The 144,179-nt window shown below is 42.3% G+C and overlaps 1 protein-coding gene and 40 pseudogenes across 2 annotated transcripts; all 41 read left to right on the top strand.

Moving 5' to 3' along the window:
• The first annotated feature begins 21,514 nt into the window (after nucleotides 1-21,514).
• On the top strand, nucleotides 21,515-21,623 carry LOC142136458 (5S ribosomal RNA; annotated as a pseudogene).
• An 82-nt stretch (nucleotides 21,624-21,705) lies between these two features.
• Nucleotides 21,706-21,824, top strand: LOC142136384 (5S ribosomal RNA; annotated as a pseudogene).
• Nucleotides 21,825-41,490: 19,666 nt separating this feature from the next.
• Nucleotides 41,491-41,609, top strand: LOC142125545 (5S ribosomal RNA; annotated as a pseudogene).
• Nucleotides 41,610-41,881: 272 nt separating this feature from the next.
• On the top strand, nucleotides 41,882-41,997 carry LOC142136615 (5S ribosomal RNA; annotated as a pseudogene).
• Nucleotides 41,998-42,278: 281 nt separating this feature from the next.
• Nucleotides 42,279-42,397, top strand: LOC142136432 (5S ribosomal RNA; annotated as a pseudogene).
• Nucleotides 42,398-42,468: 71 nt separating this feature from the next.
• Nucleotides 42,469-42,587, top strand: LOC142136647 (5S ribosomal RNA; annotated as a pseudogene).
• A 3,174-nt stretch (nucleotides 42,588-45,761) lies between these two features.
• On the top strand, nucleotides 45,762-45,880 carry LOC142134206 (5S ribosomal RNA; annotated as a pseudogene).
• Nucleotides 45,881-46,160: 280 nt separating this feature from the next.
• Nucleotides 46,161-46,279, top strand: LOC142123985 (5S ribosomal RNA; annotated as a pseudogene).
• An 85-nt stretch (nucleotides 46,280-46,364) lies between these two features.
• On the top strand, nucleotides 46,365-46,483 carry LOC142136278 (5S ribosomal RNA; annotated as a pseudogene).
• Nucleotides 46,484-47,353: 870 nt separating this feature from the next.
• LOC142136691 (5S ribosomal RNA) lies at nucleotides 47,354-47,472 on the top strand (annotated as a pseudogene).
• An 80-nt stretch (nucleotides 47,473-47,552) lies between these two features.
• On the top strand, nucleotides 47,553-47,661 carry LOC142136813 (5S ribosomal RNA; annotated as a pseudogene).
• Nucleotides 47,662-48,380: 719 nt separating this feature from the next.
• Nucleotides 48,381-48,499, top strand: LOC142136386 (5S ribosomal RNA; annotated as a pseudogene).
• Nucleotides 48,500-48,580: 81 nt separating this feature from the next.
• LOC142136418 (5S ribosomal RNA) lies at nucleotides 48,581-48,699 on the top strand (annotated as a pseudogene).
• A 280-nt stretch (nucleotides 48,700-48,979) lies between these two features.
• On the top strand, nucleotides 48,980-49,098 carry LOC142122717 (5S ribosomal RNA; annotated as a pseudogene).
• An 84-nt stretch (nucleotides 49,099-49,182) lies between these two features.
• On the top strand, nucleotides 49,183-49,301 carry LOC142136277 (5S ribosomal RNA; annotated as a pseudogene).
• Nucleotides 49,302-49,705: 404 nt separating this feature from the next.
• On the top strand, nucleotides 49,706-49,824 carry LOC142136200 (5S ribosomal RNA; annotated as a pseudogene).
• Nucleotides 49,825-49,905: 81 nt separating this feature from the next.
• Nucleotides 49,906-50,024, top strand: LOC142131485 (5S ribosomal RNA; annotated as a pseudogene).
• Nucleotides 50,025-50,898: 874 nt separating this feature from the next.
• Nucleotides 50,899-51,017, top strand: LOC142136329 (5S ribosomal RNA; annotated as a pseudogene).
• Nucleotides 51,018-51,404: 387 nt separating this feature from the next.
• On the top strand, nucleotides 51,405-51,523 carry LOC142136609 (5S ribosomal RNA; annotated as a pseudogene).
• An 81-nt stretch (nucleotides 51,524-51,604) lies between these two features.
• Nucleotides 51,605-51,723, top strand: LOC142134191 (5S ribosomal RNA; annotated as a pseudogene).
• A 280-nt stretch (nucleotides 51,724-52,003) lies between these two features.
• Nucleotides 52,004-52,122, top strand: LOC142123974 (5S ribosomal RNA; annotated as a pseudogene).
• Nucleotides 52,123-52,207: 85 nt separating this feature from the next.
• On the top strand, nucleotides 52,208-52,326 carry LOC142136276 (5S ribosomal RNA; annotated as a pseudogene).
• An 82-nt stretch (nucleotides 52,327-52,408) lies between these two features.
• LOC142136515 (5S ribosomal RNA) lies at nucleotides 52,409-52,527 on the top strand (annotated as a pseudogene).
• An 873-nt stretch (nucleotides 52,528-53,400) lies between these two features.
• Nucleotides 53,401-53,519, top strand: LOC142136690 (5S ribosomal RNA; annotated as a pseudogene).
• Nucleotides 53,520-54,426: 907 nt separating this feature from the next.
• Nucleotides 54,427-54,545, top strand: LOC142136433 (5S ribosomal RNA; annotated as a pseudogene).
• An 80-nt stretch (nucleotides 54,546-54,625) lies between these two features.
• On the top strand, nucleotides 54,626-54,744 carry LOC142136689 (5S ribosomal RNA; annotated as a pseudogene).
• Nucleotides 54,745-55,348: 604 nt separating this feature from the next.
• On the top strand, nucleotides 55,349-55,467 carry LOC142135754 (5S ribosomal RNA; annotated as a pseudogene).
• Nucleotides 55,468-56,239: 772 nt separating this feature from the next.
• On the top strand, nucleotides 56,240-56,358 carry LOC142129508 (5S ribosomal RNA; annotated as a pseudogene).
• A 7,737-nt stretch (nucleotides 56,359-64,095) lies between these two features.
• Nucleotides 64,096-64,214, top strand: LOC142136224 (5S ribosomal RNA; annotated as a pseudogene).
• A 1,300-nt stretch (nucleotides 64,215-65,514) lies between these two features.
• LOC142136749 (5S ribosomal RNA) lies at nucleotides 65,515-65,633 on the top strand (annotated as a pseudogene).
• Nucleotides 65,634-66,661: 1,028 nt separating this feature from the next.
• On the top strand, nucleotides 66,662-66,780 carry LOC142136742 (5S ribosomal RNA; annotated as a pseudogene).
• An 868-nt stretch (nucleotides 66,781-67,648) lies between these two features.
• LOC142136719 (5S ribosomal RNA) lies at nucleotides 67,649-67,767 on the top strand (annotated as a pseudogene).
• Nucleotides 67,768-67,846: 79 nt separating this feature from the next.
• Nucleotides 67,847-67,955, top strand: LOC142136740 (5S ribosomal RNA; annotated as a pseudogene).
• An 81-nt stretch (nucleotides 67,956-68,036) lies between these two features.
• On the top strand, nucleotides 68,037-68,155 carry LOC142136842 (5S ribosomal RNA; annotated as a pseudogene).
• A 674-nt stretch (nucleotides 68,156-68,829) lies between these two features.
• LOC142136160 (5S ribosomal RNA) lies at nucleotides 68,830-68,948 on the top strand (annotated as a pseudogene).
• A 272-nt stretch (nucleotides 68,949-69,220) lies between these two features.
• On the top strand, nucleotides 69,221-69,340 carry LOC142136343 (5S ribosomal RNA; annotated as a pseudogene).
• A 267-nt stretch (nucleotides 69,341-69,607) lies between these two features.
• On the top strand, nucleotides 69,608-69,726 carry LOC142136360 (5S ribosomal RNA; annotated as a pseudogene).
• Nucleotides 69,727-70,386: 660 nt separating this feature from the next.
• Nucleotides 70,387-70,505, top strand: LOC142136651 (5S ribosomal RNA; annotated as a pseudogene).
• A 1,043-nt stretch (nucleotides 70,506-71,548) lies between these two features.
• Nucleotides 71,549-71,667, top strand: LOC142136786 (5S ribosomal RNA; annotated as a pseudogene).
• Nucleotides 71,668-72,138: 471 nt separating this feature from the next.
• On the top strand, nucleotides 72,139-72,257 carry LOC142136400 (5S ribosomal RNA; annotated as a pseudogene).
• Nucleotides 72,258-73,840: 1,583 nt separating this feature from the next.
• Nucleotides 73,841-118,714, top strand: PIAS4 (protein inhibitor of activated STAT 4). Of its 2 annotated transcripts, XM_075204850.1 has the most exons (11): nucleotides 73,849-74,028; nucleotides 79,601-80,048; nucleotides 110,584-110,668; nucleotides 113,829-113,870; nucleotides 114,020-114,110; nucleotides 114,209-114,337; nucleotides 116,236-116,341; nucleotides 116,524-116,597; nucleotides 116,801-116,961; nucleotides 117,900-118,030; nucleotides 118,193-118,714. In XM_075204850.1, exons 1-11 carry the CDS (start codon nucleotides 73,876-73,878, stop codon nucleotides 118,399-118,401), a joined length of 1,629 nt encoding a protein of 542 aa, XP_075060951.1. In that variant the 5' UTR covers nucleotides 73,849-73,875; the 3' UTR covers nucleotides 118,402-118,714. The 2 variants fall into 2 exon arrangements, with proteins under 2 accessions (XP_075060952.1, XP_075060951.1); XM_075204851.1 differs by lacking the exons at nucleotides 117,900-118,030; nucleotides 118,193-118,714 and adding an exon at nucleotides 117,350-117,888 and having other exon boundaries at nucleotides 73,841-74,028.
• The last annotated feature ends 25,465 nt before the right edge of the window (nucleotides 118,715-144,179 follow it).

Below are 144,179 nucleotides of genomic sequence, written 5' to 3'. Positions count from 1 at the left end.
ACAATCCTCGCTTGCTCTTAGGCAATATCAATCTCTGCCTAGCCATTTTCGGTTTCTTATGTTGCCATAAACTGGCTAAAAAGTGTAGTACATATTGATATGTCATTTTTGCTGACCGCTGCCGGGAGCATCAACATAGGATAAGTTTTGGAAAAAATAGTTTTTTGATAATCACTTCCCTTCCCATCAATGATACTCCTAGATGTTTCCAAATACCCAGCTGAATCTGGATCTTATTAATCGTGGGAGTATAATTATATTGATTCAGTTGGAGGGGAGAGGAGGACACCTGTATTCTCAAATATTTAAGTGTAGGTTTCACCACCCGAAACACTCCAAAAGCATGTTGGACCAGTTTATTCATCTGAGGGTTGCCTAAATATAGTATCTCCGATTTGTGAAAGTTATTTTGTACCCTGTGAAAGAACTAAACTTTTCTATGATATAAAGGATCACCGAGACAGTATTCTCGGGCTCGGAAATGAAGAGAAGCATGTCGTCAGCAAATTTCTTATTGTGGTTCCCGAGAATCATTGATTCTGTCTAAGGGCTACAGCAAGTGGTTCCAATGCCATCACGAATGGAAGCAGTGATAACCTTGGCGTGTGCCTCTGTATATAGAAAAGGTGGAGGAAGTATGACCATTTACCACAATCTGCGTTAGAGGGTTCATATAGATTGTCTTAAGAATTTCCACAAACTGCTTCGGAAATCCAAATCTGGCTAGGGTTTCATACAGGTGATCCCATCCCACCATATTAAAGGCCTTTTCCGTGTCTAAAGATAACAATAATGTGGGGTCCTTTCCCTTGGTCTCCCATTCCGACTGAAGTACCGCAATGACCTTTCTGATATTTGATACTGAATTCTGCCCCCATATAAAACCAGTTTAATCAGGGTGTATAATAGAAGGGAGAATTACCTTAACCCATTCTGCAAAAATCTTTGGCAGTATCTTATAATCAGTATTCAGAAGTGATATTGGCCTATATGAACTGGGTAGATTAATATCCCTACCTGGTTTAGGTAATATTTTCAATATAGCTATGTTAAAATAAGCGGGAGGTGTTAATACAGTATTGTAAAAGGTTTGCAAAACTTTAGAAATTCAAGGGAGGAGCAGTTTATAGAATTCGCCAGAGAGACCTTCCGGCCCTGGAGCTTTATTAGATTTTAAGTGTTTAATTGTTGCTATCACTTTTTGTTGTGAGATCGGGGCAGTTAGGGAGGTAATCTGTAAGGGCTTGATTCATCAAGCTACGCATCTTGTTTTTTCCGCATCGTAAGTTTCGTAGAGTACTTTAAGTAAAACCGGGAGATACGCAATCCAAATGAGCAACCCAAAGCCGAAAAACACACACCTGCGGTCCTTTAGGCAATGGTAAACAATAAGCAATGGATCGTAAGCAATTTACTCAGTTTACAAGTTCCTCTACGTTCACTTCCGCTACGTTAAGATAAGCAATTTGGGAGGTCTGATGAGTTAGTTAACACATATTAAAACACTATCATGTGGGTATTCATAAAGTACAGTTGCAATCTAATTATTCCGTATCAAGTTTGACATATTTGGTAAACTTTGAACAATGACTTTGGATTGTTTGTTTTTTTTCTTTTATAATTCTTTATTTTGAATGGTCAAGCGATACAAGGTATACAAGATACAAAATCTGAAAGTTACAGTGTGTGCATAGGAAAACATTTACATTGTACTGAAATCCTGGAAGGACATCCACAGGGAACTTAAGCTGTAAAGTGACCAGTTTTTAATATTATTTCTTGCTTTATCTTACATAGATCAGACAACATCAAAATAGTATTGGGGGGGGTGTAAGAGAGGGGGGGTGGGAAGGAAGACCACAGAAGTTAGGCAGGGGTACAGTCAGGGGGAAGGTAATGAATGTGTGTTAGAGGGTCAAGGGTTGGTATAGCAGGAGCAGGGACTCACTCGCCACACATGGGCCTCCACGAGGAAATCAAGTATCAGAGGGGAAACGCGCTTGCCGCCATTTGCCATGGAGCCCAGACTTGAGTGAAAGCGTAACCTCTATCGTGTAGATGGTAAGTAATCTCTTCCATTGCTGCCACATTCCAAATTTGTTTTTTAAGGGCCGAAAAAGATGGAGAGGAAGCACGCTTCCAGTTGAGGGCAATAAGAGATTTGGCGGCTGTGAGGATGTGCGCCGTCAGTTTTTTGGCGAATTTATCAAGATCCGGGGGAGGGTAACAAAGGAGAAAGATCCAGGGGTCCTTTGCAACGGGAATCTCAAATAAAGAATTGATAAAGCCATGGATCGTGTCCCAGAAGGGAGCGATAATTGGACAAGTCCACCAGATATGTAGCATAGAACCCCTGTGGCCGCAATTCCGCCAGCAGTCCGGCGACGCGGAGGGGAACATTGCGTGAAGTCGAGTGGGGGTATAATACCAGCGATAGTAAATTTTATAGGATGTTTCTTTTAGTCTGGTCGATATAGAGCTTTTGGCTATCCCCAGTCTCATGTCCTCCCAGGCCTCCTCATCTGGCGGAGGGCCGAGATCTCTCTCCCACTCAGCTTCGTGGGGGAGCTGAGGGTGAAGAGTGGAATTGAGAAAGATACTATAAAGTTGTGATATCATGCCCTTGGACATGGGGTGGTGTTTGCATAGGTTCTCAAATGGAGTGAGGGGACGCAGTATAGAATTGGGTGGTAGGGATCGCAAAAAATGGCTGATTTGAAAGAACTCAAAGGGGCTAAGCGTCCGGCCTGGGGAGTGACACTGGAGCTCAGCTAGTGGAAGCCACTGGCCCTGTTTCGAGAAATCTGATGGAAATTTAAGGCCGGCCTGAGTCCAGAGACGGTGTCTCAATCTAGAGAGGCCGGGAGGGAATATGGGGTTAAACCAGATGGGGGTCAGGGGAGAGAGGGCAGATGTAAGCTTTAATTTGAAGGAGTAGGAATCCCAAATCTTAACGTCAAATTTAATGGTGGGAAGGAGTTTGGAGGGCGAGGGGCGGTGTATAGGGGATAAACCCCAAAGTGGTGTCAGATCAGGGAGGGCAGTATGCGCCGCCTCTAGATCCAGCCATGACATGGAACCTGAGGGGGCATATGATGCAACAATTTGAGAGAAGTGAGAAGCTAGGTAGTACATCTTAATATCGGGTAGACCCCTCCCACCACCGGGAATAGGCTTCTTCAGGACAGCCACCGATACCCGTGGGGGCCTATGGTTCCAAATAAACCGAGTGAGGGCCTTCTGGATGTTGGATAGGAGGGTGGCAGGGACAGGAACTGGTAGGGTTTGGAAGAGATACAGCCATTTGGGTATGATATTCATTTTTACTGCGATGATCCTACCCAGCCACGAGATAATAAGGCGGTTCCAGGAAGCCAAATCAGATTGCGTTTTGGCGAAGAGAGGTGGGAAATTCTCTTGGTAGAGGAGGTCGTATCGGGATGTGAGGTAGACTCCCAGATATTTTATTTTCCTGGTCTGCCACTTGAATTTGAAAGAGGACCGTAACACTTCGGCCTCCTGGGGGGAGACATGGAGCAATAGGGCCTCTGATTTTGTATAATTTATTTTATAGTTAGATACGTCACCATAGGCCTGGAGAGCGTTATACAGGTTAGGTAGGGAAATCGTTGGTTGGGAGAGTGAGAGCAGGACATCGTCCGCAAAAAGCGAAATTTTAGAGTTGATGTCCCCCACCTGCACACCAGAAATGTTAGGGTCATGGCGAATTTGAGAGGCCAGTGGTTCAATCACCAGAGCAAAAATAAGGGGAGAGAGGGGACAACCCTGCCTCGTGCCGTTTTGGATGGCTAATGGGTTTGAGGGTACCCCGTTAATCAAGACTTTAGCTGAGGGTGAGGAATATAGTGCCAGGACGCCAGTGAGGAAGTTGCCCGCGAAGCCAAAGGCCTCAAGAGCCGCGTTCATGAAACCCCAAGAGATCCTATCAAACGCTTTTTCAGCGTCCAGAGAGAGGATTATAGTGGGAGATCTCCTGGTGTTTGCAATGTGTATGATATCAATGGCTCTTCTGGTGTTGTCCCTCACCTGGCGTCCCGGAATAAATCCCACCTGGTCATAGTGGATCAGCGAGGGGAGGAATATGTTTAAACGATTTGCTAGGATTTTAGCGAAGATCTTTAGATCCAGGTTGAGAAGGGAGATGGGTCTGTAGCTGGAACAATGAAGTGGGTCCTTCCCATCTTTTGGGATCACTACAATTCTAGCTTCAAGCATTTCAGGTGGGAAGGGGGTTCCTTGTAGGACACCATTGTACAGGGAGAGCAGGTGAGGGGCAAGCACACTCGAAATTTTTTTATAATAAGCTGCCGTGAATCCGTCTGGGCCTGGAGATTTTCCATTTTTTTGGGATTTAATAGTAAGCTGAATTTCCTCCAATGTAATTTCCTCGTTGAGGAATTGTAGGGCCTGAGGGGATAATTTGGGAAGTTTAGATTTAGCAAGGAAGTCTGATATCAACGAGGAGTTAGACTGCTGCGGGTTAGAGGCAGGGGGAGATGGGAGATTGTATAGGGCGGAGTAATATTGCTGGAAAGCCTCTCTAATGGCAGCAGGGTCATGGAGGAGCTGGTTCTTAGAATCACGGATTGATATGATATTTTTGTGGGACCTTTCTGAACGGAGCCGTGCAGCGAGGATTTTATCCGCCTTATCCCCCTTTTCATAGAAGGATTGCCGGAGCCATTTAAGGCGTTTGGCTACCTGCTTGGAGAGAAGAAGATCTAATTGGGCCTTAGTCTCGCGGAGGGCTAGCAGAATGGAAGGGTCCGGAGTAGCCTTGTGTTTGGCTTCTAGAGATTGTAGTTCAAGAGATAATTTATTGGTCATGGTATGGGTTTCTTTCTTCCATCTGGAGGCAATGCTAAGCAGGTGACCCCTCAGGACCGCCTTGTGCGCTGTCCATAGAGTGGCCCTAGAGATATCTGGGTGGTCGTTGAGCTCAAAGTAATCTTCAAGGCGAGCCCCAAGCTGGGAGATTATATCCGCATTATGGAGCAGAGAATCATTAAGACGCCAGGTCATGGGGCGGGGTCGGTCTGGGAGGCCGCATAGATCTATAGATATAGGGGAGTGATCAGACCAAATCATTGGGTGAAATTGGGCCGCCTGGATGTTTAATGCGAAGTTGTGGCTGAGCAGGATCATATCAATGCGTGAGTATGAATGGTGTGGTGGGGAGTAATATGTATAGTCCCGAGAGGACGGTTCCTTCACTCGCCAGGAGTCGTAGAGAAGCTGGGATTTCATGAGACTGAGGAGAGATTTAGAGGATAAGGGGTCAGAAGTATTAGGGGGGGCAGCCACAGGGGGGGAACGATCCAAGGATTGATTCAAGACAGCATTGAAATCTCCCGCTACGATAAGGTCCCCTTGACGAATACGGGACAGCAATACATCTAATTTGGAAAAAAAGCGGTTCTGATGCTGATTGGGAGCCTAAACATTAACTAACGTACATAGCTTGTTGTTAAGCCTACCCACCAAGATGAGGTATCGGCCTTCTTTGTCTGTAAGGGAGTCAATGAGTTCATATGTCAAATGGCGGGCAAACAAAATCGCCACCCCTCGTTTTTTGGTTGAGTGATCGCAAGCATGGTATGAGACGGGGTATGCTTTGGAACGGAGTTCTGGATGAAAGTTATGTTGAAAATGAGTCTCTTGTAGAAAAATTAAATCGCCCTTATGAAGTTTTAGGGTAGCGAAAAGCTTACCCCTTTTCTGGGGGCTATTTAACCCTTTAACATTAAAGGAAAGTGCTCTAAAGCCCATGTGCAGCGAGGAGGAGGAAGATCAGGAGAAGATCCAACACAGAGTGGTCAAATAAGAGAGGGGGAGGGTTTAGAGGGGGAGTGGGAGAGGAAGGGGGGGGTGTATGGTCACTCGGCGAAATAGGCCGGGACCTGTAGTGCCGACAATGGGAAGGAAAACTATGTGCTGGGGAAGCACATAGGTCAGCAAAAGAGCCGTAGGCTCTAGGGAGGCGTGGCGAGGTCGCGAGAGGGTACATCACCGGGGAGCGAAGAGCTAGGCTCTAGGTGTGCATCCCTCTGGTTCACCTGAGATATTGTAAATATTAGCAAAAGTAGCAGAAATTCACGAGTGGAAGAACCGGGTGGGCGAGTATGGGAGGGGGGGGGGGACGTAGTCCCAAGGCAAAATAGAGGGTAGGAAATGTATTCCCGGGGATGGGGGGGTGTTGCATCGGGAAATAAGAGGGAAGGCAGTTGAGGGGAGTCTATGAGGTAAGGAGAAAGTAGTGTGAGAGTTAAGTAACATCAAAAAAATTTTTAGCAAGTTAAGTAGTAGGAAATAAACTTAAAAAAAAAATTAGCAGAGCACAACAGTTTCTTTGAACAACAAATTCACGGCTCGAGTGGGGTATCCCCGGCCGTATCTCACAGTCACCCCAAGGTGGACGTGAAGAGAGTGGTAGCTCTGGTTAACATTGGCTTAACATTGTATAACATAACCTAACATGGTATAAGTTGGGAATCCCAGGCACCCCAGGACGCGCCCCCTCATAGGGGAGGCATCCGAAGGGAGCCGGGATCCAGCAGCACAGTTATATCGAGACCAAGAACATCAGGAACAGACCAACAGGTAAATAATACACCTATGATAACCTGCAAAACATTGCGACTAGATACAGTGAGACTTTCATGTATCATAGCCACACATCATTAGCATAAGGGGGCAAATATTGCAACAACAAAAAAGAAAAAAAATGTAAATAAAAAAATTTTTTGGAAAAAAAACACAAGACAAAAACCTGGTGCTGCAAGTCAAGTCCCAGAAGGCTCGGTGGGTCGTGGAGAAGATGATGAGGTCGGTGGGATCGTGTTCCACTCGGTCCTGGGAGCTTGACACGTCGACTGTTTAGACGGCCTCTGGGGAGGGGAGAGGGTTCAGGGAGGACGGGGAGTCCTGTAGTAATGCCAAGCTTGGGAAGTAGAGCTTGTGCCTCAGGAAGGGTTCTGGCCATGAGCATAGAACCTTGGTGCCAGATTAGGAGACGAAAGGGGAAACCCCAGCGATACTTGATTTCCTTTTGGCGGAGAAGTGCAGTTATCGGTTTGAAGTCCCTTCGTTTGGCCAGAGTGAGTGGGGAGAGGTCTTGGAAGATCTGGAGGGTGGCATTATCGTAGGTAATTGAAGGAAGTCGACGTGCTTCCCGCATGACAGCCTCCTTTGCTGTGAAATAATGCATTCTAAGGATAACGTCCCTGGGTTGAGACGGGTCCTGAGCGCGAGGTCTAAGTGCACGATGGGCCCGATCCAGTAAGAGATGATCCTCCGGGATTTGGGGGGAAAGTTGTGTGAAGAGCTTTTTGAGGTAGAGTTCCAAGTGGGCAGACTCCACACTTTCGGGTATCCCCCGAATTCTCATATTGTTGCGTCTGGCTCTGTTATCCTGGTCCTCCTGGCCCTCCTGCAGCTGGAGGATATCTTGGCGGATCTGGTCCAGATCCGTATCATGTGTTTGCTGGTACGTCACCACCTCTTCGACACGGTATTCCAGATGGTCTGTTCTGTTTCCAATATTCGCGATATCTGTCTTCAGGGAGTGGAGGGCCTGCACCGAGGTTTTGACGTCTTTCACCTCTCTGAGGAGGGACAAGAAGTCCCGGCGGGTGATGGGTGAGCTATCGTCTTCGTCAGATCCTGAATCAGAGTGTTCACCAGATCTAGCCTGTTTTTTTTGCTTGGAAAGGTAGGGGAGAAGGTCTCCTCCTGCAGATTTTTTGCCTTTAGGCATTTTGGTAAGGGGGGCAGGGGAGGATAAGCAGGCGGTACAGGTGAGGGGAGCCCGGATGTTCCACAGGGTGTAGCTCAGGGTCCAGAGGGACACAATTACATAATTAGAACCAAGTCATTTTAGAGGGTTGGGTCAGGCCACAGAGCAAAAAGGTAAGCAAGTAGCCAGGCTGGTAGAAAGGACCCATACACCCGGTCAATACTGAGTGAAAAAGACCTCAGGCAGGCACAGGGTAGTGGGCCATCCAGGGGGAAGCAATACAGAAGGGGGGCATACAGTAGTTGCCAGTGCTTCTTACCCTTCAGTGGGGTCACAAAACCAGTGCAGCTGGGAATCAGGCTTCCGGGTAGGTCCTCCTTAATGCAGCCCCTCAAATAGGCAGCCGTAGGCGATGTGCAGCCCTAGGGGTCCGGCCAGGAGCCTCAGGTAGGGGGTGTCTGACCCCTGATCTGTAAAGCCAGCCAGAGGTATCGGGTCAGTGCCGCTCAGCGATGTAGCCCCGCCCACCGGAAGTGAGCGTCCCGCGAGTCCCGTCGGCACTCGAGGTCTGGAGCCCCGACCGGAAGTAGGCCTGTCCCCGGAGGGATCCACCAATCATCGGCGTGAGGGAGCCCACAGGCAGTGGAGGGGCAGCGGACAGCCGTGGAGGTCAGAGGAGAGGCTCGGGAGCAGTGCTCAGCGGGCGTCCCAGGGTCCAAAGAAGCGGGCAGCTGGAGGTGTCAGGTGAGCTGTTGCCGTTTAGACGGCGTGAATGTGCGCTCTGAGTGTCCTGCTTTCCTAGTTGCTCCTTTGAGGCAGCTTTTGGGGACCAGAAAGCCCAGTTTTAGACTTTTAGTTGAATGGGTCCACGGAGCCCTTAGCAAGAACAGCTTTCCGGAATGGCATCCTGGCCACGCCCCCCTTTGGATTGTTTTTAATGAGTATAATCCACACTTTGCTACCAGGCAGATCGTTTGATGGGTCTGTTTGTTTGTGAGTGGAACTGGGTGTATTTCATGGAAAATGTATGTTAATCGTTCGCTTAAATAAATATGCATAATTAATCTGTAAAATGTATGTTGTTTATAATTCTATCTCGACCAATATATAAAAAATGCATAGCGTACTCTTCCATAAGCACTACACCCATAGTAGAGTGCATACAACCTCCACATAGATAAAGGTTGGGAGTCTGGATTAGAACTCATGACTCAATTTTTGGAAGGTGGAGTAGCTAACCACTATCGCAAAGTTCTTTTTGAAAAAACAGGGAGAAGAGCAACAATACAGCATGTGTGCTACAGAGGAAAGGCAAATTAGGAATCTCACAGGTAGCTTACTGGTTAGCAATTCAGCCTAACAAAACTGCCGTCATGAGTTCAAATACCAAGCATGGCCATAACATCTGTGTGCAGATTGTGGACTTTATTTATTAATCTAAGAAACACCACAGAAACTTGGGCTAAGCCAGTTTTTTATTTTAACATTTTCCTGCAAAACTGATCTTCACGATCGACCACAATAACTCTTTCTTAGGGCAAGTTGCTTTTCCCCTGGCTGACAATGTTAATGTTTTCACTTTCCTAAAGGATCATGGCCCTCAGGTCACATGCACATTATTATGTGCATGCTGACATTTATTACTAGGAATAGCCTAAGAGGGCGGGGGGGGGGGGGGGGTGTTGATTTGGAGTGGACAGGCTCCTTGGAGTTAAATGACAGATTGTCACGAAACGTTCTTTTTTTTGGCATTTACGCTTATAGGTTATGTTATGTACGCAGCTTTACCAAAAAAGACTGCTGAACACAGCAGTTTAGCATGGTAGTTTGAGTTGCTTGCACTTCTGCCTTACAGCACTGAGGTCATGAATTCTATTCTCAACCATAGACTTCTCTGTGGAGTTTGTATGTTCTCTTCAATTTTTGCATGGGTTTACTCTGACGCTGTAAGTTAACATTTGACTACCACTCCAATGCCACATGATTTTTGGAAGTAGTTCATTTTGTATGGCATTTGCCATATACAGGGCCGGATTAAGGGAGTGGAGGCCCTGGGCTAAGGGGCCCTCCATTCCCCTGTGAGGCCCCCAATGTGAGCCGCCGACAGCCCCCCGTGAGGCCCCCCCAAGCACTTACCTGTCAGTACAGTCCTCCTTCCGCGGCGCGCTGTAAGCTCCTTACTGAGGAGATCTCGCGAAAGTTTCGCAAGATCTCTTCAGTTAGCAGATTACTGAGCGGCGCCGGGGCAGATGACTGCACTGACAGTGCTCAGCAGCATTGATCGGGCTGGGGGCGCCCCCGCCCCCGGACCGATCGATAATGCTGCTGAGGACTTTGAAGGGCCCCCTGGATGCCCGAGGCGCCTGGGCTATAGCCCAGTTAGACCTCGGGTTAATCCGGCCCTGGCCATATACCTTCCTTAATGAATCTGGCCCCCAGGGCACATTATGTGTATGCTATTACTATGGTTGGCCTACCTCTTCGAAGGGTGGATTGTTGTTGGAGGGCACACGTTCCTTTTTGTCAAATGCAATTATCAAATGAAAATCTTTTTGTCCTCATCTACTGCTTGTGGTTGTATGTTATTTACCCATCTTTGTATAGAAAAATATTATAAGCAACACCAGGTCAACATGGTGGCTTTAGTATCTAGCACCTCTGCCTCCCTCTGCTGGTGTCATGAGTTTGATTCCTAACCATTGCCTTATGTGTATGAAGTTAGTGTTCTTCCCATGTTGTTAGTGTGGATTTCCTTCAAAAAATCGAATCCATACTAGTGTATCTTCGTTTGCTGCTAACAAATTGACCTGAATCTGCCTGTGTTCAAGCTTTTACATTGTAAGCTCTTTTGGGACAGATTGCCTTCTCTGGACACTCAAGCCAAATTAGTGATGCTATATAAATGGTGCAATGATGATGTAGTATTAACCAAACAATCTCGCTTAAATGTTAGTATTGTTTAATTGAAATTTCCATTCTTTCTTGTCCTTATACCTACATGTTGGGCAATTACAATATATTAATAAAGACACACACAAATGAATCTGTTTTACATATTTATAAAATTTTAAAAACAATATAACTATTTACATTAAATATAACATAAAAAAAATAAACATATAGACTTTTCCATAAAGTGGTTTGGTTTTTCTATTTTTTGGTGGGATTTTTTTTTTTTTTTTTTTGACATTTCTTAAGTTTTTTGTGGGATTTTTCTATTTTAGCCATAACTTAGGACAACTATGAAGGGGGGCTGGGCCACACTGAAGAGTCATCATCGTGAGCTGTAAAAGAAAAAATAGCAACAAATAAATCCATGGCAACCTATTTTGGAAAACAGACAGGAATTAGCAGTGTCTAATGGAATGGAAAATACAGTTGGAGCAAGAGGCCTAAGGCTTTTGTGTGCCAGTTCTATATCTATACAAAAATCTGTTGTGGCCAGGGGAGGGGGGCGTGGAGAGTGTATTTTCCAAAAATATTTTGTAGTACCATCATTATGGAAACCTGTGACATTTATGTTCACTTTAAGTGAACATGTGTGAAGTCAGGAATTTCACACCAGTATAATGGACATCTAAATGTTAGAAAATTTTGTAAAGGCTTTAATGTAAATACTTACCATCTCCGAAGGCCTCCATCTTGACTTGCCGCCACCACCTATACTGACTCCACTGTTTCTGTGTGCACCTCCTCCTCCTCGTCCTCTGCTACCTCTGCCACCTCCTCCACCTGAGGTTCTCCATCTGGCTCCATCTCCGCATCCTTCACCTGAGGCTCACCATCTGCCTCCACCTCTTGCTCCTCCTCCGCTTCCTTGGCCTGGCATCGTTGCCGATGTCTACGGTCTTTTGGAATAAAAATAACATAATATAAGTGTATTGTTCAAAGATTAACCTGCTTAACAATTATATAGATGTAGTCCGATAATAACGTGATCAGACATTGTGAAACTTTTTTGGCTCACCACAGATAAAGATTACCTTCTCCAACATGATATAAACATGACAGACACACACCACTTTCGCATATCGTGTAACAATGCTTAGGAGATGTGGACTGTTTCAGTTGTACTCAGTAATGGTCAAATAGTCATTTTTGGGGGGCACATTATAATTCAAACAGCCAGATAATGAATGACTGATTAGGTAGATATAATACAGTAGGTATTTTGGTTAGACCTTATATGTGAGCTTCTAAATATATGAGCTTATAAATATGTTAAACTCTGCTAAGGACAACTATGAGTGTGAACATGGTTTTCAAAGATAGTGTTTAAATCTTTTGCCAATACTAAAAACACATCTGCTACTGTAAGCTTCAAAATGTTTTAAAGGTAAGGTCATCAAGTTACCTTAGTGGGTAGAACTTCTGCATCACAGCACTGGGGTCAAGAGTTGGAGAGTTGGAATCCAAAACCTGCTTTAATGTTCTGGAGTTTGACCCTCAATCATTTAGGAAAGTAAATGTTCAGCCAGAAAAATTAGGAGACAGGAGCAAAAGCAGGTTGCAATGGAGGGGGAGTTACCTGTCTAGTGTGGAGGAAAATTGATATGTAGGCCATGTCATGTGATTTGGGTTAATGTATTTTGAACAGTATACCAAATTAAAATGTTTATGTCAGACGCCGTTCCCGCTGATCTCCTGTCAGACAGGGAACGGACGTTTGATCTCCTGCTACGGCTGCTCCGGAGTCCTGCAGTCCTCTTGCTTCCGGTCCTCTTCTGTTGCTGTCGGGCGCATGCGCCCTTTCCTCCAACGGGACGCCACTTTCTCCACTAATCACCGCCATCCTGTGCCTGCCAATCAGCGCCTTCTGACCATTATTTAAACCTGACTCTGGTGCCATTAGGGTGCCAGAGTAACAGGTCTACTAGCTTTTGTTCCTGGTTCCCTTGCTCCAGTCTCTCCTGTGTGTTCTACAGTTCCTGCTTTCCTGTTGTGACCCCAGCTTGGTGTATCCCATTATCTGAGTGACCCATATTGTTCTGCGACCCCGGCTTGGTGACTATTTCTTCGGATTTCCCTTAGTACCGTATATTCCTGATTGGTGTGACCCGGACCGTCTGACCCTTCTACACTACACCGGCAACTGGCTAATAGGGCCGCGACCTGCGTACCCTCTGCAGCGAAGTCCAAACCTCCTTGCGGGGGTCCCTGGCGGACACCAGGGGTACGTTAGACTCCGCACCTACTAGTTCAGTAGTGCTAATACCGGTTAGTGTTTTGCTCTATTACATTCCTTTAAAAAGGCCTACGGCCTGACAGTTTTGACACGTTTTTCGGCAAATAATAGAGAACTAACTTCTTAGGACCTCTTCCCGTAGCTCCCTCAGCAACCATGGTTGACGGCGGCGGAGGTCACTCCAGCGCCGCTGTAGCTGAACAACCGTCCAGCGGCGGTTGAATCTCAGGCGAATATATCTGCGGACCTGTAAATAGGCCTGCAGCTTCCCCTCGTTGCTAATGTTCCAGCCCGAGGGCATGCTGTCAAAGCCCTCGGACACCACTCGCAGAGAGAAAATAGCTGCCCTCGTGTTTTCTCTCAAAAGACTACTCTGCCGTACTCTGCGCTCCGATTGGTTATCTGAGCACGTATGGGCACGCTCACATCTCACTCGGATCTTTCCTACACCTTTGTGTGAAATGGCTGCCTGTCCATCCAAAAACATGGCGTCCGTCATGGATGAGAGGAGTACTCTATGCTCTGCAATGTGGAAGATTAAATTGAAAGGCCAGGTGTACACTACACCTGGTCTACCAATTAAATCAGACATTTAAACCCACCTGGCCTCTTCATTCACTCCTGCTGCTTACATCAGCCACCAAGACAACACCCTGTTGTGCTTGTAAGTACATGACAACACATTATCTAGTTACCTTACTGATGTATGTCCAAGCACTATATTTCTTAAAACGTTTACGAGCCTGTAATGTGTGAATAATTAGCAATCTTAACCAGCAGGCCTAAATATACACAATTTCAGTCTCATATCCAAGCACAGTATGGTGTTGACCACAGACATGCTTAGGAAATAAAAAAAGACATAATGAATTCCCAGGGCTAATGTGTGCTAGAGCAGACACTCATGGGGATACAAAGCACATCCTAAATGGTCTAGGGTCAGTTAGGCCCTTGAGTAAACTTTTGTTCAAATATATGGCCAAAGCCATTAGGGATTAGTTATACGATTTGTAGCTTGGTTAGCCCTTTTCAAAGTCTAAATGTACAAATAGTGTGTGTGTGGGGGGGGGGGTGCTTGGCCTGGTCATAGTGTTTGGGTTAGGAATATTTGGGTTTAATGTTGAAATTTCTTTTTTGGACCACTCTTTCGCATTGTGACATGTTTGGGCACAGTTATCAAGCTACAAATCTGGCTAATGTTAAGTTACTTTCTAACACAGTCCCTCTAAGTTCCAGGAGAGCCATGGTATATTCCTTACCAAGTACCTACTTAGGCACACCAAATTATGCTTAGTGAATGCAGCTAATTTTACATGCACCTTGCTGTAAACCCCTGTGTTTGGGATGAGGTTTTACATCTCCCTATGGATTGTGCGCCAGTGGTCATTACTTACTGCTTGCTTGTCATTCTTGAGAATGGCCACTCTGCTGTGTGAGGAGAATGAAATTGTGGCCTCATAGTGCTATTATGTCGAACACTTTGAAAGTACTTGTTACATGATGAAGCAGGCATTGGTCTTACTATGTCCCAAAGTATCCTTACATAATATTTACACACACATTTACAGATTCAACTTGCAGATATTCCAATTCGGAATCTAACTTAACGCTAATGGTATTTTTTTAAAAAAAACCTGAATAAATCGCATTCTAAATGCAATTGCAAATTAATGTTATCAGACTCTAAGATTCCATATCAACATGTGAGTTTTGATCAAGACTGCTTGTCTCAAATATTTTACCATGCCAAAAATACTTTAAAACATTATGCTAGGTGTATGCATAATAAAAATCTGTGTCTTCATCATCAATTTAGTTTGTTTAGAAGTGTGTATATGTGTGTGGCCGGAATGGAACATTGCATGGGTAGGAAAAAAACAAAAAATGGTGTGAGGTATGTCTAAACTAGCTTAGCGATCTAGTCAAAACTAAAAAGGGTGGATAGTGTCATTGTTTAACTGCAGGACAAAACCGTATTGAAAGGGAATGTTGATAAGGAAACCAACAGATGCTGAACTGGTGTATGACACCAAGGCATTGGACTTGATTATGTGGACTGTATTGGTGTTCTGCATTTTTCTGTGGAGACAAATCCAAGCAAAGTGGAGATTGTGTCTGGAGTGTATTTTGCCCTTAGTGGTTTTAACCTTGGCTAACTTATGAAGTGTGGTTGGCAAGGATTCTAACATTTAAGGACCCTACTTTGACAACATTTACACTGGTTACTACATATACAAATCGAATTCAGTTCACATAACATGTTGAACTGGACCAATACAAAATCTTAACACGTGGACCATGAAAAGAGAGCATACATAGTAAACACACAAATATATCTAATCTTATGAACTTCAAAAACACTCAATAGAGAATGTGATTTAAGGGGCTAATGTAAAAAAAAAAAAAAGGAACGCTGTAATAGATGGTACATGTACCTAAATGGGCCACAATGGACTGGAGTGATTGTTGTGTATGACAAGAGGAAGAACATCAGTGTAGTAAGAACCAGATACTTCTTGGAGACAGATATCTGACACTAATGCAGGCTCAGATTTATTAGCAACAGACATTAGTAAATTTTTGCAGCACAATACATAGCAAGTAAGCCAGTGTTCTTTGCGAGAAAGGTCCTTGGATGATAAGTTAACTATCATGGCCATTTGAAGAAACACATAGGCAGGGTTGTAGCATTGGATAAATACTTCTACGTGTAAGAAGATATGCAGGGAACTAAGGAACTAAGGGAACTCTTACATGCATGTCATCTTTGCCTGTTGAAGGTAAAGGAAAAAATTAATAATCCAATATTAGCTCCCAGCTCACTTTACTGCATGTACCTAGATTCTGCCTTGGTGCACATTAAGGTGACCACTGTCACCTACCATGCAAAGTGTCTTGTAAGCAGGGCCGGTGCTAGCCTCCATGGCGCCCTAGGCATTTTTATAAAATCGGCGCCCCAGCCCCCCCCCCCCCCCCGCAGCAATCGGCGCCCTCCTCCCTCCTCCCCCCTCACCCCGTCTTTCCTTACCTCACCACCGCCGCCTCTCTGCTCCGTCTCCTCCCCTCCACTCACTGACACTAGTGGTGAGCAGTAGCCTCTTCCCCTCTCCCCCGTGCATCTGAATGCTGTGCGGCGGCCGTGACAGGTATGGTCAGCCCTCCAGGCGCCCTCCAGAGCCCGGCGCCCTAGGCAAGTGCCTAACCTTGCCTAATGGGAGCGCCGGGCCTGCTTGTAAGGCTCACAGTCCTCTGTAATAGTGGCTTGTGGGTTTAAGCTATATCTTGGATTAGAAGTGTGGTTTGTGGTGGTTTGGTGTTCAAATTACCCCAAAAACCCAACCGATAATAAAATTGTGGATTGCCTAATGCGACCTAGGCAGACACACAAATCTACATAACAATTCAATTGGCTCATTACAGCAATATTGTATGCAGCACCACATACACTTTAAAATAAGTTTACATGTTTGTTATCAAAACACTATAGATAGTTACATTCTTCAACTGGCTACGACACGCTAGACCAGGGGTTGGCAACCTTTTTCTATCGGAGTGCCGGCTAAAAAATAGTCAAGCCCAGGTGTGCCAGCTGTGTGTGTGTATATATATATATATATATATATATATATATATATATATATATATATATATATATATATATACACACATACATACAGAACTGCCTAGAGAAATTCATGGCCCCAGTACAGCAACTCCATGGGTCCTCCTTTATAGCTAAGCATCGGCACAACATTTTTTTACCGTGCAGGTGGTTGTACAATTGAAGGTGTGGCAGTGCATCATTGGGGGGAAGTCTAGCAGGTGAAAAGCACCAGGCCACCCTCTTACAGAAAAATGCATTACTCACACATGCCCCCTTGCTCAGCAGCTTTGCTCACCTATGTCCCCTCTGCCACATGCTTTAATCACACTTGCCCCCCCTCTGCCCAGCACCTTTAGTGACACATGCCCCTCTTCATCACCTTTCCTCACAAATGCCCCCTCTCCAGCACACCTTCTTCTTACCTTATTCTCCACTGCACAGCATGGGAAGATATCCAGCAGCCCGCCGAGTACCATGTGACCACTGCAGTCACATGACCTGGCATCTGAAGGTACCTGAGCTGAAGGTGATTTAGCCACTACCGATTCCCCTGCACTCAATAACAATTTTTTAAAAAAAGTACTTTTAAAATATATATATTTTTTTTTCAAAATTAGTTCTCCAGAGGGGACTCGGGCCACCAAGCAGGCCCAGGCAATTTGTAGCCGCCCCCTCCCCTCTCGGCGGCTATATATATATAATTATTTCTCATTTTATGAGGCTAATATCATATTAACAGTAAGGGACCAGCAAAAAAAAATGTTATGTCGCACAGTAGTGCCCCAGTTCACATCATACCTCATAATTGTGCCCCCAATTAATCTTATGCCACATAGTTGTGCCCCCAATTCATACTTTGCCACAGTTGCCCACAGAAACACATAGTATGCCACAGTTGCCCCCAGAAATATATAGTATTTCACAGTTGCCCCCATAAATACATAATATGCCACAGTTGCCCCCAGAAACACATAATATGCCACAGTTGCCCACAGAAACACATAATATGCCACAGTTGCCCCCAGAAACACATAGTATGCCACAGTTGCCCCCAGAAATATATAGCATTTCACAGTTGCCCCCATAAATACATAGTATGCCACAGTTGCCCCCAGAAATATATAGTATTTCACAGTTGCCCCCATAAATACATAATATGCCACAGTTGCCCCCAGAAACACATAATATGCCACAGTTGCCCCAGAAACACATATGCCACAGTTGCCCCCAGAAACACATAATATGCCACAGTTGCTCACAGAAACACATAGTATGCCACAGTTGCCCACAGAAACAGATAGTATGCCACAGTTGCCCACAGAAACACATAATATGCCACAGTTGCCCCCAGAAACACATAGTATGCCACAGTTGCCCCCAATACATTTTATGCCACAGTTGCTCCAATACATTTTATACCACAGTAATGTCCCCATTATCTTTCATGCCACAGTAATGCCACCAATGACGCTTATGGCCTCAGAATTGCCTAAAAAAAAATGAATAAAAAATTATCTCATTTTATACTTACCTGTTCCAGGCGCAGCAGTTCAGCTCTTCTCCGGCTGTCATTTTTAAAATGACAGCCGGAGAAGTGCTGAACTGTTGCGCTTGCGCAGCAGTTCAGTGTCGGGGAAGGAATGACAGCTGGAGAAGAGCTGAACTGCTGCGCTTGCGCAGCAGTTCAGCTCTTCTCCGGCTGTCATTTAGAACAGTCGGGCGGCCGGCGTGCCAGGACTCAGGGGGCGGCGTGCCCGCGTGCCGGGGGTTGCCGACCCCTGCGCTAGACACTTCCAGCAACTCCAAAGGCAAGTGCTGTGGGCCCTTTCAGCCCCTACATAGCGTGGCATGTTGTACAAATGAAAGACATTTATTGTTGTACACATGTGGCATTTTCTACAGTCTAAGGCCTACTAATTAGATGCTATACTTTAGATTTCTTGATGAACACTGTTAGCCTTGGTTTTAACTATCAATGTTAGACAATAATATTAGAAAGGTAATTGCCATTGCCTTACCAAACCATTATGGCCTTTAAGCAATGATATTATTACACACCATCTGGGTCAAATTAGGACAGTTGAAATCCAAGTCAGAAATTCCACACTTAAGGAGGTTGATGTTTGCACATTATCCACTAGTTTATGACAGCAACACATTTTGGGGGTTGGAGGACAAATGATTGTCCAAAAAATTACACGAATTGAAGGAGAATTCCTAAAGCATTTTCAAGTACACTTCGAGGTCAGCATAGATTTTATAAGCATGGCAAATGGAACCAATTTCATTAGGACAACACCACATGTATGTTTGACAAGCCATTTCTTTGTTTCTAATGTAAGTTTGATTATATTTTGCGTTTGATCATTATTCAATCATATAGCATTGGTGTATTTAACCTTACAAGGAAACAGTACTAATAAGTGTGATTTACCTCAAAAATATCTATCCAGCACATACTGCCTGAAGTTGGACCCTTGCTATGATTCCCGACGTCTGACTTCCGGATCCCCCTCCTCGTCCATCCCAGCAACCTCGTCCACCACCCCTGGAGCCCCACTTGGGATGGCAATATTGTGAAACACCACACACAGAGCTATAATGTCACATACTTTCCTCCGCCCATACATCAGTGCTCCACCAGACCGGTCAAGGCATCTAAAACGTGCCTTTAAGAGGACAAAGCCCCTTTCAATTACCGCACTGGTGGCTGTATGAGCCAAGTTATATGCAACATCACGCTTGGTGCGTGGGCTCAACATCAGAGTGAGGAGCCAAGGGCATAGGGGATAAGCGCTGTCTCCTATGTAGGATGAGAGGAAAGACATAAGAAACATACATTAATACACTTTAACACTAACAAATAACCCCCATCAAAAGCCTTACATTGTCAAATATGTCTACTACATTATATCCACAGCAAATTGACTGGTAAGTGTGGAATATTACCCAAAAGAAACCAAACATTGTAAACTAACCCCCTCTTTAAGAATTAAAGGCAAACAAATATCATGGACCATTTTCTAAAGAGACATTTCCAAACAACGTGACTTACGCACATGGCCTTGTAGAGTTTACCAACACTTTACAAACATCATGTAACCTTAAATGTTCGGACTGTTTCTGAAAGATTACTAGGCACATTTAGAAACGTGGACAAATTGATAAAAAAAATAGCTAGCTGTAACAACTATAAAGAAAAGACACATGCACTATATGACAATGTGTGACCCGAAAATCAGAGGTCAAAGATAACATTTAGGGTACAGTAACTTTTAATTTGCAAATTGTCTACAAAACATAGCAATAAATTGAGTAACTACATTAGTCTAATTACCAAGAAGCCACACTTCTCTATGGGGCCTAGCACCCCCTAGTCTCTGTTGTAATCTGCGCCACATCCACTGTAGACTCCAACTATAAACCCTATACTTACAAACAAGTCACAATTAATCTTCAACCTTGTTTTTTCGAAGTGCAGTCCGAAATTATTGAAATAGAATGAAAAAATAAAATTGCCAGAAATACTAAAGCCCTATGGAATGAGCAAAGGCAACACATCAGAGCCAACATTACCATAAAGATACCGAAATAGAAAGACAACAGAAGAGTGTGTGCCACTGGATACTTACCACACCAAAACACAAAAGTCACCTTGTGCAAATCCCAAACATTTCAAATAAACTGGTAACCCAAAAACAGTTAGGTAGGGGGAGCAGGGAATACAGAGAGGCAAGAAAATGGTGTTTAAATATTTGGGAACAACCAAAAAAAGAAAAAAAAAAAATTAGACCAGCCGCAGTGAAAGAGCAAATACACCACATCACAGACCACCTCACCATAAAGAGTCAAAACAAAACACTACAGACCAAAGAGTGGGTGCCACTCAATACTTACCACACAAACACAGGCCTAGCCTCTTCTTCAATTTATTATGATTAGGTAATTTGTTTGACAACTCTATTCTGTTACGGAGCGGGAACAGGTAGCTGTTATGACTCGCCGGGCTCTCTGTCAGAGTAACTAGATAGATAGATAGGTAGATAGATAATTAGGGATTGGTAGATAGTTTGGTAGGTATTAGATAGCCACTTGGGTGTTTAGATAGGTAGTTTGTTTAGTTCTTAGATAGATAGTTTAGGTAGATTAGATACGCAGATAGATTAGCTAGATAGATTAGATAGGTCTTACATAGGGTCAGTTAGATTTGTTCTCTGTCAAAATCTGCTGTCACGGTGGAGATAGCAGCACCTGCAAGTATTGGCACAGCTACACAAGGAGGCGCGGAGTCTAACACGCCGTCGGTATTCACCAGGGACCCACGCAAGGAAGTTTGGACTTCGCGGCGAATGACGTGCAGGTCGCAGCCCTCCCAGGTAGCTACTTGCGAGATGGTGGGCTATTCGTGGTCGTGCAGGCAGAGTCAGAATCCTGGCGGGCAGATGAAGTACCAAATCAGAAGGCAAAGAGGAGTCAGCAGGCCGAGGTCAAACCGGAGTATACAATGCAGGACAAAAGGGAGATCCAAAAGCGAGGTCAGAGGAAGCCGGGTCAGTAACAGGAGAAGTCAGGCAAATCGAAGATAGCTGTAAGCTGGAACGCTGGAGACTAGTAAACTAGTTGCTCTGGCACCATAATGCTGTCAGACCAGAGTATAAATAGGAAGTGGTCAGTCCTCATTGGTGGGCAGCGGGTCGGCGGCCATTTTTTTCTTTCTCTAGTTCATGCTTCCTAAATTGCTGGTTTTGAGATGTATAAGAGATGTAAGTCAGTATGAGCCCAATACCTACAGCATAACCACCCCGAAAAAGCCCATTTGGATCTTGGAAGCTAAGCAGTGCAGGGCCTGGTTTATACTTGCATGGGGGAATACCAGGTGCTGTAGGCCATTTTTTTCTTTCTCTTGTTCATGCTTCCTACATTGCTGGTTTTGAGATGTATAAGAGATGTAGGTCAGCAGGATCCCAATACCTATAGCCACACCACCCTGAACAAGCCTGATCTTGGAAGCTAAGCAGGGCTGGGCTAGCTTAGTACTTGGATGGGAGACCACCTGGGAATACCAGGTGCTGTAGGCCATTTTTTTTCTTTCTCTTGTTCATGCTTCCTACATTGCTGGTTTTGAGATGTATGAGAGATGTAGGCCAGTATGAAACTAATACCTACAGCCACACCCCCCTGAACAAGACCAATCAACTCTGATCTTGGAAACTAAGCAGGGCTGGGCCTGGTTTGCACTTGGATGGGAGACCACCTGGGAACATCAGGTGCTGTAGGCCTTTTTTTCTTTCTCTTTTTCATGCTTCCTACATTGCTGGTTTTGAGATGTAAAAGAGATGTAGGTCAGTATGAACCCAATACCTATAGCCACACCACCCTGAACAACCCTGATCTTGGAAGCTAAGAAGGGTAGGACCTGGTTCATACTTGAATGGGATACCACCTGGGAACACCAGGTGCTGTAGGCCTTTTTTTTTTCTTTCTCTTGTTTATGCTTCCTACATTGCTGGTTTTGAGATGTATAAGAGATGTAGGCCAGTATGGACCCAATACCTGCAGCAACTCAGACCTGAAGAAGTCCAATCTTGTCTGAACTTTTAAGCTAAGCAGGGTTGGGTCTGGTTAGTACTTGGATGGGAGACCACCTGGAAACACCAGGTGCTGTAGGCCTTTTTTTTTCTTTCTCTTGTTCATGCTTCCTACATTGCTGGTTTTGAGATGTATGTCAGTATGAACCCATTATGTACAAGCACACCACCCTGAACAAGCCCAATCTTGTCTGATTTTGGATGCTAAGCAGGGCTGGTCCTGGTTAGTACTTGGATGGGAAATCGCCTGAAAACACCAGGGTCTGTAGGCCATTTTTTCTTTCTCTTGTTCATGCTTCCTACATTGCTGGTTTTGAGATGTATGAGAGATGTAGGTCAGTATGAACCCATTACGTACAAGCACACCACCCTGAACAAGCCCAATCTCGTCTGATTTTGGATGCTAAGCAGGGCTGGGCCTGGTTAGTACTTGAGATGTATAATTCACAGACACAGACAGACAGGGAAAGACTAGGGTCAATTTTGATAGCAGCCAATTAACCTACCAGTATGTTTTTGGAGTATGGGAGGAAACCCATGCAAACACATACAAACTCCACAAAGGCCATGGTCGGGAATCGAACTCATGACCCCAGGGTTGTGAGGCAGGAGTGCTAACTACTAGGCCACTGTGCTGCCCATGATCTTTCTGTGTTTAGGATTTCAAGTCACTGTATAGTGCGCAAAATGCATGGACATGGCTACATTAAAAACACATGAATAACGAATGTATCAAAATGTATGTGCTGTAAATACATCTTTTGCCTTTTAAGCAAAATGCATAGCATACTCTTCCATAAAGGATACACACAAGAGTGTATACAACCTCCACATAGAGGAAGGGTTTAGAACTCAGGAATGATTGTATGCAAAGTGGGACAGCTACCCACTACCCCAACCTGAGACATGAAAAGACACAGACAACACCAACAATACAGCATGCGTGCTACACAGGCAACTCACAGTTAATACTACTCCTCATTATTCACACAAATTACTCACAAAATGCCAATCTCACAGGTAGCTCACTGGTTAGCACTTTGGACTCACAACACAGCAGACATGAGTTCAAATACCAAGCATACCCATAACTAATGTGTGGACTGGAATCATTATCCTAACAAGAACAAACAGAAATGTGTCACAATGGTTTCTTTTTTTATTTTGGATTTGTTATACACGCTCAACCATATTGTAAAATATGCCCTCTGATTTTTCCTGTTTTGAAAGTAAATCTTTATTTGGAGGGAAAATCCGAGAAACCTCACGGCCTACACTTCACATGCACATTATTCGGTGCATGCTGACATTGATTATTCAGAATGGACTAAGAGGGGGGGTTGTAGGGGACAGCTTCCTTGGAGTTAAATGCAACATTTTCAGCAAATAGACTTTCATCTGGATCCACGGCGTACACGTTTTTTCATATACTCAGCTTTATCCAAACAGGCCGCTCTCCACACTCCAGTACCATGGTCCTTTGCCTCGCTTGCACTTCTGCCTTACACCATTGACGCCACTTCTGGGTACACTTTAGAGCAGGCCTGTCCAACCTGCGACCCTCCAGATGTTGTGAAACTACAAGCCCCAGCATGCTTTGCCAGTAGACAACCTGTTGATAGATAGAAGGGCATGCTGGGACTTGTAGTTTCACAACATCTGAGGGGGCCGCAGGTTGGACAGGCCTGCTTTAGAGGTTCTCTTCAATGTGTGACTGGCTTTGCTCTGATACTTGAACGTTACCTTGGACTATCACTACAATGACATATGTATTTGGGGGAATTGGTAAGTAGCTAGGGCGTTTGACCTTTTTGGAATGTTTCTTGCACACAGGGCCTACAGATGCAATACCTCTTATAGGGGAGGCTTGTTCGTGGAGGGCACATGTTTATTTTCGATTACATGCAAAGAGCAAATCACAATCTTTTGTGCTAGCTAAATCATGATGGACTTCAAAACAATCCATCTTATTTAAATGTTAATTAATCTTTTTGGATTCTTATATACAATTTCTTTTGTCCTTACACCCACATGTAGGAGAATTAGATGAATAAAGACACACACACCAAGGTTGTTTTTTCTAAAATTTATATAAATTCGCATATACTAACCGAAAATAACATATTTACAGGAATGAGTCAAACTATTTACATATAAACTTAAGATAAAAAAAAAACTATTCATACAAGCTCTCCCAATACACCATTTTCTGCTGCAGCTCCTGCATTATTTTGTCCTGCTCCTTTTGGAGCTGCTTTATTTTGCCAAACGATGCAGCAATTTGGGCCTACATCTCTGACAAGGTTGGTGGGGGGGGGGGGTAGGCCAATGGTCAGCTTCCTCCATGTGTGCTGCAAAAAAACAGAAAATAAACATTACATACATGTATACCTATTTGATCAAACAGACAGAATTTACTAGAGATGTGTAGTGTTACATTACTTTAAAATGTTACTCTTCTGGCAACCAAACCATTTGGACGCACATTAGATGTTGATAATGCATTTGGATCAATGTACTACATTCTGGTGAGCCACGGGGAGAGGGGCATGGACAGGGTTGTCTTATCCAGCATTATAGGGCCCAGGGCAAAGCACTACCATGGCCCACTACCTACACAATCACTCACAGGAATTAAACAGAATTTGGTTGATGTTTGAATTTAAAATCAAGTCATTAATATACTGGCAAGTTGACCAGGCTAGTGGACACATTTTTTAGGGCCCTGCCCTGCGTGCCCATGTGTTAAGAGGGCTCTGGCTGTGGTTTGAGTGTTTCATGTATATCAAAATTATAGCCAGATATTATGTGTTAAACTGGTGGCATTTATGTCACCATTTAATCAACATCAGGGATTATGTACAAGTATAATGGACATCTCAGTCTTATCAAATTAGGTCCATCACTTTTTTGCAAATACTTACTATCATCAAAGGCCACTGCCTCTTGGCTGCCCGATGCTGCCTCCTCCAAATGTTGGTCCTCCGGGTCCGCCTCCTCTTGCACTCCCACCGGCTGGGCCACCTCCTCCTCCTCCACCGCTGCCACTGCCACTGGCACCGGCTGGGACACCTCCTCCTCCGATGACAGTGCCACTGCCACTGCCACTGGCTGCTGCTCCTCCTCCTCCTCCGCTGCCTGCGCCTCCATCACTGCCCAGCGGCGTTGCCGGCATTCCCAACGTGCCCGGTCTGTTTGAAAAAAGGACTGTAATTAAACTGCTATAGAAATGGGCCTTGCACTCACATTTAACATGGAAAAGAATGCAATAGTAGCCTACAGTATGCTAAATTGTTTTTAACCTTATCCATATTAAAATTTGGAGATTAGCATTGTTGACCACATTACCTTTCCTTGGTTTGAAATATTTATTTTGTTTTTTGTTTTTTTATTGCAGACCATACCACGCATTACCCAGTTTTCAAACAAATTATTTTTTGTTTTTTGTGCAAACCTTTGAAAAAAAGTAAGTATAAATATTTAACAGATATTTCAGGATATTCCAATTGTGTGTATCTCCTAATGTAGCAAACTGTTTGCTATTAAATATGTGTGCCCGAACTGTAATTAAACTGCTATAGAAATGGGCCTTGCCCTCACATTTAACATGGAAAGAATGCAATAGTAGCCTACAGTATGCTAAGTTCTTTTTAACCTTATCCATATTCAACACACTAATAATTAGCTCATTGCATTGATGGACACATGGGTCCAAATGTATACACTTATTTTGGAGCATACCTCCCAAATTGCATTTGGAGTACACACTTAAGTGTGTTGCTGGCTGATTTGTGTCACGGGCACTAGGAGTTCTACCCAGGATTCACCAGATGATAATGCTTACCAGAGGGGCGCAGCGATCCTCTGGGCAGCAGGGTGAATAGTTGGAACTCTATACAACAACTGGTGGAGAAGGAATGTCAATGGAGTAGATAAGAGTCAGCGACTTGCAGCTATAGTGGTAGGAAAGTCAGCGACTTGCAGCTATAGTGGTAGGAAAGTCAGCGACTTGCAGCTATAGTGGTAAGAAAGTCAGCGACTTGCAGCTATAGTGGTAGGTAGCAGGGAAAGTCAGTGGTCTGCGGATAGCAAGTTGTACCACTGCTGTGATGGGAAGACTTGTCCAGGTGCAGGTACGTAGCAGGGAGAGTCAGTCGTCTGCGGATAGCAAGTTGTACCACTGCGAGGAGGTAAGGACTTGTCCAGGTGCACATAAGTAGAGTAACAGCATTCGGCCCTTCCTCTCCCAGGATGCCATCAAATCTCTTGTCCACTCTCTGATTATCTCCCGCTTGGACTACTGCAACCTTCTCCTTATTGGCCTCCCCCTCTCTAATCTCGCTCCCCTTAGATCTTTACTTAACGCCGCTGCTAGGCTTATTTTCCTCTCTCGCCGTTCCACCTCTGTCTCCCCACTCTACCAAGCCCTTCACTGGCTCCCCTTCCCCTACAGAATCCTTTTCAAGCTCCTCACTCTGACTTACAAGGCCCTCGCCATCTCCACTGCTCCCTACATCTCTAACATTATCTCTATTCACACTCCCTCCCGCCCACTGCGATCGTCCAATGATCGTCGCCTCTCTTCCCCTCTGATTACCTCCTCTCACGTACGTATCCAAGACTTCTCCCGCGCCACTCCCCTCCATTGGAACAAGCTCCGCCGCTCCATCAGAACTTCCCCTAATCTGTCCTCTTTCAAACGAACATTAAAAACCCACCTTTTCCTTAAAGCCTTCCAGTCTCATGCCTAAACTCCCACCGGTCGACTACCTCTCTTTCTCATCCCTTCTTCACTTCTCCCCCTTCTTAGACTCCGTCTCCGTTTCTCCCATCTCTAAGTCTCATCCATGTGTCTGTCTGTCTTCTCCTCCCTTTAGATTGTTCGCTCCTTTGAGCAGGGCTCTCCTACCTCCTGTTTCCATCACTTTTAACTGCGCTCTCCAGCTACTCTGCTCACCTCCTCTCGGTCCCTCTGCCCTCTGTCTCCTCTCGCTTCTCTCCGCTCCCCTCAGTGACTCTCAACCTGTCATCCGTGCCCACCCTCTTGGGCCATAGTTACCTGCCTATACTCACTTTTCCCCTCCCTCCCTCTTTTTCATGCTGTGCCTGAGCTCCCAGAGTTATAGTGCTTACTGTTACTTGTACTGTGCTGTTTCACCTTGTACTGTGCCATTGTTTGCGCTACGGATACTTTGTGGTGCCCTATAAATAAAAATTAATAATAATAATAATAATAACAGCAAATAGTCTATAGCTGTATGTATACAGCAGTTGAGCTGAGAAGCTTGTCCAGGTGCAGATAAGTAGAGTAACAGCAAATAGTCTATAGCTGTATGTATACAGCAGTTGAGCTGAGAAGCTTGTCCAGAACAGATATGCAGGGTAATCCAGCAGGAAGCTGAAGACACGGGCAGGACACAGGAAACACCTTCAGAGACTAAAAGGAAGTGAGAATCAAGATCAGGCAATGATACAAAGAGCACAGGTGCCTTAAATAGGAAGAGGTGATTGATCCACCAATTAGATTAAAAGCAAGGTCATAAGAGTTCAGGGATCCTGCACATGCGCAATCTGATCAAGATGGCGGGCGGCCGCGGCTCAGGACAGGCGCCGGCAGGAAGGAGAGAGAACTACGCACAAGGGCAGAGCCACTCACGGTCCGGTGAGTGACAATTTGTAACCAAATATTAATATTAATAACACATTATAGGGTTTGCCACTCTGCAACTCTGAGTGATATCCTTCATTTTGGTGTGTTGTTAACCTGTAAACCAATGTTATGGTTTGAAAAGTGACGATTGGTAGTAGTAGTAGTAGGAGAATGTTGCAATAGCATTTGACGAATATGTCTGTCAAAATGCAGTGGCCAAACTCAATGCTCGTTAAATAGACAAGCCACAATGTTTATTATAATAAGGGGCATGTGTTTTAAACATAGTTAGAAGTTTGTGAAATGCGACCTTATTTAGGGGGTGGATGTGCTTAGATTCTGTATTACCACCTGACTGTGTGCATTGCCTATAAAGACACGACCTATCTTTCAAATAGGAATATGTCTGATGCTGGGCCAAGTGATGTACAGGCACCAGGGCTGCCAAGTAGGCGGAAAAACAATTATATTGAAGAGGATCTGGATGTGCTGGTCGAAGAGGTTCTGTCTAGGTTTCACAGTGGCGACCGGCAAATAACCGGACGCGAGCGCCAAACGCATTGGCTAGAAATTACACGGCTCATCAATGCGATATCTCCATATGAGCGTACAAAGGTTGAAGTACAGAAAAGGCACTAATCCGATTTTAAAACAATAGCCCTATTTAACTTGTCTGACTGTGTCTGTATATTATATATAGATATCGCTATAGATAAATATGGATATTGTGACATAGTAGCATTAGTCACCTGTGAGGTGAAACCACCTTGTGTCTCCAATGCATTTGTTGATCAGGCCCTTTGTTTCCAGAAACTAACAGCATGGCCCTTGGTCACATTGACATAATATGTTTCCCACATTATCCGCGCTTCAAAAGTGCAAAATCTGTATTACTGTATGTGTAGGATAAATTGGTGTGATTAGCAAACGTGCAATGTATTTTTGGCAAATTGTGTCATTTGGAGTTGAAGCTACTATGTGAGGCAATAATGTTTGTCTATTCCACAGATGGGCAGACTATAAAGGATGCCTGAAAGGGAAGCTGGCTGACATGCACAGGCATGCCCAAAGGCACTGGTGGGGGGCCTCCACTACATTGTAATTTAACACCCCTCGAGGAGCGGGCAAGTGGTGCAATAGCTCTGGTGGAGATTGTTGGGGTGGGCGACATAGACACTGGCTCTAGCTCACCCCGAACAGGAGAGGCCGCTCCACTAGGTACATTATGAGTTTGCTTACCTTATGTCTGTAAAGCTTTGTATCTGTCTGAGTAAAAGTCTCAACTCTCAGGATGTGTGTGAAGGTTAACTTTAATTGCACAATGTTTTTGCCTATCACATAGTAGGAAATGAAATGTACACACTGAAGACAAATGGTCTCAATATGTAGGGCTTATCCAAAAATGTGACACCATAAGTGGCAATGTATGTTTATGAGGACCGGCAAGGGCTGCTAGCACATTCAAGGGAAGCTGACACTTTACCAATGCTACATCACGCGTTGTAAGATGTTTTTGCAAATATAATATCGTACCTTACTCTTTGATTCTAATTACTTTATTTTTCTTATTATCTCTCTACAGAATGTGAGCAGCAGGCGCCTGCTGCACCAGTGCAGGAGAAAGTTGCCCGTGATGTGGAGGAGGCTCAGCTGGAGGCAGCTGAACATGTAAGGCAGCGGACACTCTCACACGCAGCCCAAAGTCTTAAAAACGCCACTGATGCACAGAATGTTCACCTGTCACAAATATCGAGCAATGTCCAACACACAGATCAGCAAATCACCAGTCTCACCAACACACTCTCCACTTTCATGAGCACACAAACCTCTTTAATGATGACACTCACCACCAAAATGGATAATTTAAATACCACAGTGACAAATATTGCAACACTCCTGGGTGATATCTTGCATGCCCACTCCCAAAGCACCTCCGGCACAATCCCTTCACCCAGCTCAGATTATTTGTTCCCCAGCCCCCATACCCAGTTGTCTGTTGGCTCCAACCTCCATGTTGAGTCTGACTCCTCCCTCCTTGGTGTGTCTGACTCCTCCCTCCCTGGTGTGTCTGTTGCGTCCTCCCTCCCTGACCCCCAACTATGTCGTCTTATGTGTTTAGCCTTTGTCCGTGGCTTTGGCCAATCCCCTGTCGTGCCCCCTTCCCCATCCCCTGACCCTGACCCTGCACCTTCACCTCGTCGGACACAATCCGTTTGCCTTGCCCCATTGCCTGGTTCCTCTGACTCCTCTACATCACGGGTGACAAGAAGTTGGAGTCGGGGAGCCTCCCTTGCAACCCCCTTCAAAAAGCCTCGTAAAAAAAAATTTGTATTGTTATAACCAAACATTATGATTTAAAATATGCCATAAATATGTTTAGTTTATGTTTTGAATAAAAATTTTGCTACTACTCAAATAATGTGTCTTTATTTGGTAAGGCATATTCCACAATACTTGTTATCAACTCTAACCAAAGTATCATCTCCGAACACAGGGCCTGATTCATTAATGTATTCTAACGAATATGTATGTAATGTCAGTGTGCTGACCAAAACCACGGCCCTGATTGAGTAATGAACCTAAATGTCAAGGATACATATTTCTGTATGCTGCTAAAAAGCCTTTTAAAATGCAAGTGGTGCAAATTAGCAATAGGTTTAGGGCCAAAGTAAAATATTGTCTGTATCCTAATGTACCGCACAAATACTTGATAGCTTATTTGTACACTGAAAGGTCCAGGTCAGCTAGGACCTCTCCTACCCCAAAATTAGATCTCCAATCTCATTTTTGGTTTACATCCCCCTCCAAACTCACATGGTTTGGCCTTGCTTAGTTACTTTGCCTTACCTTTCCAGAATGATTCAGGGCCAAAATTAGTCGAAACTTTTTTGGGCATTATGCCACACGACAATTATTGTTAACTACTAATTTGCACAGGTAAGATTCTATGCAAATTCTAAATATCTAATAAGGGATTTGTATTTAAGAATAGTGCTAATGCACAGTGTGTGGTACACCGGACACCCTTTAGCCTAACACTTGTTTAAATGTAACCTCATGACCTTATTGCACTAAGCACATATAGGTTGGGTCTCACATTTGGATCTTAGCCGCACTTACCCCATCCGCCGCTGTCATATCATGGCTACCTGGATCCCTTTTGGTCATCTGCAACATTCCCGTCCTCTACAGCACCGTTTGTAATCAAACACACACTGTTTGTTCTGCTGCATGTGCACAGGCATCTTGGATGCAGTCAGGTGATCATTCCAGATCAACCAGATTCAGCACCTGTGATCCCATTAAGTGCTCAGCCAATAGTTGCTTGGGACAAACTATTTAAAGCTGCTGCTGTGATCTGTTCATTGCCTGAACAACACACTTCTCTCCAGTGGATAGTTATTGGCCCCAGTGTTTCTGGCTGCATTACAAAATCAGTGTTTGTTTCTCAGACTGCTCATTCCCCTGCTAGATTGGACAATCAGCAAGAACATGAGCAGGAAGATCATCCAGGCTGCTCTGTTCAGATTCAGACCTGCTGCAGGTAATCCCAAGGGTCCCTGATTCGGATCAAGAAATACAGACTAACATGACAGTTTGACACACTATAAGGGTGTATGTAGTGCTGTGTGTCTGACTAATCATGTAAGAAGCAAATGAAAAACCTTGCAGTATAGATATGGTTTGCTCAGGCAAAGAAGCACACTTTGTAATACAAGTAAGTAGACTCCACCTCACCTAGTGATGGATGTCGAAGAGGTAGTTTGTCCACCAAACGCCTCTATCCTGTAGTGACTTTTCAAAACTCTATGATCTGATCCCCCCAATCCATGATAGTTTAAACCAATCTGGAACCTTGAATACATTATTAAAACAAACTGACCTTAGAGTTTCTTACGTTATGTACACTGTGATTCATTCATTGTTAGAGTGGCCACGTCACCTGGATTTTGCTCCCTTACAGTTTTGTAAAACTTTTAAGCAAGGCCAAGCTATTTTATATAACGGCCAACATATTATAATTTGAAGTTTGGTCTGTTGTGATTTCTTGGCAATACAGACACAGGTACCCATTGCACTAGTTCACCATCTATAAGCCAAATAAAGTGGATGCCTCACCTAACAATGTAAACATCAACAATATTTACCAGACATTAAACCCTCAAATGACTGTGTGCTCGGGCCAACACTCTTGGATTAGATGGTGTTGTTAAAGGAATTTGAACATGGACCCATCATCCTAAGGGCAGGATATCTGTACATTAAGGATTTGTACTTCCCTTGGCCAAGGCATGGGCAAATGCAAGAGCAGACGATTAATGTTAGCATTGACTAGCATGTTTAAACAGACATAGGTGGTATTAGGCCGCAAACTAACACAATTTACACACACACACACGCGATTTGAAGAGAAACCAAGCTGGAATGTGACATTATGGCCTTGTAGCAAGACTCCACTAGCTTAGTGCCCTAACGCATTCCCCATGATTGTTAGTGTGGGGTTTGTGTCTGCCATTTGGGTGTTGGACCACTTTGAAACAAAGTGCCACTAGCACAAGAGAAGAAGATTGTTATCCTTGGGCGCTACAGACACTTAGTGGCGCCCTATAAATAAAAATTAATAATAAATCCTGTTTGGGCAAGGGCCAAAAGTTGGTAGTGTTTGACCTGACACCGCTAACATTTTTGCATTATTTCTATACGTTTACCTGTAATGGAATGCCTATATTGCTAGGCACATCCCATGTTCCCTCTAAAAGCGCCCAATAAATTTACTACTAAGCAACCAAACACACATACAAACCTCCACACTCTGCACATTTTCAAAAACTGAACATTAACCCCATTTAGCATGTTTGTAGGCTATGGTGTATCTGTGGCAAAGAACAAAAGAACCACACATAGATTTAATATATTTTCAAAATACACCTGTTCCACAATAGTTTGGAAAGCACTACCCATGGATTTATGTGTATTACAAGATGAATCACTGCACTATAGTAATGGTACAAAATGGCATGACAACTGATTGCTGAGACATTTGCAGCATAGGCTAGATTTATTACATATATGTAGCCAAACGTGCTAACAAAAACAAAGCAAACAAGTTAATGGTCTGTGTGTGTCAAAGTTCCTTGGATGAAGAGATGACAATCTGGCCAGACTGAAGAGAGACATAAGCAGGCTTGGAGCTCTGGAGAAATACTTCAACATGTAGTCAGACACGAATTGCACAAAATCCACGTCAATGCACCCTGTTGAATGAGAATCAACAATTTAATATGGCAATATTAGCTCACACATAACTTGCATTTTGATATCTAGTTGATGACTTGTTAATCAAGAGGTTGACCACTGTATTGCCATGTGTAAAAAAGCCGGTAATATTCTACACAATAGTGTATAATAATGGCTTGTGTGTTTGGACTATATCTTGGATTCTGAATGCACTATTTGACATAATTACAAACACCAAACCCATATGTAACATAGCTAGCATCTGCCCATATGTTTTGTTTGCGCAACCACACATTGCAGGCTTAGTAATGACATTATTGTATGGAGCACACTCACTGGACAGTCACATTTTAGTGCTGATAACACTATACGACTTACATTTGTCAACACCCTTCACCATGGCAACATCCACCAACTCCAAAGGAAAGTGCAATGGCAGAAAGGCCAGCACTCCAGGCCAAGTGAAATCTAAAGGCTGTAGATATAAGAAAAACAAATAAAGTGTGTGAAATGAGCACTTCTCAACACACTATATGTGCTGATCAATAAAGTATAAACCTCACATGGCTAAATGAGCAGAGTTAGGATACATTTTCGCTGGAACTATTTCGGCACGCCATTTTGACACTAGTGGACATATGCATACTAGACCATTAGGACCTTTGGTGCCTCAGCTAATACAAGCATCAAGTGTGCAAAGTCTGGACTGTTTAAACTGTAGAAAACCAAACGTCAATTATGTTGCCACATTAGCCTGTAGATTAAATCTACCCCATTAACGTGCATTTAGCAAAAGACATTGAGGCTAAACTTAGAGGCATGAAGCTATACTTTCTACACACATTGTAAAGGTAAAATACAGGTTGCCATGGTTTTTCCCCTATTATTACACATATTAAACATTTCACTATCACACCAGGCCATGTCTATTCATATTCCCATTTTGAATTACCATACCTTAGATAATCTAGCCTTGACTAAGCTTACACATGATTTGACCACAGATCTTTGAAATGTGAAGATATAAAAAGTCACAACCCCAAAGAATTACCTCGAAAATATGTCTCCACAACATAGCTCCTGAAGTTGGAGACACGCACTGCTTCACGAGGGGGGGGGGTCTCCAAGATCTTCCACCTCCGCCTCCTCCTCCTCCTCCGCCTTGTCCACCCCAGCAACCTCGTCCAGGACTCCTGGTGCCCCACTCCTGATGGCAATATTATGAAACACCACACACAGAGCAATGATCTTACACACCTTCCTCGGCTCATACATGAGGGCGCCACCAGACCGGTCAAGACATCTAAAACAAGCCTTCAAAACGCAAAAGGCTCTTTCAATGACCGATCTGGTGGCCCTATGAGCCGAGTTATAGGCCTCCTCCCGCTCTGTGTGTGGGTTCAATATAGGAGTGAGGAGCCAAAGGCAGGAGGGATACGCATTGTCTCCTATGTAGGAAGAGAGGAAAGACAAATAAAGCAAGATTAACACCATTTAAGAGTACAACTATACCTGCAAGAAATGAAATTGAAACATTCTAATATATGAGCTGAAACTACATTATAGCCTAAATAGTAAGGTTACAAAGTCATAATACTGTATAATTAGCATCCAATGCAAACTAGCTACGTCTATTAATGGCTACTAAACAAAGCTCAATCCACATTGGAGATTGTCAATGTACACCAAACTAATAATTACACACCAGGTGGCGTCCACTAATCACAGGACCCATACCCTTTGCTACTAGGTGTGTTTCAAAAGGAAAAGATTACAAACCATCACTTAGGTGAAACGTGGACACTTGGCATTGTCTGACTTTGCCACAAATGACACAACCAATACTTACAAAGTAGTCATAATTCATCGTCTCGCTTTTTGGTGTAAAAGGACAGTCCATAAGTAGATGGAAGGTGGGATATAAAGAGAAAAAAAAATAAATTAAAAACTAAAACTAGGAAAAATAAACCTCTTTGTCCAAACACCATCTATTCATATAGAAACACCACCAAAGTGCTTGCAAACGTGATACTTACCAGCGCCTTATACCCTTTCAAAATTCACATTACTTGTATTACAATTGTTGTGGCGTAAGAATGTGAAGGTAGTGAAACACTAAATACAGACGGCCTGAGTCATTAGTGAGAGCAAAGCATAAAGGAGGAATAACTCTGCACCTGGGCAAAACCATGCTGCATTGGAGGGGGGAGGTAAATGTGGGGACAGATTTATAGTTGGGGTAGGACATGCACTAGATCATTTTTAAATGTCAGGGTAAAACTAAAGCTAACAAGTAAGTGTGTGCTACATGAAGAAGCAGGCAGTATTTATCTTATGTGCCAAAAAAAGTAACAAATGTGCACCCCTTACATTGTAACATGGTTTGTCCACTAGAACATTTACTTCTTTTTGATGCTTTGCTCTCCTTAATGACTCAGGCCCAGAGTGTTAATGTGTCTTTAAGGTAGGGTCCAAAAAACAACACTTCAAAACAAAGTGATTAGAACCAACAAAAAAACAAAAAAAAAAAAACAAACAAAAAAAAATAGAACAGTGTAGCGCCTGCGGGGAACAGGACAGACGTAACCCTAAAGAACTTACCCTGTAAACGATGGTCACCTCCAGTCCGCCTCCGATATCCCAGCTGCGATCCGATCCCAGCAGATCCACAGTCGCAACCCTTGTCACCTCCAACCACGTCCCTCTAAGAAAGAGACAGAGATTATGGCCGTGCCTACCAGGTAAGGGCTGTCCGAGAATACGGCAACGAACAAGGACACTCTCAGTCCAAGCCCACTTGCCGCCTCCTCACTTTGCTCTTGCCATGGCATGGGGGACTACAGGCACTTGAGACCAGGACTATTCCCGCCTCAAGTACCTCGCACACCTGCCGGTGAGGGCCTAAGGGGGAAATCGAGCGTGATACTCACCGGGACACTCCCACTTCCGATCCGGTTCTCCTGCACCTCCCCGACACCTGCGGATGACAAGGAACACACATCCTCCCTCTGCGCTGTCAGTGAGACTAAGATGGGCACCCACAAATGCTAAGCTGTCTACAACAGCGACCCGACCCTAACAACGCTCTAATGGTCAGCAACGCAACTAAACTATACAGCTACAACTAACTAGGTGTGGTGCACTAACGGAACTGCTCACTAACCACTACGGGGAACACCAGCCGGTGTTCACGGACTAAACCGGAGGGCAGTTCCTAACCCCCTCACCCAGGTCGTACCAAGAAGCTGCCTTCTTGCTATGGGGTCACCCACGGATCCTAACGACCGGCTGCACCAGGCCCGACAGGCTCGCTGGAACAGCCCACTAACCCGCGTACGGACTGCCGCCCGGAACAGCCAATCGAACTGAACCGCCCGACTGCCTGCACCCGGGTATCGAACACGTGTCCCACTCCGGAACCGCATGGGAACCTACACGGAACTGAGGACTGGGACACTCAACCTGAACCACGGGACGCCCCTGGAACTGCGTTGAGCTGTGCTGCACTGCCACTGACTCACTCAGTCACCCCCTCTGGAAACCAGTGTGACCCCAGGGACCTAAGGGACGGGAAAACTACGTGTGTTCTTCCCTGACTATGTGTACGCTGGTAACTACACTTGTCCCCACAGCACGGGTTAGTACAGGAAAACAAAGGGAACAAGAGCCTACCTTTAATGGGGGCCTGACGTCTTGCCCCTGAACACAGTTATGTAGCACACTTCCAAAATACCGTAATACAAACAATACTCGCCGCACAGACAGAATAAATACAGTACTTGGCACGCTACTCACCAGAGCACACCACTGCTAGCCAACCAGCCGGTTGCAACAGCACCCACAGGAGCCTCTGCTCTACTGTACCTTCTAACTCCGTGTGCTCACCTCACACAGGACCGCGCCTACACTCACGAGGCTCTCACGCCTCTACCACACACCACCAGGGCCTTATGCCCTACACACCATGGGCCTCTGCCCAGCTACACACAGAGCCTTGTGCTCTGTTTGATGGGCCTCAGCCCCCTCTCTAACTCAGGGCTCTGAGCCCACTAACTAGGGCCTTGTGCCCTACTACCTGGGGCTCTAGCCCCTGCCTACTGAGGCCTGTGGCCTCCCTGACTATGTACTAGGGCCTTGTGCCCTTTATAGCCTATGGGCTACCAGCCCCTACTCAGGCCCTGTGGCCTTCCTATGGCCTCTAGGCCACTAACTACCTAAGGGCCTTGTGCCCTTGCACCTGGGGGCTCTAAGCCTCCCCTCACTAACTACTAACAGGGGCTTGTCCCCTTTATCAACAATATTGTGGCCTACTGGCCCACTAACTCATAGGGGCCTAGTGCCCAAGTCCCTGGGCCTTGTGCCCCTAATTTACTGTCCCCACGGGCCTTGTGCCCGACCGTGGCCACGGGCCTAGTGCCCGAATTTAACATTGAGTGTACTTACCTGCTCTGCGCAGGATACTCGACTTGCCACGCCGCCTTCCGACTTCTTTTCCGGGTCTTCCAGACCCTCCAGCCGGCGGCGCCTCTTCTCCGGTTCGGCGCCGATTTCTCTGCTGCTACTTCTAAGGCGGGGGCGCTCCCAGCCCTGACAAGGGCTCCCCGCTGACGATTACTGCTCCGGCGGCTTGATTGGAGTCTTCGGGTGGCAGGGTAGCTCACGGCCCTTACAAGGGCCCCCTGCCGCTGCTGCTGCTGATCCTGCTGCTGGACGTCTTGAAGAGACGTCCTCCTTCCTCTCCGCCGACGGACTTCTGAGAAAATGGCGCCGCCCGGCGACTTATATAGTCTTCATCAGCAGGCGCCGCCGCAAGCGCTGATTGGCTCGCCGCGGCGCCAATCTTTCAAACGGCCGCACGGGAGCCACGATTGGCTCGCGTATCCGGCCGCTGATTGACCAGCGGGGAAAGATGAGCCCTGATTGGCTCATCCGTCTTCCACTGCCAGAACCTGAAAGGAAGAAGCCACGATACTCACCGCTGGATCGATGGACGGGTAAGTTCTTCTCCTCTTCTTTCTTCCTGCTGGGCACCATCAGGGACCTCTTCAGCCCCTCCAGGGGCACAGCGCTGGTGGACGTCTTCGCCCTCTTCACGGGCACCGGGCATAGGAACATCTTCGGGCACAGCGCTGGCGGGGGTCTTCTCCGGGGACATCTCCACAACAGCATGGACATTCTTACTGCAAAGTGGTTTAACAAGGGGTATGTAATGAACAATATCTGGTTTCTACTTACCACACACACAGACAAATGTGGAATGTCAAAAAGCAATCTCTAGACACCCAAAAAACACAATCCAGGACTAAGATCTGTGGGGGGAGGGTAAACAGGTAACAAATAAATAAATATAGTTGGATAAATATTTATTTCTGTCACTACATTCGAGAGGTCTCTATGCAGAGGCGCATCCTAAGTCTACACAGTTGCCTCAATATTCAAACTCTGCAGCTAATGAAAGACTTTCCCACTAACCTTCAACATAAAATCCACTAGCATTAAGACCTTTCAGCATCATTTTCTATCTCTAGCTCACCAATACCTTGACAATAAATAAACAAGAGTGTTGAGGAAGGTACAGCAATAAACAGCAGAGATTACGAAACATTTCACCATTAAGGCCTACTTACCCAGAACTGTGAAACTCCCAACAACACAGAAGTGCAAGCAAGGTATTTTTAACTAGCACTGTAATTAGTGAATTAAATGCAGGTGAGTAGGCCGGCGAGTATGCCAGACACGTCATTAGGAGCACCCAGGTGCGTTTTAATTAACCAAGTGTGTTTTTGTCTAAAAGTGACCTGACATGTTAGCAAAGTTTATTTTCTGTAGGGTAAGTAGAGATTCTAACGATTATTACAGATGTCATTAATGAGCTAAGCTGTTAGTGTTGTGGCAATAGTATGGGTAAAATATATGGGTAAATAGTATGGGTAAAATAAAAAAATTTGCATGTGGTAAATATATATATGTGAGGCACGATAGTGTAGTGGTTAGGTATTCCACCCACCAATACTAAGTGCAGAAGTTCAAGGCCCCAGGTCAACCCTAAGCACCAAGTGAGTTAATAAAACACATTATTAAGCATACTCTAAAAGTAAAAATCAATATGCAAATTCTTGTATTTAGCATAAGATTCGCAAACGCACTGATTCCTTTCTTTTTGGTGAAGTTTTTGCAGCTCCTGCTGCTTTAGTAAAACAGTGCTTTTAATTTATGTGTGTGTTTATCTAGGGTTAATATTTTAATAGCACATTATCCGTCATGCTGTTCATAATAATTGCAACATGACCGATTTATCAGGGCTAAGACAGCCATTCAGATGTGCAAAATAGTTAATATGCAGTTTGGTGCTGGTGTTTCATTGTGAAATATACCTCAGTGAATAAAGAAATGAACTTGCAACAACAAGGTAATGAGTTTGAACCCCGAATGATGCGTGTATGTGGCTAACCTTGATATATTTATGTGACTTATCTAAGAGTGACTTAGTATATGTTTTGGTGTGTAAGGTGGCTATATGTCATGTTGAACAGTGTTATCAGCTACAACACAGCAAAGCAGTTGTTGGCAAAGACTTGATTTCAAAGACATAGGAATTCTGTACTGGCAACAGTGGAAAAAGCTAAGTGCTCCACCAAATCAAATATTAGAAATGGGAGCAATAAATGTTTTACTTTTGGTTTGTATTAATCAACATGGATATATTTCTCTATGCATACATTTTGACTCTGCATGCACCAAATCTTTCTGGGTATAATATTTCAAAGTATTGCCATTTTTCCCCATGTTTTAAGGAAACCAACTTATGCTAGAAGTTGCTGGTCATCTTTCATTTGTATTCTATTCTCTTGACGTCCCCACTTGTACAGTGGTGTAGCAGTTAGGCAATCCACCTTGCAAACTTGCTACGTGGGTTCGAGTCCTCACCAATTCTCTTGGCTATTAGGGATCATTAATATCCTTACACTATTTGTGTTGCTGTTAAAAGTGTCCCTGTGGTAATAGTACGCTTGTTTTAAATTTGTGTAAATCGCTAAAATATAGTTTAGAGTTATTATATGTCTATTATTATTATTTGTTATTGCAAACGCACCATCACCAACTGTCAAATCAGGCATGTAAAATATTGAGACTAATGATATTGGTAATTGTTGAGAATCGTAGGAGATTTATAATAAATATTTATGACAAAGTCTATTGTTTGGCCAACATTTTAAATCAAATGAAATAATTACCCATGCAGTGTGCACTCTATTCCGGCAGCCGGAATGAATGTGGAATGCACTGAGGCAACCATTCCGGCAGTGGAATGAATGGGGAATGCACTGAGGCAACCATTCTGGCAGTGGAATGAATGGGGAATGCACTGAGGCAACCATTCCGGCAGCCGGAATGAATGTGGAATGCACTGAGGCAACCATTCCGGCAGTGGAATGAATGGGGAATGCACTGAGGCAACCATTCCGGCAGCCGGAATGTATGTGCAATGCACTGAGGCAACCATTCCGGCAGCCGGAATGAATGGGGAATGCACTGAGGCAACCATTCCGGCAGTGGAATGCACTGTGAACTGGATTCTCCCCATAATGCTGAGAAGATATGTGGCTAGCATACCAAAGTGCAGTGTACAGGCCTATAAAAGCCAGTCCTCTTTACTGAAGAGGCAGTAAGCAGCAGAGGGCGCTCTTTTCAGCTAACTAATTCCGGCATTCCGGTAGTTCCGGATTGAGGCCAAAGGGCCAAAATAACATCAAACATGTTGCACTTGCGAATTGCATTGATTAGAAAGGTGTATGTAAAGAAAAAAGGCTTAATTTACACAAACATACTAATGGAACATTTGTAAGATATCTAAAATCCCAATAAATATTTTGTTTTGGCAAAAGCAGTCTGTATTGATATGTATGTATGTTGTGCATATTTCGTTTTGTGTTTTAAACGCAAAAGATGCTTCTAAAGGCATTTAATAGTTGTTTTAGCTAGCTGTATTGGAGTTAAACATGACCCTGGCCTTCCTTAACTTTTGTGAAAGATTTAAGACAGGAGTGACGTCAGTTTCACTCATCTGGCCAGAGGGAACGCCTACTGTTCTCAAGTTCAAAAGCATAACGCCTACCTTACTAAAATACTATCTCATCTCCGCCCAGTCCGCGCCTACTCTCTACCCATTCCAACCCCTTTGTTCTCAAGTGATCAGCAGTCATCTCAAATCTATTTGCGTTTGAGATTGAGATTGAGTTGACTTTTGAGAGCTGTATCTGCCGTGATTGAGTAGCGTATGTGGCGTTTTGCGCAGCTTAAGTGTTGTTTCGCGCATGCGCAGAGCCATTTAGCAGATGCGTATGCGTTTACGAACTTTGATGAATCGGGCCCCAGGTGCTGTAGGCTATTTTTTCCTTTTTCTTGTTCATGCTTCCTACATTGCTGATTTTGAGATGTATAAGAGATGTAGGTCAGTATGAATCCAATACCTACAGCCACACAACTCTTAACAAGCCCAATCTCTTCTGCTCTTGGAAGCTAAGCAGGGCTGGGCCAGGTAAGTACTTGGATGGGTGACCACCTGGGAACACCAGGTGCTGTAGGCCATTTTTTTCCATTTCTTCATCATGCTTCCTACATTGCTGGTTTTGAGATGTATAAGAGTTGTAGGTCAGTATGAACCAAATACCTTCAGCCACACCACCCTGAACAAGCCCAATCTCATCTGATCTTGGAAGTTAAGCAGTGCAGAGCCTGGTTAGTACTTGGATGGGGGGGACACAAGGTGCTGTAGGCCTTTTTTTTCTTTCTCTTGTTCATGCTTCTTACATTGCTGGTTTTGAGATGTATAAGAGATGTAGGTCAGTACAAACCCAATACCTACAGCCACACCACCCTGAACAAGCGCAATCTCATCTGATTTTGGAAGCTAAGCCGGGCAGGGCCTGGATAGTACTTGGATGGGAGACCACCTGGGTATAGGTGCTGTAGGCCTTATTTTTTCATTTTCTTGTTCATGCTTCCCACAGTGCTGGTTTTGAAATGTGTAGGAGATGTAGGTCAGTATGAACCCAATACCTACAGCCACAACACCCTGAACAATCCCAATCACGTCTGATCTTGGAAGCTGGGGAAGGCCCGGCATGGTTAGTGCTTGAATGGAAGACCACCTGAGAACACCAGGTGCTGTAGGCCTTTTTATCTTTCTCTTGTTCATGCTTCCTACATTGCTGGTTTTGAGATGTATAAGAGATGTAGGTCAATTTGAACCCAATATGTACAGCCACACCACCCTGAACAAGCCCAATCTCATATGATCTTGGAAGCTAAGCAGGGCGGGGCCTGGTTAGTATTTGCATAGGAGACCACCTGAAAACACTAGGTGCTGAAGGCTTTCTCTTGTTCATGCTTCCTATATTGCTGGCTTTGACATGTATATGAGATGTAGGTCAGTATGAATCCAATACCTACAGCATCTCAGCCCTGAAGAAGCCCAATCTCGCCTGAACTTGGAAGCTAAGCAGGGTCGGGTCTGGTTAGTACTTGGATGGGTGACCACCTGAAAACTCTAGGTGCTGTAGGCCTTCTCTTTTCTATCTCTTGTTCATGCTTCCTACATTGCTGGTTTTGAGATGTATAAGTGATGTAGGTCAGTATGAACCCAATACCTGCAGCCACACCACCCTGAACAATCCCAATAACGTCTTATTTTAGAAGCTAAGCAGAGCTGGTCCTGGTTAGTACTTGGATGGGATAACACCTGGGAACACCAGGTACTGAAGGCAATTTTTTTTCTTTCTCTTTTTCATGCTTCCTACGTTGCTGATTTTGAGATGTATAAGAGATGTAGGTCAGTACAATCCCAGTACCTACAGCCACACCACCCAGAGCAATCCCAATCACGTCTGATCTTGGAAGCTGAAGAAGGCCTGCGCCTGGTTAGTACTCAAATGGGAGACCACCTGGAAACACCAGGTGTGGTAGGCCTTTTTCTTCTTTCTCTTGTTCATGCTTCCTACGTTGCAGGATTTGAGATGTGTCACGGGCACTAGGAGTCTTTACCCAGTATCACCCGCTGATGGTCTTATCAGAGCAGTAGAGTTGGTATATGATACTCTGATGGCAGGGTGATAATAGAACTGGAAACAGCAGATGGTTAGAGAATGCTCAGAAAGTCTATGACTAGCAGCACTGGTAAACAATAGGTAACTGAACACGAGGATCTGGATGGACAAGGACACGTGAGGGTAGTCAGTGGTCTGCGCATGGCAAGTTGTACCACTGCTATAGTGAGAAGAATGTCCAGGAGTAATAAGGAGGTGGAAGTCAGCGGTCTGCGTATAGCAAGTTGTACCGCTGTCTGTAGTGAAGAAATGGAATCCAGGTGAAGGTAACGGGGAAGTCAGTGGTCTGCGTGTAGCAAGTTGTACCACTGCTTATGTGAGAGGATATATGCAACTGGTGACACAGGGAAACAGGAATCAGTGGTCTGCCACTAGCAAGTTGTACCACTGAATATATATGTGAGGAAGGACACGAGGAGATAAATGCAATGCAGAGTCTACACAGGTACACTGAACTTGATCCCACGTTGAACTGCACACAATAATAATAATGAATGAACAGCACTGCACAGATAAACAAAGTCACTAGAATAGTCCAGCAAAAGGAAACACAGTCAATAATAGCAATAGTCTCAGAGGATGGAAACTCCAGAGGAGAACAACTCAGTCCAGATGGATATGCAATACACCAGCACAGTCAATGAGAAGTATGCATACCGTGGTTCAGATGAGCAGGCTGTTAGAGATAGCTGCAGGGATACCTGAGCGGCAGGAAACTGACGAGATGAGAAGTCCTTGCAGAATGTAAGCGGCAGGTAGGTGCAGCGCACTGTAGGTAGGCCAGCAAGGACGACAAATACTCAGGAAGCAGTAGTATATCGAATTGAACAGCAGGAGACCACGGGAGAGCTGATGCGATGTAGCAGAGCTGGAAGCCGAGGAGCGTAGACTTGATGCTTAACAGGCAAGTTGACACGAATGGACACACTGTAGAAGCAGTAGGCAGCGGGTCAGCTGCCGGCATGTAGAATGCAGACTGGAGCGCTGAGACAAGCAGGACTCTGTAGACACGCTGAAGTAGCTAACAGGAATCAGCTGGAACAGTAGCGATGTAACACAGGAGAGTTGGACTGATCTGTAACTTGTTAGACACACGGAGGCAGTGGATAGGAATCAGCTGCTGGAGTCACAATGAAACACAGGAGAGTTTGCAGTAATCTGTAACTGTAGATATACGGAGGCAGCGGATAGGAATCAGCTGCTGAAGTCACTAGGAACACGAGGAGTAGAAGTGGTCTGGAAACCACAAACGGCAAACAGGAATCAGCATAGGCTGAACACATGAGGAGGCACTGGAACACCTTCAGAGACTCATGAGGAATGAGACTCCAAAATCAGGCAACGTGGTATTGACCACAGGTGCTAATATAGGTAGTGTTGCCTGATCAGCCAATTAAGTTAAAGGAACAGAACTGAAGGTTAGAAGGGAATGCACATGCGCAGTACCTCATTATAATGGACGGACACGGTTCCTAGCTACCTTAGAAGTAGCACTCACAGTCTGGTGAATGACAAGATGTATAAGAGATGAAGGTCAGTATGAACCCAATACCTACAGCCACACCACCCTGAACAAACCTGATTTTGGAAGCTAAGCAGGGCTGGGCCTGGTTAGTACTTGGATGGGAGACCACCTGGGTAAACAATGTGATATAGGCCATTTTTTTCTTTCTCTGGTTCATGCTTCCTACATTGCTGGTTTTGAGATGTGTAGGAGATGTAGGTCAGTATGAACCAAATACCTACAGCAACTTAGCCTTAAACAAGCCCAATCTCATCTGAACTTGGAAGCAAAGCAGGGCTGGGCCTGGTTAGAACTTGGACAGGAGACCACCTGGGAACACCAGGTGCTGTAGGCCTTTTTTATCCTCTTTCTCTTGTTCATGCTTCCTACATTGCTGGCTTTGAGATGTATATGAGATGTAGGTCAGTAGGGACCCAATACCTACTGCAACTTAGCCTTGAACAAGCCCAATCTCATCTGAACTTGGAAGCTAAGCAGGGTCGGGTCTGGTTAGTACTTGGATGCAGGGCCGTAACTAGGGCTGTGCAACAGGGGCGACGGCCCAGGGCGCAACGCTGAAGGGGGGCGCAATTTGGGAATAGTTTAGGTTAATTTGGTTAAAATCGAGGGCTAGGGGGGCGGCATTTGTCTTTCTGCCCAGGGCACTAGAATTCTAAGTTACGGCTCTGCTTGGATGGGTGACCGCCTGAAAACATTAGGTTCTGTAGCCCTTTTCTTTTCTTTCGCTTGTTCATGCTTCCTACATTGCTGATTTTGAGATGTATAAGAGATGTAGGTCAGTACAAACCCAATACCTACAGCCACACCACCCTGTACAAGCACAATCTTGTCTGATCTTAGAAGCTAAGCAGAGCAGGGCCTAATTAGTATTTGAGACGTATAAGAGATGTTGGTCAGTATGAACCCAATACCTACAGCCACACCACACTGAACATTCCCAATCACGTCTGATTAAAGAAGATGAGAAGGGTCGGGCCTGGTTAGTACTTGATTGGGAGACCACCTGGGAACACCAGGTGCTGTAGGCCTTTTTTTTCTTTCTCTTGTTCATGCTTCCTACATTGCTGGTTTTAAGATGTATAAGAGATGTAGGTCAGTATGAACCCAATACCTACAGCCACACCACCCTGAACAATCCCAATCACGTCTGATCTTGGAAGCTAAGCAAGACCGGTCCTGGTTAGTACTTGAATGGCAGACCACCAGGGAATACCAGGTGCTGTAGGCCATTTTCTTCTTTCTCTTGTTCATGCTTCTTACATTGCTGGTTTTGAGATGTATAAGAGATGAAGGTCAGTAGGAACCCAATACCTACAGCCACACCACCCTGAACAAACCTAATTTTGTCTGATTTTGGAAGCTAAGCAGGCCTGGGCCTGGTTAGTACTTGGATGGGAGACCACCTGGGTAAACAATGTGATACAGGCCATTTTTTCTTTCTCTGGTTCATGCTTCCTACATTGCTGGTTTTGACATGTGTAGGAGATGTAGGTCAGTATGAACACACCACCTACAGCCACACTACCCTGAACATGCCCAATCTCATCTGATCTTGGAAGCAAAGCAGGGCTGGGCCTGGTTAGAACTTGGACGGGATACCACCTGGGAACACCAGGTGCTGTAGGCCTTTTTTTTTCCTCTTTCTCTTTTTCATGCTTCCTACATTGCTGGCTTTGAGATGTATTTGAGATGTAGGTCAGTACAAACCCAATACCTACAGCAACTTAGCCTTGAACAAGCCCAATCTCATCTGAACTTGGAAGCTAAGCAGGGTCAGGTCTGGTTAGTACTTGGATGGGTGACCACCTGAAAACATTAGGTGCTGTAGGCCTTTTCTTTTCTTTCTCTTGTTCATGCTTCCTACATTGCTGGTTTTAAGATGTATAAGAGATGTAGGTCAGTAAGAACCCAAAACCTACAGCCACACCACCCTGAACAATCCCAATCACATCTGATATTGGATGCTAAGCAAGACCGGTCCTGGTTAGTACTTGAATGGGAGACCACCAGGTGCTGTAGGCCATTTTCTTCTTTCTCTTGTTCATGCTTTTTACATTGCTGGTTTTGAGATGTATAAGAGATGTAGGTCAGTAAATTCCCAATACCTATAGTCACACCACCCTGAACAAGCGCAATCTCATCTGATCTTGAAAGCTAAGCAGTGCAGGGCCTGGTTCATATTGCATGGGAAACCGCCTGAAAACACCAGGTGCTGTACACCTTTTTTTTTTTTCTTTCTCTTTCTCTTGCTCATGCTTCCTATATTGCTGGTTTTGAGATGTGTAAGAGATGTAGGTCAGTATGAACCCAATACCTACAGCCACACCACACTGAACAATTCCAAACACGACTGTTCGTAGAAGCTGAGGAGGGTCGGGCCTGGTTAGTAGTTGATTGGGAGACCATCTGGGAACACCAGGTGCTGTAGGCCTTTTTTTTCTTTCTCTTGTTAATGCTTCCTACATTGCTGGTTTTGAGATGTGTAAGAGATGTAGGTCAGTATGAACCCAATACCTACAGCCACACCACCCTGAACAAGCTTGATCTTGGATGCTATGCAGGGCTGGGTTAGGTTAGTACTTGGACGGGAGACCACCTGGAAACACCAGGTGCTGTAGGCCATTTATTCTTTCTCTTGTTCATGCTTCCTACATTGCTGGTTTTGAGATGTATAAGAGATGTAGGTCAGTATGAACCCAATACCTACAGCCACACCACCCTGAACAAGCCCAATCTTGTTTGATCTTGGATGCTATGCAGCGCTGGGCCAGGTTAGTACTTGGACAGGAGACCACCTGGAAACACCAGGTGCTGTAGGCCATTTATTCTTTCTCTTGTTCATGCCTACTGCATTGCTGGTTTTCAGATGTATAAGAGATGAAGGTCAGTATGAACTCAATACCTTCAGCCACACCACCCTGAACAAGCCCAATCTCATCTGATCTTGGAAGTTAAGCAGTGCAGGGCCTGGTTAGTACTTGGATGGGGGGACACCAGGTGCTGTAGGCCTTTTTTTTCTTTCTCTTGTTCATGCTTCCTACATTGCTGGTTTTGAGATGTATAAGAGATGAAGGTCAGTACGAACCCAATACCTACAGCCAAACCACCCTGTACAAGCACAATCTTGTCTGATCTTGGAAGCTAAGCAGAACAGGGCCTGGTTAGTACTTAAGATGTATAAGAGATGTAGGTCAGTATGAACCCAATACCTACAGCAACTTAGCCTTAAACAAGCCCAATCTCATCTGAACTTGGAAGCAAAGCAGGGCTGGGCCTGGTTAGAACTTGGACAGGAGACCACCTGGGAACACCAGGTGCTGTAGGCCTTATTTATCCTCTTTCTCTTGTTCATGCTTCCTACATTGCTGGCTTTGAGATGTATATGAGATGTAGGTCAGTAGGAACCCAATACCTACTGCAACTTAGCCTTGAACAAGCCCAATCTCATCTGAACTTGGAAGCTAAGCAGGGTCAGGTCTGGTTAGTACTTGGATGGGGGACCGCCTGAAAACATTAGGTTCTGTAGGCCTTTTCTTTTCTTTCGCTTGTTCATGCTTCCTACATTGCTGATTTTGAGATGTATAAGAGATGTAGGTCAGAACAAACGCAATAATTACAGCCAGACCACCCTGTACAAGCACAATCTTGTCTGATCTTAGAAGCTAAGCAGAGCAGGGCCTGGTTAGTATTTGAAACGTATAAGAGATGTTGGTCAGTATGAACCCAATACCTACAGCCACACCACACTGAACATTCCCAATCACATCTGATCGTAGAAGCTGAGGAGGGTCGGGCCTGGTTAGTACTTGATTGGGAGACCACCTGGGAACACCAGGTGCTGTAGGCCTTTTTTTTCTTTCTCTTGTTCATGCTTCCTACATTGCTGGTTTTAAGATGTATAAGAGATGTAGGTCAGTATGAACCCAATACCTACAGCCACACCACCCTGAACAATCCCAATCACGTCTGATCTTGGAAGCTAAGCAAGACCAGTCCTGGTTAGTACTTGAATGGCAGACCACCAGGGAATACCAGGTGCTGTAGGCCATTTTCTTCTTTCTCTTGTTCATGCTTCTTACATTGCTGGTTTTGAGATGTATAAGAGATGAAGGTCAGTATAAACCCAATACCTACAGCCACACCACCCTGAACAAACCTAAGTTTGTCTGATTTCGGAAGCTAAGCAGGCCTGGGCCTGGTTAGTACTTGGATGGGAGACCACCTGGGTAAACAATGTGATATAGGCAATTTTTTCTTTCTCTGGTTCATGCTTCCTACATTGCTGGTTTTGACATGTGTAGGAGATCTAGGTCAGTATGAACACAACACCTACAGCCACACTACCCTGAACATGCCCAATCTCATCTGATCTTGGAAGCAAAGCAGGGCTGGGCCTGGTAAGAACTTGGACGGGAGACCACCTGGGAACACCAGGTGCTGTAGGCCTTTTTTTTCCTCTTTCTCTTGTTCATGCTTCCTACATTGCTGGCTTTGAGATGTATATGAGATGTAGGTCAGTATGAACCCAATACCTACAGCAACTTAGCCTTGAACAAGCCCAATCTCATCTGAACTTGGAAGCTAAGCAGGGTCAGGTCTGGTTAGTACTTGGATGGGTGACCACCTGAAAACATTAGGTGCTGTAGGCCTTTTCTTTTCTTTTCTTTCTCTTGTTCATGCTTCCTACATTGCTGATTTTGAGATGTATAAGAGATGTAGGTCAGTAGAAACCCAACACCTACAGCAACACCACCCTGTACAAGCACAATCATGTCTGATCTTAGAAGCTAAGTAGAGCAGGGCCTAGTTAGTACTTGAGACGTATAAGAGATGTTGGACAGTATGAACCCAATACCTACAGCAACACCACACTGAACATTCCCAATCATGTCTGATCGTAGAAGCTGAGGAGCTTCAGGCCTGGTTAGTACTTGATAGGGAGACCACCTGGGAACACCAGGTGCTGTAGGCATTTTTTTTCTTTGTCTTGTTCATGCTTCCTACATTGCTGGTTTTTAGATGTGTAGGAGATGTAGGTCAGTATGAACCCAATAATTACAGCAACACCACCCTGAACAATCCCAATCACATCTGATATTAGAATCTAAGCAGGGCTGGTCCTGGTTAGTACTTGGATGGGAGACCACCTGGGAACACAAGGTGCTGTAGGCTTTTTTTTTCTTTCTCTTGTTCATGCTTCCTACATTGCTGGTTTTAAGATGTATAAGAGATGTAGGTCAGTAAGAACCCAAAACCTACAGCCACACCACCCTGAACAATCCCAATCACATCTGATCTTGGAAGCTAAGCAAGACTGGTCCTGGTTAGTACGTGAATGGGAGACCACCAGGGAATACCAGGTGCTGTAGGCCATTTTCTTCTTTCTCTTGTTCATGCTTCTTACATTGCTGGTTTTCAGATGTATAAGAGATGTAGGTCAGTAAGTTCACAATACGTATAGTCACACCACCCTGAACAAGTGCCATCTCATCTGATCTTAAAAGCTAAGCAGTGCAGGGCCTGGTTTGTACTTGGATGGGAAACTGCCTGAAAACACCAGGTGCTGTATGCTTTTTTTTTTTTCTTTCTCTTGCTCATGCTTCCTATATTGCTGGTTTTGAGATGTGTAAGAGATGTAGGTCAGTATGAACCCAATACCTACAGCCACACCACACTGAACAATTCCAAACACGACTGTTCGTAGAAGCTGAGGAGGGTCGGGCCTGGTTAGTAGTTGATTGGGAGACCATCTGGGAACACCAGGTGCTGTAGGCCTTTTTTTTCTTTCTCTTGTTAATGCTTCCTACATTGCTGGTTTTGAGATGTGTAAGAGATGTAGGTCAGTATGAACCCAATTACCTACAGCCACACCACACTGAACAATCCCAATCACGACTGATCATAGAAGCTGAGGAGGGTCGGGCCTGGTTAGTAGTTGATTGGGAGACCATCTGGGAACACCAGGTGCTGTAGGCCTTTTTTTTCTTTCTCTTGTTTATGCTTCCTACATTGCTGGTTTTGAGATGTATAAGAGATGTAGGTCATTATGAACCCAATAGCTACAGCCACAGCACCCTGAACAAGCTTGCTCTTGGATGATATGCAGGGCTGGGTTAGGTTAGTACTTGGACGGGAGACCACCTGGAAACACCAGGTGCTGTAGGCGATTTATTCTTTCTCTTGTTCATGCTTCCTACATTGCTGGTTTTGAGATGTATAAGAGATGTAGGTCAGTATGAACCCAATACCTACAGCCACACCACCCTGAACAAGCCCAATCTTGTTTGATCTTGGATGCTATGCAGGGCTGGGCCAGGTTAGTACTTGGGCAGGAGACCACCTGGAAACACCAGGTGCTGTAGGCCATTTATTCTTTCTCTTGTTCATGCTTACTACATTGCTGGTTTTCAGATGTATAAGAGATGTAGGTCAGTAAGAACCCAATACCTTCAGCCACACCACCCTCAACAAGCCCAATCTCATCTGATCTTGGAAGTTAAGCAGTGCAGGGCCTGGTTAGTACTTGGATGGGGGGACACCAGGTGCTGTAGGCCTTTTTTTCCTTTCTCTTGTTCATGCTTCCTACATTGCTGATTTTGAGATGTATAAGAGATGTAGGTCAGTACAAACCCAATACCTACAGCCACACCACCCTGTACAAGCACAATCTTGTCTGATCTTAGAAGCTAAGCAGAGCAGGGCCTAATTAGTATTTGAGACGTATAAGAGATGTTGGTCAGTATGAACCCAATACCTACAGCCACACCACACTGAACATTCCCAATCACGTCTGATCGTAGAAGGTGAGGAGGGTTGGGCCTGGTTAGTACTTGATTGGGAGACCACCTGGGAACACCAGGTGCTGTAGGCCTTTTTTTTCTTTCTCTTGTTCATGCTTCCTACATTGCTGGTTTTAAGATGTATAAGAGATGTAGGTCAGTATGAACCCAATACCTACAGCCACACCACCCTGAACAATCCCAATCACGTCTGATCTTGGAAGCTAAGCAAGACCGGTCCTGGTTAGTACTTGAATGGCAGACCACCAGGGAATACCAGGTGCTGTAGGCCATTTTCTTCTTTCTCTTGTTCATGCTTCTTACATTGCTGGTTTTGAGATGTATAAGAGATGAAGGTCAGTAGGAACCCAATACCTACAGCCACACCACCCTGAACAAACCTAATTTTGTCTGATTTTGGAAGCTAAGCAGGCCTGGGCCTGGTTAGTACTTGGATGGGAGACCACCTGGGTAAACAATGTGATATAGGCCATTTTTTCTTTCTCTGGTTCATGCTTCCTACATTGCTGGTTTTGACATGTGTAGGAGATGTAGGTCAGTATGAACACACCACCTACAGCCACACTACCCTGAACATGCCCAATCTCATCTGATCTTGGAAGCAAAGCAGGGCTGGGCCTGGTTAGAACTTGGACGGGATACCACCTGGGAACACCAGGTGCTGTAGGCCTTTTTTTTTCCTCTTTCTCTTGTTCATGCTTCCTACATTGCTGGCTTTGAGATGTATTTGAGATGTAGGTCAGTACAAACCCAATACCTACAGCAACTTAGCCTTGAACAAGCCCAATCTCATCTGAACTTGGAAGCTAAGCAGGGTCAGGTCTGGTTAGTACTTGGATGGGTGACCACCTGAAAACATTAGGTGCTGTAGGCCTTTTCTTTTCTTTCTCTTGTTCATGCTTCCTACATTGCTGGTTTTAAGATGTATAAGAGATGTAGGTCAGTAAGACCCCAAAACCTACAGCCACACCACCCTGAACAATCCCAATCACATCTGATATTGGATGCTAAGCAAGACTGGTCCTGGTTAGTACTTGAATGGGAGACCACCAGGAAATACCAGGTGCTGTAGGCCGTTTTCTTCTTTCTCTTGTTCATGCTTTTTACATTGCTGGTTTTGAGATGTATAAGAGATGTAGGTCAGTAAGTTCCCAATACCTATAGTCACACCACCCTGAACAAACGCAATCTCATCTGTTCTTAAAAGCTAAGCAGTGCAGGGCCTGGTTCATATTGCATGGGAAACCGCCTGAAAACACCAGGTGCTGTACACCTTTTTTTTTTTTCTTTCTCTTGCTCATGCTTCCTATATTGCTGGTTTTGAGATGTGTAAGAGATGTAGGTCAGTATGAACCCAATACCTACAGCCACACCACACTGAACAATTCCAAACACGACTGTTTGTAGAAGCTGAGGAGGGTCGGGCCTGGTTAGTAGTTGATTGGGAGACCATCTGGGAACACCAGATGCTGTAGGCCTTTTTTTTCTTTCTCTTGTTAATGCTTCCTACATTGCTGGTTTTGAGATGTGTAAGAGATGTAGGTCAGTATGAACCCAATACCTACAGCCACACCACACTGAACAATCCCAATCACGACTGATCGTAGAAGTTGAGGAGGGTCGGGCCTGGTTAGTACTTGATTGGGAGACCACCTGGGAACACCAGGTACTGTAGGCCTTTTTTTTCTTTCTCTTGTTTAAGCTTCCTACATTGCTGGTTTTGAGATGTATAAGAGATGTAGGTCAGTATGAACCCAATACCTACAGCCACACCACCCTGAACAAGCTTGATCTTGGATGCTATGCAGGGCTGGGTTAGGTTAGTACTTGGACAGGAGACCACCTGGAAACACCAGGTGCTGTAGGCCATTTATTCTTTCTCTTGTTCATGCTTCCTACATTGCTGGTTTTGAGATGTATAAGAGATGTAGGTCAGTATGAACCCAATACCTACAGCCACACCACCCTGAACAAGCCCAATCTTGTTTGATCTTGGATGCTATGCAGCGCTGGGCCAGGTTAGTACTTGGACAGGAGACCACCTGGAAACACCAGGTGCTGTAGGCCATTTATTCTTTCTCTTGTTCATGCCTACTGCATTGCTGGTTTTCAGATGTATAAGAGATGAAGGTCAGTATGAACCCAATACCTTCAGCCACACCACCCTGAACAAGCCCAATCTCATCTGTTTTTGGAAGTTAAGCAGTGCAGGGCCTGGTTAGTACTTGGATGGGGGACACCAGGTGCTGTAGGCCTTTTTTTTCTTTCTCTTGTTCATGCTTCCTACATTGCTGGTTTTGAGATGTATAAGAGATGAAGGTCAGTACGAACCCAATACCTACAGCCAAAGTACCCTGTACAAGCACAATCTTGTCTGATCTTGGAAGCTAAGCAGAACAGGGCCTGGTTAGTACTTAAGATGTATAAGAGATGTAGGTCAGTATGATCCCAATACCTACAGCAACTTAGCCTTAAACAAGCCCAATCTCATCTGAACTTGGAAGCAAAGCAGGGCTGGGCCTGGTTAGAACTTGGACAGGAGACCACCTGGGAACACCAGGTGCTGTAGGCCTTTTTTATCCTCTTTCTCTTGTTCATGCTTCCTACATTGCTGGCTTTGAGATGTATATGAGATGTAGGTCAGTAGGAACCCAATACCTACTGCAACTTAGCCTTGAACAAGCCCAATCTCATCTGAACTTGGAAGCTAAGCAGGGTCAGGTCTGGTTAGTACTTAGATGGGTGACCGCCTGAAAACATTAGGTTCTGTAGGCCTTTTCTTTTCTTTCGCTTGTTCATGCTTCCTACATTGCTGATTTTGAGATGTATAAGAGATGTAGGTCAGTACAAACACAATACTTACAGCCACACCACCCTGTACAAGCACAATCTTGTCTGATCTTAGAAGCTAAGCAGAGCAGGGCCTGGTTAGTATTTGAGACGTATAAGAGATGTTGGTCAGTATGAACCCAATACCTACAGCCACACCACACTGAACATTCCCAATCACATCTGATCGTAGAAGCTGAGGAGGGTCGGGCCTGGTTAGTACTTGATTGGGAGACCACCTGGGAACACCAGGTGCTGTAGGCTTTTTTTTCTTTCTCTTGTTCATGCTTCCTACATTGCTGGTTTTGAGATGTATATGAGATGTAGGTCAGTATGAACCCAATACCTACAGCAACTTAGCCTTGAACAAGCCCAATCTCATCTGAACTTGGAAGCTAAGCAGTGTCAGGTCTGGTTAGTACTTGGATGGGTGACCACCTGAAAACATTAGGTGCTGTAGGCCTTTTCTTTTCTTTCTCTTGTTCATGCTTCCTACATTGCTGATTTTGAGATGTATAAGAGATGTAGGTCAGTAGAAACCCAACACCTACAGCCATACCACCCTGTACAAGCACAATCATGTCTGATCTTAGAAGCTAAGCAGAGCAGGGCCTAGTTAGTACTTGAGACGTATAAGAGATGTTGGACAGTATGAACCCAATACCTACAGCAACACCACACTGAACATTCCCAATCATGTCTGATCGTAGAAGCTGAGGAGGGTCAGGCCTGGTTAGTACTTGATAGGGAGACCACCTGGGAACACCAGGTGCTGTAGGCCTTTTTTTTCTTTGTCTTGTTCATGCTTCCTACATTGCTGGTTTTGAGATGTGTAGGAGATGTAGGTCAGTATGAACCCAATACGTATAGTCACACCACCCTGAACAAGTGCCATCTCATCTGATCTTGAAAGCTAAGCAGTGCAGGGCCTGGTTCGTACTTGGATGGGAAACTGCCTGAAAACACCAGGTGCTGTACGCTTTTTTTTTTTTTCTTTCTCTTGCTCATGCTTCCTATATTGCTGGTTTTGAGATGTGTAAGAGATGTAGGTCAGTATGAATCCAATTACCTACAGCCACACCACACTGAACAATTCCAATCACATCTGATCTTGGAAGCTAAGCAAGACTGGTCCTGGTTAGTACTTGAATGGGAGACCACCAGGGAATACCAGGTGCTGTAGGCCCTTTATTCTTTCTCTTGTTCATGCTTAATACATTGCTGGTTTTCAGATGTATAAGAGATGTAGGTCAGTATGAACCCAATACCTTCAGCCACACCACCCTGAACAAGCCCAATCTCATCTGATCTTGGAAGTTAAGCAGTGCAGGGCCTGGTTAGTACTTGGATGGGGGGGCACCAGGTGCTGTAGGCCTTTTTTTTCTTTCTCTTGTTCATGCTTCCTACATTGCTGGTTTTGAGATGTATAACAGATGAAGGTCAGTACTAACCCAATACCTACAGCCAAACCACCCTGTACAAGTACAATCTTGTCTGATCTTGGAAGCTAAGCAGAGCAGTGCCTGGTTAGTACTTAAGATGTATAAGAGATGTAGGTCAGTATGAACCCAATACCTACAGCAACACCACACTGAACAAACCCAATCACGTCTGATCGTTGAAGCTGAGGAGGGCCGGGCCTGGTTAGTACTTGATTGGGAGACCACCTAGGAACACCAGGTGCTGTAGGCCTTATTTTTCTTACTCTTGTTCATGCTTACTACATTGCTGGTTTTCAGATGTATAAGAGATGAAGGTCAGTATAAACCCAATACCTGCAGCCACACAACCCTGAACAAGCCCAATCTCATCTGATCTTGGAAGCAGTGCAGGGCCTGGTTTGTACTTGGGTGGGGGAATACCAGGTGCTGTAGGCTATTTTTTTCTTTCTCTTGTTCATGCTTCCTACATTGCTGGTTTTGAGATGTGTAGGAGATGTAGGTTAGTATGAACCCAATACCTACAGCCACACCACCCTGAACAAGCCAAATCTCATCTGATCTTGGAAGCTAAGCACGGCCAGGCCTGGTTAGTACTTGGATGGGAGTCCACAAGGGAAAACCAGGTGCTGTAGGCCATTTTCTTCTTTCTCTTGTTCATGCTTCCTACATTGCTGGTTTTGAGATGTATAAGAGATGTAGGTCAGTATGAACCCAATACCTGCAGCAACTCAGACCTGAAGAAGTCCAATCTCGTCTGAAATTGGAAACTAAGCAGGGTCATGTCTGGTTAGTACTTGGATGGGAGACAGCCTGAAAACACCAGGTGTTGTAGACCTTTTTTTTTCTTTCTCTTGTTCATGCTTCCTACTGTCACTCACCGGACTGTTAGTGCCTCTAGGTTGGAACATGGGTCTCTCTCGCTCCTGCCGGCGCCTCTCCTGAGCCGCGGCCGTCAGCCCTTTTGACTAAGATTGCGCATGTGCAGAAACCCTGAACTGTTAATACCTCGCCTCTAGTCTCATTGGGTAATTAATCACCTCTCAGTACTTAGGGCACCTGTTGCCCTATTACCTTTGCCTGTTCTTGGTTCTCATTCCTTGAGACTATGAGGTGTTTCCTGTTTCTGCTCGTGTTATCCGTTTGCTCTGGACAAGTCTCCTTTCCACATTGGTAGTAAAACTTACCCGCTGCAGACTACTCTCGCTACCTCCGTTACCTGCCTGCTTCTGGACAAGTCTTCTCCCCACAGCGGTACATCGGTAGTAGAACTTACCCGCTGCAGACTACTCTCGCTACCTCCTTTACCTGCCTGCTTCTGGACAATTTTACTCTCCACATCGGTAGTAGAACTTACCCGCTGCAGACTACTCTTGCTACCTCCGTTACCTGCCTGCTTCTGGACAAGTCTCCTCTCCACATCGATAGTAGAACTTACCCGCTGCAGACTACTCTTGCTACCTCCGTTACCTGCCTGCTTCTGGACAAATCTCCTCTCCACATCGGTAGTAGAACTTACCCGCTGCAGACTACTCTCGCTACCTCCGTTACCTGCCTGCTTCTGGAGAAGTTTCCTCTCCACATCGGTAGTAGAACTTACCCGCTGCAGACTACTCTCGCTACCTCCGTTACCTGCTTGCTCCTGGACAAGTCTCCTCTCCACATCGGTAGTAGAACTTACCCGCTACAGACTACTCTCACGTTACTCTGTTCCACGCCTGCACCTGGACAAGTCTTCCCTTCACATCAGTGGTACAACTTGCCTATTGCAGTCCACTCACGTTACTCCGTTCCACGCCTGCACCTGGACAAGTCTTCCCTTCACATCAGTGGTACAACTTGCTTATTGCAGACCACTCACGTTACTCCGTTCCACGCCTGCACCTGGACAGGTCTTTCCTAAACATCAGTGGTAAAACTTGCCTATTGCAGACCGTTCTGTGTAGCTACACCTAGTAAATTCTGGGTAAATCTCCTAGTGCCCGTGACAGTAAGAACAGGCCATGACAGACCCAAGATCGGAACTAACAGCTAAGGATATGCTGCAGTACCTAGCTACTCGGGTTGAACAACAAGATGCTCGTCAGCAACAATTATTTCGATGTTTTCAGTCTCTAGTCTCTCGGGGAGATCCTGTGCAAAATGAATCTTCTACTAATAATCCCCCGGAGACTTCTTCTCTCCCAGTGCCATCCCAGGTGTCTGTTGCTTCTACTCTACACCTGCCTACTCCCTCAAAATTTGATGGAGATCCAAAAGCTTGTAGGGGCTTTCTCAATCAGTGCTCTATTCGTTTTGAGCTTCAACCTCAAAATTTCCCTACTCATCGCTCTAAAGTGGCCTATTTAATCTCTCTGTTTTCTGGACAGGCTCTGGCATGGGCCTCTCCTTTGTGGGAAATAAATGACCCCCTGCTGGAGGATAGTGCCATGTTCATTTCAATTTTCCGAAGAATTTTTGATGAACCTGGTCGTGTTATTTCTGCTGCCTCTAGTATTCTTCGATTACGCCAAGGATCCCGTTCAGTAGCACAGTACGTAATTCAATTTCGCACACTTGCCTCTGAACTCCAATGGAATAGTGAGGTATTGATAGCTGCCTTCTGGCAAGGTCTTGCTGACAAGATTAAAGACGTGCTGGCTTCCCAAGAGTTACCATCTTCCTTGGATGCTCTGATATCTTTGTGCAACAGAGTGGACATGAGATTCCAAGAAAGAAATTCCGAAAAGGAGTCTTCACCTAAAGTATCGGGTCGCCTGCATTCTCGATTTCGTCATCCCTTATCTTCAGTGGAACCCATGGAGGTAGGACGTTCTAGATTGACTTCAGAAGAGAGGGAGCAACAGTTGAAGAATAAGCTCTGTATTTATTGTGCTGATCCTAATCACTTGCTGAACTCATGCCCTAGAAAGTCGGGAAACGCGAGGCCCTAACCTGTTCTGGAGAGGTAAGGTTGGGGTCCCTGGAATCCTCTCCACATCTTTTGAATTCTAAAGTTTGCTCGTTTGCTGTTACTGTTTCCACTTCTACTAAGTCTTTTACATCGCAAGCACTTCTGGACTCTGGAGCTGCTGGGAGTTTTATTTCAAGTTCCTTAGTGTGTCAGTGGTCTTTACCTGTGACTCCTTTAAAAACAGCTATTGCTGTTACGGCCATAGATGGTTCACGAATTATCAATGGAACTATTACTCAACGTACTATTCCTGTAAACCTTCAAATTGGGACTTTACATCAAGAGCAAATTTCGTTTTTAGTTCTTCCGGTTACTACTAGTCCTATTGTACTTGGCTTTCCGTGGCTTCAACTCCATTCTCCACAGATTGATTGGAATGTTCCGCAAGTTATTTCCTGGGGTTCGGATTGTCATCACAGATGTTTGACACAAGTGGTTCCAGTGAAAATAAATGAATCATCTATAACACCTTGTCCACCTGGTCTTCCTCCACAGTACAACTCCTTTGCTGATGTATTTGATAAAGCCCAGTCAGATCGTCTTCCACCTCATCGGGCTTGGGATTGTCCAATAGATTTACAACCTGGCAAAAATCCTCCTATGGGTCGTGTTTACCCCCTTGCGTTACCAGAGACCCAGGCGATGTCTGACTATGTCAAGGAAAATCTCCATCATGGGTTTATTCGACCGTCCATTTCTCCCGCTGGAGCGGGTTTCTTTTTTGTTAAGAAGAAGGACGGGTCTTTGAGACCGTGTATAGATTATCGAGGTCTTAATGCCATAACCATCAAAAATCATTACCCCATTCCGTTAATTACTGAACTTTTTGATCGCATTAAGGGAGCTCGGATATTCACTAAACTGGATCTTCGTGGTGCTTATAATTTAATTCGGATCATGGCCAGAGACGAATGGAAGACAGCTTTTAACACCAGGGACGGACATTATGAATATCTTGTCATGCCCTTTGGGTTGTGTAACGCCCCAGCTGTCTTCCAGGGGTTTGTGAATGAGATTTTCCGGGACTTGTTGTATGTTTGTGTCGTTGTCTATCTAGACGACATATTGATTTTTTCTCAAGATATTTCATCCCAACGATTACATGTGGCAGAGGTCCTTTCTAGACTCCGGGAAAATTTGTTATTCTGTAAACTGGAGAAATGTTCCTTTGAATTATCTCAGATTCACTTCCTGGGATATATTGTGTCTGGAGTAGGTCTGGAGATGGATCCGGAGAAAGTGAATGCAGTGTTACATTGGCCCCAGCCAACTACTCTCAGAGCTATTCAACGCTTTTTAGGATTTGATAACTATTATCGATGTTTTATGCAAGGTTTCTCCTCCATTGTCTCTTCTATTGTGGCGCTTACCCGTAAGGGTGCTAATACCAAGCAATGGTCTCCTGAGGCTCTTCAAGCATTTCAGTTCCTCAAGAGGGCGTTTTCAACTGCTCCTATTCTTCAACAACCTGATGTTACCCTTGCTTTTTTCCTTGAGGTAGATGCCTCTAATGTTGGACTAGGAGCCATTCTATCTCAGAAATCTGAACAAAAGAAATTCCATCCTTGTGCTTTCTACTCACGAAGTTTATTACCTGCTGAGAAGAATTATACTATCGGAGATAAGGAGCTATTAGCCATAAAGGTGGCTTTGGAGGAGTGGAGAAACCTACTAGAGGGTGCTCGTCACCCCGTGACTATTTTTACTGACCATAAAAATCTTCTCTATCTACAGTTAGCTCAATGTATGAACCCCCGACAAGCAAGATGGTCACTTTTTTTCTCTCGCTTTGACTTAATTATAACCTTCAAACCGGCTTCCAAGAATAAAAAAGCGGATGCATTGTCTCGGGCGGTGGCCTCTTCCTCTGATATTGAAGATTGTTTTGATAGTCCCATACTGGATCCTAAATGTGTCAGTTTAGCTGCTTCTTCCACCAATGTTCTACCGTTTGGGAAAACCTTTGTTCCACCACTTCTTCGTAAAAAGATTTTGTCATGGTATCATTCCTCTCGTTTTGCTGAGCATTCTGGAGAATGAAAAACGAAGTTACTGGTGGCCCTCTATTAGGAAAGATGTCAAGGAGTTTGTGGCTGCTTGTGATGTTTGTTCCCAATTTAAAGTTTCCCGTAGAACACCGGCGGGTCTACTTCAACCATTACCCATTCCTTGTAAACCATGGACCCATATAAGTATTGATTTTGTTACTTATCTTCCTCTCAGCAAGAAATATCATTTGGGTAGTGGTAGATAGATTCTCTAAGATGGCTCATTTCGTCCCTTTGATAGGATTATCTTCTTCTTCTACATTGGCTGATCATTTCATTAAGGAAATATTTCGAATTTATGGATGTCCATCTGAAATCGTTTTGGACAGAGGAGTGCAGTTTGTCTCCAGATTTTGGCGAGCCCTTTGCAAAACCTTGGGTAGCCAACTGTCACTATCATCGTCAAACCATCCGCAATCAAATGGACAGACCGAGAGAGTCAATCAAGATCTAGAGACTTTCATAAGAATTTTTTCTTCAGCCAACCAGGACAATTGGGTAGATTTGCTCCCATGGGCCGAATTTGCCCATAATAATATGTATCATGAGTCATCTTCTAAAACACCATTTTTTGTTGTATACGGTCACCATCCGTCTCTCCCAGAATTTCCTGCCCTCCCTCCAACCTAAGTTCCTGCTGTGGAGGGTTTATGTCAAAAGTTTAAATCCATTTGGGCTTAGGTTAAATTCTCTTTGAAAAAGGCATCTTCAAGATATAAATTTTTTGCTGATAAAAAGAGACGAGCAATTCCAGCACTTAAAATTGGAGATCGTGTATGGCTTTCTACCAAGAAATTCGCCTGAAGGTTCTTTCCATGAAGTTTGCTCCACGTTTTATTGGTCCTTATAAAATCGTTCAAGTGATAAATCCTGTTTGCTTTAATCTGTCTTTACCGAAGAACCTTCATATCTCCAATTCCTTCCAAGTTTCATTACTCGAATCTCTCATCATCAACCGATTTTCTGTTCCTTCTTCAGTATCTCGCCCAGTTCAAGCTCAACAAGAGGAGGAGTTTGAGATTACTCATATACTTGATGCTAAAATCTCTAGGGGAGTCCTTCGCTTCCTAGTACATTGGAAAGGTTTTGGTCAAGAGGAGCGCTCTTGGATCCGTGCAGATGATCTTAATGCGCCAGTTCGTCTGAAAAAGTTTTATTCCAAGTATCCGGGCAAACCTGGTTCTAAGTGTTCTGTGCCCACCTTTAAAAGGGGGGGTACTGTCACTCACCGGACTGTTAGTGCCTCTAGGTTGGGACATGTGTCTCTCTCGCTCCTGCCGGTGCCTCTCCTGAGCCGCGGCCGTCCGCCCTCTTGACTAAGATTGCACATGTGCAGAAACCCTGAACTGGTAATACCTCGCCTCTAGTCTCATTGGGTAATTAATCCCCTCTCAGTACTTAAGGCACCTGTTGCCCTATTACCTTTGCCTGTTCTTGGTTCTCATTCCTTGAGACTCTGAGGTGTTTCCTGTTTCTGCTCGTGTTATCCGTTTGCTCTGGACAAGTCTCCTTTCCACATCGGTAGTAGAACTTACCCGCTGCAGACTACTCTCGCTACCTCCGTTACCTGCCTGCTTCTGGACAAGTCTTCTCCCCACATCGGTAGTAGAACTTACCCGCTGCAGACTACTCTTGCTACCTTCGTTACCTGCCTGCTTCTAGAAAAGTTTCCTCTCCACATCGATAGTAGAACTTACCCGCTGCAGACTACTCTCGCTACCTCCGTAAACTGCCTGCTTCTGGACAAGTCTCCTCTCCACATCGGTAGTAGAACTTACCCGCTGCAGACTACTCTCGCTACCTCCGTTACCTGCCTGTTTCTGGACAAGTTTCCTCTCCACATCGGTAGTAGAACTTACCCGCTGCAGACTACTCTCGCTAGCTCCGTTACCTGCCTGCTTCTGGACAAGTCTCCTCTCCACATCGGTAGTAGAACTTACCCGCTGCAGACTACTCTCACGTTACTCCGTTCCACGCCTGCACCTGAACAAGTCTTCCCTTCACATCAGTGGTACAACTTGCCTATTGCAGACCACTCACGTTACTCCGTTCCATGCCTACACCTGAACAAGTCTTCCCTTCACATCAGTGGTACAACTTGCCTATTGCAGACCACTCACGTTACTCCGTTCCACGCCTGCACCTGGACAAGTCTTCCCTTCACATCAGTGGTACAACTTGCCTATTGCAGACCACTCACGTTACTCCGTTCCACGCCTGCACCTGGACAAGTCTTCCCTTCACATCAGTGGTACAACTTGCCTATTGCAGACCACTCACGTTACTCCGTTCCATGCCTGCACCTGGACAAGTTTTCCCTACACATCAGTGGTAAAACTTGCCTATTGCAGACCACTCACGTCACTCCGTTCCATGCCTGCGCCTGGACAAGTCTTCCCTTCACATCAGTGGTACAACTTGCCTATTGCAGACCACTCACGTTACTCCGTTCCACGCCTGCACCTGGACAAGTCTTCCCTTCACATCAGTGGTACAACTTGCCTATTGCAGACCACTCACGTTACTCCGTTCCACGCCTGCACCTGGACAAGTCTTCCCTTCACATCAGTGGTACAACTTGCCTATTGCAGACCACTCACGTTACTCCGTTCCACGCCTGCACCTGGACAAGTTTTCCCTACACATCAGTGGTACAACTTGCCAATTGCAGACCACTCACGCTATTCTGTTACACACCTGCGCTGGACAAGTCTTCTCTACATATCTGTGGTGAAACTTACCGGCTGTAGACCATTCATGTTTCCTTGTGATATAGCTACTACTCTGTATGGTACCTATTAGCTGGACTAAAGTCTACAAGTGCCTCTGTATTGTAGCTGCAAGTCGCTGACTCTTCTACTATATTGTTGATTGGCCTTTGCCTAACGTTATCCAGTTATCAAGTACTGGCCTGCTATATGCTACCTCCTTGCTAAGGCACTTGGACTCTTTCACCATTTTATCCTGTTTACTAAACTGCTGTACCATCACAGTTCCACGGTGCCAAGACTGAGCATTTATACCATTGACATTCCTTTCCTTTATTCTACTGTATGGTTCCTCTGATTCCCCACACTACCCAGAGGTCCGCACTTCTGGTAAGTGTAGCTGCACCTGGTGAATTCTGGGTAAAACTCCTAGTGCCCGTGAGATGTATAAGAGATGTAGGTCATTATGAACCCAATACCTACAGCCACAGCACCCTGAACAAGCTTGCTCTTGGATGATATGCAGGGCTGGGTTAGGTTAGTACTTGGACGGGAGACCACCTGGAAACACCAGGTGCTGTAGGCGATTTATTCTTTCTCTTGTTCATGCTTCCTACATTGCTGGTTTTGAGATGTATAAGAGATGTAGGTCAGTATGAACCCAATACCTACAGCCACACCACCCTGAACAAGCCCAATCTTGTTTGATCTTGGATGCTATGCAGGGCTGGGCCAGGTTAGTACTTGGACAGGAGACCACCTGGAAACACCAGGTGCTGTAGGCCATTTATTCTTTCTCTTGTTCATGCTTACTACATTGCTGGTTTTGAGATGTATAAGAGATGGAGGTCAGTATGAACACAGTACCTACAAGTACACCACTCTGAACAAGCCCAATCTCATCTGATCTTGGAAGCTAAGCAAGGCCGGCCTTGGTTAGTACTTGGATGGGAGACCATCTTTAAACATCAGGTGCTGTAGGCCATTTTTTTCTTGTTCATGCTTCCTACATTGCTCGTTTTGAGATGTATAAGAGATGTAGGTCAGTATGAAAACAACACCTTCAGCCACACCACCCTGAACATGCCCAATCTCATCTGATCTTGGAAGTTAAGCAGTGCAGGGCCTGGTTAATACTTGGATGGGGGGACACCAGTTGCTGTAGGCCTTTTTTTTTTTCTCTTGTTCATGCTTCCTACATTGGTGGCTTTGAGATGTATAAGAGATCAGTATGAACTCTATACCTACAGCCACACCACCCTGAACAAGTCTGATCTTGGAAGCTAAGCAGAGCCAGGCCTGTTTAGTATTTGGTTGGGAGACCACCTGGGAACACCAAGTGCTGTAGGCTGTCAGACACCATCCCTGCACCTCCTCCCTAGGCAGGGACAGGCATCTGTCTCCTTCTGAGCACCCCATTGCCAAGAAACAGGGACACGTCTTCCAGCAGCATGGTGTCAGGCGCTCCCATCACCATAGCAACTGGACACACTTTTGGACTTCTTGTCGGCGGTCAGCGCATCTGACCGCCAACCCACTGCCCACCAATGAGGACTGGCCACTTTCTATATATACTCTGCTCTGACACCATTAGGGTGCCAGAGCAACTAGTTTACTAGTCTCCAGCGTTCCAGCTTACATTTATCTTCTATTGCCTGACTTCTACTGTTACCGACCCAGCTTCCTCTGACCTCACTTTTGGGTCTCCCTTTTGTCCTGCACCGAATACTCCGGTTTGACCTCGGCCTGCTGACTCCTCTTTGTCTTCTGATTTGGTACCTTATCTGCCCGCCTGGATCCAGACTCTGCCTGTACGACCACGAATAGCCCACCATCTCGCAAGTAGCTACCTGGGAGGGCCGCGACCTGCACATCGTTCGCAGCAAAATCCAAACTTCCTTGCGGGGGTCCCTGGTGATTACCGGCGGCATGTTAGACTCCGCGCCGCCTTGTGTAGTTGTGCCAAAACTTGCAGGTGCTGCTACCTTCACCGTGACATAGGCCTTTTTTTTCTTTCTGTTGTTCAAGCTTCCTACATTGCTGGTATTGAGATGTATAAGAGATGTAGGTCAGTACACAATCAATACCTACAGCCACACCACCCTGAACAAGCCCAATGTCATCTGATCGTGGAAGCTAAGCAAGGTCAGGCTTGGTTAGTACTTGGATGGGAGACCGCCTGAAAAAACTAGGTGCTGTAGGCCTTTTTTTTTCTTTCTCTTGCTGATGCTTCCTACATTGCTGGTTTTCAGATGTTTAAGTGATGTAGGTCAGTATGAAACCAACACCTATGGCCATACCACTCTGTACAAGCCCTATCATGTCTGATCTTGGAAGCTAAGCAGGGTTTGTACTTGGATGGGGGAACACCAGGTGCTGTAAGCCTTTTTTTCTTTCTCTTGTTCATGCTTCCTACATTGCTGGTTTTGAGATGTATAAAAGAAGAAGATCAGTATAAGCCCAATACCTACAGCCACACCACCCTAAACAAGCCCAATCTTGGAAGCTAAGCAGTGCAAGGCCTGGTTTGTACTTGGATAGGAGACCTGGGAACACCAGGTGCTGTAGGCCATTTTTTTCTTTCTCTTGTTCATGCTTCCTACATTGCTGGTTTTGAGACACATCAGAGATGTAGGTCAGTATGAGCTCAATACCTACAGCCACACCACCCTGAACAAGCCCAATCTCATCTGATTTTGGAAGCTAAGCAAGGTTAGTACTTGGATGGGAGACCACCTGGGAACACCAGGTGCTGTAAAACTTTTTTTATTTCTCTTGTTCATGCTTTCTACATTGCTGGTTTTGAGATGTATAAGAGACGTAGGTCAGGATGAGCTAAATACCTACAGCCACACCACACTGAACAAGCCCAATCTCGTCTGATCTTGGAAGCTAAGCAGGGTTAGTACTTGGATGGGAGACCACCTGGGTACACCAGGTGCTGTAGGCCTTTTTTTTCTTTCTCTTGTTCATGCTTATTACATTGCTGGTTTTGAGATGTATAAGAGATGTAGGTCATTATGAGCCCAATAACTACAAGCACATCACCGTGAACAAACCCAATCTCGTCTGAACTTGGAAGCTAAGCAGTTACGTGTCTGGTTTGTACTAGGTTGGGAGACCACATGGGAACATCAGGTGCTGTAAGCCTTTTCTTTTCTTTCTCTTGTTCATGCTTCCTACATTGCTTCATTTGAGATGTATAAGAGATGAAGGTCAGTAAAAACCCAATACCAAAAGCCACACCACTCTGAACAAGCCCAATCTCGTCTGATTTTGGAAGCTAAGCAGGGCAGGGCCTGGTTAATACTTGAATGGGAGACCACCTGGGAACACCATGTCCTGTAGGCCTTTTTTTTTCTTTCTCTTGTTCATGCTTCCTACATTGCTGGTTTTGAGATGTATAAGAGGTGTAGGTCAGTATGAACCAAATACCTACCGCAACTCTGCCTTGAACAAGCCCAATCTTGTCTGAACTTGGAAGCTAAGCAGGGCCGGACATAGTTAGTACTTGGATGGTAGAATACCAGGTGCTCTAGGCCATTTTTTTTCTTTCTCTTGTTTATTGCTACATTGCTGGTTTTCAGATGTGTAGGAGATGTAGGTCAGTATGACTCCAATACCTACAGTCACACCACCCTGAACAATCCCAAACACATTTGAAATTGGAGGCTGAGGAGGGCCGGGCCTGGTTAGTACTTGGATGTGAGACCACCTGGGAACACCAGGTAGTGTAGGCCTTTTTTTTCTTTCTCTTGTTCATGCTTCCTACATTGCTGGTTTTGAGATGTGTAGGAGATGTAGGTCAGTATGATCCCAATACCTACAGCAACTCAGCCCTGAACAAGCCCAATCACGTCTGATCTTGGAAGCTGGGGAAGGCCTGGCCTGGTTAGTGCTTGAATGGGAGATCACCTGGGAATACCAGGTGCTGTAGGCCTTTTTTTCTTTCTCTTGTTCATGCTTCGACGTTGCTGGTTTTGAGATGTGTAGGAGATGTAGGTCAGTATGAACCCAATACCTACAGCCACAATACCCTGAACAATCCCAATCATGTCTGATCTTGGAAGCTGAAGAAGGCCAGGCCTGGTTAGTATTTGAATGGGAGACCACCTGGGAACAACAGGTGTGGTAGGCCTTTTTTTTCTTTCTCTTGTTCATGCTTCCTACATTGCTGGTTTTGACATGTATAAGAGATGTAGGTCAGTATGAGCCCAACACCTACAGCCACACCACCCTGAACAAACCCAATCTCATCTGATTTTAGAAGCTAAGCAGGGCCACGTCTGGTTAGTACTTGGATTGGAGACCACCTGGGAACACCAGGTGCTGTAGACCTTTTTTCTTTCTCTTGTTCATGCTTCCTACATTGCTGGTTTTGAGATGTATAAGGGACGTAGGTCAGTATGGGCCCAATACCTACAGCAAAACCACCCTGAAAAAGCCCAATCTCATGTGATCTTGGAAGCTAAGCAGGGCCAGGCCTGGTTAGTACTTTGATGGGGGAATACCAGGTGCTGTAGGCCTTTTTTTTCTTTCTATTGTTCATGCTTCCTACATTGCTGGTTTTGAGACGCATCAGAGATGTAGGTCAGTATGAACCCAGTAGCTAAAGCCTCACAACCCTGAACAAGCACAATCTTGTCTGATCTTGTAAGCTAAGCAGGGCCGGGCCTGGTTAGTACTTGGAAGGGAGATCACCTGGGAACACCAGGTGCTGTAGGCCTTGTTTTTTTCTTTCTCTTGTTCATGCTTCCTACATTGCTGGTTTTGAGATGTATAAAAGATGTAGGTCAGGATGAACCCAATACCTACAGCCACACCACCCTGAACAAGCCTGATCTTGGAAGCAAAGCAGGGCCGAGCCTGGTTAGTACTTGGATGGGAGACCACCTGGGCTCATCAGGTGCTGTAGACCTTTTTTTTTCTTTCTCTTGTTCATGCTTCCTACATTGCTGGATTTGAGATGCATCTGAGATGTAGGTTAGTACAAGCCCAATATCTACCGTCACACCACCCTGAACAAGCCCACTCTTGTCTGATCTTGAAAGCTAAGCAGGGCCAGGACTGGTTAGTACTTGGATGGGAGACCACCTGGGAACACAAGGTGCTGCCTGCATTTTTTTTCTTTCTCTTGTTCATGCTTTCTACATTGCTGGATTTGAGATGCATCTGAGATGTAGGTTAGTACAAGCCCAATATCTACAGTCACACCACCCTGAACAAGCCCACTCTTGTCTGATTTTGAAAGCTAAGCAGCGCCAGGACTGGTTAGTACTTGGATGGGAGACCACCTGGGAACACAAGGTGCTGCAGGCATTTTTTTTCTTTCTATTGTTCATGCTTTCTACATTGCTGGTTTTGAGATGTATAAGAGACGTAGGTCAGTAGAAACCAAACACCTACAGCCACTCCACCCTGAACATGCCTAATCTCATCTGATCTTGAAAGCTAAGCAGGGCCAGCCCTGGTTAGTACTTGGATGGGTGACCATCTGGGAACACCAGGTTCTGTAAGCCATTTTTTTCTTTCCCTTGTTCATGCTTCCTACATTGCTGGTTTTGAGACACATCAGAGATGAAGGTCAATATGAGCTCAATACCTACAGCCACACCACCCTGAATAAGCAGAATCTCGTCTGATCTTGGAAGCTAAGCAGGGTTAGTACTTGGATGGGAGACCATCTGGGAACACCAGGTGCTGTAGGCCTTTTTTTTTATTTCTCTTGTTCATGCTTCCTACATTGCTGGTTTTAAGATGTATAAGAGATGTAGGTCAGTACAAACCCAATACCTACAGCTGCACCTCACTCAATAAGCCCAATCTCATCTGATCTTGGAAGCTAAGCAGCGCAGGGCCTGGTTTAGTACTTGGATGGGAGACCACCTGAGCACATCAGGTGCTGTAGGCCTTTTTTTCTTTTGATCATGCATTCTACATTGCGGGATTTGAGATGTATAAGAGATGTAAGTCAGTATGAGTCCAGTACCTACAGCCACACCACCCTGAACAAGCCTGATCTTGGAAGCAAAGCAGCGCCAGGCCTGGTTAGTGCTTGGATGGGAGACCACCTGGGAACAACAGGTGCTGTAGGCCTTTTTTTTTCTTTCTCTTTTTCATGCTTCCTACATTGCTGGTTTTGAGACGCATCAGAGATGTAGGTCAGTATAAGCCCAATACCTACAGCGACACTACCCTGAATAATGCCCAATCTCGTCTGATCTTGGAACCTAAGCAGGGCCGTCCTGGTTAGTACTTGCATGGGAGACCACCTGGGAACACCAGGTGCTGTAGGCCTTTTTTTCTTTCTGTTGTTCATGCTTCCTACACTGCTGGTTTTGAGATGTATAAGAGATGTAGGTCAGTATGAACCCAGTACCTAAAGCCACACCACCCTGAACAAGCCTGATCTTGGAAGGAAGGCAGGGCCGAACCTTGTTAGTACTTGGATGGGAGACCACCTGGGAACACCAGGTGCTGTAGGCCTTTTTTTTCTTTCTGTTGTTCATGCTTCCTACACTGCTGGTTTTCAGATGTATAAGAGATGTAGGTCAGTATGAACCCAATACCTACAGCCACACCACCCTGAACAAGCCTGATCTTGGAAGGAAGGCAGGGCCGAACCTTGTTAGTACTTGGATGGGAGACCACCTGGGAACACCAGGTGCTGTAGACCTTTATTTTCTTTCTCTTCTTGATGCTTTCTACATTGCTGGTTTTGAGACGCATCAGAGATGTAGGTCAGTATGAGCCCAATAACTACAGCAACACTACCCTGAACAAGCCCAATCTCATCTGATTTTGGAAGCTAAGCAGCGATGGGCTTGGTTAGCACTTGGATTGGAGACCACCTGGGAACACAAGGTGCTGTAGGCCTTTTTTTTCTTTCTCTTATTTATGCTTCCTACATTGCTGGTTTTGAGTTGTATAAGAGTTGTAGGTCAGTATGCACCTAGTACCTAAAGCCTCACCACCCTGAACAAGCCCAATCTCATCTGATATTGGAAGATAAGCAGGGCCGGGCTTGGTTAGTACTTGGAGGGGAGATCACCTGGGAGCACCAGGTGCTGTAGAACTTGTTTTTTTTTTCCTCTTGTTAATGCTTCATTCATTGCTGGTTTTGAGATGTATAAGAGATGTAGGTCAGGATGAACCCAATACCTACAGCCACACCACCCTGAACAAGCCTGATCTTGGAAGCAAGGCAGGGCCGGGCCTGGTTAGTACTTGGAGGGGAAATCACCTGGGAACACCAGGTGCTGTAGGCCTTGTTTTTTTCTTTCTCTTGTTCATGCTTCCTACATTGCTGGTTTTGAGATGTATAAAAGATGTAGGTCAGGATGAACCCAATACCTACAGCCACACAACCCTGAACAAGCCTGATCTTGGAAGCAAAGCAGGGCCCAGCCTGGTTAGTACTTGGATGGGAGACCACCTGGGCACATCAGGTGCTTTAGACTTTTTTTTTCTTTCTCTTGTTCATGCTTCCTACATTGCTGGATTTGAGATGCATCTGAGATGTAGGTTAATACAAGCCCAAAACCTACAGTCACACCACCTTGAACAAGCCCACTCTTGTCTGATCTTAAAAGCTAAGCAGGGCCAGGACTGGTTAGTACTTGGATGGGAGACCATCTGGGAACACCAGGTGCTGTAAGCCATTTTTTTCTTTCTCTTGTTCATGCTTTCTACATTGCTGGTTTTAAGATGTATAAGAGACGTAGGTCAGTATGCACCAAATACCTGCAGCCACTCCACCCTGAACAAGCCTAATCTCATCTGATCTTGAAAGCTAAGCAGGGCCACTTGGTTGGGAGACCATCTGGGAACACCAGGTGCTGCAAGCCATTTTTTTCTTTCTCTTGTTCATGCTTCCTACATTGCTGGTTTTGAGACGCATCAGAGATGTAGGTAAGTATGAGCTCAATACCTACAGCCACACCACCCTGAATAAGCACAATCTCAACTGATCTTGGAAGCTAAGCAGAGTTAGTACTTGGATGGGAGACCATCTGGGAACACCAGGTGCTGTAGGCCTTTTTTTTTATTTCTCTTGTTCATGCTTCCTACATTGCTGGTTTTGAGATGTATAAGAGATGTAGGTCAGTACGAACACAATACCTACAGCCACACAATCCTGAACAAACCCAATCTCTTCTGATCTTGGAAGCAAAGCAGGGCCGAGCCTGGTTAGTACTTGGATGGGAGACTACCTGGGAACACAAGGTGCTGCAGGCATTTTTTTTCTTTCTCTTGTTCATGCTTTCTACATTGCTGGTTTTGAGATGTATAAGAGACGTAGGTCAGTATAAACCAAATACCTACAGCCACTCCACCCTGAACATGCCTCATCTCATCTGATCTTGAAAGCTAAGCAGCGCCAGCCCTGGTTAGTATTTGGATGGGTGACCATCTGGGAACACCAGGTGCTGTAAGCCATTTTTTTCTTTCCCTTGTTCATGCTTCCTACATTGCTGGTTTTGAGATGTATAAGAGACGTAGGTCAGTATGAAGAAAATACCTACAGCCATACCACACTGAGCAAGCCCAATCTCATCTGATCTTGGAAGCTAAGCAGGGCCCAGCCTGGTTAGTACTTGGATGGGAGACCACCAGGTGCTGTAGGCTATTTTTTTCTTTCTCTTGTTCATGCTTCCTACATTGCTGGTTTTGAGATGCATCAGAAATGTAGGTCAGTATGAGGGCAATACCTACAGTAACACTACCCTGAACAAGGCTAATCTTGTCTGATCTTGGAAGCTAAGCAGGTCGAGGCCTGGTTAGTACTTGGATGGTAGACCACCTGGGAACACCAGGTGCTGTAGGCCTTTTTTTCCTTTCTCCTGTTCATGCTTCCTACATTGCTGGTTTTGAGATGTAGAAGAGATGTAGGTCAGTGCTAATTCACAGATTTGTGCGTTCACTAGAATACACACATAGGGGCATATTGATTTCTCGGCGGAAACGCAGAGAATCTCGCGGTCCGCGCACAATTACCGTTATTACGGTAATCGTGCGTGGAAAAACGTTAATCCGGAATTTTTTTCGCTGGATTTCAGTTCGCAGCTCCCTGAGCCGCGAGCTGAAATCCAGCTAACTATTACAGTATTAATAGCTTTTGAGTCGATTGTCCCATTACTTTTGGGGCACTTATAGAAACCGTTGTAATTCCTACACTGTTCACCTGATTTGGATGTAAATACCCTCAAATTAAAGCTGAAAGTCTGCAGTTAAAGCACATCTTGTTAGTTTCATTTGAAATCCATTTTGGTGTTGTATAGAGCCCAAAATATGAGAATTGTGTCTGTGTCCCAATATTTATGGACTTGACTGTATATACAAATATGAATATATCATCATCATCACCATTTATTTATATAGCACCACTGATTCCACAGCGCTGTACAGAACTCATTCACATCAGTCCCTGCTCCATTGGAGCTTACAGTCTATATTCTCTAACATACATACACACACACAGGCAGAGAGACAGACTAGGGTCAATTTTGATAGCAGCCAATTAACCTACCAGTATGTTTTTAGAGTGTTGGAGGAAACTGGAGCAAAGCAAACAAACCCCAGCGCTGTGAGGCAGAAGTGCTAACCACTTAGCCACCATATATTTATATGTGTATGTGTATATATATATATATATCATATGCTAATACCACAAATAACCACAATAGAATATAGTAATATTGCTGAAGCTGGCGTACATTATCATAATTGAAAGTTTTCAGTGCTGTCAGCTCTGCTCCGAAGAGCAGAGCTGGATAGCGCATGTGTGGAGGGATCACATGATCCCTCCCTGTCACTCACCGCTCGCTCTGCAAGTTGCAGAGACAGAGCGGGGATATCTGTGCGCATGTGCAGCGCAATTCCAGTGTGAAGACAAATGAAGAGGACCTAGAGGACATCGCGTTCCGAAGAGGCATGGTAAGTGTGATTTTGTTTATCACAGAAACAGCAGTTTATCGGAACTGCTGTTTCTGTGATCCGTTTTTAATAAATTTGAGAAATAATTCAATCCTTATCCATGCGATAAGGATTGATAACTATTTTTCATTTTTGCCGATGATTGATAAATGTGCCCCTCAGTCTCAATGTAATAATCTTTTAAATCGCTGATCTGTGCTATATTAATATATTGGGGGAGCTAGGTTGCACAGTCTTCAACAACGACCTTTTTTCAAACACTCCAAAGTCTTCTCCTTTACTCTATACTGGTATAAAAGTCTAGTCCAACGTGTAGCCGGTAATGCAATTGCGTCATGACGCAATGTTTACTTTAACTATTTCCTTTTTAACGATATAAAACGTCACAGCGCATGTGGGAGGGAAACGTCACAAAGCAGGAGTTCGGGGAGCGGGGAGGGGGTGAGACATTACAAAGCTAAACTGGGAAGGCATTTTACAACCCCGCCCGTGTGTGATTGGCAGAAAAGTATGAAGTGCCGAGCGAAGGCGTGTCGAGGTCAGGCCCGCAGTGAAACGGATGGGGATTGGTTTGGGGAAACGGAATTTGGTCACGTGGTGCGTCGTATGCCGGCGCGGAGGTCGCTGAGGTCCAAGATGGCGGCTGAGCTTGTGGAAGCGAAGGTGAGACCGGGAAAGAGGTTGTGGTACTGGGCTTAGTAGCCTACTGCTCAAACATCACCGTAAAGCGTAATAATCATTTTTTTATTAAAAAAAGTCTGTTTCTTTCATCAATACATAATTTTTTAATACACTCCCCATAGTGTACCATAACCCGCTATGTGCCCGTTACTGTTGCTCCAGTTGCTCTTGCACATTTGCTGTCTGCTGGTAGCTGAAACATACTGTAGTTTTCATTACATAATCTAGCTGCACGAGTGCACATCTTTCGACTTTTGGAAGGACATTGTTGCGTAATCAAATTTTTGAGTTACTATTGTTCTTTTTCTTCCGGGTAATCGGTGTAAGTTGGTTTACGATACAATACCGCACATGCTCCTTTTAAAGTGATATATTTAAACTAAATAGGAGGAACGGTACTTGTTTGGTCATAATTGCATACGTGTAGAGTATTAAAAAGAAAAAGTAAGATTAAAAGCGCATACATTGATTACTGCTATATTTATTACGATTTAGTTCAAGCGGTAACTGTAAAGTGGCTTGAACAAAGTCGCATTCGGTCTTCCTCATAGATGCAGGATAAGAATATGTGTGTTATTGGAGCCCTCTTTGTTATGGTTCTTAGGTGTACACAATCTACAGAGGACATAAAAACAAATCTATTTGAATACTTTCTATGTGTTACACAATATTTTGGACTTGATTGTTTCCTATTTTATTTTTATAACTCTAAATTGATCACGTCCCTGGATACTGTTGCAGTTTTCTGTGTAGTTGATACAAGTAAGTAATTCCACTTAAGAGATCATAATCATTTGTGTGAGGTTCTACTTTAATACATGTTTGATGTAGTATTTTTAGACAGTTATCAGCAATCATAGTATATTGCAATACCCCACTTCCATAGCCAGTTTGAATTGCTTCAATGTGGAGTTAGTGGCTCTATATAAATAAAGTATTATGATTTATTAGTACATGTGTCTCAATCCACTCACCCAATTTGTGAAAGATCAGTATGTGGTCTTTTAGAATATAGATACACAATTTGCAAGATACACAATTTGCACACTAGATGGGCAACTGCAAGTTTTGTGTCCTGGCATTTTTTACAAACTTAAAGAATAGTCCTCACAAATGAAAAACTTTTGGCAGCTTTATTAGAACATTTTTTTTAGTGGTAATGATTTAATATTTTTAAATAACTATATATGATTAGCTTTAGAATTCAAACCAGTTGGTTTTGTATTTTTTTTTTTGTTTGTTTGTTTTTTTTGATAGTACAGCAGTGAATTTGTTTTTCCCCAACCTTAACTCCTTCTTTGTCAGATATAAAATGGCAATAGAAGAAGAAAATGTTTTAATAAAGCTGTTTGATTTTTTTCAGTTTTACTATAGTTTGTTCTCATAAATGCATTACAAGTACATTGGTACTCACAGTTCTTGAGACTTTGTTTACTTACTGCCTTGATGTTTAGTACATCTGCTTGCCCAAATGACAATATTTCCAATCTAGTTAGACATTTGCATCTCATGTGTCTTTTAGGGGGGTATTCAATTGACGGCGATTTTTTTTTTTTTTTTTTTTTTTTTTTTTTTTTTTTTTTTTTTTTTCTCCCCGCAGCGTTTAAAAAAAATCACATGGGTTTGCAACTGCTATAGCGACCGTTTTTAGTTAACGCAGCGTTAAAACTCGTGCAATTCAATTGAAAAAGAGGGAACGCAGCCCTCGCGTGTTAAACATTGGTGCGAGATAAAACGGCATTTTGTCCTGTTTAACGCACAGTGTTAAAAAAAACAATTGAATAGCTTTTAACGCGGTGGGCTCTCAACCACCCTATTCTTTCAGTAGATATTCTACTGGAGCGCGAGAGGACCGTTTCATGAAAAAAACCTGAGCTTTAAAAATGGAATTGAATCGCGGGTAAAGTTTACCCGCTCGAAAATTATAAAACGCGTTAAAATGACTTGACACTGTTAAAAAAAAATATCTTGCGGTCCGTTGAATTCCCCTCCTTATTGTGGTAGGGAAATGAACAAACAGGCTAACAGATCTATATGTGCAGGTATGCTTAATAGTGATTCATTGAATGTCTTGAATCTTTTGGCTACATGTAGCAATATTGTGCTATTTGCAAATATTTTCATGAATATTGAGTCATGTAGCCATTAAATTCTGTTTGCAAAATAGTAATTGTAGTATAATTGCGGAATACCATAAACATCTGTAATAAACATAGGACATTGTCAGGGAAACTGGTTTCAAGTCAATATCCCTCACTAGAGGTCATTCATGTGAAAATGCACTTAAGAATGAGTGCCCTTAAACACACTGATATCTCTACTTACTACTCACCTGACACAACAGGTAAATTGCACATCATTTAATGCCCTTGTGTTGCGTATTTTAAGCTCATGCCTTCATATTTAGATAGTTTTTCATTGGTTTGGAATAGCTTTGATCTTTCTGGTGTAAACTGCTATGTAAACAGAATTGTTTACTTTTACATAAGGCAGGGCAAAAAAATCTACAGCCTTCATCCCCATGCTGAAAAGCAAGTTATGTCCACTAGGCAATAATTAATGGGGAAGTCCGGTTTTAGACAACCTCACTTCTTCCTCCTGTATGTCGGACATGTCCTACTGAAATTCACAACCTGTTAGGACCTTATCTGCAATATAGGAGAGAAGGGTAGGTGATGGAGGTGGGTTGCGGGGGAAAAAAGGACCATCCCTTTTAAGAGTGTACTGACAAAAATGGTGAAAATAGTGCCATGTCTGCAGCATTTTCTCAGTGCTTTTGACATGTCTGTGCTCTGTTTTTAATGCTGTAAGTGACAATTCTCTAAACCCTCTTAAGCTTTCCACTTAGTAAGGCCTGACTGTGAAAACCCCATTTAAAAGCCTTTGCTTCCATAATCTCATGAGCAAGTTAACATTCTGTTAATTAGCACCCACTCCATCCACAACCTCTTCTCCTTCAGCTACACCTTACTTTATGCCCCCCCTTATCCCTGCTCCCAGATACACAAGTACACTTTGACACCAAAGTACTCTTAACCCAGTCCACCTGTCATTTTCACTAAAACTGCTATGTTCTATGGCTGCATTGTCCTGCCCTATTCAAGCTTGAAGAGGCTTCCTACAACAAAAAACTCACTTCAGCCCTAGACGGTGCAGCTTACCACATAGTCTCAGACGATCCAAACCCGAATCATTGCACACCATACAGACCTGCTACCTACAAAAGTGCTCCTGCACTGCAGAGCGCAACTGGAGGAAATCTTGTTCATATCCTGATTTCCTCCACTATAAATTCATCTATTCATCTTGCAGCACTGCCATTTCAATTGCCAAACATTTTTTTTCAAATCTCTAATATCCACTCAGTTTTATAATCTACATATCCTGTTTGCCACCTTCAACTCACGTCTCTGCCCACCGATGCAGCCCTTGATTTTGCCACCTACGTCAAAGACAAAATCGACACCGTTCAAAATTTCCCACTCTACCAACCTTTGCCTAAACTCCCCAATCCACCCTCAAATCATTCTCTAATAACTGAAGATGACGGCTCTGCACTCATCTCATCATCTCACTCTACCTGTCCCCTCGACTCTATTCCATCCCAGCTTCCTCTTTTGACACTGATCACCCTCTTCTCCTACAAACACTTCACTAGTTTGGCCTTCGTGACACCGTTCTTGCGTGGTCCACTTCTTTGCCTATTGAACCACTCCTTTAGTGTTTCTAACTTTTTGGCAAATCCTACCCTTCACTCCCTCTATCCGCTGAGGTTCTGCAACCCTCTGTTTTTGGCTCTTTACTTTTTTTTTTACTGTATACCTCTTTTCTTGGGGAATTAATTTGCTCATTCGGCCTCCACTGCCACCTCTATGCTGATGATACACAAATCTATCTCTTCCTCCTGACCTCTCCTTTTTTGTACTATGTCATGTATTCAACTGTCTTATTTCCATGTGGATGTCCCAACGCTACCTAAAGTTTAGCATGTTCAGAAGAGAAATTATCTTCCCTTCTGCCAGTCACCACGTCCTGTCAAATCTCCCTTACTGTTAATTACCACAATTTCCTCAGTCTCCCCAGCCCCCTGCTTTATTCCTCACATCCAGACTCTCAGTTATGTCAACTCCACCTTAGAAACATTTCTAGAATATGCCCTTTTTTTTTTTTTTTTTTTTTTTACCCAACATGCAGTAAATTCAGCCATTCTCTCATCTCCAGTCTGGACTTATGCAATCTCCTGCTATCTGGCATTGCCAATACCAATGTATCTTCAATCCATCCTTAATGCTGCTGCAGAGCTGCTCTTCCTCTCTCACTGCCCCACATCTGCAACACCACTTTAAAAATCCTACACTGTATCCCTGTGTCTTCCAGAATCCAGTTCAAATTACCCACTCTTAACTACAAAGTCCTCAATAACGCCACCCTTAGATACAGCTCATATCACTATACTCTTCCTCAATAATAGTACTATGCCAGGCCTCTTGTAAGTCTTATATGCTCTCTCCCCCTGCCCTTCTTTTTCTTTCACTCCCCTCATTCCTCAAGACTACCTGGGCATGTAAGGGTCACGAACGGAAAAGTACACCCAGCTTGGAATGCCCCTTCCCCCTGTCCCCAGCTCCCTTCTCTTCTTTCCCCTAACAAAATAATTCAAAAAAATACCCAGCAGATTACCCTACTTGATATTTACTCCCAACCTTACATAGTCTATCTTTGGTACGGGAAAAATCTCTTCTTCTGTTATATTTGTCCTTTAGGCCTTTAATCATCAGCTACCGTTTGGAATGTACCACATTGTGAGAGTTACATCTATGCAATATGTCTTCTTCGTTTATCTCTTTTTTTTTTTTTTTTCTCCAACTCTGTGTATTTTATTTTCTTGATACTCGATCAATGTCATTGATATGTATGGTTGTGCTTTATGTCTACCTGCTGTTATAAATAAAAAGTAAAAATAAAAAATACTCTTCCTCGTGCTCTTGGATATACCTCAAAACTACGCCTTGTTTTGTCTCTGGTAACAACCTCTCACTACAGGACTTCTCCTGTGCTGCTCCCCACTTAAGAAATTCCCTACAGTGCCCAATCAGCTTTAAATCTTTAGACACTCTCCTTTTCTTAGAGTTTACTTTATCTTTGAAACTATTCACACTAATGCAACCTCACAACTCTCCTAATCTCCACTCTGGGCCACACTCACTCTTCTTATTTCAGCTGTGACCTCTTCGACTTAGAATGTTAGCACTCTAGTGAGCAGGGCTCTCATATCCTTTGTTTTCATGTCTGCATTTATTTGGTCTATCTCAAATTTTCCTGTTCTATGTATGTCCTGTTTTCACTACTGTATGCCTCTGCGGAGTACTGTGAAAGCTTACAAATCTGCGATAATACCCATTAAATATATCTCCTTTTGCTATGCCATTAAATTAAAACTATTTTCAGTTTGGTTTGTCAAAATCTTCTTGACTGGAGGGTTATGTGAACTGTTTGGGTGAAATGTCCTATCTCTTGTTGCAAGATATTAAGTGCCTGTTTTTCTTCCTTTCAGAACATGGTAATGAGTTTTCGAGTGTCAGATCTTCAAATGCTTCTGGGATATGTTGGACGCAGTAAAAGTGGCTTGAAGCATGAGCTTGTCACTCGTGCATTGCAACTGGTGCAGTTTGATTGTAGTCCTGAAGTCTTCAAGAAGATTAAGGAGCTTTATGAAACAAGATATTCAAAGAAGGCCACTGATATAGTCTCCACAGCCCCAACACAGCCACCACCACATCGTTCACCAGACTCTTTGACCATACATGCATCCTATGACCATGGAGCATCTGGTCCTAGGACTTCCCTTTCTCCTCCTAACATGGATTATCCAGCCTTGTATGGAAAACATGTAAATGGCCTTTCTCGAATACCCCCAAAAGTAATGACCAAGCCTGAGGTGCGACTTGTCAAGTTGCCCTTTTACGATGTGGTAGATGAACTTTTAAAGCCAACGGAACTTGGTGAGTTATATTCTAATTATGGTAAACATGGAACGGGTTTATGTGTATGCATTTAAGATAGAACTATGGACAGATTTGCAATGTAAAAAATCTGTAAAAGCAGATTTTTTTGGGGATTTTTGGTATCGACTTGCATAGCTAGCTGTCCTCTCCAAGGTGAATAGCTTAGCGGTCAGACAGGGAAAATATATAGATATTATTTTAAACCCTCATAAATCAAAAACTACATAATAAAAAAAAAATTGAATTTCAAGATTTGTAGTCTGTCTTCGTATACTGAGTAAAAGCCAACTTGGGCAACCTAATGTAAAAAAGTAATTGAGTATTGATGTGCAATAATCCTATTGGAGTTGTAAGGAAATATATGCATACTGTATAAACAAATGTTCCGATTTGAAAGCTTTCTGTTTATATTTTTATTTTAAACAAAAGTTTGTATACCGCACTGGGTAAATCCACTAATCCCTCAACATCGTACTCATGTATGTATTTTATTATAAATCCTATGTATCAAGGATCTTGAGGGGAAGGTGCACCCCCCACATATACAACATTATTGCCAAACAAAGGCAGAGAGGAAAATGTGTAATGACACTCACTGGATGAATAAAATATACTGGTAAACTTTATTGATATGCATTAAAACTCATAGATGTATAATCTGACCCAATAATAATGTCCTTTAAAACCAAATAATTGGTGTAATAAAAGATGAAATGATGATATGAACCTTTGTTTATTCAGACTGTTAAGAGTACCTGCTATAGCACACCACTGCCCTTAATAGGGAAAACAATATTCTTTTTTCATTATCTCTTAGGTCTGATAACTATATACAGATTAGGAGTCCCGCAAAGCAATGTGGATAATATATGCTATTTTTTGTGTGTAACATTTGTATGATATTGGAGCGATATAGAGTGGACTAGAAGGTGTTTAAATAAACTCTCGTGGTGATACTATATCATGTCCCAATAGAGGCTATAATAATGGGCTATAACATGTTAGATATCTTGTAGTAATATTATAATGCTATTGGGGTTTGACTGTTACAAACTAACTGTGGCCGGGTCCCCGAGTACCGTCCGTCGCACTCGTTCCATCTTGAAATTGACTCCGGCGCTGGGAGGGGTTAAAAAAATGTATTTTAATTGTGCGCCTCAGCACTGGGTAAGTAGCACCCAGCGCTGCAGCAGGGAAAGTGTTAAACCCCAGCGCCTAGCTGTGGAGTGTAAAAATGTAATTTAAATGTAAAAATGTATTTTCAGGTGCTGCAACGCCTGTAAGGAACCGTTGCTCAGCACTGAATGGGTTAACTCCCGGCACTAGAAGTCGGGAGTGTAACTATACGTATTAAATGTATAAATGTGTGTTTGTTTTTTTTTGGTTTTTTTTTTTTATATATACACATAATATGCATTTAAAATAAAGTACTTACCCTGCTCTGGGGCTGCGGAGGCATCCCTGGATCCCCCTTCACCCTCCGGCAGCCAGCTTCAGTGGCTGTTGGAGGGACTTGGCAACCAGCCTCCTGGAAGCAAATAGGTCCAGGAGATGCAGAGCCTCCTGGGGATACCAAGCAGCTAAGTCCCTAGTTGGAGTTTAAATAGCTTCAACTAGAGACAGTTCAGGGACTGCTGCCCCAGGGTCTGGCTGCTCTCCCCTGGTACTATTTTTCCCGGAGTAGAGTCCCTGAAAGTAACTTTGGACATTAGATTTATCTTTTAAATCTATTTCCCCATACAGAGGCACCAGGGCAGGAGAAGTGGGCTGAGCCCCCCTCTCCCTGGCAGCTCGTGAAGGGGGAAAGTATACTACTCCCTGCCACTAGCAGTAATGTTAAAGGTGTAAAACCTCTCTGGGCTGATTCACGTGAAGGCTGCATGAATCAGCCCAGATTGGTTAAAGGGACAGAAGGATGGATTACCTCCTGAGTCAAGTCTCAAATGTGTATAAAAAAGGCTTGTAGTTCTAGTTGTTCTAGTCCTCCTCTTTAGCCAGTGTAAGGGCAAATAAACATCAGTTGCTTCAAAGACCTGCTTGGAAACTTCTCTATCCTGTGACCTACAGATTAGACACTACTGTTCTGAGGTTTGGACTCAGTACCACAGCTCTGCCCACTACCCAGCAGCTCTGGCCAGTGTGATAGGCCAGGGGGGATCCATCTACAGCAGGGGTCAGGGAACTTTTTTACCTTTTACCCCAAAATATATTTAGAAATGGCGACGTTACCCCCATGATTAGAAATTAACAAAATATTACTAATATTAATAATAGTAATTAAGGAAATCATATATTATTAATTATTTGACTTCTAACCTGTATGGAATCAGCTTCAGCTTGAAAACTTCAGGTTTTTGAGAAATGATGTTGCTTCATTGTTGATACGAGAGCATCAATATTGGGGCATTTTGATGTCAGAGCAATTTGGATACAGTCTTCAGCGTCCAATCGATTTCTCTGCTTTGTTTTTATGTTTGTTAAAGTTGAAAATCCTTGTTCGCAAAGGTAGGTAGTTGCAAAAGGCAGCAACTTTTTGACTGCCTCCTCATGTGCAATTTGGAATGCCTTTGCAGCAGTCGACATCCAAAAATTTGAAAGATCTGTTTTGCTTTCAAATGCAATACGTGCTTCATTATTGCATCGAAGTTCAAGGAGTGCCTCTGCCAACCCTTGAGGTTCTTCTGGTACAACATTAATTTCACATTGAAATGGGTCTACAATCCAACCTACAGCATGTGAATCAAGATCTGGAAAGTAATCAGAGAACCGCTCTTTGAGTTTGGTAAGATGCCTAATAACTGTATCCTTGATGTCTTCAAAAGTAATATTTTCACAATCTTCCAAGAACAAAGCTAACTTTGAAAAGGTAGCTATCTTTTTCTGTTCAGCTTTCTGTCTCCAATATAAAAGCTTTGATCCAAATGCAGAAATCTTTTCTCTGGCTGAAATTATATTTATGTTTTTTCCTTGCAATTCTTTGTTCAATACATTAACATGCTCAAACATATCAGCTAAATATGCGAGATGTGCAACCCACGTGGAGTTTGTAAACTTCTCTGCGAGAACATGCTTTGGATCAACCAAAAAAATTTCAAGTTCAGTTTTGAGAGCCCACACTCGGTTCAGAACATTTCCACGTGAGAGCCACATCACTTCTGTATGATAAAGTAGGTCTGTATATTCAGCCTCACCATCTTTACATAATTCATGAAATAATCGCGTGTTTAGTGCATGTCCTTTGATAAGATTGACAATCTTGATAACATCATGCATGACGGCTTCCAGTGCAGGTTCCAAATGTTTCACAAGCAGTGCCTGGCGATGGATAATACAGTGGTTTACTTCAACTTTTGGATTTTTCTCTCACCAAAGCCGAAAAACCATTAACATGACCCAACATAGCTGGAGCTCCATCAACAGACACAGCAACGCAGTCTTCCCACTTTAAATTGATGCCATTAAAGTATTCATTAACTTTATTGAAGATATCAATCCCACGAGATCGCAAGTCGATAGGCGAACACAACAATTCCTCTTCAATGAGACGTAAACCTTTGTAGCGGACATATACCATCAGCTGCGAATTACTACTAACATCTGTAGTCTCATCAAGCTGAATAGCAAAGTATTTACTCTTTTATTGAGGTAATAACTTCTTGCCTCACATTTTCTGCTTAAATAGAAATTCTTCCTTTAACAACTCTTGCAGACAAGGGCACTGAATTAAGTTTCTTGGCTTCATTCTGACCACACATAATCTCTGCCATCTTCAAAACTGCTGGTTTAACCAATTCTTCACCAATAGTATACGGTTTTTTGTTCCGAGCAATCAACCAGGCCACTTCAAAGCTAGCCTTTGATGCTGAACGTTGATTGAATGTACCTCTCAAGTTGCTGTCCAGTCTTTGTCTTTTGATAGACATTTCCAGATTTGCGAAATATTCCCGCGGTTTTGAACTCAGATGTGGGTGCAAATTATCCAAGTGCTTCTTCAATTGACTCTTTTTGAAAGATTCTGCAGTCAGTACTTTTAAACAAACAACACACTGTGGTTTCATTATTCCTTTGTCGTCAATTTCAGTAAACCAAGGAACTCTTCCTGGTATATTCGTTTTCTATTTCATGTCATCTGAAGGGTAAAAAAGACAGTGATTGGAAAAGTTGTAACCCTTCAGCACACATTTAGAGAGCACAGAAAGGAGGTTCCATAACCACTGAAATTAATTGTAATGCACACTGTACCCCCAGAAATTGATGATATATCCTGCTAGTACGGTACACAGCCTGGCAGCAATTGATGACCATATCATACCACAAAATCTAAAAACGGTTTGGATGAATCTCTTCCAAGAAGTTGTATTTGTAGCTATAATTACGAGGACATTATGTTCCATATATAAAAAATTAAATGAAAATACAATGAAAATATATTTATTCCAATAAAATTCAAAAATAAGTCAGATTCCCCCAAAACAAGCAGTATGAAATTCTCTTGGACAGACACAAAAAATGATCACACTTGCTGAAAGCTGTACAATATGAACACATGGAAATTGATTTAAGCACCAATGTAAAACAATCCAAAGAGAGAAAAAGACACTAAAGCACCTCTAATTGAGCACCAGGTGGGGCCTGATTGTTGCGCAGGGCTCTAGTCAAGCATCTAATAATAATGCAATTGACTATATATATATATATATATCTATCTATCTATCTATCTCCATAGTTTGTTTCCCCCCTTATCTTTCCTCCCTCTCCCTATATGCCTCTGTTATTTTACTTTTATATTGACTTTCTCTCTTTTCTGTTCATTAACTGTTTTCTTCTGCCGCTGCTCGTCTCTGCTCCTCACTGAAATTGACGTCGGCCGTGATGACATTCAGTGGGAGAGAGCAGGAGAGGGAACTGCTGGGAGCCGTGCGGTCAGGTGATGTATTTAAGGAAAAAAAAACCGCTTTGGAGCCGCGGCGTAGGAAAAAAACAAAAACCCGCTTTGGAGCCGTGGCGTATGGTTACCCCCGGAAAAGTAATTTTTACCCCATTTGGGGTAATTTACCCCTGTTAGCCGACCACTGATCTACAGCAACTCTGAATTATAGGACGAGGTCAGGGGTACAAGCCCAGATATACCAGTAACGGGGTACACTAGCAGCATCGGTCATCCCGAAGAACCACGGTTCTGGATGCCGGTAAGGAGTCCAGTGGTGGCAGCACTTGTAAGCCCCTCCTTCGGCAACAGGGCGCATTTGGGATAACGAAAGGGAACGTTGGCAAAGTAAGCCCAACCGTTTCCCACAAACAGCAGACAGGGTGGCATCCTGTCACACTATACTGTCACACTAGCAGACGGGTCCATCCTGTGTCACTAACTATATAAATCATGGTGCACTACTAAGTCAGCGCTTCTATACAGCTTGTAAAAATGTTATCAGTTGTCACTCCCAAGCCTGTCCTTGAAAGCTCGTACTTATAACTGAAACAGCGGGCTGGGAATAATATCTAGAGAGGCTGACACTTTTTTTGATAATGGGTGCAACTTCTAGATACACCTGGATTACATCGCCTATAGTATTTAGTCCGTAGGAACTGTTATGATGATACATTTGCTTTCAGGCATAGAGATTATAGCAACAGGATTATTAAAAGGTAAGATTGGTTAATCAAAAGGTAAGGAGGACCCTAATTTATCCTGCCCCTAAAGCCAAACCGAATGACACACAGGTCCGTATGAATGGAACCTTTTGCCTTGAATGGCAGCAAATAACCAATACTTTTCAGAAACATTGGGATATCTTGAAATCTGACAAAGATTTATTTAAGAGGGGTGTTGGATGATAAAATTTTCATGACTTGGCATAGGACTAAAAATTGAGGAATCTCTTGGTCCATAGTACCTTTACGTCAGAAAAGAGAATTTCCAATAAACCCAAAGGTTTCTTAAAATGTGGCATGTGTAAGGTGTGCGATTTTATGAAACAAACTACGGAATATAAGGACCGTTATTCCAACACTTGGAAAATTAAACAATTCCTTAACTGCAACTTTCCTTTTGTCATATTGTTTAACCTGTCCGTGCAAGTTACTTTATGTTGGCAGGACAAGCAGACCTTTCAAAATTAGAGTGTTGGAACATGTTGGCAACATTTGGAGAGCCAGAAAGGATAAGGATAACTTCAAGCAATTGACGACGGTGGCAATGCATTTTTTTTAAAGTGCCATAATAGTGATTCCAGGCTACGCAGGAGCTCTTCAAGAGTAAAGCAAAGAAAATTTTCCTCATGCATAGTATGAGTCCTCATGGTCTAAATGACTTTAACAATTTTATGCCATTTGTGTAAGACCTTTGATGACAACTTGGCCTATAGTGGCAAGATCAATTAACCATTTGGATTACGGATACTCTTGGTCTAAGCAATATGGGGGTGACAAAGTATTATGAAATCAAAAGATTCTTTTTGTAACAATATAAATGTGCATTTATGAAGTACAACGGGGACATAACCTTCAATAATTAAGTTATAGATAATTGTGGTATAAGTAATTATTATTTTTTGTAAGAATTTTTTTTTTTTTTTTTTTATCTGCACCATGCCACTATCCACTCACTCCTGGCATAATTACCATCACAAAGTTTTATTCTCACTACACCATTTACAAGGATTCATTATATCAATGTTAAATCGCAGGAAATCCAAAATAGGTTGAACTTGATGGACTGGTGTCGTTTTTTTTTTTTTTTGTTTTTTTTTTTCAACATCATCAACTATGTTACTATGTAAATACTGTTCACAAAAGTTGAGCGCTCAGTTATTTTCTTTTGTCACTTTTTATTATCGTGCAATCAGGATTCAATTACAATTTACTTACAGCTGTTAATAATGTATCCGTTATTTCTTATATTAATGAATCCACTAATAGGAGATATATAGTAGCAGATCAATTATACATAGGAAACCTATTTATTGCTTTTCAAAGTATTACTCCTTTTTTGATTATTTTACACTTGGTCATCTTTTAATAGTTATCCACTTTGTTTGTTCCACATCAGTTCACATATTATTGTTTTATATGTTTTTCATGTCTTCAGATATATAGCGCAATTTAACCATAATAATTAAACATCTTCTAGGTCTTAAAAATTATAGTACGCTGGCCATTTAAATATTATGAATGATTACTTTTTAATCAATACTTAACTTCAGCCCATTAGTGGACTATTTAATAAGTTGCCGCTTATTAAATTGTACTCGACATTTCTTTGCATTTTCCTTAAAAGATAATTGTGGTCTTTTGAAGTAATTAATCATAACTATAATAAATAACCTTAGGATTCCTGTCATTTTCTTATCTTTTTATTGTATGTCATGATCGATCTGTTTCTTAAGATTAAACCTCAATTATCAATGTTGCCGAACAGAAAAATGTTACTGCTAATTTGGATGTTGACATGCATTCTATCCTAAAATAATTTGAGTTGGAAAGGAAAAGGCTAATCACAATGCCAATCTTGTACTGAACAGAACGGTTGCTAATACACGTCTCCTAGTATGACATCATGGATAGGCGTGGCTTGTTCGTTAAATAGGCAAACCGAGGATTGTTAAGAAGCATTAGGAAAACCAGCATCGGCGGTTTGCCACGCACGCTACAGACTCCCTATATGTTTATAAGAATACAAATGAGATGCAGTTAGGATATATACTATTTAGCTATGCCAACTAAGCAAAGCTCTAGAATTATGGTAATAGGGCTGGACTAAATACTATAGGTGATGTAATCCAGGGATATCCATAGGTACGAGCATTCAAGGACAGGCGTGGGAGTGACAACTCATAACATTTTTACAAGTTTGAGGCATAACAACCACGATTTATATAGTTAGTTTGTAACAGTCAAGCCCCAATAGCACTATATAATAAGCTATCACATATTAGATATATTGTATTAATAATAATTTTAGCCTGTATTGGGACATGATATAGTATCACGAGAGAGAGTTTATTTAAACACCTTCTAGTCCACTCTATATAGCTCCAATATCATACAAATGTTATACACAAAAAATAGTATATATTATTGACATTGCTTTGCGGTATTTCTAATAAGTATATAATTATCAGGCCTAATAAGACATAATGAAAAGAGAATATCATTTTCCCTATTAAGGGCTGTGGTGTGCTATAGCAGGTAATGCTGCTATGCTACTCTTAACAGTCTGGATAAACAAAGGTTCATATCATCATTTCACTTTAATATTTCACTAATTTGCTTTTATTGGGTCAGATTATGCATATCAAAGTTTGTGTATATTTTATTCATCCAGTTAGTGCCCCCATTACCCATTTTCCTCTCCCTTTTTGTTTGGTAATTATTATTATTTTTTTTTTTTTTACTTTATCTGGCATAGACAGCACTTATGCATCTATTTGTTGTCTCTTCATTGCTCTTATTTAGAGAACAGGGTCTTTTCTTGTATTGACTAAAATCTCTGGTACCCCGACCTCCTCCCTTGCCTTCTGTTGGTACAATAACTTCATTTTCTTATCGGACATCTATTTAACTAGTCAGTTTCTTGTCACATGCTTAGTTTGAGTTTAGTCTCATTTACCTACAGCAACAAGCCTCCATAGAGCTTTAAGTTCTCTAGTGCTGAGCTGGCTCAAGTAACTGGGGGACCTTCCTACTTGTTAAATGTGTGAGGCAGGATTAAGAAGTTGTCCTCTTAATGTGGAAAAACAAAGTAGTACATCTTGTTAAACTATATTCCATTGATTTACAGTTTTAACCTCCGTGATGCGATTGATTCCTAAAAAAAAAAATATCACTTAGGTAGCACTTATTCCTGTAGTCTTCCAAGGGCGGGGAATTCAATTAGCGTTTGTCTCGTGACCATTCCGGAGACACTTTGTGGTGAATATTTTTACAGAAATATTCGCTCAATTTTCTTTTCTCCATAGAGAGGTGTGACAGGATGGACCGCCTATGCCACCCTGTCTGTTGTTGCTGGTAACCGACTGGGCTTGCTTTGCTGCCATTCCCTTTCGTTACCCCAAATGCGCCCTCTTGCCACAGTAGGAGGGGCTTATAATTCTGCCACCACTGAGCTCCTTCTATGGCACTCAGAACCATGTTCCTCAGAACCACAGTTCACGCTGTTAGCGTGTCTCATTGCTGGTGTACCTGGGCTGGTAACTTCGGACCTCTTACTATGGATCAGGGTTGCTGTGAATGGATCCCCCCTGGCCTATCACACTGACCAGCGCTGCTGGGTAGCAGGCAGAGCGGTGGTACTGGAAAGCTTGGGTCTAAACCGCAGAGACAGCCGGAGAACGGATTCGATTTGGGGTCTAATCTGTAGATCACAGAAATACAGCAATATTGAAGATGTTTCCAAGCAGGTCTTTGAAGCAAGATGTTTGTTTGCTCTCACACACTGGTGGAAGATACCAGTGTGATCAGGTCAGATGAAAAATCAGAAGAACACTTACATGCTCACACAGCTCATCTTTTATACAGTTCAGAAATAATCTATTTTTAGAAACAGGAAGTACCCTGCTTCCCAAAACATAGATTTACATGCATTTCAAGGCGAACAAAATTTACATTTATCTATGAAATTCTAGAAACGCTGTGATGTCCTACACCCGGTTTTCAAATGCAGAGAAACCAGAGCCAGTCTTAATTAAAAGTTCCTGCCTTCAATGTTGGACCTTCACACATCAAAAGATCTAATTAACATGTGACCTTTCATCAGACCGGTCGGAATACATATTCACACAGAACAACAAAAACAAGCTAGTTTCCCACATCACAATACACAAGAGGCTTTGTAAACACAGGCTCATTGTATCAGATATATACATCAGAAATGGGCATATCCTATAGCAAGGTTAAACAGAAAAAAACAACTTTTCTACCCTGGTCTCGGAAATAACGACTTCCTATCTCACAATATCCAAAAATAAGTGCCCTGCGTTATTTGCTTTAAATAAATTTGTTAGTAAAAGTGTGTTGCGGCTATTTTAGTCTGCCCCCAAATGTTACATGAGAATTATTTATAATATGGCAACATTTTATGTTGTAGACAGCAAACTAATCCCTGCGACCCACCATGTTTATAGGTGCCTGTGCTTGAGTCTTCCTACAGTAAAGTTAAACACTGCTGGCAGAGGAGCTACACAGATTGTATGTGTTTGTGTGGAGCCCCCATGAAATCGAGACATACAAGCAAAATGTCATTATGAATGGTTTTTCAGATTACCACATTCTGAACCTATACAGCTGAAAGCAATACACCCTATACTTGTATGCTGCCATTGTTTACTCAGCCCTTAAAAAAATAAAATAAAAAAAACTGTTCTGCTTTGCAATATACATATAGCAGCTTATTCCTTTTATAACACCCAACTTGATATATCCTATCACTGTACATTACTCCCATCTGTTACTCTTTGCTCATGTAATTGCACATGCACTCATCTCTCTCTCTGCTAGTGGACTTCCCCCCCCCCCCCCCCCTCAATATGGTTTGTTCACTCATCTCTTCCTTGCTTTCTATGTCTCACTGGGACCTCATAAACCCCTTTCAGTTACAGAAACCAGAGAAAAATTTACATTCAGTGAAAGAGGCTGAAACTTAAGAGCAAATTATTAAGCAATGATAGGACATTAATTTGTAGCGCAAGGGGCAAAGTTGTCGTCTTTAAGGGAGCCAGCCTGCACATGAGGGGAGAGCAGTGAAAGAATGGATATTACAATGTTCATTGTCTTGCTCTCAAGTAAAGTTTAATTAGATGGGATCCAAATCAAGTTGGTTGAGCTAGTATGTTATGGCATATGTTTTTCTGTTTTATGGACACTGGCACCAGTCCAGAAAGGCGTAGAGTAGTATGTTTTTATATTTTACACTTCATGGGCAAAAGTATGTGGACAACTGAACATCTCATCCATGTGTGTTGAACATCTCCTTCCAAAACCATGGTCAATATGGAGTTGGTCCCCCTCTGCTGCTATAACAGTCTCCACTATTCTGGAAAGGCTTTCCACTAGATCTTGTAATATTACTGTGGGGATTTCCATCCGATCAGGGTCAAAGATTAGGCTTATTGGCCTAATTTGCAGTCAGCAAACCAATTTAACCCAAAGTTGTTTGGGGTTGAGGTCCGGGCTCTGTGCAGGCCAATCAAGGTCTTCCACCCCAAACCTGAGAAATCATTTTTGTTGGACCTTCCATTGTGCACAGAGGCATTATCATCAAACAGGAAAGGGCTTTCCCCAAACTGAGACAAAGTTGAATGTCATTGTGTGCTGTAGTATTAAGATTTCCCTTCACTGGAACAATGGGGCCCAGGCCATATAATGGAAATCAGCCCCAGTCTATTCCTCCTGCAACAAACTTGACATCTGGCAGTAAAAAAATAATTCCACCTCCTTAAAGGATGGTGGCACCCCGTTTCTCTATTCAGAAGAGTTTTTATTAAATTTGCCTCTTCCAAGAAGGACCTGAGTGAAATATAATGTGGGATGAGCCTCCTGTCATGCCTGAATTCAACATGGGTTCCCTTTTGGTTTAAAGGAATCTGGTCCCAGTGAGGGACTCGTACTTTTTGGTTTCTTAGCAAAAGGCGGTTGTTCAGTCCTGAGATAACAATGACTTAGATGTTCCTTCTATTGCTTTAAAGAAAGGTCACTGTAGTGCATCTACAAATGGCGCTCAACTAATGAGCAGATGTGTTATGTACATGTCTTGTAACTACAATAGTGTTCTAGAAATATATTTAACTATGGGGTCAGTTGTACCTTTTATTTAAATAAAGCTTGCTAATGGACAGGGTTTTGGTGTTTTAAAAGACACCCTTTTGTAGCGTGGGTTCTGGTCCTCACATATTATAACTTCTGAAGCGTTACTCATTTTTATTTTAATTTACGGTCATTGTTCATATGTGCATAGTTTTAGTGCTTTGATAAATCTAAAAAAGAATATTTAATACATAGATAATAAGACTAATGAGTGAATGTGTGTAAAGTGAAAGTAAGATTCTGATGACAGGATTTAGAGGATCTCCGTTTCATTGCCCATAGAACATTTTACAGATTTGGTTTTTTAACCATACTAAATTGAAAGACCAGTCTGTGAGCTGTTAATTTGGTGAAATTTTTACTGTTTACCAAAGCACTCCTACAGCTAACTGCTTGTAATGAGTACTTAAAATGCTCTGTGTGTGTATGTATGTATGTGTGTATATATATATATATATATATTTACACACACACACACCGCCCTTTACCATTTATATCCTACTATGTTATCGGACTAACCATCCGCTTTTAAGGTTGGCTGCCACACGTACGTTGTGGAGGTGTTGCTTTTACTATTGTATAATCATCTATTTATTTATTGCCTTATACACGCACATGCAATTTTGTATTTGTGTTATATTCCAAATATTGGGTAAGCGCCATCTGTAGATATCTTGTTTGTTCTCTCTCTCTCTCTCTCTCTCTCTATATATATATATATATATATATATATATATATATATATATATATATATATATATATATATATATATATATATATATATATATATATTCTTAGATCTAGACGTTGGTTACTTGTCCAGAACTCTACTATTGGCATTTTAAAAGCTGCTTGAGTGATTAAAGCACTCATTTAACTCTATCCATATATAAATGTATTTATAAACTATATCAATTTGAAGTGATCAAACATGTGACCTTGAGTTTCAAGAGTTCGAGATGTTAACATTTATGATCTTTCATTTTACTTAATATTAGAAATTTATACATATAAAATTTTCACCGCTAGTCAATATATCAAAAATAGTCTTAACTAGGATTAATAAAAATTACCTCCAGATTTAATCCCTCAATTTGTGAATACCTTGAATGGATCTGTCTTCAGACTGTTAACTTCATATAGTTAATCTTAAAACCTACACTGATTAGCCACAACATTAAAAATACCTGCCTAATATGTGCTGCCAAAACCGCTCTGACTCATCAAGGCATGGACTCTACAAGATCTCTGAAGGTGTCCTGTGGTATCTGGCACGAAGACAGATCTTTTCAATTCTGCAAATTCCCAGATGGGGCTGCCATGGCTCAGACTTGATTGAGCTCTGGAGATTTTGGAGGCCAAATCAACACCATGAACTTTGTCATGTTCCTCAAATCATTCCTGAACAACTTTTGCTGTGTGACAGGGTGGTTTAATAACCTTGCCATGAAGGGGTGTACTTGGTCTGCAACAATGTTTAGGTAGGTAGTTCGTGTCAAAGCAACATCTGCATGAATGCCAGGACCCAAGGTTTTCCAGCAGAGCATTGCCCCGAGCATCACACTGCTTCCGCCGGCTTGCCTACTTCCCAAAGCGAATCCTGGTGCGCTTCTCCAGGTAAATGATGCACACTTACCTAGCTGTCCACATGATGAATCATGTTTTCTTTTACATCAGACCAGGCTACATTGCTCCATGGTCCAGTTCTGGTGCTCACGTGCCCATTATAGGCACTCTCTCCGGTGAACATGGGTCAGCATGGGCACTCTTATTGGTCTTCAGCTACGCAGCCCCAAGTTGCAATGCCCTGTGTGTTCTGACACCTTTTTATCATAACCAGCATTAACTTTTTCAGCAATTTGTGCTACAGTGGCTCTACTGTATGCTTGTCCAAGACTGACTAGCCTTCACTTCCCACGCTTATTAATGAGCCACGAGCGCCCATGACCCTGTCACCGATGCTTCCTTGGACCACATTTGGTACATACTAACCTCTGCATACCAAGAACACCCAACAAGACCTGCCATTTTGGAGTTCACTGACCCAGTTGCCTAGCAATCACAAATTGGCCCTTTTCAAAGTCATTACACTTGCCCATTTTTGTGCTTCTAACACAACTTCAAAAACGGACTTCACTTGCTGCGTAATATATCCCACCCCAGGTGCCATGGTATTGAGAGAAACCATGTCATTCACTTCACTTGTCAATGATTTTATTGTTGCAGCTGATCAGTATATTATTGCGGTTCTTTGTTGTGGTCAGATCACAACTTTTTGTAGAGATTTATTTCAGTGAAGGGCATAATGTGCCTGCTGTATATCATTGTAAATCTGTTAATTTTTGTGTTAGAAATGCATTTATATCTGATAACTTATTTCCGTTCTTTAAAAGTTTTACAGAAACGATCATCTTAATTAAGCATTTGGTCTGAGTGACCCTCTTTTTAGCTTGAAAGCACAGCAAGGGGTCATCCTTTTGTATCCTGTGTGTTTAGAGAGATAGGGAAATGATCTGAATAATGAAATCGCAAGTCACTTGTGAAATTACAGATTTATGTAAATTGTGTTTAAGTTTAAATGGTGTTAAACCCAATTTTAGAGAAAATATTGCATCCTGATAGACATGGAATGTGATATCTCAGACCTAGCGATACCAGGTGCGGTAATCCAGACCTCTGCCCATGTTTTCAAACATGTTTCAAACTGTATAAAAATAGCTTTGTTTGTATTTCAACTTGTATTCCATTTTGTAAACTTCAGGATGGTCACCAGTACATCTGGTGTGCTATGGTTCTTCCAAGTACAATAAACTTACTGCTATTAAGATTCTACTTTTATGACTTTTGCCTGCTGTATCTTGTGACCAACAGATGAGCTTATATTACTAATACGTTGCTTCGTCATAGGATAATGTGTGACCATTTCCCCCTACCCTCCTGTGACAGGAGGATGCCTATACCACCCTGTGTTTTGCTGCTAGGAACCGACTGGGCTTACTTTGCTACTGTTCCATTTTGTTATTCCAAATGCACCCTCTCACTGCAGTAGGAGGGGCTTACAAATACTGCCACCACTGGACTCCTCACCAGCATCCGGTACAGGGTTTCTTCTGGGTAACTGACGCTGCGAGTGTACTAGTGTACCTGGGCTGGTATTCCTGACCTCTTACTATGGATCGGGATTGCTGTGGATGGATGCTTCCTGGCCTATCACACTAACCAGAGCTGCAGAGTAGCAGGCAGAGCGGTGGTACCAGAAAAGCAGGGTCCAAACCTCAGAAACAGCTTGGAACGGATTCGATTTTGGGCCTAATCTGTAGAGGATTTTCAGCATGGAAGATATTTTCAAGCTGGTCTTTGAAGCAAGTGATGTTTATTTGCAGTCACACTGATTGGAGGTACCAGTGGTAAGGTCAGATGACATCAGAAGAACAACTTTTAATTCAAGACCATGCTTTTTCTACAGTTTGGGTAAGCCAGCCCCCTTGAGGTCTGAGCTATTTTTAGAATCAGGATGCCATTTGTTTACACAAACATGGATTTACATGCATTGCAAAGCTAACAATATTTACACTTCTCTGTGAAATTATAGAAATGCTGTGATATCCTGCATCTTGGTTTTTAGACACAGAAAATCTAGTAGCAAGGTCTTAAATAAACCTTCCTATATCTTCAGGTGGACCCTCACACATCAAAAGATCTAATTAACATGGATTCTTTCTTCAGACAGCTATAGAATACACATTCCCAGAGTCACAAACCCCAAACAAGCCATTTTCCCACATCACAATACACAAAAGAATTGCATCCACAAAGGCTTATTGTATCAGATATACAGTCAAGTCCATAAATATTGGGACATCAACACAATTCTCATATTTTGGGCTCTATACACCACCACAATAGATGTGAAATGAAACTAACAAGATGTGCTTTAACTCAGCTTTAAATTGACTGAATTTATATCCAAATTTACATCCAAATCAGGTGAACAGTGTAGGAATTACAACGGTTTCTATATGTGTCTCCCACTTTTTAAGGGACCAAAAGTAATGGGACAAACTAAACAATCCTACATCAAACTTTCACTTTTTAATACTTTGTTGCAAATCCTTTGCAGTCAATTACAGCCTGAAGTCTGGAACGCATAGACATCACCAGACGCTGGGTTTCATACCTGGTGATGCTCTGCCAGGCCTCTACTGCAAATGTCTTCAGTTCCTGCTTGTTCTTGGGGCAATTTCCCTTCAGTTTCGTCTTCCTCAAGTGAAATGCATGCTCAATCGGATTCAGGTCAGGTGATTGACTTGGCCATTGCATAACATTCCACTTGTTATCCTTAAAAAAACTCTTTGGTTGCTTTTGCAGTATGCTTCGGGTCATTGTCCATCTGCACTGTGAAGCGCCGTCCAATGAGTTCTGAAGCATTTGACTGAATATGAGCAGATAATGCCCGAAACTCTTCAGAATTCATCCTGCTGCTTTTGTCAGCAGTCACGTCATCAATAAATACAAGGGAACCCGTTCCATTGGCAGCCATACATGCCCACGCCATGACACTGCTACAACCATGCTTCACTGGTGAGGTGGTATGTTTTGCATCATGAGCGGTTCCTTTCCTTCTCCATACTCTTCTATTCCCATCACTCTGGTACAAGTTGATCTTTGTCTCATTTGTCCATAGGATGTTATTCCAGAACTGTAATGGCTTTTTTAGATGTTTGGCAAACTCTAATCTGGTTTTCCTGTTTTTGTGGCTCACAAATGGTTAACATCTTGTGGTGAACGCTCTATATTCACCCTTGTGAAGTCTTCTCATCGCTCACACAATATCCCTGAGGAAGCCCCCAGCGGGGTGAAACGATTAGGTTACCTTATTGACACTTATTTCACTTTTGGACATTGTCTTTATCATCTGCCATTCTTTGGACAGCAGACCGCCGATAAATACTCCAGGCAGGCGCATACAAGGACACATCGCAGCGCTTCAGCGGGTCCCGCTGTACAGCTTCCGGCTGCAAGCAAATCCCCTGGGAGAGTTGTGGCTCACATACTTTATTTAAGAAATCCGCTTTAGTCAACATCTTCACATTAGAGAAAGGATCGCTGACGCTACACAAGGCGCATGCGCGAATTACCTGCACCGTTCAAGCGTGTCCAGAGGAAGAGTCTATGGATGTGGGAGATTTCTACACCCGGAGAATAGTCACAAACAGAAGCACCAGGACGGGGACGAGTATATCTGGGGAGGAAGGTAAGTGCACTACCCACCCATCCCAGTCTACATTTAGGACTTTTGCCTTGTTGTTTTTATTGTTGTTTTTGCTGTTTTTTAATACACCAGTATCCAGTGTTTAGTGGCTCAATTCTGGTATCACATACTTATGGACTCCAGTGTTACACCACAGCCCCCACTGGTATATCTATCTAATCCAACTGAGAAGTGCTTGGATATCCATTTATCTGGTTTCGTTACTATTGTTTTTCCTTTTGAACTGTGTTCATAATATGCTTGGTTTGATGCCATAATACAGATTATACTTTATTTATTTTAGATCTCTGTTATACATTATTCCATTCTGTTTCGCGCTGGGGAATTACGTACGATTGTCATGGCTTATCTAGGAGTATCTTGTACCATCTGACACTTCTCTGCCCTAACAGTCAGACGTGTCCACCCAATCTTCCCTAACACTAGCCCTATTTGCACCAGATTCTTACCAAATCTTACTGAAATTGGAAATGTCCTCTAGGTAACCCTGAACTCTGTCCAGCTCATCTACAAAAGCGGTAATACAGGGCAAAGGGGTAGGTGTCAGACATCGGCACGTTTCCTTATCATTCGTGGGAACCAATACACCGCAGGAAGCAGATTGACTGCGCAGTGGCTGGATCACCCCAAGCTCAGCAACCCCCACATCTCCCTTTTTTTATAGACTCTCCTTGGCCGCTTGTGAGACCCGATACGCAGGTTGCCTAACTGGCCTGTGCTCACCAGTGTCCACGTGGTGCATCACCAAGGAAGTTCGACCGGGCTTTCTACTGAACTGAGTTGCAAAAGGGCCACAGCACAGCCTGAAGCTTCTCCCTCTTGCCGGCACTCAACTGCTCATCCCAGCCGACTTCCTCTACACCACCTTCACCTTTGGCATCCGCGAGGAGGGCAGGTAGTGTGTTACCACCTGGTTCCTCATTTGGTAAGCAGCAAATTGCTGCTACAGACTCCACACACTTGTGGTATGCCTTCAATATTTTTACGTTGCATGGCTGCTGCCGCCTACTTTTGCTATCAAGTGACACCACAGAAGTGATTCACTCAGGCGTTTTGAGACCGTGTACGGTCCAGCCCAGGCAGCCTGGAGCTTGTTCTGGCGTGTGGGCATCAGAACAAGGACCTTCTGTCCTACCTCAAATACTCTGGCACGCGCACTCTAATCATACGAGGTCTTCTGTTTTGCTTCCGCTACCTTTTCTGCTGTTATGGAGGACCGTTACAGCCTCTGGATACCGGGTAGCGTAGTCCACCATCTTGAGAATGTATCTCTTCCCCGATCTACTGGCCACAGGCAGTGTACCTACTATGTCCACAGCCACTTGCTGAAAAGGTTCTCCAACTATTGTCAAGAACCTGAGGGGAACACTGGGTCGCCCGAGACACACATCACAGGACTTAGTCTGTCGGGTGCTTCAGTGTTTGGTCTCTTCCCTGCTGTCCTGCCAAAGATTTCGCGGGCAACTGACAGTTGCTCGCGGCTGCCCCGTGGTACCACCAGTTGAACTTGTTCCCGGATCGTCTAAGTCAGGGTACGCTGCAGGGGGGTCTATGTTGGGGTGATTAGGGTCAGTCAAAGTGAGGTCACTGTGGTCTGCTATACTCATCGCTGGAGCTGGCATACTGCTAGGGACAGGAGCATCACCGGACACCCCCACAAGAGCAGTTTGACAAGACGACGTCTTTAGAGGCAAAGGGTTGGCTGTTTCCTGAAGAAATAGCAGCTGTGGTCTTATCCTCTGGGCTGGGTTGTGCAGGTGTAAATCCTGAAGACTGTAGTTTAGCAGCTTGGCTCTGGGTAATAGAGTTCAGAAATGCGGTCACAATTCCACACCCAACATCGTTGCCTAACATCACGTCAGTTGGGAGGCCATGCATAGCGGCAACGTCTCACAATTCTCGGCCATCTCCCCAGTCCAGATACACCCTTGCAACAGGCACTTCCTTCTCCAGTCCATCTGCCACAGTAACTTTGGCAGTGCGACCCTGCAGTACTGTAGCAGTATCAATAAGATGGGGGCTCACTACAGTTATTGAAGGTCAGATGAAATCAGAACAACTACTTTTAATTCAAGACTGTGCTTAATATACAGATTTGGACACAGCCTCAAAGGTTAAGCCAACCCCCTTTGAGGTCTGAGTTATTTTTAGAATATGGATTCCATTTGTTTAGACAAACATGGAGTGCAAAGCTAACAATATTCACACTTATCTGTGAAATTATAGAAATTCTGTGATGTCCTGCATCTTGTTTTTAGACACAAGAAAATCTAGTAGCAAGGTCTTGATTAAACCTTCCTGTATCTTCAAGTGGACCGCCGAACATCAAATGATCTAGTTAACATGGGTTCTTTCTTCAGACAGCTATAGAATACACATTCCCACAGAGTCACAAACCCCAAACAGGCCACTTTCCCACATCACAATACACAAGACTTCCATCCACAAAGGCTTATTGTATCAGATATATACCTTTTTAGAAATGCATTTCGTCTAGCAAGGTTAAACAAATTTCTTTCCATGGTCTCAAAGATATTTTTGACATTGTGGGTGCGTATTTTGGTTAAAGAAATAAGTAGGGATGTGCACCGAGGACTTTGTCTCGTGTTTTGGATTCGGATTTGCTTGAGGTTTTGGATTCAGATTTTTTTTGAAAAAAGTTCAAAATTCAAGTTTTTGGGCTTATTTTAACTCCTACGCTATTATTAACCTCAATACCATTCAATAACGATCATTTCCACTAATTTACAGTGTATTCTGAACACCTCACAATATTATTAGTCCAAAACGTTGCAACGAGGTATCTTTCTGGACTGCGTAGTGGAGTGGTCCCCACAATATAATAAGAAAATCGGCATCAACTGGTCTTAATTACACCAAAAATTGTATCTGGACTGCGTAGAGGAGTGGTCACCGCAATATAACTTAAAAACCCTCAAATAGTCTGAATCCCACCAAAAAGTTTATGGACTGCATAGTGTAGTGTTCCCCACAATATTATTTAAAAATTTTGCAGCAACAGTCAACGTTGTCTAATATCTGATACACCTCGATCTGGACTGCGTAGTGGAGTGGCCCCGGTACTAAATTTGATACCGGGGCCACAATACCTCCTCCAACTTCCAAGTGTAGTGTTTATAACATATAAACACTACAGTAATTCTAGCACGTCAATACCTCTTGTTTTAAATTATGACAGGGCATTTAACTTTTGATTTAATTTTTTGAATTTGTTGACATTTACTTTTACTTTTTGAACATGGCAAACGACTGTTGAATGGTCACATAATGCCAAAAAAAGAGATGCAAGATGGAATTGTCCTTAGGCCCTCCCACCCACCCTTATGTTGTTGAAATAGGACATGCACACTATAACAAACCAATCATTTCAGCGACAGGGCCTACCAAACAACTGTGGCTGAAATGATTGGTTTGTTTGGGCCCCCACACCAAAAAAACAATTCATCTCTCCCTGTACAAACTAAACAGGCTCTACTGAGGAAAGATGTCGTCCTCATCCTCAACCTCTGATTCCTCTCCCCCCTACAGTGTGTACTTCCTCCTCCTCACACATTATCAATTCGTCCCCGCTGGACTCCACAACCACAGGTCCCTCTGTACTATCTGGAGGGCAGTGCTGTACTTCATTGAGGAATTGATTATTCATTTTTATAAATATTATTTTTTCAACGTTGTGAGGAAGCAACCTCCTTCGCCGCTCACTGACCAGGTTCCCCGCTGCACTAAAAACTCTTTCCGAGTACACACTGGAGGGGGGACAACTCAGGTAAAATAGAGCCAGTTTGTACAGGGGCTTCCAAACTGCCTTTTTTTCCTGCCAGTAACAATATGGACTGTCTGACATATCTATTTGGATGGTGTCAGCAAAATAATCCTCCACCATTTTTTCAATTGTGACAGCATCCAATGCAGCGACAGTAGACATGTCTGCAATGGTTGGCAGGTCCTTCAGTCCGGACCAGATGTTATCAGCATCCCCGCCAGTGGCTCTTTTAGGAAAACTGAGCTTTTTCCTCGCAGCCATAGATGTGGAAGAAAATGAGGGTGGAGCTGTTGGCATGTCACGGTCCTCTTCAGAGGACAATCTCCTGATCAGCAGGTCTTTGCACCACTGTAGACTTGTGTCCGCCGGAAACAGAGACACAACATACGCTTTAAACCGAGGATCGAGCACGGTGGCCAGAATGTATTCCTCTGACTTTAAAAGAGTGACCACCCTCGGATCCTGGCAAAGCGTATGAAGGGCTACATCCACAAGAGCTACATGCTTGGTGTAATCGCAATGGTTTACCAGCTCCTCCCTCACTTTATCCAGCTGCTTCTGCAACAGCCTGATCAGGGGAATGACCTGACTCAAGCTGGCAGTGTCGGAACTGACTTCTCGTTTGGCAAGTTCAAACGGCTGGAGAACCTTGCACAACACGGAAATCAGTCTCCACTGCGCTTGACTCAGGCGCATCCCCACTCCTTTGCCTATGTCGTAGGTGGCTGTGTAGGCCTGAATGGCCTTTTGCTGCTCCTCCATCCTCTGCAGCATATAGAGGGTGGAGTTCCAGCGCGTCACAACCTCTTGTTTGAGGTGATGGCAGGGCAGGTTCATGCTTTTTTGATGTGCCTCTAGTCTGCGGTAGGCACTGGCTGAATGCCGAAAGTGTCCAGCAATTTTGCGCGCCACCGCAAGCATCTCCTGCACACCCCTGTCACTCTTCAGATAATGCTGCACCACCAAATTAATGGTGTGGGCAAAACATGGGACGTGCTGGAAATTGCCCATATTTAATGCCCGCACAATGTTACTGACATTGTCTGACACCACAAATCCCCATGAGAGTGTAAGCCACTGGGAGATAATTTCCCTCAGTTTCTCTAATATGCTGTCAGCGTTGTGCCTCTTATTAAAGCCTGTAATACACAATGTTGCCTGCCTTTGCACGAGCAGCCATTTTGTAGATGCTGCTACTGATGCAGCTGTTGCTGCGGAAGGCGATGCATCTACCCAGTGGGCTGTCACAGTCATATAGTCCTTCGTTTGCCCAGAACCACTTGTCCACATGTCCGTGGTTAAGTGGACAGTGGGTACAACCGCATTTTTTAGAGCACTGAGGACACTTGATCGTACTTCTCTGTACATTTTTGGTATCGCCTGCCTAGTGAAGTGGAATCTCGACGGGATTTGGTACTGGGGACACAATACCTCCATCAACCCTCTAAATCCCACTCCACTGATGGCGGACACCGGGCGCACGTCTAACACCAACATTGCAGTTACAGCCGCAGTTATACGCTTTGCAATAGGGTGACTACTATCGTATTTTGTGGTCATGGCAAACAACTGTTGGACGGTCAATTGTTTTGTGAAAGACTTAGCGGTCTTACGACTTCCCCTCTGGGAAGATGACCGACTAACAGCAGCAGTGGCAGTAGTAGGCGTACCACTACAGGATTCCTCGGATGAATCCCATATTGAGGAGGACTCAGTCTGGCTGCTGACTTGGGCTGCAGGACTGAATCTGATGGAGATCGTGGAGGAAGTTGACGAGGAGGGTGTTGCTGGTGTGTATCCAACTGGACCACGGGATTTAGGTGTCCCTGTACCGATGACGGTCCTAGCCCCAGTTCCTGAAATAACCACTGAACTATGAAGGTTATTCAGGTGACGTATAAGGAAGGATGTCCCTAGGTGTGCAAGATCCTTACCCCTGCTTATTTGAGCTTTACATAAGCTACATATGACAATACAATTGTTGTCCGGATTTGGATAAAAATAACTCCAGACCGAAGAGGTGCATTTTTTTGGTCTTCTGACCCGGCATGACAATGGGCTTTTTAATCCCATGGACATCAGCTGTTTCCCCCACTGCTGCCTCATTTACAATAACCACATCAGCATCATCATCATCAAGTTCCTCCACACCGCCACTACATCAATAGCCTCCTCCCGAGCCACCTCTTGCCGTACAGTGATGGGAAGGTCAGGCTTGACAACCACCAACACCCTTGGACTCGCCTTGGGGATTTGTGATAATGTCTCTTTAGAAGGCAGAGTTGTTTGCTGTGTTGTTGCTGACAGCATAACTCTCTTAAATTTTTTGTAGGGGGGGGAGGAGGGCTTAGTTCCTTGGGTGAAGCTGAACCACTAGTCATGAACACGGGCCAGGGGCTAATCCGTTCCTTGCCATTGCATGTCTTAAATGGCAAATTGGCAACTTTACGTTTCTCCTCAGATGATTTTAAGTTTCTCTTTTTGCTAGTTTTCCTTAACTTGGGCTTTTTGGATTTTACATGCCCTGTACTAGGAGATTGGGCATCGGGCTTGGAAGACGACGTTGATGGCATTTCATCGTCTGTCACGACTAGTGGCAGCAGCTACAGCATTAGGAGGAAGTGGGTCTTGATCTTTCCCTACTTTATCCTCCAAATTTTTGGTCTCAATTATATGTAGCACAAGATACTGCAGAATGTGTGAACTTTGTAATATTGCAGTACCACTGGACTTTTACTGCTGAATGTGTGAACGTGGTAATATTGCAGTACCAATGGACTTCTACTGCTGAATGTGTGAACGTGGTAATATTGCAGTACCAATGGACTTATACTGCAGGATTGGTTTTGCAAAATTTGTTGTAATTTTTTTTTTTTTTTTTTAAATTATTTGTATTTTTTTTTTAAAATGGGGAATAATGGGGAAATAACTATGCCCTTAGAAGGACAGAGCACAGCACATAGCACCACTGGACTGTTACTGCAGAACACAGCACAGCACGAGATCTACCAGGACAGAGGACCACCTAACACACCCTCCCTCTACCCTGATCAGTGCCCGAGTGAAGATGGCGGCGACTAGCGGGGAATTTATAGGATCCGAGTATCGCGAGATCCGACAGCGGGATTATGACTCGGAGCCTCGGTTTCAGGTTTTCATTTGGCGCCAATACCCGGATCTGTCTCAGATCCGGCTCTGATCGGAATAGTTCGGGTGGGCTCGGATTCACGAAATCCGAGTGCGCCCATCTCTAGAAATAAGTACATTTGCAATTATATAAACGCCCTGCACTATTTCCTTTAAATAACTTTATACCATAAGTTATTTATAAGTGATCCATTCACAAACCACCATTGCTTGTTAGTCGCTAATATGAACACACATCTCTCTATAAATCCGTCTATCATTTGGTGCAGCATAGTGGAACAGTGGTTAGCATTACTGCCTCACAATGCTAAGAATGTTGACCAGGGCAGTATCTGTGTGGGGGGGTTTTAGGTTCTCCCTGTGTTTGTGTGGATTTTGGTAGGTTAATGTCTTCTGTCTGTGAATGTACTCTAGTGTATGTGCATTTGCGCGCACACTTGTGGTAGGAAATTTAGACTGTAAGGTAGCGACATTTGTCAATGGCAAATATTGTCTATACAGCACTGTCATATGGTGGCACTGTATAAATAAACAATGTACTATTCACAGGCAGACAATATCAGTTATCCTAGACATGGGAGAAACTTAAATTGATGTCTAATTTTGATCCTATACACAATCACAAATAACTGGGGGGGGGGTTTTGTTTGCTTTTGTTCCCTCTATATTTTCTGTACAACAAAGACCACTAAGATTTTAGCCACATTCTGTCGGTGAGCCCATGCAAGATTGTGTGGACTTTATGCTGACAGTGCCTCACAATATGCATCTTTATGATTATATGGGTGACAAGTAGGTAAAGATTGAAATATACTTTAACAAGCCAGCTATTGTCAGCTTTTCTGATGTTAGTCAATCTGTATCTCTATTTCTGGCTTATCTGTGCCAGTGTTCCATCTGTCATACATTCATTCAATCATTTTGGTCATATGTGTCAAACATTTGACACTTCGGATGTAGACAAAAATGTTAATGTGTTTGAGGATGGTATTTCTCTGTCAACTTTTTTTTTTTTCTTTTTTTTTTTATTGAAGTTAGCTTTTAAAGTAAAGAGATGGTGGGGATGGGGTGGTCTCGCTTTTCCTCCTGCTACAGACTATGTAGGGGATCAAAAACGGTCTTGGCTTAATTGGAAAAGTATAGTGAAACCGTAGTGTAATAGCAGTCCCTAGGGTATAAAAAAAAAAAAAAAATTGTCCTTCAAAACTTGGTGGGCGGAAGATAAAGGACTCAAGTGCTAGTCATTTAGGCAGGCTCTGTATTTTGCAGTCTTCCAGGCTTTGCACAGCTGTTATGTTCATGACCTCATATTTTTCACAAAGCAAGCTGGGAGTGCCTTACGAGGTACAACATCTTTGCTTCCAGGTCCTTATGTGTCTACGATCCTGCCATTTTTGGGCTGTTTAGGTGATCCTAGGAGCCACTCTGACAAACATGTATATAGAAAAGCATTTCTGGCAAATGACAAACAGTTATCTAGTCTACTCCTTTCTTCACAGGACCCTTTGCTTCAAAATACCATTATAAATGACCTAATTCATAAAAATGAATATACTTTATTTTTTGATGCAGTGTAGTTTCTGATGACTTATAATTTGAGATCCTTCATTCATTGATCCATTATAGTCATAGAAAATAGTAAAAACAGGGAACATTTAATGTAGCCTGTATGTACTACAGTAATATGAAAGTATAACTGGTAACGTAAATATTATAAACAGTAAAATTCTTTTATCCTGGTGAAGTGGAAGATTACTAGAAGTTTTTGTCCTATTAGTCAAATTAGTGCAGATAGAGATGTTTTTTTTTTTTACAAGTGTCCCTCTTGTGGTCTTATTAGAGATATTCGTGAATAAGGTTTATAGTAATGTCTTTATACAGATCACTCAGAAGCCTTGTGTTGTTGGTATCATCCTTCAGAATTGTTTTTCATAATATGCCCAAATTAAAAACAAAAGGAGGGATTCTAGTAATACATTTCTTTCTAAAATATAACTTATTACAATCTAGAAGTACACTCACATTAAAATATGTATAAAAAGATTGGTATAAAGGTATACATGGATACTTCTACCTGAGAGAAGAGTCAGATTAGCATATCACAAGCAGTGTATCAGGTTTTTTTTGTTTTGTTTTTACAAGCAGGATCCCAGGACAATAACATCCATTATCTTTTTCTCCAAGATGTCGAATGGATGCCAGAGAAGTCATCCATGGCCCTTCACACTTCAGTTTCACAACCGATGCATTTTGACTGTTAAATGCAGTCATCTTCTAGGTAAGCGAGATGGAGTGTTTCAGAAGCATTTTTAAACTAAAATTAACCAGTCACACAGGATCTTGGAGGCATTTTCCGATTTTCAGTGTGGGTTTATTTTTTATTTTTTAGATTTCTAGGAGAATTCAACTTATAATTAAAATCAAAAATGTATTCTACCTGAAATCTGAAAAAAAATTGAAAATCGGGAATCTCCTCCAAGATCCAGTGAGAGTAGTTCATTTTGGTTTTGAATATATTTTAGTGTGAGTGTACTTCCAGATTGTAATAAATTATATTTTAGAAAAAACAATATTACTCTAGAATCCGACTCCTTTTTGTTTCCAATTTTGGGTATAGTAATAACAGTACTGAAGGACGATACCACTGACACAAGGCTTCTGAGCAGTCCGTATAAAGAAACCACTATAAACCTCATTCACAAATATTTCTAGTTCTAGTAACTGTTTGACCACAAGGGAGACATGTGAAATCAACACCTCTATCTGCGCTAATTTAGAAGACTAATGGGAAAATAACTTTTAGTAGACTAAAAAAACTTGTTTATAATTCTATTTGTTTCTAGTTATACTTTCATATTACTGTAGCACATACAGGTTGTACTATTTTATTTTCTTCTTATATTTTCTGTGACTGATATGGGTCAATGAATGAAGAATAAGGGGATCTCAAATTATATGGCATCAGAAACTACATTGCCTTAGAAATGTAAGTATATTTTATATTCATTTTGATTATTTTTTTTAAGGTAATTGTGCTGAATATTTTTGCAATCGGTGCTCATGGTCTACTCTGTGTTCTAAATGTGATTTCTAGCAGGTACTACTTAAACAACTTTCAAACCCATGTTTCTACATGAAATGCAGGCTGGAAAAACTTTTTTAATGGTTTCTGTTGTCCTTCCTAAACAGACTGATGGATTTTAATCTTTAGGGTCAGTGTGTGTGCCTACCCTGAAAGGGAGAATTAAACAATGGAGTAACACATTCTAAATTAAATGATCCCAAGTTAAAGAAATATCCATGCATTCAAAAAAGTGTCCGTTATTTTCCCTTAAATGTTTTTCCTTATTAAATGTCCATTTGCCTAACAATTATAATAATAAAACTACTGAAGTAGGTTTGCAACAATTGTAGGACTTTGACAATTCTAGTTAAAGCTGTTTTGGGTGTGACAATTCATTATAAACATTGATTTACTAGTTTTATTTATTTATTTTTTTAAATCTTGCTACTGTATAAATTTGATCTGTAATTTGTTAGAAATTGTTTACAAAAATTAAATAATAAAAAAATAATTGTAACGGATTGCTTAAAGTTGGCTGCATTATATAAACGAATACAGGAAAACCAGAATACATTATTATAATTTGACTGGTGGGATAAGGACTAATGACTAAAACTGTAATTTGTAGTAGGCATCAATAGTTCAACAAGCAATGTACAGTTGTGTTTTTTTTATTTTTTTATCAGGAAACCTGTCCTATTGCAAAGTCAAACTAGAAAAGTTAATGCTGGTTGTCATACTTAAACGTGACCACAAAGTGTCTTTTCCAGTCAATCCGAGGATCCTTATTAAACTATTTTAATAAGGATGGATGCCATGAAACACGCAAGGAAAGACAAGTTTTAAATCTAATTTAGCTTATTTTAGACATTCTGCTCCAAATTCTGGAAAACTTTACCATTCCAGGTAAAGGAACTGAAACCACAAATCAAAAAAACCCATACTTTGCATACATCTGCTGCTACATGAAGGTTTACTGCAGGGCTGTGCAAATCTCCATGAGTGGGGTAATCGCATCTCCCAAGTTTGTAAATTTGCAATACTTTATTTTTATGCAAGATGTGAAAAAAAAAAAAGTTACCATTGGTAAGCTGTCTACTTTTTAAAGTGTAACAGCAGGAATATGTGGGCCTAACAGCCTGCATCTATCTTTTTGTTATTTTTAAATGAACTATATTATATATAAAATATTTAGGCTAAATACTGTATAACAGCTGTAGGATTAAAAGTGATAAATACTTGCCATCTCACCCTTCTAAAGCATATAACTTTACCATTGTAAGGCAATTGGGTGGCTTTAGTCGGTCACACACTTAGATCATTAGAAATATCTTGACACCACCTTTCTGAAGGGAAGTGGACACTCTTATTGAATGTTGCCTGAACTATTTCTCCTAGTAATGCATTGAGAACTGTTAAAATGTTGGAGAAAGCACCTCTCTCAGCTGCGAAACAGATTCAGGATGCACCATCCTTCGCCAACTTAATGAAATGGTCCATCACTGCTCAGTGAGATCTAAGAAGAGTCTGACTGGAATTTGCAAAAATACACTTGAACAAGCCAAATTCCTTCTGAAAAAAGTTGGCATGTGGACAAATGAGACCAAATTAGAGCTTTATGGTAAAGCACATCATATATTTACAGAAAGCAAAATGAAGCTTTCAAAGAAAAGAACACCTTCACTAGTAGTCAAACATGAAGACTGTTCAAAGATATTTTGCGGTTGCTGTATTGCATCTGGCACTTGGTGCCTTGAACTTGTGCATAGCATCGTGAAACCTGTGGTTACCAGGCGGTTTTGCCGCACAATGTTGAACCCAGTGTTTGAACCTGTGCTGTAATTGTCCTGTTTTCCAGCAGGACATTGACCCTAAACAAACTTAAGAAAGCACCACAAAATGATGCAAGATAAGAAGCTGGACTGTTCAGAAATGATCAGTAATGAGTCGAGATGTAAGTGCCACAGAACACCTGTAGACAGATTTGAAAACAGTATGTGTGAGAAGGCACCCTTTAAATCTGGGAGAACTGGAGCAGTTTGCACACAGTGGACTGCCATATAGAGGTGCAGGAAGCTCATTCATGGCTATAGGGAGTGGTTCATTCCAGTTATTTCGACCAAAGGCTGAGTTCCCAAATTTTTCGTTCCCGTTGATACCCTTTCTTTTCATTCTCTGATCTGAAAGGCTATACAGCACAGTTCTTTAGAGTTGTGGAGACCAAATGCTTTTAATGCAAACTTTATATTTAGAGGAAATTGAGTTATATAAAAAAGTGCCAATATTTTAGGCCTTGACTGTATAACATGCTTTAAAAGGAACAATAAGATTGACCTCTGGCCTTATCTGTGTGGAGTTTGTATGTTCTCCCTGTGTTTGCGTGTGTTTCATCTGGGTGCTCCGGTTTCCTCCCACACTCCAAAAACATACTAGTAATTTAATTGGCTGCGATCAAAATTGACCTTAGTCCAGTGGTTCGCAAACTTTTGCAGGTCGCGGCACCCTTAGAGTCTCCAAATTTTTTCAAGGGACCCCTCCAAAATAATTATTGAGCGATCCTGTTTTAGAAGTAGTTGGGTCAAAAAATTGTAATAAGTATTTAGGTCAGGACAGAAATACTTATTTAGTTGTATGCAAAAATGCCCCCTCTGCATCCAGACACTCTGCCCTCAGGCACTCTGTCCCCTCTGCATCCAGACACACTGCCCTCTCTCACACTGCCCCCTCTGCCCTCTGTCACGCTGTCCCCCCTCCTCTCCTCTGCCACGCTGGCCCCATCTCTGCCCTCTCTCACAATGTCCCCCTCCTCTGCCCTCTCACACGCTGTCGCCCTCCCTCTCACTCTGCCCCGCGCCAGGCGCCAGCCATAAAAAAAAACAAAAAAAACACAAACTTACCAATCCGTCGGGCGCCGGGATCCAGCAGCCTCCTCTCCCGCAGCTTGTTACCGACGTCGGGTGGCGCCTGGCGCGGGGGGCAGAGTGAGAGGGAGGGCGGCGGTGACAGGCCGCGGCACCCCTGGGAGCCGCGGTGCACAGTTTGGGAACCGCCGCTTTAGTCTGTGTGTTAGGGATTTAGACTGTAAGCTCCAATGGAGCAGGGGCTGATGTGAGTGCGTTCTCTATACAGCGCTACGGAATTAGAGGCGCTATATAAATAGCTGATGATGATAAACTCTTAACACAATTCTTGGATAACACATTAACAAAGGCAGGTGAATGGGATCATTATCGCCATAATACGAAGTGTTGATTTTTAGCTATGTATTTATAAACTACATTTTTATGTAAATACGTATAAGTTTACTAAACATACAAAACTAAAACGTTTACCTGTGCTGTAGCCTCAGTATACAATCCAAGGGAATTGGGAATTGCCTCTGTGAGGGCCCCATAACAATGGTGCATTGATAACTGTGACTCGGGCTACACTTTACGGACGCTGACAATTTTTTCTTTCCTTCAGTTGCACAGAACAGTGAAAAACTCCAAGACAGTCCTTGCGTGTTTGTGCTGTCACCAAGACAAGTGGACCTGATAAAGAATTCGAGGTACTGTTCTGCATCTTTACTATGTGAAAGCTGAAGCACGCTAATAAATTTGTAATGCTATGTGATGAGTTGCATGTAAACACTTTCACTTGCCAGTTATCTGCACATTTTTAACCTCCCAGGTTAGATATGCTAATGATTGTTGTAGAAATGCTCTGCTATTAATATTAATATTTGGACAGAAGAGCAAGAATAAGTTAAACTTAAAATGTTTGTGTCTTGTAAAAGAAAACTTTGTATTTGCCATAGAGAGTAAAAAAAAGAATCCTATGACTGTAGTTAAGATGCTTCGTAACATATGAAGTTTTTTCTACCTTCCAGTTGAAGAAAATGCATATTGTTAGGTTTTTCTTTACAGCTGTGTTAATATAGTATAAATTTTTGCATCCCCCTCTTTCATTTTCATTCACTTCATAGGCAGCTGAGGCTTCTTGTATATATTCTTGTTGTAGATCTTTGAGAAAACTATTATAACTGGGGCTAAAATCACGTGTGCTTTTTTTATATTAAGCAATTAATACATTTTAACTATCTGTGGCATTTGGTGCCGGTAAACGCGTTTTTCTATTTAAGGTGTTTGTGGTTTTTTTTGTTTTTTTTAAATTAATGTTAGGCATTTAACATTAAAATTATGTATTTTCACAAAGTAGATTTGTATTTCCAAGGGGATGTTAATGAGACAAAATGTAGATGCAGTCTACAGATGCATGCAGTAAAATGGAAATTAGTCAGATAAAAGGACAAAAATTAGACAAACGCCCTCTATAAAGGGGTCCTATAGAAGTGAGGGGTCTATACAATTTTTGTTGGTCTCTCAGTCTGCGTGTTATAAAGACTTGTGTTATAATTGGTCCATGGAATTCATGTAATGATGGTCATTAACTTGCATAATGATTTTGTTCAGTCTCAAGTTAAATTTTAATGCGATGTTGCAGTGAAATAGGTAATTATTTCTTCTAAGGACATGCAAGGATAGATTTGGAAGCTAGTAAGTTTGTTAAGAAGCAAACTAGAGAGTTGCTGATGAATTTGATTTTAGTTTTTGAAAAAAAATGTTTAGATACCAGCTAAAATGTCACTTTGCTTGTCCATTGTTAAGGGTACATTCTTAAATATAACCTTCCAAGTTGTAACAAGTTGTATGCCTCTGTCAGTTTTGTTTGTAAACCATTGTCTTCTGCTAGTTAAGAGCATTTTGTGTAGTAGAAATAGATAAGCAGGCTATAGATGTATGAGTCCCCAAAGTGTTGGTTACCTTGGCAGGCTTTCATATACGGTTTTCGCCTACTCTTTAATTTTAGGAGTTTTGAATGATGTGTCAAATTTGTAATTATGGGGCTGTTAAAGTAACAAGATGTGTAGCGCCTCGTTGGGGCAATCCTTGTGCTCTATTGCATCTATATAAATCTATTTTTTGTTTGGAGAGGCAACTTTTAAGATTCTGGAACAACAAGCCAATGAATTAGTACAAGCATGTGGAGACCAAAGGTATCTGATATGTTAGACTCTCAAAAACAAACTCCTTCCTGTTTTTTTAGTGAGTCTGACAAAGCCTATATGGCTTCCAGATAAACACCATTTTTTTTCCTTTGTGTAACAAATGTTGTTACTTGTTCCTTTGTACAACATAGGAAACCATTTTTTGTTTGTGAATAAGGAAAAAATACCATTGTGGATTTTATGAATTGCAAGTCAACTGTCTTAATTTTTGTAGTAGTGCCTCTGCGTGAGCAGGACCATGAGAATGATTAATATAAACTTTATGGAGCATAGAAGGATGTACTAAACAAACAAAAAGAGGTGGCGAATTGGATATTTTCTTTAAGATCAATATTCCCCCAAGATCTGAGTAGCTATGGAGTTAAATAACATTAAACGACAGAAGCCAATTAAGATCCTCTCTATACCCCCTGACACAGGAGATGAAATGGTCTCTCCCTCTCCTTTGACACCTCTGCACTGATTTGGATGAAATAAACACGAGTTGGTCCAGTGGAATCCTGCCTAGATTTTAAGGAGTTTAGGGACCCGGTCAGACCTCCCATTGGTGTACACTGGCCAGAACTGTGACCCGGGGAGCCTGTTCTGGGCCTTCCACTGGATGAATTTGAATGAGCTTTAAAATAAAAACAAAAACTACACTGGGCAACCACCTCATGGGTGTGTTGGAAGAGCTAGTAAGCTGCTAATTAATTTTAAAATGTTGACAGTTTCATTCAACTCATTGATAAATTAATAACTTGAACATTTAAACCCAGGCAACTCTGGGGATTTTAGCTAGTCCTCTGATAAACCACCATCCAGCTAGGTGGAGAAACACATAAGGTGGACTTTACACTGTTTGTTTATATCCATGTAAACTATCAACATAAGATCAAAGAGACAATCCGTTGGATGGTAACTATAAGAAAACAGGTCTTGGTTATATTATTTGAAAGAGTCAGAACTGTGCTGAATGGGCATTTGTGAGCTTTGGTAATGCTTTATTTCAACTCTGAATAGAATGAAAGGGCTATTGGACCATCACACAGCATAAACTTTTCCACCAGAAGGGTGGTTCATTAGGTTTGGCTGCAACCTATTTGCTTCTCATATAAAACAAGCTGGGCAGTTCTTAATTAACATTGAGCTGTGATCTTGCTGGAAAAAGATTGTTGTTGGATATTTACGGCACTCTTCCCTTTATAAAGGACCTACCTTTTGTCTAAGGACATATACGAATGCTTTCAGATCTGCATTTATTATAGCCCCATTGACAATCTTTCTATTGGTTAGCTTCATTTTATAAGCTGGTTCTATGTATGTATGTAATTTTGATGCAACACTCCCTAACCAATAAATCATGGTGTGTGTAAAGTAGCCTAAGTTAGCTTTTAGATTGATGCCCATATATGGTTTTAAAGTAGTGGTCTCTATGTAACTAAAATTAATTTTCATCAATTGGCCACATTTGAAGCTTGGATAACATTAAGAGCTTGCAGCTTAACTGCATTGTTAAAAACAAAAAAAATGACTTTCTGCCAAACCAATGATTCGGGAGAGATGTGATCTAATGTCAGCAGAAATTGACAATTTATATATTGACAGTCATCCACAATGGGAAAGATTAATGCTAATGTTTGCTTTGTATATCTCAAACTTCTTTGTTTCCTGTTCGTAGGGATTTAAACCCTGGTACCAAATCAGTTCAAGTGGTCCTAAGGTAAGTGATTTTTACAATGGTAACAGCAATAATACTTATTACTAGGAGCAAGGGTTTTGTAATCGTCCATTTGTCTTCACATATAGTAATTTGTCACCCATACCTGTTTTTTATTTGATTGTTTATGCATATTTCTCCTTTTCTTTCAGGATTTGTTACACAGACACTAGCTGTCCACAGGAGGATCAGTACCCACCCAACATTGCTGTAAAGGTCAATCACAACTATTGTTCAGTACCGGTGAGTTTATTGCTGTCCTGATCGCATGATCTTCTGTGTCCACATGTGCTTAGTCTGATACAGGGCTTGATTATAAACTGTCATTACACATTTTCCAGGGCTATTATCCCTCTAATAAACCTGGTGTGGAACCGAAGCGCCCATGTCGCCCCATAAATCTCACTAATCTCATGTATCTGTCATCAGCTAGCAACAGAGTTACAGTCACCTGGGGAAACTATGGAAAGGTAAGCATACATGCTGGATGTATAGGCAACATGTTTCCAATGTTCTTTAGTGGATAATTCCCGTTTCAGTAAACCTGCTTAATCTGCCAGTCCTCACCCCAAAATCGTAATCTAATTAAATTCGGCGCCCATGGCTTCCTTTTAGTTTTAGTTACAGCCAGTCCTAACACTAGTGTGCCCCAAAAGCTCACTGGGTTTGCAGCTGCTATTGCAGAAGGTCAGGGGTTCCAAATCTAAGGATGCCAACAGGAAAAGTTCCTTTGACAACCTGCTGTCAAACTAAAGGCAACTAGATAGGTATATACATTTAATAAAAAGATTATTGAAGTATAATCATGGTTTGAGTTGCCCAAAAGTGGGGGTCTCATTTAAGCATACTTGTTTCTAAATTGTTCTGCAGTTTTGTTTTGGGTTTTTTCGTGTGGCAGATTGTGGTATAGATTCCAGTAACGGCAACATTTTTTTAATTCTTCTCAGGGAATCTTATATTAACAAAGTAAAATAAAAATCTATACTCTCCTAAACTTACCATTTGCATTTTCACCCTTCCCAAAATGTTTAACAGCTGACACATCGGTTAAGCCAGTCTTATGACTTTTTAGCTAAAAGGATCAATCTTTATCTGCTTAATTGTCCCTCCCTCCATATTCCTTCCCTTCTCCAAAATTTCTCCTTCCTGAAGATTAGAGTATCACCACTACACCATCAAGTCTCGTGCAATAACCTTTCTCTCTGGTTTCCCATAACTATCAATTGTCTTCAAATGTCATCTTAAATACTTCCTTTTACATTATTAGGACTGTTTGAAAGTCCAATTATGACTGCATTTTTAGTGAACCTTCAACTGTGAACACTACTTTAAACTGTTTAGCATTTTTACCTACCGTTGGTCTTTGCAGGTCTCCAACTGATTAGATTGTAAACTCTCAGTGGTGGGGGCCTTTTTATTAATGTATTGTGTAAAGTAGTGGTTTCTCCCAAATTGTTCCTTATTGGGGGATGCCATGTAAATTTGTATGCACAATGTTAAAATTTGTTTCACCAATACAGATAAGGCTGCATTTAATAAGGTTTAACACAAAGCGTAGTTAAAATTTTAAGAAAGAAATGTCTCTGCAATTCTCATATTGCAACGCCTTTGATTAGTCAGTTGCAAATCATTTGCTCTTTGAACAGGTAATCGTATCACCATAATATGAACATATTCTCCAACTCTCTGGGGCTATTGAAGATGTCCAACTCTGTTTTTCTTTTAAATCACATGATTCCTGTTATTGCAATACTTTATAGTGTCATCTTCTGACTTTGTCATCTAATGAACTAATTTGGTACTTTCTTATTCTGCCACAAAGAATTCAGACTACATTTTGGTCCCTTATTTTCATTGTCAATTTGTTTTTTTTATGCATACAGGATACCATTTCGAGCATAACTCAAATACACATTTTTTTTTTTATTATGTAGCGCAGTGGACTGGCTTAATTTATATATATATATATATATATATATATATATATATATATTAGTGTATTTTAATGAAAACCACTTTAGCGCAAGATACAGGTACAAAAAACACATTTCTGCAAATTTGAGGACCAGGGTTAGCAAGCAGATAAGCCCCCTCAATATTCTCCTTCTTTTATCTCTAGATGTTTTAATATTTTGTTTTTATTGTATTAATATACCATGCTTTTGTTGTAATTTAATATTTTAATAAAATGGAAGTAAACTTATACAGTTGGTCTACCCTTGGGTTTTTGTTTTTCATTCCCTCTCCTCCTGCCCCCCTTCCCCACTCTGCTTTCTGATGGGTTTTTATTTTTTTTTTGTCCTGTTTTAGTGCCTAGTTCTCTACAGACTACTTTTTACCATCTCACAAAATGTTCTTTTTTGAATAGAGTTACTCTGTGGGCTTGTATCTGGTAAGACAGAGAACCTCCTCTGAACTTTTGCAACGTTTGAAAACCATTGGGGTGAAACATCCAGAACTGTGCAAGACCCTTGGTAAGATTTTTGGGGCAGGTTTGTGTTAAATTACATTACTGTACCTCACTTGTAAACTTAATAGGATTAGGAGTGCAAGTAGTTTGCTTCATTGAACAGAACATAATCTAAATATTTTCTTTTTTGTGTTGTGAAGCAATCATTTATGAAAATGTTATCTCTTATTTCCCCAATTAATGCAGTGCGGGAAAAGCTACGTCTAGACCCAGACAGCGAGATTGCTACCACTGGAGTCAGAGTATCCCTTATTTGCCCGGTAAGGCTATAAAAGAGTTTTACGTGAAGCAGCTGCACCTGACATTGATTAGTTTCTAATACAAGTTACTATTTTGTATTGTGCATTTTTGTTTTATAATGTTGGGAGACAGTTTTGTCACTTGCATACATTTCTTTGCATATTTGGTACTTTCATGTTACTATATTCATACAGACATTTTAAAATGCCCCTCTGACCTGCAGCTTGTGAAGATGCGTCTAACTGTACCATGTCGAGCAGAGACATGTGCTCATCTTCAGTGTTTTGATGCGGTTTTCTACCTTCAAATGAATGAAAAGAAGCCAACATGGACATGCCCAGTTTGTGACAAACCAGCTCAGTATGATCAGCTTATAATAGATGGGTGAGTAATAATTGAAGGGTTGAATGAAAGCTAGTTAGTTGTTTGTCCTTTTATGCCAAAGGGAAAATCACCTCTTACAGTAGTGTTTCTTGTGTTTTTTTTTAAATTGGCAATAAACTTGGTGTTCCTTGTCCCCTACGCAAATCTGCACATTAAACAGATTCAGCTATAAAACCTACTTTTTATACTCTCCTTTTTAAGTGTAAGCATGAAGTTATCCATTGTCTAGCAACTGTGTATTAAAGGGTAAATCCACTAAAAAAATTACATCAAATTGACAGAGTAAGTACAGTTATTTAAAATCTCTAGTCATGTACACAAACTGGACTTCATTCATTTTTTTCATGGTTAGAGATGCTGCTAAGCATATATTTCCTTTAAATTGCAGCAACACGGTTAAAAGTTTTCACCAGGCTATTTCAGATAAGTATATTAATTCAAGACCCAAGAGTTCCAATAAGTTGCATCACCCACTATAGTCATTAGGCAAATTTTATTTAAATGGAGTTACCATTTCAATAAGTGAACAGTACGAGCAGAAGCATGCTCATTGTGGTTCTGAGAAATAATGTCACTTTAACTTTACTAAATTATTGCATGAGTTTCAAAGGCAAGTTTGCCTCATACCAACATGATATATAAACACACAGATTCTCAAGTGAATCAAAATAGAATACTATACTAAAAAAACTGTCTAAAACCGGCTTGTTACTTTTATTTAAATGTAAAAAATAAAACTGCAGCAGCATATGGCAACTTTTTTTAGATTTATGCTTTTTGTTTTCTAAACTGTACTAGAAAAATTACATATTTGGTTGATATGGATTAATAACCTTTGTTCCTGTTACTTGTCCTCCATTTTTCATAAGTTTCCTGAATATCTAGCTCTGAGCAGCTTGCTCGGTTTGACTGTGTAAGCAGGATGTTCTCTATTTCAGGCTGTTGTCGAAGATCCTCAGCGAGTGTAAGGATGCAGATGAGATAGAGTTTTTGGTGGATGGGTCCTGGTGTCCATTAAAGGCAGAAAAAGAGAGGAGCTGCAGTCCACTGTGTCCCATTCTTGACTTAGGTACTTGCAGCTGTTCTCTCAAAACATTATGTTAATACTTTATGCAAGGCTAGTTTTTCTGCTCCACTTCTCTCTGTATCCATTGCATGCTTTGGTTTTCAGAAACTATGGTGTGCATGCAATGAGTTGCTTCAATTATCTGCTTTTTTTTCTCCTTATCAGGTTCTCCAGAAATGGCAGCAAAGATACCCCCTCCCAGCAGCACAGTGGTCAATGAAAATGGGAAGCCTGGACCAGATGTGGTGGATCTGACACTGGACAGCAGTTCGTCTTCTTCGTCCTCCTCTGATGAAGACGAGGAAGAAGATGAGGAGGAATGCCCACCGCGTAAGAGACGCTGTTATGAAAATGGGCTTTTGTCAGCCTCCTGACACCTTCCTTTTCATAGACCTGGAACTTTAAATCGTAAACAAATACAGACCTATATGCATCCTTACTTTTGCAAAATCCCACTCGTCTGTTTAACTTGAGACAAATAATGTCATGTTCATCTGGCAAAGGCTCAGTACTTCATATTTAACAATTGCTCATTTTTATTTTTCCCCCTAAATTGTATGTGTTGGAAGTGGGTCCAAGATAACCTCAGAGGGAAGAAACCCATTCCATTCCTTCTCATCAACCACTCTCCTTGCCTTCAGATGCTACTTTGAAATGCAGACTTTTTTTCCTTTTTTTTTTTTTTTTTTTAAAATACCCCCTTCTCCGCTTTTAATGCGTGGTATGGAGCAATGAATGGAGGGACTGTCCTAAAATTAAATATATTGGTTTTTCGTTGAGGGGATGTGGATGTTTTCGTTGAAAATCAAAGGCAAAAATATGTTGTAAATGGGTAACTATACAGAGGGAATCCTTGTTGATGGACCTATTGTGGGGTTAAAATAAATGGCCAACTCTGTATTACAACTTTTCACTTCCTACACATTTATAGGAGGTGCTATTTTATTCATTGTTCTACTTTGGTAATATGCAAAAAGCGGGGTGTGTTTAGACTTTTGTGAAACTATATTACTGGGTGGGAGTAGGGATTTACACAATGCTTTCAATCAAACTACCTCTCTTCTATTCAGGTTTTATTTCTGTGCTAGTTGGGGAGGGGTTAATGCTGCTCTAGACTTTCTTCCTCCTCCCTACAATTGCTCTCTTTCTAAGTACCCTTTCTCCATACACACTTTTCTCATGCAATTGGAAACTTATCCACAGCCCATCTTCTGTTTTGGAATAGGTTTTAAATATATTCTATTCTTGGCCTGCTAATGTACTAATATTTTTTGGTGCAGGAACTCTGGCTTTTTGTCATGAATGTTTTAAGTAGGCATGTCTTATTTGTAAACTATGTGAATGAGAAGTAGCACTGACTAGTTCACAGATTATATAGCCTATTGGTTAGCAATGTATTTATGCTCTTCACTTTACTGCTTGAAATGTGTTTAAAAGAATATAATTTGCTCCTCCTGATAAATGTAAAGCCATGCCTAGGTTGTGCAGCTCCAGTAACTAATATTATGGATGCAGGTTATTTAAATGAGGCTTAATTTTCAGGTGTCTTTAAGTTGATCTAAAATCATTGTTTGAAAGAATTTTACTAAGTTGTATTCACATTTTCAGTCTTTGGCAAGTTGTATCTATGCCCATAAGAAAGCGATTTACATTCATGAGTGCTTATGGAGTGCTTCCCCCATGGGGTCTGGCAGCTAGCTGTATTTTGTACTATCATGTATCTTAGATTTTTATTTTCAAAATGAGGAAGCTTGTGTTTATTACAAAATGCTTTTTGTACTGGAGCAATTTTGTAATTCCATTTTAATTTTGCTATATGGGAAATCTACTTAAAAAATCTCATTCACCAAGTCGATCACTCTCCCTCTACAAACAGACTTCCATGTCATCTTTTACAAACTTATAGTTGCACTTATAGGGGGGGGGGCTTTGAAATACTGTGTATGTTTGTTTCTTATGCTATCCTTGTTCAAAATCATGATTAAGCCTGTTGGCAGCAGCAGCCAGAGAGGTTAAACTAATTTCCCCACTACTTTAAAATATATTTTCTGTATTTTTAATTGTTAGAGAGGCTGTTGCCTACACAATTGTTACCTAAACTTGTTCATATTAATGGCTTCCCCAGGCAGTGTTAATAATTATCAGGGAATATTTTAAAGCTGTGCTTTATTGTGCCCTTGATTCCAGCAATTCAACGTTTTTGGCAATCAAGAATGTACTCTTGGTTAAAATCAGTATCAGTTCAAACATAAATGTAAATCGTCCCATGTCAGATCTTAATATGATTTTTAACAAGTAAAGTGTAGCATTGTAGTAACTCAGTCTAGGCACTAAATCCCAAATGTAAATGTGGTTACTGTTCCAAGATTGATTAACAGTGACCTGGCTTTATTAAACTGCCTTTTATCTGGACTTTATTAGGAGCAGGGAATAAAATAAGCCAACTTCTGTACAGAGCTTACTGCCTGTCACTCCCCCAAAACAAGATACGGTTTTACTTATAAATTTTTGGATTTTTTTTTTCCCCCCTCTGGAGATAAAGATGCAGAGCATATGATGCAACTGGTTAAGAATCTGCCACTTTAAGTTCTATTTTCTTCTAATTTAAGTGTTTTTAAATCTTTCTCAGTCTCTTGCATATGTGAATGTTTTTTTGTTTTTTTTGTACATGCTTTTTTTTTTCCAAATTTAACACAAACACACAGATAGTGTTTCTTACAATAAAGATTTCCAATTATGCAGTTGCTGAAGGTTTTTATATACACGTGACATAATCCACATACAGTTAGACTAGTTTTCTTGTTCAGACATTGATTACTTCAGTAATAAGTGCTTGTTTCCAAAGGGAATTATTTATCTTAAATTATTTATCTTAAAAAGGTCATATAGCAACACAATGGCATCATTGTGCATTAAAATATATATTTTTTTCCGTTGATATGTTTGAAGTAATTTAAGAAAATGATCCACAAAGTTTTGAAATCGTTTTCTGCTTATCCCAAACCAGAAATGCTTTAATGTGACTTTTTTTTTTTTTTTACTAGTTGCAGAATTAGATTATAGATTTTAGATTTTTAATATGCATAACATATATAGAAATCTTTATTATAATTTTCTTTCCCTCAACTGTGAAATAAATCCTGGACACATCAGGATGTATGAACAAGCAGGGTAGTGACAGGGGCCTCTTCATTCCATTGTATGTTTAATTTGTTTCCATTAGACAATTATTTGGATTGTAAAGTGTTGCTTGAATATTTTGGTGCTTTAAGAGAACTGCTACCATTTATTTAAAAACAAATAAAAAAAATGCTTCTGTTGGTAAAAAAAAAAAACAATAACCCTGTTCACTTTGCAGAGGATATTAAATCCAGCTACAATTTTGAAAGTGCTACTTTTTCTCCGAGGCCTGCATTACTCACACGTCCTGTCAGTGAGACAGTGGTGACCAGCCTGGAAGTGAGCATGGTGCATAAAGAAAGCCATGCATTATATGCTGCCTCCTGCACAAATACAATACCACATTGCCAAATCCTAACTATATTATGCACAATGTAGTAAAGCAGTAAAATTGGAGAACCTCATGACAGGCCCTCTTTAAATTCAGCACAAGCTACACTTTTAGAACTGATGTAGTAAATCTACTTGCATATAATTTATTATTTGCTGTGAGGGCCCATTCAGTAAAATATTGGATTATTTAATTCATCTTAATAGCAAACAAAAACATGAGCGCTTTCTGGACCAAAATAAGAGCATATGTGCATCAACTATCAGCTGGCCCAGAGGGCTAGGGTTGACATTCTGCATTAAGTTATGTAAAAACACAAGGGGAATCAGAAGTTTTCAGGGTGGCTTTAGTAATTGGCTAATGTTCTCCTGTCTTCTATGGCAGCAGTAACTATAGGGATGATAATCACTGATGGCTAGACAGGACAGGAAATTTGCACTGAAAGTATACAAGGCCATCATCACATTCGGGCGTGCTTTCCAGGCTAATTGAGTCAGGTAATCTCTGGCTGACCATTATGTTGGAGATGTACCTGGAGCAGTCTCTTGTGACTTAATGCTGGTCCTGCTCAGGTTGGACAGGTGCCATCACACTGCTCCCACATATGGGCTGCCTCGGAACCCCAATGCAGAATGCTGGTGTCAGTAAGGGAAAAGTTGCTTCTTAATACATTGAATTAAAAAAAAAAAAAAACCCTGAATCTTCTCCCACCTGCTTTTGCAGTTATGAAGATTAAAGCCACAGTCATGAAGCCACCTGCACATCCACAGAGTAACTGCAGAAGCACTTTGTTTATTTGGTTAATTAAAACAAACTATATATATATATATATATATATATATATATATATATATATATATATATATATATATATATATATATATATATATATATATAATCTCTAAAATATAGATGCCTAGTGGTGTGTGTTAGTCTGTGTGTGTGTGTGGAAAAAATAAAACCAAGCTGCAGCGCCACCTGCTGGGCGGAGTTATACACTGACCTACTAAATTCTTAGAGTGTGGGGGAAAAAAAATTCAGAAAGGGCTGAAATTTGGTATACCAAGATGTTTTTAATTTAATTTAAATTGTTAATTGTTAAAAGTGTTTATAAAGATTTTAAAAAAATATATATATATTTCTTGAAGGAGAAGTGACAGTTGGGAGTGGTTGCTGGTTGCCGGGGGTGACAGAGTGAGAGGAGTGTGATACTCAGGACCACTGAGAGAGATCCCTGTGTCTGGATAGACATCTGGATAGATGTGGCGATGAAAATGAAGGATGAGGTGATGGAGAAGAATGATGAGGTGGTGACGTGGACAAAACCACGTTAAAAAAGGGCGCTTACGTCGGGAAGTAACGCTCTTCCCCTGAGGAGGACTGGGCTATGGCCCAAATGCATGACAAGAATCTTTTTAACACCTTAAGTAGCTTGATTTGACTAGAATGCATGAGTATCATGCACGGGTTAACGTGTGTGTGTGTGTGTATGTATGTATGTATGTGTATATGTATGTATGTGTATATGTATATATGTATGTATGTATATATGTATGTATGTATGTATATATGTATGTATGTATGTATATATATATATATATATAAATAAATACTTTTTCTAGATTCTTTTCGCTGGAGCATACCAAATACTTTATAGGGGTAAATGTATTAACCTGGTGATGTAAAAGGGAAATTTTTTGAGGTTTTGATGAAATTATTTAATATGGCAATTTAATTACACGCAAAACCTGCAATGTTTTCCCTATTAATTTGCAATTTTAAATTCTCCCGCCAAAATCTGTGACTTTACATCGTCGCAGGTTAATGCTTTTACCCAGGATTGGACTGGCCTGCCGGGGGACCGGGCTATCCCCTGGTAGGCCCCGACCCTGTTCGCTCCCCTGGTAGGCCCCGACCCTGTTCGCTCCCCTCCCGGCAAACTTAAAAAAAAAATAAAAAAAAAATACTCATGTGACAGTGGCGCTCACAGACTCCCCTCTGCTCCGTTTGCACTGAATGTTGGGCGTGACGTCATCACACTCAACGTTCAGTGACGAGCGCCGCAGAGAGGAGTTGGGAAGAAGAAAGGAGCCGATAGCAAAGGTAACTGACAGAACGGAAGCAAGGGGGGGGCCAAAGCAGCATGACCCAGGGTGTAGTGTGTGTGTGTGTGTGTGTGTGTGTGTGTGTGTGTGTGTGTGTGTGTGTGAGTGATGGCACAGTGGATTTGTGGCAATGTGTGGTAGATGGTGGCTAAATAATGGGTGATATTTTGTTTGTAGGATGAAGGTGGGGCAATTTAATTTTATAGTGGGGACTATTAATATAAGATGGGGTGGTTTGGGGGCTATTAATTGAATGTGAGGCTGAGTTTGAGGAGCATGAGGTCTATTTATTAAATGTGAATATGAATTATGTAATGACAGTGACGGTTGCCGGAAATAGGTATATTTATTATACATAAATGCTATTTATTGCTGTGGCTGTCTGGAGGCAGTAACTTAGGTTTATTTATTAAATGGGAATACTATTGCTTTAATGTTTGGGCTGAGGGAGGTCTAAGTATTAATTGTGGGTCCTATTGATTTAACGCCAGGGCTGGTTGGAATTTTCTAAATGTACCCATTTTTTTTTTTTCTTCTTCCAAGTAGGGCCCCCAACATTTCAGGATCCAGACAAGCCGCAACTAAAGGAACCAGCAGCCACAGGTGGTGAAAGTGAGAAGAAAAGATAGCACAGTCTGTCAAATGTTCCGAGTCTAGTGCAGGCTTGGCTACCATGTGGCACTCCAGGTGTTGTGAAACTAGCATACCCTTCCAGCAATAAACTGCTATATATTGGCAAAGCATGCTGGGGCTTGTAGTTTCACAACACCTGCAGTGCCATAGGTTCGCCAAGTGTGGTCTAGTAGGACAATCCCTATTTTTGGTGACTGTTCTGCCCAATCTAAGGCTAAGGGGCAGGTCAAGACTTTGTACTCTTTATATACACACTGCATTCTTTATATACTACACTATGGTGCTAGCTGTCCTTCGTGGGCTGGCCACACCCCCTCTAGTGTGCCCCTAGCGTTGCAGTTCCCTGGTGGGCCCTTCATGCCCCAGTCCGATACTGCTTTTACTCCCAAATCTTTCAACAAATTTGTGTACAACTAAAAATTAAAGCTAAATACAAAAGTGTAGATCGCAAAATCATCTATTGTGAACATCAATTGGACCAATCCCCCAAAAAGTTGTCTTTAAGAACAATTGTAGCAAATTCCTCCAGATGTGAACCTTCACATAAATCTTTTGCCATTATGATTGTACTCAAAAGCATCTTTAATGCAGTGCTTTAACGCAAATTTCAGAAGTAGTTCTCAAATTCAACACTAACTTTGGATCTTTTATATGTGCTTAAATGCTTTATTGCTCCTATAAAATAAGAAAGGCAAAAATGAAACATCTGGCATGATATTAGTTTTGTCGCTTAATGGCATCACTAACAAAAACTGCACTTGCGTGAAACTTAAAAAAAAAAACTAACACATTGGGGTATATTCAATTGTTTACTTTTTCTGCAGCGTAAAAAGTATTACCGTTATTACGGTTATAATAAGCCGGGTTTCAGCTCGCAGCTCCCTGAGCCGCGAGCTGAAATCCAGCGACAAATGTACCGTAATAACGGTATTTACGCAAACTATTACCATAATAACGGTAATAGTGCGTGGGGCGCATTACTTTTGGCTGTAACGCCAACAATTAAATATGCCCCATTAAGTAAATCCCCTTTGCTTGTGCAAGGCAAATGCTTATAATGGCTCATTGTCACTTTGTAATGCAGCACAAGACCGCCTTAAGGATGGATCCTGGGTTTCATCTCTCCTTAAATTTGTCATTGAACAAATTTCAAAAGCCTGTTCTGACTCTACTCTAAACCTTCCAGTAGCATATACAAGATAAAGTTAATGCAGAAATATATCCCTCCTTATCTTGTGTACTGTTTGTTTGCAAATACTACATACTATAAGATTTAAGTTAATATGCATTTTTGAAATTTGTTTTTCCAAATCCGGAAAGGTTTTTTTGTTTGTGTGTATGTATAGATATTGAACTCTCCTTTCCTTTGGAGCAGCCTGCCCCTAGTAACTCTAACCAGTAAAAATTTGTCCCGTTGTCTAGGGTAGTATTTCTCAAAGCCAGTTGTTAAGAACCTTAACAGTGCATGGTTTCCAGATGACAAGGGAAATAATTATACCACCTGTGGATTTGTTACAGTGGGTCAGTTAGTAATGAATACGCATGTGTTAAAGCAAGGAGATATGGGAAGATGCACTGTTAGGACTTCTGAGGAACAAGTTTAAGAAACATTGGCCTAGGTGACCATCTGTAAACACAGTATAGCCAAATACATAACAGCAATTCTACAATATAATCTTACTTCACAACACACTGATTAAAGAGATCTTTAGAAGGAGGAAGTATATTCGTTTTATACCAAATACCTTGTTTATATATACTAATTTATATATTTGAAATCCAGCAGGAACCATCACAAGTAGGGAAATGTCTGTTTGTTATGTTTGTGAAAACAAATGTGAATTATGCTTACTGTTTCTTTTCCTAATAATCCCCCCAGTGCAGCCATTACAATGGCTAGAATCTCCATCTGGTTTAGGTATAAACTAGACAAAAACACTCCCCTGATCTTATATAAGGCAGCTCTTTCTCTTCCCCTGTGACATTAAGTGATTTCCCAAGCTTTTATTCAAGCAGTGCTTTACAATTGGGACCACACACATCAATAAAACAATGCTGGGCAAGTCAGACAGAGGGAGAGGTAAGTGTCTCCCAAACTGAGCATCGGTGAAAGGTAAGAAATCCAGATGATGATGACTAGTAAAAGTAGGGCTAGATGTCCAACCACCTACACTGTAACAGTCTGGCACTGCCTGTATTAAGTGGGCCTTAAGCATTGCGGGAGTGTTATGCCCCTTACTCTTGTAGGCCTGTACAATTCTCCATCTGGAAATAGCTTGTTTAGAAGGGCCACACCTCTTCCAAAGCCTTGCTGGAACCACAAATATGGGTTTCTGCATCTGGAAATTGCTCTTATGAAGTCCAAGGAATGTAGTTTCTTTCCTTTTCAGCAACAGTTTATGGACAAAGTGATGGTAGTACAACCTTGTGGCTTAATGTGGAATATAATTACTACTTTAGTTTGATATACTGATTTTGCTTGATGTACCACCTTCCCTGCATCGACAAATAGAAAGGGGTCTGTGCACTGCAATGCTTGTAATGCTAGAAACTGCAAGCAGAAGTAGTTGCAACTTTAGTGTCATACATCTCAACAAAACTTCAACAACTTGCAGTGGTTTCAAATGCTCACACATCGAATTGTTGAGTACAAAGTTAAGCTCCCATGGAGTCGCAAAGGATCTCATGGAAGGATAGATACTCATTACTGATCAGAAGATGCAAATATGCTCTCTTAGTCTCCAAGAATATGCTCAAAGTAGACACTTGTACCTTGAGTGTAGATAAACCAAGACATTTGTTGAGACTATCCTGAATAAAGGCAATGATTTGAGTGATTCTGTACATTTTTTCCAAAATCTATTATATATTATTGAACAATTCTTTTATTCTTGCTTGTAATGTAGTGCTTATTACTTGTTCTGTGACTCTCTTACTCTTTATTAGTTCCCATTCATTCTACATGCCATTTAAGCTATACGCTTGTCGAAGTAGATCTTACTGAAGCAGTAGAGGCCGTGGTTGCTCTGTGATCTCTCAGGTTCTAGGAAACTGGATGATGAAGATGAAATGGAAGGATTGATATGATATCAATACTACTGCTTTCTCTTTGAAAACATTTTTTTTTTTTTGTGATGTGGGAATGATGAGTGGAATCTTAGGTAAGGCAACCCAGGTTCCACTTAGTAATCAGAATGGCTGTCAACATGTGGGTTCCTGAACAATGGCTCACTGACTCATGTTTTTGCAATATAGCTCACTGCTACTAGGTATCAGAATGGCTCACTGACATGTAAGTCCTTTCACAATAGACCATTTATATTTATGGCATTGCACAATTACTTTCTGACAGTTAGGTCCCTGCACAATTGTTCACTGATGGTTTCATCACAATGGCTAACTGACCTTTTTGTTTTTGGACAATGGCTTATTTATATTTAGATCCCAGCACAATATGTTACTGATTTTTCGGTTCCTGCCCAATGGCTTATAGAATCTTTGGCACTAGCACAAATGTCACAGACAGTTGGCTCCCAAATCAATGGCTCCTTGATTCTTTGCTCCCAGCCCAATTGCTCACTGACTCTTGGGTTCCAGTACAATAACGCTCTGAAACCTGGTAGTTGTGATACCCTGCCCACCCACTGGTCTGAAGCTGAATCCAACTACTTTCACAGTGCCAAGCTATGAAACCACTGAGCCACCTGGCATTTTATTCCATCTTTGACATTGTTCTCTATGTCTTTAATCAACCTACTGCATACTACCCAATACATATGCTTGCAAAATAGGAGGGAAATAAGTTGCGCTCACCCATTGATTTGAAACTGAACACATGTTCAATTAAGGTCCTCCCCATTAGAGGGTTTGGGTATGCTGGTGGTAGTCATTAACATGACTACGATAACGCCGACAACAGCTTACAATGGTGAAGTCAGTTCACAACTGCAAAGATGTCAATGATGAAACACTGCTAAGCCCGAATGTTTGAAATCACCAGCAGCCACAATTGCGATGAAGGAAGAATCCGGCAGCTGAAAGACACTTGACTTTCAAAGACGATAACTATTATTAAGGGAGTAATGCAAGCAGTCAGCAGATGTACAATATTTTATAGCAAGACTTCTACTGTGTACATCCGTAAACTCCTTGCATAACTCCCTTAACACCCCTAATAATAGTATCGTCTTTGAAAGTCACATGACTTTCTGCTGCCAGATTCTTCATTCATCGTGATTGTGCCTGCTAGTGATTTCAAACCTTCGGCCTTAGTGTTTCCTCATTGACAGCTTTACAATTGTAAAGTCGGGTAAGCTGTTGTTGCTGTTCTGGTAGTCGGGGTCATGTACCTTACCTGGGTACGCAATACTGAATAACTAAATCCCAAGAACAGTTTGAACAGTATTTTAAAAGTGACAGATGTAATTTTCGAAATGACTAAAATAGTGACATACCAGAATGCAGACAGACATCCTGGCAGTGAGTTTCACGTCACGTGTAAGGGCTGAGGCTATTAAGAGGGCAATGCGAGGACCCGGACGCTGTATAATGTTTCTTAGGAACGGTTCTATCTTGATGTTATCTTGGCAGTGTGGCTCAGTCCTGTCGCATACCTCCCCTTTCTTAAATCGAGGCAACCGCTGGTATCTTGGGGCCAGACTCCTGGAGGTCTTCTCTTCCTGGTGGCCACATTTGTTGGGCATCCTCTTCTAATAGCCACCTGGAGAGCCTGTCTGCATTGACATAGTACTTCCCCTTTTTATGAGATGACAATTATACCCTTGCTATGCCAGACTACAGCACAACTCCCATTCTGCCCCGATGATTTTTGCAACCAGTATAGCGGGTTATGGTCTGTAAGGATGGTGAACTTCTGTCCACATAGGTAGGGTTGCAACTTATTTAGAGCCTACACAATAGCCAGGCATTTGTTTTCTATAGTTGCATAGGCCATTTCTCTCTCAACCAGTTTTCGTGACACATTTTTCTATACAACTGGATGTTCTTGCCCATCTTGCCCCACTTGATTGAGGACAGTTCCCAACCTGCATCCTGAGGCATCAGTCTGCACCAGAAACAGTCTTCTAAAATCTGGGGCTGCTTGGACTGGAGACTGGGTCAACAGTTTTTAAAGTCATCAGTGCTTCTTTCCAAGCGTGGTTTCACTCAATCTCCTTACTGTACTTTTTCCTAGTTATCAGTTAGGGGTTTTTGTGATTGTATTATAATGGGGACAAATCTTTGGTAATACCCAGCGAGCCCTAGGGATGTTCGCACCTACCTCTGATTCGTAGTTAACATTTGTCAGGGCATATGGTCAGCCCAACTGGTCTGATTCTTTTCAGGACCTCGGCTACTTGTACAAAGTACTCCTCCCACGCTTGGCTAAAATGGCTATGTCATCTAGACCTGAGCAAAATCCTGGTACCAAGCTAGGAGATCATCAACCATCATCTGATATGTGGCAGGAGCATTCTTCATCCTAAAGAGCATGGTTGTCCATTAAAACAAGCCCCGTGGGCTCCTGAACCTCCTTGATGAGGGGTATACATATCATTTTGATCCAAAACTATTTCAAGAATTCTTTATTCTACAATTTGGGGGCTTCATTCAGTCTTCCTCGTTTGCCTTCTGTGTGACCCCTCATCGTCTCCACACTCCTGCAGGGGATACACCATGGGTCCTTGCCTGAAAAAGTCATTGGTGAGTGTTTTGAATTCCATTTGATTCAAACTCACTGAGACTAAACTGTAATGCTGGTATGCGATGGGAGTTGTTATGCTGATGACAAATTGCATGAAGTAATTAATCTGAAATAATAACTTTCTCTGACTCATTGTCTGAATAGTGAAATATAGTCAGGGGAATTTCCCCAAATAGAAGTTTGCTGTTTTAACTGATCAAATCAGCAGCCTGATAAACTGATTATTTAATAAGGAAGTTTAATTAAAAAGTTTATAGAAATAGTTTACAATAAAATAAAGAATAAATTAGGCCAGAGTGCACAAAACAAATCTGAGTGCCAGGTTTTGCATGTCTCTATAGATTGGAATTGTTTATAGGAGATAGGACAGGGGTAGGCAACCTGCGGCTCTCCAGGTGTTGTGAAACTACAAGTCCCAGCATGCTTTGCCAGTAGATAACCAGCAGATAGGTGGCAAGGCATGCTGGGATTTGTAGTTTCACAACACCTGGAGAGCCACAGGTTCCCTACCCCTGAGATAGGATAAGTGTGAGAATCTCCCTGGCAGATGTGCTCGATTGGTGATAGACTTGCACTATCATAGTATATTGTACCTTAATTCTGGTGTTGACTTGCAGGGACCAGCCCAAGTTTATTACTTGATGGCTGACTCCTACAGGATTCGCCACCCTCCATATTGGGCGTGGATCTTTTCATTTCCCCTCCCATATGTTTGGCCTATCATGCGACATGGAGTCACATGGGAGGTGCACCATGTGACAGGTGCCATCTCATGTGGGAAGAGCTTCACAAAGCACACGCGGATGAAACAAGGTAAGTGGTGGGTTATGGTAATATAGTATGTGTGTGTGTGTACTTGCATTCATATGCTTATGGGGACATTGACCTATTTACACATCATCACTGTGGTGACCTGTCGAAGTCAGCAAATTGGATAAAGCCATTTCAATTAATATCAAGCAAACTTGGTTGTCTTTGTTTGAAAAGATGCGTAGAGCAGGCTATGGCGTGGAAGGGCGTACCCAGACGCAAAATGTGGTAACAACAGTTTTTACACTTACACACATTCGCACAAACATTTGTAAATAGTACACATTAATTGTAGTTGCAGCACAGTTATTTATGTCGAAATATAGTAGTATTCATGTTTAATATTATAAGTTATATGCATGTTAGTAAAACATGGTTCAGGTTAAAGGAAATGTGTCATGTATGGTATCATTTTAATCCCCTATTCATCAGCAGTTGTCCGGTTCCTTCGCCGAAGAGATCGCACATTGCATACTCTAGTTAGCGATTTTAGGGAATAAATGTTTAAGGTAATACTGACTATGAAATGCTAATAGACTAGTTGAGACTGGATTCTTGGCTGGAAAGTCGGAGCACATCTCCTGGAGAGGTGACTCCCACCTTTGGATATTTTGGTTTGAACTAGCCTATGATCTGCAACCCCCTGGACCTTCCTGAAACCTGGATCAATAGAAGCAAGCCACGTCATCTGCATTGTTTTACTGTATTTCTGACTGCATATAAGCAGGAGCTCTTCATCTAGTGAGCAGACAGGAGCTGCAGAATGCAAGTCGTGACAGTAGGAATGGACAGGAAGGAGTGTCTCATAGAAGATGGCAGTCCAGTATGTTTTGCTGGGAGAATCAGGTGACTTCTTGACTCGTATTCTGGCGCCTTTTGAGATTCCTTCTGGATCTACCCGAACTCTGAAACCTTTCCTCTCCAGATGGTGTAATCATTGGGATTATACTGGAGTGTGACTCCTGCCATTCTATAAGTGAAACCATTTGAATGCCCAAGACAGAGCAGAAAGGTGATAGGTCAGATGGTTCTCTGAGGACAGCCGATTTCCCATTGTGAGTGACCTGTAATTGAAATGGGAAGCCCCATCTGTATTTAATGTCCTTCTTCCCCCCTTCTTCCTTAGTTCATCTGTGAGGGGTTTCAACATCCTCCTTGTGCCATGAGAGGTCTTGGAATACCTGAACTGAAAAATAGTGTGGACATCAAATTATGTTTCTAGGGCGTTCTGAAGTCGCTCCTTGAGGGCGGAGGACCCAGTGAGCTCTGTCAAACGTAATTAGGTTGTCTGGCGGTAGTTCGAGGATTTTGTTTAAAAACTTAGCACATTGACCAGACCCAGCAGTGGTATGGCTTCTGGGATGCCTCTGACTCTCAAGTTGTTTATGCTCCCCCTTTTGTCCATGTCATCCATTTTGTAGTGTAGCCACTGTAAAGCTTTGGGCTGAATCATGACCGTGGCTTGTAAGGTTACAAAACGCTCTTCTTCCTCCATGGCAACCTGCTGATGTCCCAGATGGGTAAGATCAACCTGCAGTGTGGCGACTTCCTGTCTAACCACTTCCTGGAGCTTAACTTTTAAGGTTTCAAACTCTTGTTTGGTTGGCAATGATCTGAGCATCTGCACAATTTGTTGCAGATCCGGTTGTTCTGTTGCTGTGGGTGATGAAGTTGGTTTACCCTTCATGAGTTGGGAGTCTGGTGTAAACGCCTGAGAGGAAGAGTTCGATGAAGCCTTTTCACTCAGATGCCGTTGATGATTTCAAGAAGGCACGAAGATCAGAGTATTGAGGAGTCGATGTCAGTTTCCCAGAGTCTTTCTTGATGGAATTTTTTCTATCTCTGCCCATTTAAGCATATGGGCAGTATACAAATTGAATTGCTAAGAGTTGATCATTTGTTAGAAAGAGAATACTTAAAGCTGAAAAAGTTGTCTCTGGTCTCTTTCTTTAGGCCTCCATATCAGTAGTATTATCATCTGGGCTACACAAGAAGGTTAAATGGGTGGCAGGCTGATGACCAGTGGGGATAGATGAGGAGACCACCACTGTAGTGAGTATAAGCCTTCGTCTGAGTAGGTGAAAGTCAGATTAAAATTAAAGTCCTCGAAGCAAATCTAAAAATTTAATGTGCACAGCTTAAATGTTTAAGCAATCAATGTAGAATGTAAATTGGTCACAAAATGTCAACGGTGATCTCGTGGTAATTTAAGGTCACTGCAGTGCACAACTGACCGCACAATGGTAGCGGTGAAGTTTATAGAATGGCCATAAGATGGTAGATGAGCTTCAAAGATGGTGTATATATTGGATGCAATATATATATTGGCCACTAGATGGAGGTGATGCAATGATGATGAAACACTTTCAATGTAATATATACAGTGGCCACTAGATGATGGTGATATTCTGATGTTAAAATACTTTCAGTGCAATTTATAAATTGGGCACAAGATGGAGCTCTAAGAATTTATGTGTATTGAGGAAATTAAATGGTGAACCAGGAGAACATTACCTTCATGTGACTGGTACACTTCACACGATGACTGAAGACAAGCTATATTTCTCACAAAGTGTGGGATCGGTGATACATTTATAAGGCACAACTGTTTTTTATTGGAATGATCCTGAAAACCGGACACATTGCTATGCTGAGTCCAGAAGTGCAGCTTGCCTTATCAAGGATTCTGCAGGTAAGCAGGTGCTTTTTAATTTACAGGAGCCTCTAGGTACCAAATATTACACTGGTGATAGTGCAGTAGTACAGCCGTCCAGTGATAGGAATGGCATGAAGCAGGCACCATGGTAGTCAAAGGCTTTTTCAGTGTCTGCCTTCTCGGAGACACCTGAGCAGCAGACTCCCGCAGCAGGGATACACCTTAGTTTAGTAGAAGTAGTGGTGAGACTAGCCGAGTTCCGGACAAGATTTAAATTTGAGCTGACAGGGTTGGACCACCATTAAGAGTGTTTCTCGCCAAAACTTCGGCCACTAGGCAGAATGAAAATGTTCCACTGTAGGAGCTGTGAGACTTCCAACACTAATATCAAAGTGGAGCCTGGATATTCCTCCAGATTTTTTGAAGCAAATAAGCTCGACTTTCCTCCACTATGTCTGCTATTTATGTAGAGAATAGTGTGCCCGAACAGAGCCTCTGCAAAAGATGTGCAGTCATATTAGAAGCCAGAATATGCCCCCATTTTTTACTATTTTTATGCTGAGAACAGATGGTGCAAGCTGAAACGAATTTGCTAATATCCGAGTGGATGTAGGGCCACCAGAAACAATGACATAACAATGGAGAAGTCTTGTTTATACCGACATGACCAGCAATACGGGAAGAATGAGCCCAATGTAGGGCTTTAGATCACAGATGAGGTTCAAGAAAAGAACATCCAGGAGGAGGAATACAGACCCTGGTTCTAGTAAGTGCCACAATACTGGAAGGGTCAATGATGGGTTGAGATTCAGTGGGTGTTAAGAGGTCAAAGTTGTTGAAGGAGCGAAATAAGGCATTGCTGGAGTTTTCAAATAGCGTCCTGTTGCCTAGCAATGGGACGCGCATGTGCAGAGTATCGCGTCAGTCTCTACATTGGTTGCCTGTTTTTCAAAGAATCCAATATAAAATTCTACTACTAACATACAATGCCATCAACAAAATTGCACCAACATAAATCTCCTCACTTGTTTCAAAATATTTCTCAACTTGACACCTCCATTCTGCACAAGATCTGCGTCTCTCTTCCACTGTCATCACATCCTCCCATTCTCGGTTACAGGACTTATTTCAGCATGCACCCTATTTGTGGAATTCACTCCCTCACACAATAAGACTTTCCTCTAGTCTTCAAACATTCAAACGTCCTCTAAAAACCCACCTCTTGAGACAAGCTTATAAAATTCCTCAACCACCCTCTAAATCTCTCTAGATAACCCCATTACCACCCTCTACACAGCTAACACAAGACAACAACCCTCTGACCAACATAGTTGTGTGACTGAGCATACAGCCCACTAAATACTTTTTAACCTTTGCATTCTAGCTGGTCAAATATGCAATATGATGTAGCACTTACCCTTGTGTATCAAACTATTATCCCATAGATTGTAAACTTGTGAGCTGGGCCCTCTTACCTGTCTGTATGTATTACACAGTATTGTTTTATTGCTGTTTGCTCCCAATTGTAAAGCGCTATGGAATCTGCTGGTGCTATATAAATAAATGATGTTGATGATGATGATGATGCTATGTGATAAAGAATTTGTTAGTACTGTAAGGGCTGGTAGCCAAAAGGTAACCATGCCCCAAGGCAATGCGTTCTGTTTTGGGTTGCAAGTGTCTATTACATGCACACTCAACCACCTTAGGTGGCTGAAACCTCTGACTACACGGACAGTTGGGAGGTATGTCCCACTTCACACTGTTAAGGCAGACAGTAGTGTACACAGTATTGCCTGTGTATATGTCTAAAATTTGTCTATAATGATAACCATGTTGCATCAATGGGGCCACCCTGTCTAAATTGCCCCTGGGCCCCCCAGATCCTTAATCCAGCTCTGGCCCAGGATGTCAGATTGACACCTAGGGGTAAATGTATCATGGTCCGTTTTTTTTCAAGTCGCCGGAAATCGGCGAGTTTACAGCTAAAATTAAAACGGCGCTGGCTTGTAAAGGCAAACTTGCCTTTACATGAGCTGTGTGTTCTTCTGATTTCAACATCTGATGCAGGGCCGGACTGGGACTAAAAATCAGCCCTGGCATTTGAAGCATACAGGCCCACCTCTGTTGGTACCGCTGCGCAGCGGCGGTGATGCCAAGGGCGTGGCCACATTATTTTGGAGGCGTGGTCAACATGGGGCATTGATATATACATTATAATAAAACATTACATTTATCAGACCCTCCCCATCCACATCACGCCACCCCCACCCCAGAAACACATTACAACACCCTAGTCCACTGTACTTATCTATGCTTCTGACATCCATCAGGGTGGGAACTTCCTGTAGAGTGAGCAGGGAAGCTCTGAGTCTCACAAGATTAATAAATCTCATGAGACTTGGAGCCCCTCGGCTTGCTCTGCAGGCTGTGTCCTGCCCTACATACAGCCCCAGCAATAAATTAATAGTATTTACATTTCATAAATATAACCATTTCCTGCAACCATCACGGACATTAAATTCATAGTCACATTTAATAAAGAGACCTCTTTCTCACCAAACTCACCTCCACATTCAATAGCCCCCAAACCACCCCATCTTAAATTAATAGTCCCCACTATTACATTGCCCCACAAACAAAATAGCACCCAATAATTAGCCACCATCTACCTCACACACACTACATTGCCACATTACTGTGCCCATTCATCACCACCACGCTGTGCCCCCATATGATCGCACTGCGCCCTCTATGCTACTTTTACCCCCTTCATCACATTCTGCTTTTGCCCCTTTTCATAACCCTGTGCCATGCTGCCAACCCCTTTCTTCATCACCCTGTCCCTTTTACAACCCCATTTCTTCATTCCCCTGTGCCTTTTATACACCCTCTTCTTCACCCCCTGTGCCTTTTATGCCCCCTCTTTTTCATTTCCCTGTGCCTTTTATGCCCCCCTTTTTCATTCCCATGTGCCTTTTATGCCCCCTCTTTTTCATTCCCCTGTGCTTTTTATGCCCCCTCTTTATCCCCATGTTCCTTTTATGCCCCCTCTTTATCCCCCTGTTCCTTTTATGCCCCCTCTTTATCCCCCTGTTCCTTTTATGCTCCCTCTTTTTCATCCCCCTGTGCCTTTTATGCCCCCTCTTTATCCCCCTGTTCCTTTTATGCTCCCACTTCTTCATCCCCCTGTGCCTCTCTTCGTTTCTCCACTCTTTTACTTACCTCTGTATTTCTTTTCTTTTTTTCTCTTCTTTTCTCTATTCTCCTTTCTTCTTTCATCTGGGCGCAGCTCCTCACTGACTGTCGGGCGTGACGTGATGATGTCACGCCCAACATTCAATGCAAACAGAGGGGGGGGGGGGGGAGGTCTAAGGACGCCGGCGCCGCGATCATGATACCTCTAATCAGTGAGAACAAATAAACATCTTGCTTCAAAGACCTGCTTGAAAAACATCTTCAATATTGCTGTATTCCTGTGATCTACAGATTAGACCCTAAATCTAATCCGTTCTCCAGCTGATTCTGAGGTTTGGACCTAAGCTTTTCCAGTACCACCGCTCTGCCTGCTACCTGCAGCTCTGGTCAGTGTGATAGGCCAGGGAATATCCATCTACATTAACCCTGATCTATAGTAAGAGGTCCGGAGTTTCCAGCCCAAGTGTACCAGCACAGGACTACACTAGCAGTGACAGTTAACCAGAAGGAACGTGGTTCTGAGCGCTATAAAGGAGTTCAGTGGTGGCAGAATTATAAGCCCCTCCTACTGCGGCAAGAGGGCACATTTGGGATAACGAAAGGGAACGGTGGCAAAGTAAGCCCAGCCGGTTCCCAGCAACAACAGACAGGGTGGCATAGGCGGTCCATCCTGTCACAAATATATTTCCACCAATAGGTATAACTCAGATTGATTGACACAAGTTAAGACCAATAGAATATGAGTTGCAGTATAGTCTATACAAAGCTTAAATAAAGGCTACTATGTCTGTTAATTCATTCATTCCTAAAAAGTTTTTATTTAGTAGCAGTTATTCTATATATCCAAGTTTTTTTTGTTTTATTTTTGAGAGGTCAATAATGAACATCAGTCCAAGACAGTATCCATAGCAATCAAGTCAAACAAGTTCAAGGACCAATACGTTCAGTGTATCTCATAAAGAAAAGAGTCATGATATTGACCAAATTTTAACTGTAAGGATAGGAGAGAGAAGAAACAGAGAAAAGAGAAGCTGGTCGGAGAGAAGTAAGCCAGATAGACTAGGGAGGTGGTGTGGCAAAGCCGCCAATAGAAGAAAAACAAAGGCAAAGCAGGAGGTAGGAAAGAAAGAAAGGAGGGGAAGGCAAGGGAGGAAAGGCAGTAACGGATTGAGGAGGGATATCAAGTGGAGTGTTGTAGGTGAGTCATAGGGCAAAAGGAGTTTGAACTTGAAAAAATGACATCCACGGTGCCCAAACTTTGTTAAATTATTTATAAGTATTATGCAGTATGCATGTCATAAGCTCCATTTTGTATGAGTGCCAAACTCTATTGATAATTGCCTGCAAAGTAGGCACGGTGGGTTGTTTCCAATTTCACACAGTATATCCAAGTTTTTATTTAGTAGCAGTTATTCTATATATATCATCATCATCATCAACATTTATTTATATAGCGCCAGCAAATTCCGTAGCGCTTTACAATTGGGAACAAACATTAATAAGACAATACTGGGTAATTCATACAGACAGAGAGGTAAGAGAACCCTGCTCGAAAGCTTACAATCTATAGGACAATGGGAGTTAGAAACACAAGGGCATGTGCTACATCATATTGCACAATGGACCAGCCAGACTGCAAAGGTAAAAGTACTGAGTGGGCTATGTATGTTGCAATGTTGGTCAGAAGGTTGTTGTCTTGCGTTAGCAGTGTAGAGGATGGTAATAGGGTAATCTAGGGAAATTAAGATGATGGTTGAGGAATATCATAACCTTGTCTGAAGAGGTGGGTTTTCAGTGAACGCTTGAAGGTTTGAATACTAGAGGAAAGTCTTACTGTGCGTGGGAGGGAATTCCACAAAGTAGGTGCAGCCTGGAAAAAATCCTGTGACGGAGAATGGGAGGATGTGATGAGAGTGGAGGAGAGACGTAGATCTTGTGCAGAACGGAGGTGTCGAGTAGGGAGATATTTCGAGACAAGTGAGAAAATGTATGTCGGTGCAATTTTGTTGATGGCCTTGAATGTTAGTAGAAGAATTTTATATTGGATTCGTTGAAATACAGGCAGCCAATGTAGAGACTGACAGAGTGGCTCAGCAGAGGAATAATGGTTTGCAAGGAAAATCAGTCTAGCCGCTGCATGCAAAATGGATTGTAGGGGTTCAAGTCTGACTTTGGGAAGACCAGTAAGGAGGGAATTGCAATAGTTGATGTGGGAGATGATGAGTGCATGAATTAATGTTTTCCAAAAAGAATAAAAATAAAAAGGTGAAAAACAAATATAAATGAAAAGAACATCATATGCATAATTTAAGGTAAGTATTAGGTACAGATATCACTTGTCAAATGTGTGGTATGTTTATTAATTATAACTTTATAAGATAATAAGCAATAATGTGTTATTCTTTAAACACAAAATAAAAATAATAATGAATATACACATCTAATTTGATAAACAATATTTTCTGATATTTTGTACATCTATATATGTGTATCTCTATATTTCCTATTTATATTGAAATATTATTTAAATAAATTTATTTTCTTCATTTATACATTAGTGTACGTGTCTTTGATTCCCTCTGGAAGTTGATGTTAATATTGAATTATTGTAATAAAAGTGAAATGTGTATGTTGAACAATGTTATAAAAATAAATATAAAGTGAAGATCAAAGTGAAAAATTACATATATGTGATAATATAATAAAGTGAAAAAGCAAAGTGAAAAACAATGAAACGTGTTGTGAATTGTGTTATTTGGTCTTTCAATCAAGACTTTATAGTTCTACTTATAAGTGAAAAAAACACTCTATTATATCATAATCTTCAAAATATCTTCCTTTTTTGAATAAGTGACAAATTGTGACATAACGATAATACAGAATATCATTGATTATAAAGTATTGGACAAAAACTTACAAGTGCTACTTGAATTGCCAAAGGAAAAGAAAAGTGACAAACACCCTTAAAAATATATACATCAATTATATCAGGGTTTCCCAAACCCAGTCCTCAGGGCTCCCCAACAGTGCAGGTTTTCTGGATCACATGTGACATAATTAGGACCACCTGTGGATCTGTTACAATGTCTGTCAGTAATGAATACACCTGTGCTCCAGCAAGGAGATATGGAAAACCTGCACTGTTAAGGAGCCCTGAGGACTGGGTTTGGGAAACCCTGCAGTATATAGGATCTGGATGAGCAAAGATCTAATGAGCATAGATCTTAGTGATCTTATATGTGGTTAATTTAAAAAAATAATTATCACATGTTGTTAAATTAACCCTGTAACTGCATAGGTCTTAAACAGTAATCATTATAACACAGATACTTGTTGAAAAAGAGAATCAATATATGCATATATTCAATAATATGGTCTCCAATATTGTGACAGTCATTAATATCTTATAATCTTAACCATTGATATATCCAAAAAATGAAAAGGAATCCAGAGTCAAATCAATCAGAAAAATGAGAAAATGAATAAACAAAAGTGTGTATACAAATACACACACATATGTATATAAACAGCCTACCAAATTAGATATATTGGTACACACACATCAAGTATGTATAACACTCTAAGTAAAATCTAGACCTATAATACGTAGCAAAAAACAACCGTTGGCAATGAACAGCAACCAGATGACAAATTAGCAGAAATGGATATATTCAAATCATTTTAAACTATATCATTGAGTTATTATTTTATTATATTAGGGAATAAATTGTTTCCCTTTTCTTGTATTTGAGCCTACTCCAGACTGTATATTAATAAACTTTGTTCTTATGTGTGGTGTCAATTTATTTATTTTCCAATCCACTTCTAGACTCACATGAATTGACACAGAGGGTCCCTTCTCTTCAACTTAGTAGCCATTTTTAGGTGTGCCTTTCGAATACATAGTACTTCTCTTTGTTTAGTTAGCACATCTGCCTTACAGCACTGGGGTCATGAGTTCAATTCCTGATCATGCCCTTATCTGTGAGGAGTTTGTATGTTCTCCCTGTGTTTGCGTGGGTTTCCTCCAGGTGCTCCGGTTTCCTCCCACACTCCAAAAACATACCAGTAGGTTAATTGGCTGCTATTAAATTGTCTCTCTCAGTCTATGTGTGTATGTATGTTAATGGATTTAGATTGTAAGCTCCAATGGGCCAGGGACTGATGTGAATGAGTTCTCGGTGCAGCGCTGTGGAATTAGTGGCACTATATAAATAAATAGATGATGATGATGATAATGATGACACAGTTGCACACGCATTACCATAATGTTTACGTGCTGTTACGGCAGCAGTGCTGTTGGTTGATAGAACACAAGACATAGTGTTACAGCATACACTATTTGCATGCCCCATATGCTGTTGCTACATTACTCACCTCAGCACAGACCAGACATGTTTCTTTTGCTAGATATACTCAATGGGAAATTGCACTTCTAACCCCTCCAAACAGCTTCATATAGTGTAACACTTTCTACCCTGCCACGTAGCTTTCATATGAGAATGAGACCCAGTCTCAGAGGGGGAGGAGATAGGAAGTGACAGTAAAGACAATGAGGAAATAAGCAGCCAAGAGCATGATTTCAAAACATTTTTATCACAGTGTTTTCTGTACATGCAGACATCCTCAGCACTCCCATATCACAGGACCAGTGGCCAGCCAAGGGTTCCACAGGTAGGTGCAGCAAACAGTTTCGTTAGGCAAAAGCACTTTGCCTTCTCTATATTTCGCAGGGTTGTAATAGAACTCTCTACTTTCTTTCAGGCTGTAGAGAAGTGTGGAGAAAACCTGGGACAGAGAGGAGATCCAAGCTCTGGAGAAGCACATGATAAAGTTTATTCAAACATGCCAGGTGCTCGGTAAGTGTGACTGTGCTGTGTGCCCAGTAAATGGCACACTGCTCATAGGTTATGCAATTACCACTGAATTTGAGATTTTAGAAGCAGGTCCATTGGGCTCTCTTTATTTAGCACAAGTAGCAGAATTGGTGACTTTGACAGCAGTCAGAAAAGTAGTTGAAAATAAAATTATGAATATTTACACAGTGTCATGCTATGCATTTGACATAGTGCATGATTTAGGCGAAAAATAGAAACAAAGGGGATATCTAACCGCATCTGGTACACCAATAGCACATGCAATACAAGTCCAGGCACTAATTGAAGCTATACAACTGGGAGAGGTAGGTTATTGAGACAAGGAAAATAGCGCCAACACTTAAAGCGACATGAAAATGCTAATTCTTCTAATGTAGACATATAGAAAATAGAGACTTAGTGAAATACTTACAGAGAACATTTCCGCCAAGCTGAACAAGCCGGCACTGTGATGGACTTAAAATGCAGAGCGTTACATTGCTGCTATAAAGGGGGCAATGCGAGGATCCGGCGCTTGTATAATGTTTTTTTACTAAGGCTTAGACATTGGACAGGCACCGGGTCCTCGTATAGTTTGATATCTGGGATAGTTTAATTAATATTATAAATACTAATTCTTATAGGGATCTCTTTGCACTACAGAAAATCCTCTATGCCAGGGTTTCCCAAACCCAGTCCTCAGGGCTCCCCAACAGTGCAGGTTTTCTGGATCACATGTGACATAATTAGGACCACCTGTGGATCTGTTACAATGTGTCTGTCAGTAATGAATACACCTGTGCTCCAGCAAGGAGATATGGAAAACCTGCACTGTTGGGGAGTCCTGAGGACTGGGTTTGGCAAACCCTGCTCTATGCTACAGAAAAGGATTTGATAAGTGTCATGTATATATGTATATAGATTTAATTCATAGTTGTGTTTGTAGAATTGATTTCACTATTTATCCTCTTGATCCTATTCCCTCGCAAATTGGTAGATCCCTGTCTCCTGTGCTCATTTCACTTCTAACTAATATCTGTAATCTCTCACTCTCTACTGGCATCTTTCCATCACTATACAAGCACGTAGTGATTACTCCTATTCTGAAAAACAAGATTCAGACCCAAACTATCTCTCAAACTACCGTCCCATCTCTCAGCTCACATGCCGCTCCAAGCTTCTATAGAGACTTGCCTACACTCGCCTCACACGCTTCCTTTCCGCAAACAACCTGTTTGATCCACTTCAGTCTGGCTTTCATTCTCACAGAGACTACATTGACTACATAGTTGATGAGGTTGAAAAAAGACACCAGTCCATCAAGTTCAACCTATTTTGGATCTCCTGCGATCCTGCACTTATATTTGAAATTAATCCAGAGTAAGCAACCGCCAATCTGTTTCAATTTTGAAAATCCCCCCAGACTCAATATTGCAATCCAATTTTTACCCTATATCCACTACTATCCTTTATTTTAAATTAACAGTCGTATTCCTGGATACACCTTTCCGCTAAAAATTTGTCTAACCCTTTCTTAAACATATCTATTGAATCTGCCATCACAACCTTCCCTGGCAATGAATTCCATATCTTGACTGCCCTTACTGTAAAGAACCCCTTCCTTTGCTGGTTGTGAAATTTCCTCTCCTCTAACCTTAGGGGATGACCACGTGTCCTGTGTATGGTCCTTGGGGTAAAAAGTTCCCATGAAAGCTCTCCGTATTGACCCCTAATGTATTTGTACATAGTAATCATATCTCCCCTTAGACGCCTCTTTTCTAAAGTAAACATGCCTAAACTGGCTAACCTTTCCTCATAACTTAATGACTCCATACCCTTTATCAATTTTGTCGCCCTTCTCTGAACCCTTTCTAGTTCCAAATTATCTTTTTTATTGAGTGGTGCCCAGAACTGTACTGCATATTCAAGATGAGGTCTTACCAACGATTTATACAGTGGCAAAATTACACTGTCTTCCCTTGCATCTATGCCCCTTTTTATGCATGCCAATACTTTGTTTGCCCTTGCAGCTGCTGCTTGACATTGAGCACTATTGCTAAGTCTACTGTCTACGAGCACTCCCAAATCCTTTTCCAATATAGATTCTCCTAAATTAATTCCATTTAATTTATAGATTGCGTTCTTGTTTTTGATCCCTAAATGCATAACCTTACATTTATCTGTGTTAAACCTCATATTCCATTTAGCCGCCCAATCCTCCAGTTTGTTTAAGTCCCTCTGTAGAGAAGCTACATCTTGCTCTGATTTTATTACTTTACAGAGTTTAGTGTCATCTGCAAAAATAGAAACTTTACTCTCTAAACCATTGACTAAGATTGTCAATGATCTGATCACTGCTAAAACTAAACACCATTACTTTCTCCTCATTCTTCTGGATCTCTCTGCTGCATTTGACACCGTTGACCACTCTCCTCTCATACAAACATTGAAATCCCTAGGTCTTCAAGACACTGTCCTATCCTTGTTCTCATCCTACCTTTCTAATCGCTCTTTCACTGTTAATTTCTCTGGGGCCACCTTTGCTCCACTTCCTTTATCAGTTGGAGTACCACAAGGCTCAGTGCTAGGTCCTCTGCTGTTCTCTATCTTTACAGCTTCTCTTGGAAATCTAATAAGCTCCTTTGGATTTCAGTATCATCTCTATGCGGATGATAACCA

This window comes from Mixophyes fleayi, chromosome 1, assembly GCF_038048845.1.
Source record: "Mixophyes fleayi isolate aMixFle1 chromosome 1, aMixFle1.hap1, whole genome shotgun sequence".
In the NCBI taxonomy this organism is placed as follows: domain Eukaryota; kingdom Metazoa; phylum Chordata; class Amphibia; order Anura; family Limnodynastidae; genus Mixophyes; species Mixophyes fleayi.
Note: the sequence above shows the minus strand (reverse complement) of the source record. Positions and strands in the feature narration are given on the sequence as shown.

Bases quoted from the DNA above. Each gene is read 5' to 3' on its own strand.
- PIAS4 (XM_075204850.1), top strand. From the start codon at position 73,876: ATGAAGTGCCGAGCGAAGGCGTGTCGAGGTCAGGCCCGCAGTGAAACG. The intron at 74,029-79,600 runs GTGAGACCGGGA...TCTTCCTTTCAG, and splicing joins CTGAGCTTGTGGAAGCGAAG to AACATGGTAATGAGTTTTCG. The intron at 114,338-116,235 runs GTAAGCATACAT...TTTTTTGAATAG, and splicing joins CCTGGGGAAACTATGGAAAG to AGTTACTCTGTGGGCTTGTA.